The sequence below is a fragment of the Saimiri boliviensis genome, chromosome 11, assembly GCF_048565385.1.
Source record: "Saimiri boliviensis isolate mSaiBol1 chromosome 11, mSaiBol1.pri, whole genome shotgun sequence".
NCBI lineage: Eukaryota > Metazoa > Chordata > Mammalia > Primates > Cebidae > Saimiri > Saimiri boliviensis.
Genome location: NC_133459.1, coordinates 92,470,219 through 92,608,503, shown reverse-complemented (window position 1 = coordinate 92,608,503; position 138,285 = coordinate 92,470,219). Strand labels below are relative to the sequence as shown.

General features: G+C 45.1%; 1 protein-coding gene across 1 annotated transcript; it reads left to right on the top strand.

Moving 5' to 3' along the window:
• The first annotated feature begins 54,303 nt into the window (after positions 1-54,303).
• On the top strand, positions 54,304-119,824 carry LOC101042188 (NBPF family member NBPF4-like). The gene is made up of 24 exons (XM_074381553.1): positions 54,304-54,481; positions 55,894-55,996; positions 64,183-64,397; positions 65,421-65,493; positions 66,506-66,717; positions 73,315-73,321; positions 97,066-97,277; positions 98,689-98,791; positions 100,036-100,250; positions 101,282-101,354; positions 102,493-102,578; positions 103,576-103,666; positions 104,782-104,996; positions 105,998-106,088; positions 107,206-107,420; positions 108,442-108,514; positions 109,543-109,754; positions 110,954-111,005; positions 111,506-111,592; positions 111,697-111,869; positions 112,642-112,878; positions 114,864-115,064; positions 115,610-115,810; positions 119,055-119,824. The coding sequence occupies exons 1-24, from the start codon at positions 54,304-54,306 to the stop codon at positions 119,144-119,146; spliced, it is 3,417 nt and encodes a 1,138-aa protein (XP_074237654.1). The 3' UTR covers positions 119,147-119,824.
• Positions 119,825-138,285: the final 18,461 nt, after the last annotated feature.

The window sequence follows — 138,285 nt, the reverse complement described above, 5'->3', positions numbered from 1 at the left end:
TGGAGCACAACCGGCTACATGTGCGATGGCCATTTTGGTCATTCATAATCTTGCATTCCACCCTTTCAAATCACACAACGAAGCCACACCATGGGTCCCTGGGCAAGTAAAGGCAACAAGTGTGAACTTCTTCAAAATATACCTCCAATTCAGCTCAAAAAGTCGGTGTGTCCTATCTCACATGCCCAGATCGAACTGCCTCTTCTTTCTTTATCCTTCTCTCCTTTGACTCACATCCTTTCTTCCTTTATTCTTCCGTCTCTTTAACTTATTTCCTTCCCTCCATCTCCGTTTTAATCACTGTCCTTCTCATTCTTCTCATTGTCCCCAAGAAGTGGAGGCAAAAGAGGACAAGTTTGGGGACTTCAATGACATTAATCAACCAAAAAAGCAACAGTTTAAAAAAATCCACTCTCAGGGGCATCAGGGACAGAGTTGAACCGTCCTCGCTCTCAGGTTGCTGTGGGGTCAGAGTGTGGAGAGGGGAAGCTGTCTTCCTCTTCACCAGGGTGTGACAGCAATGATGACAGTCACACTCAACATCAAGATGACTTCTTTCCTACACAGGAAATTTATAGATAATTTATCAGTTGAAATTGATTACCACAAAGGATACAGTTTCAGTGTTCATCTTGACAGGAAAAGAGAAAAACACTCTGGCCCCAATGAACAGGTTTCCATCACCTTCAAAACCCCAAGGGACAGATGGTCAGCACGAGCATTAGGGTAAATTGACCCCGGGCAACGGAGTAAGGTGAAAAATGAAACAGCCATGCTTCCCCGGCCGCTGCACAAAATGCAAGAGCCAGCGTCTGTCCAGCTCTTGAAAGGCATATACACCATCCATATGTTAATGCCAAATAGTATGGGAGGGAAAGGAGGGTGGCGGAATCTGGGACAAGAGCCCTTCCTCCTTGTTTTCAGCCTAATAAAACCCCACACCTGTGAACCACAAGGGCAATTTTCACGGGGAAGGAAAGGGAAAGGACACATCTCCATCAGGCAGCGAGGAGTGATCGAAGAAAGAGACGTGGGAATTGGATAGCCAGCATTCGCAACTGAGCAAGCATAGAGGCCTCATCGTGTTGTCACTAACAAACGTGCCACCCCTTCTTACACTTGCAGGTGCCAGGCAGGCAGAGCTTCTGCCCCAAACCCCGCTGCATCTCACGCGATGCACCACACGGCGGCAGCAAAGCCCCAGAGAGAAGCACAAGGAAACCTGGCCCAGCCAGGGTGTTGGGGGTCCCTTTTCTCCACCTGGGTGGCTCTGTAAGGTACTTGGCAAAAGAATAAATGGAAGCACAACAAGGACTGAGCCTCCGGCATAAGGGCTAGGTGTATATGAGCACCAAGAACGGAGCTGAGCTGAAGTCACCGGGAAAAGCCACAAGAGCCCATGAGGCTTGAACGAGGCTTTAGATCCCTGGGTCCAGGGAGGGAGCACAGCCAAGGCAGTGATGTGGAGGAGGATGAGGGCTATAAGAAGCACCCCGCCTCGGGGCCGGGCGCGGTGGCTCAAGCCTGTAATCCCAGCACTTTGGGAGGCCGAGGCGGGTGGATCACGAGGTCAAGAGATCGAGACCATCCTGGTCAACATGGCGAAACCCCGTCTCTACTAAAAATACAAAAAATTAGCTGGGCATGGTGGCACGTGCCTGTAATCCCAGCTACTCAGGAGGCTGAGGCAGGAGAATTGCTTGAACCCAGGAGGCGGAGGTTGCGGTGAGCCGAGATTGTGCCATTGCACTCCAGCCTGGGTAACAAGAGCGAAACTCCGTCTCAAAAAAAAAAAAAAAGAAGAAGAAGCACCCCGCTGCGTGCTGGAGGAAGATGAGGGAGCTCAGGTGCCAGACTCAGCCACAGACCCGAGAGGCAGGCTCGAAGTTTCTGGGTAGGGTGTGGAGCCTGTAACAGTCGCTGAGGACCGTCAGCAAAGTGGTAGGAGGCCAATTCTTACGTGAAATCTTTGCTTTCTAAATGTTAATGACTAACTCTAAATTTAAAAAAGCAGCGTGAAGACCAGCTCCAGGAGGGATGCTTGGGCTGGTGTTCAAACTGGATGTGCAGTATTTTATATCTTGAGACGTGGTTGGTGAGATGTCAGCAGCAAATCTGTTCATTCCTGATCGTAAGTCCCAAATATACGTTATTATATCATAGTCTCAAATTTTCTGTGTTTTTACGCAGGTTATGATTTTTTTTTTAATAAATTAAATTTGGTGGGGGAAAATATGCAAACTAACAAAACACATTCACAGGCTGCCCCAGGCTTAAGGTCTCCGATTTTCCACGTTTGCTCCCATTCTAGTGGTCCAGTGGGGGAGATGAAATACGAGATATATTAGGTGCTGCGCACAGTAGGTGTGCAGAGTGCCGTGAGGAAAGTGCTTCCAGAGGATCCATTCCTATAGGGGATTCATGGGGTCCTTGCATTTGAGCTGGATATCAAAAGATGGGTAGGATTCCAACACGCAGGAATGCAAGTGAAAGTATTCTAGGCAGAGGCAATGCAGTCTGCAAAGAGCCAGGTGAGAAAAGGGTCAACAATGGGACCAGACCAGAGAACACTAGGCCAGGGGAGAGTGGGAAGATAGACCTGAAAAAATGATGAACACAGACCATGATAACCCACGGTCACTTCTGGAGGCATGCTGCCTGCTCCCTTCTTTGCCCTCAGAATACAAGTCTGTGGCCCCCTTAAAAACCACTTGACAATCAGTTACTTCACATATCAAATGCCTCGTCTTTTCTCAAAAATTGGACTCTAAGGGTAAAGAACGTCTCCTCTAGCAATGAATATTGATGGTGGTGCTAAAAGCTGGGACGTCATTCACTGTGCGATGGGAATTGTTCAGCTGTCCCTGGAAGATCACATTGGCTGTATTTTGTCGGTTGGACTGAAAGAGATGAGGAGGATACTTCGAGAATCTAGGTAAGAAATGAAGGCCTGATTTCTGTGTTGGTAACAAAATGGAATACAGGGGCAACTGAGGCAGGCCTGAGGCAGAGCGGCCGCTAGTTTAGACAGGACTGGGCGTGGGCACGGAACTCCCAGGCACCCACCGTCTCAAGCCAGAAACCCGACGGCAGCCCCACGCTCCGCCCACCTGTCATTCAGAGCCACCGACTTTACTCCAAACGCCTCTTGAACCTGTCCTCTTCCTCCCTGGTGACCTCATTCCTTCCTTCACCCGCCACAGGCCTCCCTGTCTCGGAGGGTCCCCATGAGCCTGTCCACAGCAGTGCCGCCAGAGTCGTCTCCCCAGACTCATCATGTCACTCCCATCCTTCAAACCAACCGCTGGGTGGAGCCCCAGGACTGGCAGGATGAGCCTGAGACCTTCGCAGAACCCACGGGGCCTCTGAAGCCCTGGGCCCTGCCTGGCTCTCCAGACCAATTCTCACCAATCCCTGCCCTGTTCCCAGGTGCTTCCACTCTGTGCCTCAACGACTTTCCAAAACTCAGGGCTTCTGCCTGCAGCGTGCTTTTACATCCCCCCAGGCTGGGGCACGGCATTCCTTCTGCTTAGAGGGTGCCCAGTTCCCCTGCCAGCAGCTCCTTCCCGGCTCCTTATTCACCATCCAAAGCCTCTCATTTTACAGCCTCCATGCCGTGTGCATATCAAGTTGCACTGCCATTAATATTTCATTTATATTTCCTGTTCCCCACCCCTACACTGCCACGTCCTGAGGAGGGTGGCTCACCATGTCATCTCTCTGTCCCCACTGCCTGATGCAAAATAGGCACATGGGCTGATGGAGGGAGGGAGGGAGGGATGGATGGATGGATGGGTGGATGGATGGAAGGATGGATGAATGGATGAAAGGATGGATGGGTGGATGGATGGATAGAGGAATGGAGGGATGGATGGTTGAATGGATGGATGGATGGAAAGATAGATGGATGGATAGATGGAAGGATGGATGGATGAATGGATGGCTGCATGGATGGATTGATGGATGGATGGATGGATGGGTGGGTGGATGGATGGAAGGATGGATGAATGGATGAAAGGATGGAGGGATGGATGGATGGATGGATGGATGGATGGAAAGATGGATGGATAGATGGAAGGATGAATGGATGGATGGATGGATGGAAGGATGGCTGGATGGATGGATGGATAAAACACAAGCAAACTGAACTGTTAGAATGGAGAGAGGAGGGGATGTCAAGTCAGGGAGCAGAATGTTTTGAATGACAAAGCAGGAAAGAGTTCACAGATGACTTTTCAAGCTGTGGATAAACCTGTAGAAGCTGCAATGATTATTATGAGAGCCGGGAAAAAGAGGAGCCACACAGGGGGTGAGGGACTGAGAATGAACTCATTTGTGTGATATGGAGAATGAATGTGGGAGTGAGAGACTATGAGCAGGGACAGGGAAATGCTGATGAAGGCGCAGACCCGGGTGCCACAGTTGTAAAGGGACTGGGAATTAGGTTCAAAACCTGTAATGGTCCAATACCCAAAGAATTTTTATACTGCAAAAGGAAGGAAAGAAAGAAAGAAAGAAAGAAGGAAGGAAGTAGAGAGAGAGAGAGAGAAAGAAAGAAAAATTGCTTTTAAAAACTGAATTCAAAAGAGAATTGAATTCACTCTTAGGTGACAGAGGTGAGGATACTCAACCTCTCTGGCTACCTGTGTTTCTTAAGACATCATGGGACTCTAGTGGAAATTTGGAGGGAATTCTTTTCCTTTATCATGGCGCAAGATCCCACCCAAGAGTAATGAGCAGGGAATGGAGTTGGTGATCTGAGGCATGAAAGAGGTTAATTATGAGGAAGTGGAGGGGGAAGGCTGGATGAACAAAATAAGTGGCTTGGTCAGTCTGTCCCCAAAGGCAGGGGGCCCTGGGGTCAGTTGCAGACTCCAAAACAGTCAGGAATCTGTTCCGGAAACCTGAAGCTCCCTACTGAATGTGTAATCTTTCCTCAAGAAATGGAAGAACCGGCTGGGCACGGTGGCTTTGCCTGTAATCCCAGCACTTTGGGAGGCTGAGGTGGATGGATCACAAAATCAGGAGTTCGAGACCAGCCTGGCCAAAGTGTCAAAACCCCGTCTCTACTAAAAATACAAAAGTTAGCTGGGCATGGTGGCGGGCACCTGTAATCCCAGCTACTCGGGAGACTGAGGCAGGAGAATTGCTTTAACCTGGGAGGGGGAGGTGGCAGTGAGCGGGGATCATGCCACTACACTCCAGCCGGGGCAACAGAGTGAGAGACTCTATCTCAAAAAAAAAAAAAGAGAAAAGAAAAAAAAAAAAAAGAATCAACCCTTCTTCCTAAACAGGTACTGGTGACAGAGGGGCGGGTGTGAGCTGGGCTGCAGGCCTATGGTCATCCGAAAATGAACCCTGGCCACTGAGGTAGGAATACCCCTCTCGTGAGCCCAGCCCTAACTCCCTTTCGCACCAGCTGGAGTCTGTCAAATCCCTGGCGTAGCTCTGAGCAGGGCAGCTGTGAGGGCACATGGCTGGCACAGTCACACAGGGCCTGTGCTTGGCTAAAGGGATGGCCATGGGGCCCCACATTTTATTTTGCCCTGATTCTATTCCTGTAAAATATGCAGCCAGTCCTGAAGATGAGAACTTCTTTCAGCAGCAGGCAAAACAACTATCACCTGATCAATCACGGGTACATGGAAAAGGCTCCCTGGCCCCGCCAGGGCAATGTCTCTGTGCAGTTCAGATTTCAGAGGTAAAGAAAGCTTCGTCAGGCATGTGGGGCAGGCTTCAGCCACACTGAACAGTGGCTGTGTCAGTCCATTGAATCTCAGGCTGTGAAGTCGTGTCTCTGGTTTCTACCAAATCTATTAACCTCAACCCAGAAAGTAGCAGAGCTACCTCAGCTGAAACCTTGAGATGACCCCCATTTCAGACATGTGCTCACACTGCACTTGACAAGAGACACATCTAGCCAGATCCTTTTTCAGCCCCTTGACGGAGTGAGCTAGCTTTTCCAAGGTCACACGTTGTCCCTTCTCTCACCCAGCAAAGCCAGTTAAAGTGGACATTGCCTGATTTGCAGCAGTGGTGGGGACTCTGACATAATTTCAGAGTCCTTGACAGAGAATCTGCTTAAGGCTGAGCCTTCGCTGAATGCACCATCTTGCCCTAACATAACATGTGAAGCCTTGACATGAAGACGTTCCCCCGTCCCCCTCCCACCCCCTGCAGTCTCTGGTGCCAATTCCGAAAGTCATACTTATAGTTGGCAAAATAATTCACCACAAGCAGGTTGGGCAGGCAGGGAACCAAATCCGCCTTCATCTTCACCCTTAAATGGTGCTGGACTGTGGAAGCATATCTACCTCTTATATCTGTCTCCCTGGCATTGAGTGCTGTGCCAGGCACATGCCCACTCAGCTGACAGGTGAACTTCTCAGGGGCTCTGCTCTTAATGAGATGCAGTCTTGGGTCCTAGGAAAGGTCAGCCATACACAGATGGTATCAGAACACCCAGGCAGAACCATTCCTTACTTCAGCCCTACTAAGTCCAGAAAAGAATCTCAGTGGCATGTCTTCCATGAATAAAAAGAATGCATGGCCAGGCACGGTGGCTCACACCTGGAATCCCAGCACTTTGGGAGGCCGAGGCGGGTGGATCACGAGGTCAAGAGATCAAGACCATCCTGGTCAACATGGTGAAACCCCATCTCTACTAAAAATACAAAAAATTAGCTGGGCATGGTGGTGCGTGCCTGTAATCCCAGCTACTCAGGAGGCTGAGGCAGGAGAATTGCCTGAACCCAGGAGGCGGAGGTTGCGGTGAGCCGAGATTGTGCCATTGCACTCCAGCCTGGGTAACAAGAGCGAAACTCCGTCTCAAAAAAAAAAAAAAAAAAGAATGCATGGAACTGCTTCCAATGAAGCCCCAGTCTCCAGGAACTGGAGTCTGTCAATACTTTTACTTAGGCTGAGCATCTTTCAAATATATGAGAAGGAAAGTCAGCTTGAACACTGCATGTACACTGATACCTTTTTCAACCTTCCCGAACACAGGGCAATGTGCTCTATGAAGCAACTTGCTGCCCACCTCATTGGCTTCCAAGGCTCACATTCCCAGCTGCTGGAATGAGGCAGGGCACCAATTGGATGCAGAGAGCGTTGTGAACAGTGTGGCCTGGATCCCATGGGAGCAGCTGGAAATCGAAACCCGTTGGAATGTGCTTTGGATTAGCAGAGATGTTCTTAAAACCACAGTCTGGCAGGGCACTCGTGGCCATGACAATGAGACAGAGGAGTGAACACTGGGCAATTCATGCTGGGGACCGGCCAGGGGTGCTCCTCCCCTTCCACCAGGGGCAGAGAGGATGGGAATTATGTGATTGCCCGGGGCAGCTGAGAAAACACGCGATGCCTGAGATTTGCTGTGGTAAGTGAGTTGAGTTGGGGGACTGTAGATCTGAGACAAGGGGAAGAAGGCGGCATGTGAGTGGTGAAGACGGTGAAGGCCCCCAGCAGCCTTCCACACCCATTCCACTGTTGTCTGACGGACAGCCAAGACAGGCACCTTTCCTGGCTCTTATTATATTGTGTTCACTGTTTGGAGCTGTTGTATGAGAGGAGGCCTGCCAGGAGCAGACAAAGCCTGTCGCACCTTGCACTGCCCTGTGCCTCCATAATTCTGGCAGAGGAAGGAATTTGAGCCTCCTATGTTATACTTACTATAATCCGCAAGAGGGAAAGGGGATCCCTAGTTAGCCCTACAGAATTCTCAACCTTGTTTGCCCATGAAAATCACCCAGGGAGTCTCTACAAAGTTACAAGTACTTAGGACTCACTTCAACTAATCGCTCTCTATGTTTAAAAAACAAGGCCGGGTGCGGTGGCTCAAGCCTGTAATCCCAGCACTTTGGGAGGCCGAGGCAGGTGGCTTACGAGGTCGAGAGATCGAGGCCATCCTGGTCAACATGGTGAAACCCTGTCTCTACTAAAAATACAAAAAATTAGCTGGGCATGGTGGCACGTGCCTGTAATCCCAGCTACTCAGGAGGCTGAGGCAGGAGAATTGCCTGAACCCAGGAGGCGGAGGTTGCGGTGAGCCGAGATCGCGCCATCGCACTCCAGCCTGGGTAACAAGAGCGAAACTCCGTCTCAAAAAAAAAAAAAAAAAAAAAAGACAAACAAACGAAACAGCTCTCCAAGGTTAAGAAAATCTGTAGCTTAAACTAATCAAACCTCAAGAGTTCCAAGGTGACCAGGTACAGTTTTTCTAATTGAAATGTGGGCAGAGGCCCAGTCGCGGCAATGTTAGAGAGAGCTGGGCATGGAGACACATGTCTATGATAGCAGCACTCTGGGAGACTGAGGTGGGAGGATCACTTGAGCCTGGAATTCTGAGACCACCCTGGGCTACATAGGGAGACCCCATCTCTACAGAATTAGAAATGGGTTAAAAGTCTAGCCAGGCATGGTGGCGCACACCTGTGGCCCCAGCCACACTTGGGACTGAGGTAGGAGAATCTCTTGGCCTGGAAAGTTGAGGATCGTGCCACTGCACATTAGTACTCTGGGTGACAGAGCAAGGCTTTGCCTCAAAAAAAAACAAAAAAACAAAAAAACAAAACAAAAAAGAAAGAAGGTTAGAGAAAAAAATGTACCTGTCTAAATGAATTGTGTCAGCACTGGCTTTTCCCGTGATCTCTCTTGCTGCTTGCCAAACTCTGTGGATCATGACACCCAACATCCTGTCTCCCATGTTGGTGTTTGTGTGCTGGTAAGGTGTGACCCCAGCACAGAGAGGCAGCGTGGCAGAGTGGCCAACAGCTGGGTCAGATGGACTTGAGTCTAGTTCCCGGCCCCATCACTTACCACTGTGTGACCTTGAACAACTCTCTTGGCCTCTCTGAAATGCCCACATCATAGAGTCACTGTGAGGGGATCCCTAATTAGCCAAAAATTTCTCTCCATTGCTCAAAAAACAGCCTCCACAAAACAGCCTGAGATGTTTTTAAAGTGGACTCAAATCCTACATCTCACCTATTTAAAACCTTTCTGTGGCTTCCCTCCATTTACCACACAGTCTGAACTGATCTCCAGCTGTCCCGGGCGCTCCATGATCTGCTCAGCTTTCTGTCATCGCTCCTTTTTCACTCACGATGTCTCAACCAGATTGGCCTCCCTTCTATTCCATAAACAAGCAAAACTTTCTCGCCTATGGATCTTCACCTTTATCATTCCTTTTACATAAAATGCTGTTCCTCACCTTCTCATGGTTGACTCTCTGTTGACGTGTAGATCTCAGCTGAAATGTCATAGCCCTGATGAGGTGAGATGTCCCTGACCCTCCTCCCTCGAATGCTCTCCACTTCACTCATCACATCACCCTGTTTCTCCCTTCCTGTTGCCATAACCTGCAACTAACTTATCAGTTGCCTATTTTATTGTTTATCTGTACTCGCATGGGATCCTTAGACAGTCTTGCTCCCTGCTACATTCCCAAAAGCCTAAAATCATGCCCAGTCTCATAGAGGGCATCATAAACATTTATTGAGTACATTAATCCAGGAAGGCAAAGCTGGATCAAGATACATTAGCACATCCGGAGAATTATAGCAGTCCAAGGGGGAAAGCAGTGAGTTAGGATGGAACCCGGAAGAACGGGTCACTACCCAAGTCTTCTATCTTCCTTAACTAGACACTTTCCTTCATGAACCCATCCCATAGTGCAGGTCCACTTTTGCCCAGATTAACCCACAGAGCCAAGGGCTGCATCAAAGGAACATTAGCATGGGAAGGTCTAAAGCAGACAGCAGTCCCACGGCCCTTGCCCTGGTAATAACTTTTAAGGCCTCTTTGCTTAACCCAAATAAATGTATAGGGTGTCCATCACTCACATATTTAGAAAGAGAAAATGAAGTGTGGTCAGATGACTCTGCTTGCAATTCAGAGCCCAGAATTTAAAAGAAGTGAACACCCAAACTTTCAAAACAGCAGTCCCTTAAAAAAATAGTTCATAAAATATGTGACTCAAAGCATTCCACTTGATTCTTCTCAGAACAAAAGATTTTAAAGGGACAGATCAGTAATGACTGAAACCGTCAGTGGATTACAATTTTTGTTACATCCTGTGTATCTCTAAGAAACAAGTGTGGAACTTTGAACTCTGGACAGAAAACCTATACCTATAAAATGTTTTGCAATGAAACTCATACTCTATCTTTTAAACAGCACAGCCCAGTCAAAGCAGATGAAAGGAAAATATAAAGCAGGTGTCGTTAGAATCGTTGGAAGAGTGGTGGATACTTTGGAGAATCATGGTCATTGAAAAGAAGTTCAGAAGTCTAAATTAGAGGCTATGGTTAATAGGTTAGTAAAAAGAGAAAGGAAATTGACCATACTCCCAGAGTTAGGCCTTAACTTTATATTCAGGTGTCAAATAGGCTGCTGCATTGGTGGGCTAATGATTTGAGGTCAAGGAGAGGTCTTCAGTCTGGCAGCCAGGATGGAGTGCTCATGCTGAAGGTTTAGGGAAATACTAAGAAAGCACATGTCTGGGACGACTATCTGGCTGACACAGAAGTCACAGTTGCGTTATGGGACAGGAGGCCTACATGACCTTGGGCCTTGAAGATGACCTTCAACACCCTGATTTGCATGGCAACATGTGACTTCATGATTTAGTCTGTTTGTGCTAGCGTAACAAAATATATCAGACTGGATAATTTATAAATAATAAAACTTATTTCTGATGTTCCGGAGGCTGGGAAGTTCATGATCAAGGTGTTGGTAGGTTCCACGTCTGGTGAGAACTCCGTGTCTCTTTCAAAGATGGCATCTTGTTGCCACATCCTCTGCAAAAGGTGGGCACTGTGTCCTCATGTGCAAAAGAATGAAAGGGGTCAGCTAGATTTCTCAAGCCATTTCATAAGGTCACTAATCCCATTCATGAGGGCCCTGTACTCATACGTTAATCACTTCCTAAAGGCCCCACCTCTAAACACTATCACTTTGGAAAGTAAGTTTCAATACGTGAATCTGAAGTGATACATTCAGACCACACAATTTCACGAGATTAAAAGAAAATATGAGACAAGAGTGATCTTCGTGTAGTCTAACTCACTCCCGCAAGGGACTTTGAGAATTTTTTTTATTTGGATTCACAGAGCCAAGGCCAGAAAGAACAGACCAAGAAAGAAAGAGGAGCAAAGAAGAGCCTACAATCTTTGTCATGACCTGCGATGTTGCAGAATTTTATGGCAAATTGTCTAATGTCTATTCTGTGCAATGCAATGACCTCCAAGAAAAGTAGCGGGATTTTCAGGTAAGACATTCAGGAACCATGGAAATAATATTGACGAGTCCAGTTCTTCCCCAGTAAATGAGAAATGAGATATCTTTATTTGTTCATATTGGATAGTTTCAGTAGATAGATGGAGGCTTTCTCAATAAAGTACTACAGAGGTAAACAAATGGCAGAGATTTAAGTCTAAGAAATCTTCTCTTACCCAGGGGTCTTCAAAAACATGGCCTCAGACAGTGGGCAGACTCATGAGAGAACTGTCCCACCAGCAACATCCCACAGCATATGACCAAACCTAGGCAGACTTTGCTCTCCTCTGACCTGTTCCTCAACCCTCATACCCCTGTCATCCATCAGGAATCAGCCTCATGGACAGTGGGACTTCATGGCCTTTCTAGAACTTTACTCTGAAATTTCCCTTCTAAATTGTAGAACTCTTTGTCAGATATCATCTTTCTTAGCCTCTTTCCATTCGTGTTAAGTTCATAACTGCGATCTCATAATTCTTCTCCTCATATCAGAAAAGGGTAAGAACATTTCAGTACTAAATTGTTGTTTGTGATTAAGTCAATAAATAAATAAATCCTTGAAGATAAGACTTTAAATCAGAGAAAACATAAGTACAATAATGTCCAGCTCTCCAAACACCCAAATAAAATCTTGTAAATTAATTTTTTTATGCTGGTTAGTGATTACATTGCAAAATTTCCCAAAGTGTCCTTAATTACAGGGACTTCAAAGCAAGCGTAGTGGCCTGCTTAAGGTCATTTCTTCAACCCTGAAATCATCAGTTGAGGACTTGTGGAAGTCATTACACATTGGTTCGGGGTAAGAGTGAAACAAATCACATGAGCATATGGTATTAAAGCAATGCAATATACAGACAATGACAGCTTACTTTACAAGGAAATGTAGTAGAAGCTATCTTTGAATACATCCACCTGCTGATAACTGTGCTCCTGGACACACATGTGTAATTTTTTAAGTTGCATCTGGGCTCAGAGTGTTCTATCCAAAATTTCAAAGGAAATTAGCAAGAATATTACCAAGGTAATTCTAAAAAATTGCTCTCCATTGCTCAGAAACATGGGAAAATGAATGCCCATGGTAAACTGAAGAGACGCATACAAAACCTCAAAATGAATCACTTAAATTATGAAAATTTCTTGCATTTGGAATCCAATCTGATAGAAAGACAGGTAAAAGACCTGAACGGACACCTGCCAAAGAAGATACATAGATTTATTTTTAAAAAGCATATGAAAAGATACTCAACATCATGTGTCATTAGAGAATTGCAAGCTAAAATGAAAATGAGATACCACTGCACACCCATTAGAATGGTGAAAATCTGCAACACCGATAACACCAAATGCTAGCAAGAATGTGGAGCATCAGGAATGCTCACCCTTTGCTGGTGGGGATGCAAAATGGTACAGACGATTTGTAAGACAGTTTGGCAGTTTCTTATAAAACTACATGTATTCTTAAAATGTTAATCAGCAATCATGCTCTATTGCATTTACACAAATAAATAGGAAACTTATGTTCACAGAAAAATCTATTTTTAGGTCAGATCTTTAGAGTAGTTTTATTTATGATTATCAAAACTTGAAGCAGCCAAATTGTCCTTCAGTAGTTCAATGGATGGTGGAATATTATTCAGTGCTTAAAAAATAAAAAGTAAGAGTTATCAAGCTGTGAAAAGACATGGAGGAAACATAAATGCATATTACTAAATGCAAGAAGCCAGAATTAACAGGCTACGTGTAGTGTGATTCCAACTATGTGACATTCTGGAAAAGGCAAAACTTTGGAGCCAATAAGAAGTCAATGGGGGGCCGGGCACAGTGGCTCACACTTGTAATCCCAGCACTTTGGGAGGCCAAGGCAGGTGGATCACGAGGTCAAGAGATCAAGACCATCCTGGTCAACATGGTGAAACCCCGTCTCTACTAAAAATACAAAAAATTAACTGGGCATGGTGGCATGTGCCTGTAATCCCAGCTACTCAGGAGGCTGAGGCAGGAGAATTGCCTGAACCCAGGAGGCGGAGGTTGCGGTGAGCCAAGATGGCTCCATTGCACTCCAGCCTGGGTAACAAGAGTGAAACTCCGTCTCAAAAAAGAAAGAAGAAGAAAAAGTAAAGTCAATGGCTGTTGGAGTCAGGGTGCAAAAGGGATGAGAAAGCAGAGCACAGAAGATTTTTAGGGCAGATGATACTAAAATGGTGGTTACATGTCAGTATACATTTGTCAAAACTCAGAGAATGTTCAAGACCAAGAGTGAACTGCGGACTTTGAGAGATAAAGATGCGTCAGTGCAGATCAATTGATTGGATAAGGTACCATTCTGGTGCAGGATGTTGACAGTCAGGGAGGCTGTGCATGTGTGGGGGCAGGAGTATATGAGAATTCTGTACTTTCCCTCAATTTTGTTGTGAAGCTAAAACTATTACAGAAAATAAAGTCTATTTTAAAAATTAAATGAGAAAATATATGTAAAGCACCTGATATCTAGTAGAGGGCTCAATTAATATATTAGAGCTCATATGTCGAGCTCTCTACCTGCAAGGGGATGTCCCATATGACCTCTTAGTCTGTTCTCAACTGATTATTCCTTAAAATAAATATCTGGAGTGGACTTGCTGGGTGAAAATGTGTGAACGTTTAAAATATTTTGTCAGATACTCACCAGATATTTGCGTGAACTTAGACTTCCACAGATAATAAGCCTGCTTCCTCACATCTTCATCAACATTTGGAAACTTCAGTGAATCTAATATTTGCGAAACCACTTGTAGTTTTCAATCTGAGTTAATGAAGGGTGAATGTTCTTTGTGATGCAAAAGAAATCTCCAAGAAAAGAAGGCAGCTTGTTGAAAGTATGACAGTCTACCATTTTTTCTTCTTTTTTTCTATCTTTCTTTCTTTCTTTTCTTTCTATTTTTTTTTTTTTTTTTTTTTTTTTGAGATGGGCAACCCTCTGTCACCCAGGCTGGAGTGCAGAGTGACACAATCTTGACTCGCCACACCCTCCATCTCCCAGGTTCTAGCAATTCTCCTGCCTCAGCCTCCCGAGTAGCTGGGATTACAGGCACGTGCCACCATGCCCAGCTGCCTAGCTTTTTTTTTTTTTTTTTTTTTTTTGTATTTTTAGTAGAGATAGGGTTTCACCATGTTGGCCAGGCTAATCTCCAGCTCCTGACCTCAGGTGATATACCTGCCATGGCCTCACAAAGTGCTAGTATTACAGGTGTTAGCCACTGTGCCTGGCCTTTTTTTTTCTCTCTCTCTCTCTCTCTCTCTCTCCTTAAACATTGGAGTTCCAGGAGCTCCAGGATTGGCACAGTGTTCTGATTTCATCTGGGGAAATGACTCAACTGGAGAAAGATCTACTTTCAAGCTCACTTACGTAGTCATTGGAAGATTCACTTCCTTGAAGGATATTGGACTAAGACCCTCCGTTCCCCTTTGTTGGCGGCTCTCATTCCTTGCTATATTGTCCTCTCCAGCATGGCAGCTTGCTTCATCCAAGCCAATGAGAAAGAGGAAGTGTGAAGCAGGCTGGAGGTCACAATCTTTTCTCACCTAATCATGGAAGCAATATTTCATCACTTTTGTCTTATTATACTGATTAAAAGCAAGTTACTAGATTCAGCCCACAACAAGGGAATGAATACCAAGAAGTAAAAATCACTGGAGTCACCTCAGAGACAGGCTATCATACCATCATTGTCAGCTTCTAGAACACCTGGTTAAATGGCATCTATGTCGCGCCATTGCACTCCAGCCTGGGTAACAAGAGCGAAACTCCGTCTCAAAAAAAAAAAAAAAATGGCATCTATGTGACCGTCTCAAAATAATTGACAAACAGAGAATTAAGCAGGAGATGAAAAAGAGATTTTGCTAAAGACGTCTCCTTCCTCATTCCAAAGGGTTTGCTGGGAAAGACAGCCAAGTTGAGCTCATAGAAACCAAAAGCTCTGCCCCCAGCTCTCCTGTATATTGGAGGGGGCGGTGCTCCCATTTTTCCTTACTTCTGAAAACTGGCTCTTCAAGTACCCTTCAAATATCTAGGAACCTACTCATATTCATGCTTTATATGGGAAGAAAATTGCTTCTACTTGGCAAACAGCTTTGCCCTTGGCAATGGTCCCAGCTTCTCATTAGCATGGGAAAATTTCCACTTTTTCATTTTTGTGGTCGCTGTTCTCTTCAATTTCTTTTTATGTTTTAGTTCATAAGCACTAAGTTTCAAGAGCACTAAGTTGTTCTAGAGTCCTTGATTGCTCACTCATCCTTCCATTCATTTATTCAATAAACATTTATTAAGTTTCTATTACGTGTCAGATATGCAAACTCTTATGGTGATAAAAAGACATATAAGACACAGACTATTTAGTCAAACACTCAAAAATGTTTGAACATATACTCTATACAAGGTGTTGAGGATTAATAAAGACAGCAGTCCAGTTTCTTTGTTTGTTTTGTTTTGTTTTGTTTTGTTTTGTTTTGTTTTGAGACAGAGTCGATCTGTCACCAGGTGCCAGGCTGGAGTGCAATGGCACAATCTCAGCTCACTGCAACCTCCACCTCCCAGGTTCAAGCAATTCTCCTGCCTCAGCTTCCCAAGTAGCTGGGACTACAGGTGCACGCCACCATGCCCAGCTAATTTTTGAATTTCTAGTAGAGACGGCGTTTCACCATATTGGCCAGGATAGTCTCAATCTCTTGACCTCGTGATTCACCCGCCTCGGCCTCCCAAAGTACTGGGATTACAGGCGTGAGTCACTGCTCCCGGCCAGCAGTCCAGTTTTAAGACTACACAACAAAAGCAAACTCTTGACCCCACCAACTGTCACACCTTTTTACTGAGATCTTCATGGTACAACTTCTTGAAAAGGTGTTTGTTAATAGTCACTCTCTTCACGTTTTTCTTCTATCCCTCAACACACAGATGAATTGTGTGTTGGACTTTTCAGTTGAACTTTCAACCCAACTATTCCTGAAACTTTCTCTTACCAAAGGACTTACAATGTTGCTGAAATCAATAAGCAATTATTTTCCTATGGCATTTGATGCATCCGCAACATCCAGCGTAGGGGACCACATACTTCTTGAAACACTTCCTTTGCTTGACTTTTACAAGCTCCTCCTCATTTTCCTCCTGCCTGCCACCAACTCCTACTCAGTATATTTAGCTGGTCCCTTCTCCTCTGTTCAACTTCCAAATGTTGATATATCTATTCCAGGATTCAATCTAGAAACATTCCCTTTTATCCATGAATATTCTTACCCTGGCTTATTTCATCTAGTCCTGTGCCTTTAAAAATTATTCTATGCTACTCATGTACACATTGACCTCTCTGGGACTATAGTGCAAGAAGTGTAATTATCTTAAAGTAACCCAGGAATTTAATAAGCTGGCCAAAAAGAGGGATTTCATTTTCCCAGCATGAGGGACTGTGCCTACTATAGCTCCCTGTACAATGAGTGGCTTTATTCCCTAAGAAAAGGGGAGCTATTTGCATGAGTCCCAAGGTCTCCAGGTGCTGGGCAGTTGATTTTCTCAGATAATCTTGTGTGCAGCTGGCACCTAAATCCAGACCGTTTCACACCAACAGCCTGTGTATTCTTCCATTGATAAAGCTGTGTCCTTGTGCTTACATAATAAAAAATTTTAATAAGGGAGACTTTCCTACACTGGAAACCAGAGTCCGATTGTGAGCCCAGCATTTCTGACCATTTATGGATTGGTATAAAATGGGAGGATAGAGAAATCATGCTGTCTATTCTTGTGCTTATCGGCAATGTTTGTGAGTTTTCCTAACACAGCATTTTTTTTTTTTTTTTTTTGGCTGAGCACAGACAGTGGACTCTATTGATGGTGCAGTACAAAGGTGAGGTTCCTTAGCCCCTCCCTCTTCAGGGTTCTGCATGGAAACTGTGAGGATAGGAGATTCTCAGTGTGGTGCGGAACTGAGTGGGACAGCAACCTGGCACCTGAGGGCCCCTCTTTTCCTCTCCTGCTCTCACTGGGGCTGGTGGTACAGATGTCTTACTCCTTTGAGGCCGTGTGGGCCATGAGGTTCACCAACCTGTTGCTGTAGCCAAATTCACTGTCATACCAGAAATTGAGATTGACGAAGTGGTCATTGAGGGCAATGCCAGTCCCAGGATCGAAGGTGGAAGAGTGGGTGTCAGTGGATAAGCTGGAGGAGACAGTCTGGTTCTCAGCGCAGCACAGGATGCCCATATGGGGACCCTCTGATGCCTGCTTCACCACCTTCTAGATGTTATCATGTTTGGCAGGTTTTCCCAGATGGCAGGTCAGGCCTGTGACCAACATGTTGGTGATGGGACGTGGAAGGCCATGTCATGCGTTTCTTGTTCAGCTCATGGATCTTCTTGCCTACAGCCTTGACACTGCCAGTACATGTAAGGATGATATTCCAGAGAGCCCTGCCGCCATCACGACAGTTTCACAGAGGTGCCGTTCACAGTCTTCCGGGTGCAGTGATAGTGATGACTGTGGTCATGAGTCCTTCCACTACACCAAAGTCGTCATGGATGATCCTGGCCAGAGGTACTACACAGTGGTGGTACAGGAGGCCCTGCGGATGTTCTTGAGGTGGTTTTCATACTTCTCATGGTTCACACCCATCACGAACATGTGGGTATCAGCAGAGGGGACAGAGATGATGACCCTTTTAGCTCCTCCCTGCAAGTGAGCCCCAGCCTTCTCCATGGTAGTGAAGACACTGGTGGATTCTATGATGTACTCAGTGCCAGAATGACCCCTATTTGATTCTGGTGGAATCTAGCTTTTGGAAGATGGTGGTGGCATTTCCATTGATGACAAGCTTCCCGTTCTCAGCCTTGATGGTGCTGTGGAATTGTCTGTGGATGGAATCATACTGGAACATGTAGAAGATGTAGTTGAGGTCAATAAAGGGTCATTGATGGTGTCAATATCCACTTTACCAGAGTTATAAATAGCCCTGGTGACCCGGCACCCAAAATGCATTGACTCAGGCCTTTATTTTTCCATGGTGTCTCAGGGATGCTGCTGCTGCTGCATGAGAAGGTGACACTGTCTGTTGAACAGGAGAAGCAGAAAGCTACAATATATTATTTAACCCATAATTATCATATTGAGAAATAATTCACATGCTCTGCTGCCAATAGGTTGTGACTCAGATGGGCATCATTTGACATGGGATGCTGATTTTCCCTGAGCATGTGGACAATTCAGTTGTCTCAGTATCACTTGTTTCAAAGGCTATGCTTTTCCCCATTGAATTTCCTGTTGTCAACATCAATTGGCCATATGAATTCAGGCCATTAACACAGACATAGGCAAAAATTCCCTCATAATAAATTATAGGCCTAAATTAAAAGGCTAAATTATACACCTCTTAAAAGAAAACCAGATTAACATATCCATGATCTTGAATTAGGCAAAACTCCAACTTTTTCTGCTTTAAAAAAAGAGTTGAAAAATGAGACATGATCAAGACAAAGACATCAATAACAAAATGAGAAAAAGATCAAATCATATATTTGATAAAGAACTTGTATCCACGATATAAAATATACTTATAACTAAACAATGAAAACATAAATAACTCAATTTTATAAATGGGCAAAATATTTGAATAAGCATTTCACCAAAAAGGTGTAAGAATGGCCAATAAAGCACATGGAAAGATGGTCAGCATCATCAGTCAGCAGGGAAACGCAAATCAAAACTACAGTGTGACACCACTTCTTCCCCACTAGAATGCTGTAATTAAAAAGTACAGTGACACCTGGAGGAAGTGAAAAAGCAGTGATGTGGAAAATTGAAATACTCACACATTGTTGATGGGACATGCAGCCATGTTGGAAACCAGTGTGGCATTTTCTCAAAACTTTGAAGATCCATTTACCACATGGCCCAGCACTTTCACTCCTAGCTAGCTACCTGAAAGAAAAGAAAAAAAAAAAAAAAAAAAAACAGAACCTATGTTCACACAACACATGAATGTGAATATTCATAGTAGCTTTATCCGTAATAGTCCATAAAGAGGAAACAAATCATATATCTATCAACAGATGAATTAACAAACAAATGGGAACTGTCGATACAATTTAACAGAATTTGACACCTAAAAGGAATAAAATATTGATCTGTGCTACAACATAGGGGAACCACAGAAGTATACTAAGCTAAGTGAAATAAGACAGATACAAAAGACCATGTATTGCATGATTCCAGGTATATGGTGTCCAGAAAAGGCAAATCTGTGGAGTCAGAAAGTGAGTTAAGGGTTGTCTTGAGTTGGGGAGTGGTAACAAAAGGTGGTGACTGATGAGCATGAGGGATTTCTTAAGAATGATAGAAATGTTGCAAAACAGGATCCTGACAATGGTTACGCATGTCTAAATTTTACTAAAAATAATTGACCTGTACCTTTAAAAAGGTGAATGTTATGATATGTCAATTATACAGCTGTTTATTTATTTGCAAACAGCTTTCGTCAGAGTTCACCAGTGTGAGCCCCATTGGTCTTGCCCTTTGTTTAATTTCTCACTTTCTTTATGGTTTGTATTTATTGCTTCCACTCAGATACTCCCAATCCTAGGAAACAAGCAACATGTTTTGAATAACACTTTGGTGATGGACAAACTCACAAGAAAAAATTTGAAACGTCATTAACTGAATGATGATGATGACCCAATGCATCAAAATGCTGGATACAGCTACCATGGTGCTTAGAGAGAACTTCACAACTTTAAATGCCTATAGTGGAAATGAGCAAAGGACTAAAGTCAATTATCTATGCTTTTATCATAAGAACTCCAAAAAAGAAGAGTAAAATAAACTCATGGTTAATAAATATAAGCCAAAAATAAAAATCATGAAAATCATGAAATAGAAAAATTAACAAACAGTAGAGACAATCCATGGTCTATTTTTCTGTATTCCATGAACAAAACTTCAGTGCAGAATGATTTTATATTTAAATATATATCCAGAACCACAGCAATCTTAGAAGAAAAAATTAGGAAAATATGGGAATAAAATAAGAATTCTGTGGGAATAAAAATCAGAAAGTAGTTGTCTACCAAGCGCATTTGGTACAGTGCAAGAAATCACCTAAGAAGTTCTTTTTAAGAAGAAAATGGCCAATTGTTTTGAGTGGTGCTTACATGGGCATACATAACTGTCAAGTTTCATTGAACTGAACACTTGATATCTGGGCAGTTTAATAAACATAAACTACATCTCGGTTTTTTTCTGAGTAAAGGAAAATGTCTTGGGGAGCTTATGATGGGTAAATTTGGGCAGTTCTAATGTATAGGCTTCAGAAGTGTTCACAGCATCTTCAGTTCAGGAATTTGCTGAGAACGGTTTTGCAGCCAAAAATATGGGACAAGGTCAAACATCTGTGATAAGAGTCATTGGGGCAAACAAGTACAAATCTTCACTCTTGTGGTACAGGCCAGATAATTAAGCAGTTATCACTAGATACCTTTCCTTCAGTGAGGTTCTTCATCTAGCAACCCAGAGCTCTCCAGGGGAAAATTCCAATTGAGGTTTTGAATAGACTGAGTGGGAAAGAAAGTCACCTCACATAAAACTAAGTGATATGAGCTGTCACCATTGCAAATCTCTAAACTTTGCAGGGCAACAGCCACATTTCAAAGGACACTCAGACAGGAAATAATGGGCTAATGTGATACCCTTCAAACATATTTATGGTACAAATGCCAGGTTCACATTGCACTTGGAGATTTCTTCCAGCCTAGTTTAAGCTCACGGATTGCAGATCCCAGACAGCTGGTATCAACTGACCAGTGTTATGTTAAGGCTAAACCTAAGATTCTAACACACTGCAGCCTTAGGATTGGACTTCCCTTCCTGTTCCTGGGAAGAATTAGGGACATAACCTAAAGGTCACTATTCTTTTGGGAGAAGGGATGCTGGAGGAGATGGGAGTAATGAGTAGGTGACAGGAGTTGAAAGTGATACGGGGCCAGCCAGAAGCCACGGAGCACAAATCTCCTGGGCTGCCTTAAGGGAGTAAGTGACCGGCACCCCAACCCTTCTGTTCAGCTTTTAACCATTTTAACTAATGGTTAGAGCTTTTTCACTTTCTTCCAGCTACTCTTGGCAGTGGTGGAAACATGGAATTTCTGCAAAAAATGGGGTGAAGGAAAATAAGGCATCTGTGTGAGTGAATAACCATTTGACCTCTGTTTTTAGTCCTCTCCTGGGTCACCCTAGAATCAGATTTGCTCCCCGGCATCTTCTGTTTCCTGGTAACTATTTCTGGCTACCTTGGATTGGCCATGACAGGCTGCAGCTGCCTTCTGATGGGAGCTGGAGGGTTTCTGGGTCAGAGGATCGTCTGCCTGTTGATGGAGGAGAAAGAGCTGAAGGAGATCAAGGCCTTGGACAAGGCCTTCGAACCAGGATTGAGGGAAGAAATTTCTAGTAAGTAAACTTGGGTCATGGATGTGTGACTCCATTTTAAACCCTGCATGGATGTAGGAAGATGGACCTTTTCTGGCAAGTTATGAAAAGTGGTAGCTAAATCTAAGCCAATTCCACATCCAACGTCAACAACAAAAAAAAAGACAATTAAATAGTATAAAATAGGATAGTGTGAAAGATACTGGATGGGGTGTCCAGAGACTGGGCTCTGGCCCTGCCCCAGAACTTGAGAGGCAGACACCTCCGCCTCCAGGTCCCTTTTCTTTTCTTCTAGAAAATCCCACCTCGGTTCTCTTTCTTGTCTGTAACTCTTATTTTCTGAAGCTTTTTGTCTTGGCAATTGCTTTGCGACATTCACGAAGGACATCATTTACTTGGAAACCTTACCAGTGGGTCCTGTTTCTCTAGACTGCCCCGAACTTTGTTTCATTTTGGAGCATCCTTGCCATCTTTAGCGGAGGCAAAATAAAAGGCAGTTCATGTAAAGATGAGTGTTTAAGCGTGTGTGTGTGTATATGTGCCTGTGTATGCGTGTCAGAGAGTGAGAAAGAGAGCGAAAATGAGGCGGAGAGAAAATCAGAGGGTGACAATGAGAAAGACAGGAATGAATGAGAAAGAGTGAGCGGGGGAGGAGAGAGAGAGCATCAGTGAGAGAGAGAGTGCCTGCACAAGTACACAGAGCAGAGACAGAGTAAGAGGCAGTTTGAGGCCAGGCATGCTTCATTTTGATTTCTCATATACAACTTTTTTTTCTTAACCACTTGTCTCGGTTGCTCCATGTCCCCAGGAAATTGCAGAATTTGTTGTAGTAACTCCTTGTGCAAATAACTCCGTGAGGAAGGTAGAAAAGGGGTGACATCCAAGTGGACAATGAACACATCAAGGTCCAGAAACAAAGTGACTTGCCAAGACCATCTGATTCACGTGTAGCAGAATTCAGACCAGAGCTTCATTCAGAGGCTTCATCACTTGGCCCTGGGGCTGATGTTTGGCAAAGTGGGTCTTCAGTTAATCCCTTTGCCTCACTGTATCCCAAATTCCCTTTCTTCCTCCCCATCCCAGGGGATTGGGGGGACTGTGTGTCTACATGTGGCCTCTGGCTTTGCAGGGCATCATATCCTGCCCACAGGGAAGTCCCCCCTTGACGCCACTCAGGGACCACACCCAGCACTCTCCTCATCTGTTTTTTTGTTTTGTTTTGTTTTGTTTTTGAGACGGAGTTTCACTCTTGTTACCCAGGCTGGAGAGCAATGGCATGATCTCCGCTCACCGCAACCTCTGCCTCCTTGGTTCAGGCAATTCTCCTGCCTCAGCCTCTGGAGTAGCTGTGATTACAGGCACGCGCCACCATGCCCAGCTAATGTTTTGTATTTTTAGTAGAGACAGGGTTTCACCATGTTGACCAGGATGGTCTCGATCTCTTGACCTCGTGATCCACCCACCTCGGCCTCCCAAAGTGCTGGGATTCCAGGCGTGAGCCACCGCGCCCGGCCCACTCTCCTCTTCTTTTGCTCTTCTCTGATTTCTGGTTTTCTCCATCCTCTGTTCTAGTAGTGTCTTTGATAAAGAAATATTAACACATGACCAATATTAAATGTTTGTAAGCCTTACGTCTCACCAATATTTGTACTGTAATACCTAATATAAAGAGAAAGCCATGCTCAGCCAAGAGGAACAAGTCTCTTATGGTGAAAATGCAAGAAGTATAATGGATGGGCAGGGGCTCATATAAAGATAAAAACAGAATCCTTTCAGTGTTCTTTTTGTGCCAGGCACTGTGCTACATGGTTTGCATGTGCTGATTCATTTGCTGTGCTTATAACACCCCTATAAGATTGTTAATATTATTATACCCCTTTTTTACAGACAAGGAGACAGGCACAGAGAGGTTTACTAACTTGTCCAATATCCCACAGTCAGAACATAGCAAAGCTGGATTTGAACCCATGCACTCTAGTGCAGCATCTGTGCTCTTAAGCAGTAGTTCATCTAGCCGCTTGAGGAAGGAGGGAACTATGGCTCCATCCACAAAACCCCTTTCCTTGTCCCTCTAGATCCCCACGAACTCACTGGGGAAGAGTGGTTTTCTCTCTGCTTTGGGCTTCTTCTGCTTTGACATGGCAATTCCTTTGAGCCAGTCTGTCTGAAGTCAGCAGCAAAGCAGAAGCAGAGGAAGGGAGCAGGAAGGACAGAGGGGGAAATACAACCAGAGAAAAATTCACTCTCAGGCTGTCACCACCTCCTCCCCAGCAGCCTCTTCCCTGCCTCCCCCACTGCAGTCCCTTCCTGGAGTCCCCTGACAATGGAAGGGGCTGGGAGTAGAGAAAACATGGCAGAGGCATCAGGAGAGCAAATGGTCCCCCCTGTACCCCAGGGAGGAATTTCTCCAGACTTCGATTTTTCACTCTGAGTTTTACTCTCACTGTTCTTCAGCCTTTGTTGCCAATTTCAGTTACACTGACTTATTCGTACTCTTTCTCTGAAAAGCTGATTCTAGACAGTGAGTCCTGCACCTAATGTACAGGCTTGGAGGTAGGGTGGGCAGGTTTGAGCCTTCACTAGGAACGTGACTTTAGATCTGTCCCTTAACCTCTCTGAGACTCAGTTTCCTCACCAATAATGTAGGACTCAGAACGCCTATTTCATGAGACAGTTGTATGAGGAAATACGCAAGCTGTGAGTGGTAGACAGAATATTAAGTACAAACAAGTGTAGAGTGTTTATCTGAGCTCCAGGGAGCACGGTGTTCATTTCATGGGCCAATTCCAGGTGATGACTTTACTGGCAGCATCACTACCTGTGTATCTTAGAGGAGTCTGAAGACATAAATGTTGTAACCACTGCCCCTGGCTGGATAGCTGGGATGTTAGTTCATTGGTGGCTAACTCATTTTCAGCATTGCTACCTGCTTTTGATAATATCTGATAAGAGTTTTTCCATGAAATTCATTATTGAAACTCATACGCAATTCTCTATTAATGGCTCCACTCTCCTCCCTGTTGCCCAAGCAGGAAACTCTAGGGGTGGTTTTAGCTTCTCCATTTCCTCTCAGCCCAGCCAGTAGGTACCAGCACCTTCAAGGTAAGGTCTGAAATTCAAACCTCGTGTATCTCTCTCCTCCTCTGCTTCCACTGCTGGACCCTGGTTCCAGTCCTCATCTAAACGTTGGCACTGACATTATAATTAATCTCTTGGTCACCTTGCTTTCTCATATCCCCTATAAAATCCCCAGTCCATTGTATATCCTCAAGGCACAGTTAACTTTCTACACTAAAATGCTGCTTCTGTTTTTCTTTTCCTTCCCTTCATTCCTTCCTTCCCTTCATTCCTTCCTTTCTCTCTCTTTCCTTCTCTTTCTTTCTTCCTTTCTATTTCTTTCTTTTTCTTTCTTTCTTTCCTCATTTTTCTTTACTTCCTTTCTTTCTTCCTTTCTTTCTCTTTCTTTCTTTCTGTCTTTCATTCTGTCTTTCTACAGGATTTTGCTGTGCTACCCAGGCTGGAGTCCAGAGGCATGGTCTCTGTTCACTGCTATCTCCACCTCCTGGGCTCCATCCATCCTCCTACCTCAGGCACCTTACTAGCTGTCACTATAGGCACACACCCCTATGTCTGGCTAATTTTTGTGTTTTTAGTAAAGATGGGGTTTCACCAGGTTGTCCAGGCTGGTCTCAACCTCCTGGATGCAAGATATCCACCCACCTCAGTCTCCCAAAGTGCTGGAATTACAGGGGTGAGCCAACATCTCCAGCCTGTTACTCTACTTATATCAAATATAAATAAGGGGCTTTCATTGACATGGTGCTGGATACCAAAAATCATGATCCCACATTATCTACAGAATTAAATTCAAACTTTTCCCTCCTATACCTAACTCTCCACAATCACCCGACCCTCCTTAAAAATTTTGCTGAGTCTCCCAGGAAATGCCTGTATTCCAGGCACACCTGACAGCTCATTGCTCAGATTACTTTTCTGAAATGAGATGTGGTAGAAACAGAAGTTTGCTCTTTCCCAATAAATTGCTACACATGCTGACTTCTGTGCCTTCGTTTACTTGTTCCTTCCGTGGAATGTACATCCTCCACTCCAACATTCTGACTCTAACCATCCTCGAACACCTATGTAACATCACCTTTACCAGAAAACTTCCCAGCCAGATCCAGAAATCCTTCCAATGACCTGACCTGTGTTCACACAGAGCTCCAGAACAAGACCAAGCTGACGATGCTACAAGGAGACATTCTGGATGAGCCACACCTGAAGAGAGCCTGCCGGGATGTCTTGGTCATCATCCACACTGCCTCTATCATTGGGTTGCTCCGCAGGGTACCTAGCAAAGGAATGAATTAGAACACAGGCAAATGCTCAGCCACAGGATTAAGGGCTGGGTGTATATGAGCACACAGAATGGAGCTGAGCTGAAATCACTGGGAAAAGCCGCAGGAGCCTGTGGGGCTTGAAGGGGGCCTTCGATTTCTGGTTCCAGGCAGGGAGCACAGCCTGGGCAGTGGTGAAGAGGAGGATGAGGGGCATCAGGATGCCCACCCACCCTCTGGAGAATGTGTACAGAGGGCAGATGAGGAGCTCAGGTGCCAGGCTCAGTCATGGACTTGACAGGCAGGCTTCCAGTCCCGGGGTGGGACAGAGAGCCCATGATGGCCTAGTGAGATCTTGCAGAAAAGTGGTCAAAGGCCAACTCTTATGTGAAACCTTTTCATTTCTAAATATTAGTAACTCACTCTAAATTTGAAAAAGCAGTGAGAAGACCAGCTCCAGGAAGGAGATACGTGGGCTGGTGTTCCCACTGTATGTGTAATATTTTGAATCTTAAGAAGTGGGTGGCGAGGTGTCTGTTCATTCTTGGTGATAAGTCCCAAACATGCATTATTCATATTCTCAGCATTTCTGTATGTTTAACACAGGTTATGATTTTTTTAAAAAAATAAATAAATTTTGTGGGGAAAAAATATGCAAACTAATGAAACAGATTCCCAGGCTGCCCCAGGCTTAAGGTCTCCGATTTTCCACATCTGCTCCCAGTTCAGTGGTCCAGTGGGGGAGATGAAGTATAAGATATGTTAGATGTTGCACACAGTAGGCGTGCAGAGTGCCATAAGAAAGGGTAGTGCTTCCCGAGGATCCATTCTCCTGGGGATTCATGGGTCCTTGTGTTTGGGCTGGATATCAAAAGATGGGTAAGATTTCAACAGACAGAAATGTGAGGGAAAGGGTTCCAGGCTGAGGCAAGGTGGTCTGCAAAGACCCAGGTTGAAAATGGCTCACATTTAGGCAACAGTGAGACCAGACCATAAAGCCAAGATCAGGGGAGAGGTGGAAGATGCACCTGAAAAAAAAATGACTGGCAAAGACTGTGATCATTCATGGTCACCCCTGGGGGCTCCCTGGCCCCTTCCTTCACTGTCCTCAGAGTACATGTCTGTGCCCCCTTAAAGATGACTTGATAATCAATTACTTCACACATGAAATGCTATCTGTCAAAAACTCAACTGTAAGAAACAGAATGTCTCCTCTAGTAATAAATATTGACAGTGGTGCTAAAAACTGGGACGTCATTCACTGTGCAATGGGAATTGTTCAGCTGTCCCTGGAAGTTGAGCAGTTTATAAGATGGACTGAGAGAGATGAGGAGGATACTTCGAGAATCTAGGTAAGAAATGAAGGCCTGATTTCTGTGTTGGTAACAAAATGGAATACAGGGGCAATTGAGGCAGGCCTGAGGCAGAGCGGCCGCTAGTTTAGACAGGACTGGGTGTGGGCACGGAACTCCCAGGCACCCACCGTCTCAAGCCAGAAACCCGACAGCAGCCCCATGCTCCTCCCACCTGTCATTCAGAGCTACCGACTTTACTCCAAACGCCTCTTGAACCTGTCCTCTTCCTCCCTGGTGACCTCATTCCTTCCTTCACCCGCCACAGGCCTCCCTGTCTTGGAGGGTCCCCATGAGGCCTATCCACAGCAGTGTCGCCAGAGTCGTCTCCCCAGACTCATCATGTCACTCCCATCCTTCAAACCAACCGCTGGGTGGAGCCCCAGGACTGGCAGGATGAGCCTGAGACCTTCGCAGAACACACGGGGCCTCTGAAGCCCTGGGCCCTGCCTGGCTCTCCAGACCAATTCTCACCAATCCCCGCCCTGTTCCCAGGTGCTTCCACTCTGTGCCTCAACGACTTTCCAAAATTCAGGGCTTCTGCCTGCAGCGTGCTTTTACATCCCCCCAGACTGGGGCACGGTGTTCCTTCTGCTTAGAGGGCGCCCAGTTCCCCTGCCAGCAGCTCCTTCCCAGCTCCTTATTCACCATCCGAAGCCTCTCATTTTACAGCGTCCGTGCCGTGTGCATATCAATGGCAGTTGCACTGCCATTAATATTTCATTTATATTTCCTGTTCCCCACCCCATACACTGCCACGTCCTGAGGACAGTAGCTCACCATGTCATCTCTCTGTCCCCAGTGACTGACACAAAATAGACACAAGGGCTGATGGAGGGATGGATGGATGGATGGATGGGTGGATGGAAGGATGGACGGAAGGAAGGATGGATGGATGGATGGATGGATGGATGGATGGATGGAAGGATGGATGGATGGATGGAAGGAAGGATGGATGGATGGCTGGATGGATGGATGGATGGATGGATGTGTGAATGAATGGATGGAAGGATGGATAGAAGGATGGATGGATGGATGGATGGAAGGAAGGATGGATGGATGGATGGATGGATGGATGGATGGAAGGAAGGAAGGATGGTTGGGTGGATGGATGGAAGGAAGGAAGGATGGATGGATGGGTGGATGGAAGGAAGGATGGATGAATGGGTGGGTGGATAAAATAGAAGCAAACTCAACTGCTGTGATGGAGAGAGGGGGAAATGGGGAATCAGGGAACAGAATGCTTTGAAGGACAAAGCAAGAAAGAATTAAAGGATGACTTTTCAAGGTGTCAATGAACCTGAAGAAGCTGTATTATGACGAAAACCAGGAAAAAGAGAAGCCACATGGTGAGTCTGGGGCTGAGAATGAACTGATTTGTGTGATATGGAGGGAGAATGTGACTGTGAGCAGCTATGAGCAGGGAAAGGGGAAGGCTGATGAAGGCGAAGCCCAGTGCCAAGGTTACAAAGGGACTGTGAATGAGATCCAAAACCTGAATCCTGCAATGCCCAGAGCATTTTCACACTGCAAAAAGAAAAGGAAAATCTGCTTTTGAACATTAAATTCAGAAGGGAGTCTCCCACTCTCAGGTGACTCAGGTGAAGGGCTCTCAACCTCTCTGGCTGCATGTGCCTCTTAAGACATCAGGCGGCTCTGGTGGAAACTTGGGAGGAGTTCTTTATGGCCCAAGATCCCACCCAAAAGTAATAAGCAGGGAATGGAGTTGGTGTTCTGAGGCATGAAAGAGGGTTGTGATGAGGAAGTGGAGGGAAAAGGCCGGACGAACAGAAGGAAGTGGCTTAGCCACTCTCTCCTCAAAGGCAGGGGGCACTGGGGTCATTTGCAGACTTCAAAAATGTCAGGAATCTGTACTGGAAACCTGAAGCTCCCTACTGAACGTGCAGTCTTTCCTCAAGAAATGAAAAAACTACAAAACCTAAAATGCAATAAAAAAGAAAGAAAGAAAGAAATGAAAGAACTAGCACTAGCGAAGTCAGCGCTTCTTCCTAAACAGGTACTGGTGACAGAGGGGTGGGCGTGATGTTGGCTGTGGGACTATCGTCATCCTAGTATGAATGCTGGCCACTGAGGCAGGAACATCCTGCTCGTGATCCTGGCCCTAACTGTTGCGCACCATGTGGAGTCTGTCAAGTCCCTGGGGTAGCTCTGAGCAGGGCAGCTCCATGGGCACGCGGCTGGTGCAGTCACACAGGGCCTGTGCTTGGCTTAAAGGGCTGCCACAGGACCCCATATTTCATTTGCCACTGATTCTATTTCTGTAAAATATATAGCCAGTCCTCATTATGAGAAATTCTCTCAGCAGCAGGCAAACAGCTATAGCCTGGGTTCAGTCGTGGGTAAATGAAAAAGGCTCCCTGGCTCCTCAAGGGCAGATCAATGGTTTTGTGGAATTTAGAATTTTGAGCTGTAAAAGGCTTCATTAGGCATGGTGGGGCATGCCTGTAGTCCCAGCTACTCAGGAGGCTGAGGTGGGAGGATCACTTGAGCCCAGGAGTTCAAGGCCAGCCAAGATCTCATCTTTAATTTTTCTGGGGGTTGAGGGGAGACAGAATCTCACTCTGTTGCCAAGCTGGAGTGTAGTGGTGCTATCTTGACTCACTGCAACCTCCACCTCCCAGGTTCAAGTGATTCTCCTGCCTCAGCCTCCCGAGTAGCTGGGATTACAGGCAAGTGCCACCACGCCCAGCTAATTTTTGCATTTTTTAGTAGCAACGGGGTTTCACTATGTTGATCAGGCTGGTCTCGATCTCCTGAGCTTACGTGATCCACCCACCTCGACCTCACAAAGTGCTGGGATTACAGGTGTGAGCCACCCTGCCTGGTCTAATTTTTGTTTGAAATTAAAACTTAAAGAAGGTGTTAGAGACATTTACTCCAGCTGTCAGCTGTGGACCTCTTTCCTTCTTCCATTTGCCAGTGAGAAAACTGAGGCCTGTGAAGTGAAGTGACTTTCCAGTACTCACTGAAACCATCAGTACCAGAGCTGAACTAGAACCCAGGTCTCTCCACTTTGCCACTTTAAAACAGGCTGGAATCCCTGTGGTAAAGAAAGGAGAAGAGTTTGTGGCAAGGGTCCTGGGTGCAGAAGACACACAGATTTCAGAGCAGAAACACAGCTCAGCCAGGGGAGGTATAGCTTCTCCACAGCTGCTACCACCACCTGCTCACAACCAGGCACACCGAGGCTCCACCATGACAGCTTCTGTCTGCAGCATGTCCCACCCCCTTGCCCGCTGACTTTTCCTCATGCTCAGGCTGCACCTTTCCTAGGAGGTCTCCAGCCTTCCTAGGATCGGTGAAGGGTCCGTCTACCAGACATCACTTCCAGTTCAGTGTGGGTGCCCATTAACTTGACGGGACGGAGGGAGGGAGGGAGGGAGGGAGGAAAGAAGAAAGAAAGGAAAGGAGGGAGGAAAAGAGGGAGGGATGGAGAAAAGGAGGGGGAAAGGGGGGAAGGAAGGGAGGGAGGGAGGGAGGGAAGGAGCAGAGGGAGGGAGGGAGGGAGGAAAGCAAAGAAGAAAGAAAGGGAAGGAGGGAGGGATAGAGAGGGATAGAGAAAGGGAGGGGGAAAGGGAGGAAGGAGGAAGGAAGGGAGGGAGGGAAGGAAGGGAGGGAGGGAGGAAAGGAAGGAAGGGAGGGAGGGAGGGAAGGAAGGAAGGGAGGGAGGGAGGGATAGAGAAAGGGAGGGGGAAAGGGGAGGAAGGAAGGGAGGGGGAAGTAAGGAAGGGAGGGAGGGAAGGAAGGAAAGGAGGGAGGGAAGGAAGAAAGGGAGGGAGGGAGGGAGGAAAGGAAAGAAGAAAGAAAGGGAAGGAGGGAGGGAAAGAGGGAGGGACAGAGGGAGGAAGGTGGGGAAGGAAGGGAGGGAGGAGAAGGAAGGAAGTTTCTCAAAAGAAAGAGACCCTAGACCAGAAAAAACGAGAACTTCTGGAGGCTGTTCAAGTATGAGTGTTTCCCAAGGATGATAAACTTAGGCTCTATACTCACCTGCAGTAGTGAGCTATTATTCGCTAACCCTAAGCTGAGAAGGCAGGTGAAGGCACAGAGCCAGGAGTTTGTCCTACCAACATACGTATTTAAAAAAATAAAAATAAAATAATAATTTAAAAAAAAACTAGAATGAAACATTTGAAAAGAGGCTAGAAGGCAGTTCTAACCCCCAGCCAGTTCTAAGCATCAGTCATCTGCCTGGCTGTAACAGCCCACCTCCCACCTCAGCATCAGCCTGTGGGATGAGAGTTCAGCATGAATGGAGACAGGCAGGTGCTTCATGGTATAGAAATCAAAGTAGCTGGGGTGAGAGGGACTAAGGAAACGGGGAGTGGAGGGCAAAAAGAAGCAAGTTTCTTTCATTTTAGAAGCAGAATATTTCTGCAAATGAGAGTGTAGGGTGCACATCCTGGGTTCTCATTTCAATTTTGCTGTCGAAGTTAAGCAAATCTCTTCACCTTCCTGGGTCTGTTTCCTTTCCTGAAAAATGAAGGTTCTGGTTCATTTCTGAGGTTTGTGGCCAGTGACATTGGGCTGTAAAAGTGATTTGCATTCTCTGGCACCTGCACACTTCTGCAGCTAAACTTCATGGTAACAGAAGCCTCCATGTGCTTATCTGTTTGCGTGAAGCCAAAGCTATCTGAGAAAGTCGTTTCCCAGCCCTTCCCTGGCCCTAGTGGCACCTGGCACCTCACTGGGAAAGAGGCATCGCACCTCTCAGAGGGTTGTGAAGGACGAGGCGTGGGGCCCAGTAGGAACCGATTCCCGCCTTCCTGATATCTGATAACCATGGAACTGCAGAACTTAGTGCTGACTTAAATATGGTCTCTTGTTCTTTCATTTAGCTACGGATGTTTCCCGAGTAGGTTTTAGAACTCTTAGACAATCACTAGACATTAAAATGGGCAGGGCTAATAGACACAGTGCCTACGGAAGAGGAAACAGAAACCCAGAAAAGTCAGTGCCTTGCTCAAGACCGCGGCCAGCTGATGCCAAAGCTCTGCCCTGCACACTCCCCACACAGCTCATCCTCAAAGAAACAGCGGAACGGGTTCCTTCTTTCTTCCTGTTCTGAGGAAAGGGAGACCATGCGCCCTCTCCCCCTCATCACCCTGCCCCAGGAGCGGGAAACCCCAGAGGACACAGTCCACATGCACAGCAACTGCCTCCCTCCTTCCAGGCTCCCGGGGACTATGACGCAGGACTCCAGGACGCCCTCAGCAGCCCCTTCTCTGCAGCACCGGGAACAACCATCCAGGAACCACCTTGCCTCCTGACATGCACACGAGCCCCTGAATCTTAAAAGAGCCTCCTGTTTGGCATTCTGTTTGATTTCCCACACCTCACACCTGCATCTTTCCCCTGCACAGATGAGGCCAAGATCAAGAACACGTACAGCGCTTGGTCTGGGCGGCAGCCACACTGAGCAGGGGCTATGTCAGTCCAGTGAATCGCAGGCTGTGAAGTCGTATCTGTGATTTCTACCCAAATCCATCAACTTCAACGCAGAGAGCAGCAGAACTACTTCAGCTGAAACCTTGAGATGATAGTCGCTTCAGACACTCGCTAACGCTACGCTTGGCAAGAGAACTGTCTAGCCAGATCGTTTTGCTGCATCTTGTCAAAGTGAATTAGCTTTTCCAAGGTCACACATTCTCTCTTCCTTTGCCCAACAAAGCCAGAGAAAGTAAACATTGCTTGATTTGCAGCAGTGGTGGGGACCCTGGCTTACAGTTGCAAAGCCCTTGGCAGAGAATCTGCTTAATGCTGAGCCTTTGCTGAATGCACCATCTTGCTGTAGCATAACATGTGAAGCCTTGACATGAAGTTCCACCTGTCTGCCTCTCATCCCCTGAAGCTTCTAGTGCCAATCCCCAAAGTCATTCCTAAAGTTAGGAAAATGATTCACGACAAGTATGTTGGGCAGGCAGGGAAACAAAATCAGCCTTCACTTCATTTTTGAAATGGTGCTGGAATGTGGAAGCGTCTCTCTTTCTCTCTCTCTCTCTCTCTCTCTCTCTCTCTCTCATATCTGTCTCCCTAGCACTGAGCGCTATGCCAGGCACATGCCCACTTAGCTGATGGGTGAACTTCTCAGAGACTCTGCTCTTAAGGAGACACAGCCTTGAGACCTGAAGTAGACCAGCCAAACACAGATGATGCCATAACACCCAGGCAGAACCACTCCCTACTTTAGTTATTGTAGGTCCAGAAAGGCATCTCAGCGGAGTGTCTTCAGTGAATAAAAAGACTTCATGGAACTGCTTCCAATAGAGCCCTGGTCTCCAGGAACTGGAGCCTCTCAATCTTTTTACTAAGGTCAAACCTCCTTCAAATATATGTGTGGGAATGCCAACTTGAACACGGCACGTACACTGACATCTCTTTCAATCTTCTTCAACACAGGGCAATATGGTATATGAGACACCTTTCTGTCCACCTCATTGGCTTCCAAAGCTGAGCATTCCCAACTGCTGGAATGAGGCAGGGCACTGGCTGGATGCAGAGAGCATTGAGAACAGTGGCCTGGATCTCACAGGAACCTCTGGAAATTGAAACCCATTGGAATGTGCTTTAGGTCAGCAGAGATGACCTTGACACCACAGTCTTGCAGCCGGAAACTGCAATCTGTAAAGCACTCGAGGTTGTGACAGAGAGACAGAGAGTATTTGGTGAGGTAGGGGCGAGACTGTGTAAGATGAGTAATTCTCCCTCGGTTACTAATTTTTTTATAATTTTTAGCTTAAGATTTCCTATTTCTTTATTTCCTCTTGTGAGGGTCGGGAGCTTAGAGGCAGCGCCTGTTGAAACATCTAGTTTTCAGTTTGTAGGACTTTAACAAAGTACCGCTTACTCTGGAAACTTGTAGTCAGAAAAATTAGAATTTAATTTAAACAGTAGAAAATAATAAGAACTGAAAAATGTTAGGCAACACTATAATTTAACAACAGGTGTACTATAGTTTTTGAAACATAATTTTCTCTCTTCAGTTTCTCATTTTTATTAAAAGACATATCACAGTAGGACTAGTTTGCTTGATTGCATTTCACTTAATTATTTGCATATAGTGCAGCAAGAATAATTATTTGTTACATATGCCTTTTAAATTGGCTTTGATGAAACTTTGTTCTGTAGAAGGAATCTTAGATAAAACCTTTTTAAAGCCAAGCCCAGCCATAGATCTGTAGCATCAAATATCTGTGAGTTGGTTGAATTCCTCTCCTCTTGAGTTTCCAGGATAACTCGGGGCTCCTGGCCTATCAGAAAGTGACATTCTTTACTTACCACAGGTCAAAAGTCCCAGGCAGGGACCATGTACACAAAATATGAGGCCAGTTTTCCAAAGGCTTTCTTGGCTCTGTAAGTCAAGTTTGATTCCTTAAAGGAAAGCACGCCATTCTAGTAAAATGGTGTAAAATAACTACTTTTTCTAATTGTGTCCCATTACAAAAGAAAATAGATACTTATTGTGCTTATGCAAATAGCTGTACTGCCATGGCTTAGGAATACTCACAGTTTCTAAATTCTGGAGAAAATCAGGTAGGGAGAAACAAGTATGCTCTAAATTTTGTTCATCGCAGTAAACTAAATTGTTAAAAGCTGTCAGTAGCCTAAAAGAAAAGTTTCTTTGACTTGAAAAGCCAAAGGATCCGCAATATTTTAAGCAAAATGCGGAAAGATCATTCCCATCTCCTATTAGTTCAGTTCACGCAGTTAACTCCTGTCCTACTTGATATTAATTCACATTTTAGCTCTTCAAGAGTTCTGAGCTATTTTCTTTTATTCTGATGTTACAAGCTCAAAGGTATCAGAAAGTTGCATTCAAGAGCACCTGTTAGAGGTTTAAAGCTGATTATGAAACCACCTTCTAAAGAGGACCTAAACAAGACAACATTGTTTATGGATGACAAACAGTTTTAGGGTAGCCATAGTTAAAGACACAATTGACAAAATTTGTAGCCCACATAATTTTAACATAACAATTACAGTTATTACTGATAATGTACACTAAAATATATTACAATTATAGGAGTTTTCCATAACTTTGGAACACATACCAATAATGTATTTATACTAATATAGCCCAAAGAAAGCCAAATGCCATTTTATATTGACAATGCTTCTTGTACGATTTTATAAAAAAAAAAAAAAAAAAAAAAAAAAAAACAAGCTAAATTTTCACCTTTATAACAGTGTGCTGTTAATGTTAAACTCAATTTTTAATAAAACCTTGTAGATGCATTTACCTAATTTTAATGTTTGACCAAGGGGTAAGATTTTTACAGACCCTTTTTAGCCCCTTATAATTTTTGTTAAAGTGCAGGTTAGTGCTTCAAGAGAAATCCATTGTGCTTTCATTTTAATGCTTAATTTACAGAAAAACTGGCTGATACCTCTTCAACTTTAGCCAATACATTTATACACAGAATTTTCTTTACAACTGACCTTCCAAAACTTGCTTAAACCTTCAAAACAGGGAGAGGATCCAAGATGGTCGACTAGGAACAGCTCAGGATTGCAGCTCCCAGTGAAAGCACAGAGGGTGAGTGGACGCCACATTTCCAGATGGATTTTTATTGTCCACAGTCCAGGAGATTCCCAGACGGAGGAACCCCATGGGTCACCAGTGTGGCTGTTTTGGCTGATGTAGCTCTTTTGGTTGGCTCAGCTGCTTTGCCAGCACCCCTGCAGGGTGGTTCTCTGTACAAAATACACTGGTCTGGGTGCCCTTCAGCTGGCGATTGGAGTCCTGGGAAGGCAGAGTTGCCCATTCATCTGATTAAAGAAGGGACTGAAACAGGGAGCCAGGCCAAGAGATTCCCGGGCAAAAAAAACACCACAAATCTCAGCACCACTGTTTGAGCCCATGCAGTGAGTTGCCACACAGGAAATCACACAGATCCCGGCACCTTTTCAACAGGCGACTGGAACACCTGGGAGAGAGTTGACCATTCAACCAAAAAAAAAAAAAAAAAAGGCTCTGAGGCAGGGAGCCAGGTGATCAGGCTCAGCTGGTCCCACCCCCACAAAAAAAAAAAAAACAGCAATTGGAAACACCCTGGGTTGAGAGTTTCACAGTAAACACAGCTGAACCTGGGATGGTCCAGCTCTGTGGGGGAGGGGTGTCCACCATTACCGAGGCACTCCACCACTATGGAGGTAGTCCACCATTGTTGAGGCAGCCTACCATTGGCAAGGCAACCTGCCATTACAGAGAGTCTGCCATTACAGAGGTGGGCCACCATTGTTGAGGCAGTTCTAACTACACCCATATAAACAGGACTACAGGGAAGCTCACACGGTAGCTGGGCTGAGCCCACAGCACCTCAGCAAAGCCTCTGCAGTCAGACCGTGACTAGGCTGCCTCCTTGCTGGGCAGGGAAGCCCTGAAAAAAAAAAGGCAGCAGCACAACAGAAACTCATAAAGTGCTAACTCCCTGCTACAGAGCACCTGTGAAAAAAGAAGACATTTATGAGTTCTGCTGCAGCAGACCTAAATGTACCTGCCCAGCAACTCTGACTGAACAACGAAGCTCACAGCTCAGCACTTGAGCTCCTATGAAGGACAGACTGTCTCCTCAAGCAGCTTCTTGACCCCCATATATCCAAAGAGTCACCTCATAAAGGAGAGGACAGACTGACATGTGGCGGGTATCCTTCTGGGACAAACATAGCAGAAGAAGAAACTGGTAGCAACCCTTACTGTTCTGCAGCTTCTGCAGGTGATCCCCAGGCATGCAGGGCCCAGAGAGGACCTCAGCAAGTCCTGCAGGAGTGGGGCCAGACTGTAAGAAGGAAAACTAAGAAAAAGAAATAACTTCATCATCCACAAACTGGAGGTTCACTCACAGACCCAATCTGAAAGTAAGCAACTACAAAGACAACAGGTGGATAAATCCACAAAGATGGGAAGAAACCAGCATGAAAAGGATGAAAACACCTGAAACCAGAACACCTCTGCTCCTACAAGGGATCACAACGCCTCACCAGCAAAGGGAATAAGGCTGGATGGAGAATGAGTATGATGAAATGACAAAATCAGACTTCAGAAGGTGGGTAATAAGAAACTTCTGTGACTTAAAAGAACATGTTTTAACCCAATGCAAAGAAACTAAGAACCTTGAAAAAATATTTGATGAAATGCTAACGAGAATGGACAACTTAGGAACATAAGTGAATTGATGGAGCTGAAAAACACGAGAACTTTGTGAAGCATGCACAAGTTTCAACAGCCCAATTCACCAAGCAGAAGAAAGAATATCAGAGGCTGAAGATTAACTCAATAAAATAAAATGAGAAGGCAAGATAAGAGAAAAAAAGGTAAAAAGGAATGAACAAAGTCTCCAAGAAATGTGGGACTATGTGAAAAGACCTAATCTACGTTTGATAGGTGTACCTGAATGTGACGAAGAGAATGAATCCAAGCTGGAAAATACTCTTCAGGATATTATCCAGGAAAACTTCCCCAACCTAGCAAGGCAGGCCAATATTCAAGTTCAGGAAATACAGAGAACACCACAAAGATATTCCTCAAGAAGAGCAACCCCAAGGCATATAATCATCAGATTCACCAGAGTTGAAATGAAGGAGAAAATGCTAAGGGCAGCCAGAGAGAAAGATCGGGTTACCCACAAAGGGAAGCCCATCAGACTCACAGCAGATCTCTCAGCAGAAACCCTACAAGCCAGAAGAGAGTGAGGGCCAATATCCTTAAAGAAAAGAACTTTCAACCCAGAATTTCATATTCAGCCAAACTAAGCTTCACAAGTGAAGGAAAAATAAAATCCTTTGTGAACAAGCAAGTACTCAGAGATTTCGTCACCACCAGGCCTGTTTTAAAAGAGCTGTTGAAAAAGGCTCTACACATAGAAAGGAACAACCAGTACCAGCCACTCCAAAAACAAACCAAATGGTAAACAGCATCAACACAATGAAGAAACTGCTTCAATTAACGTGAAAAACAGCCAGCTAGCATCAAAATGGCAGTGTCAAATTCACACAGAACAATATTAACCCTAAATGTAAATGGACTAAATGCCCCAATCAAAAGACAACTGGCAAATGGGATAAAAAGCCAAAACCCATCAGTGTGCTGTATCCAGGAAAACCATCTCCCATGCAAGCATACACAAAGGTTCAAAATAAAGAGATGGAGGAAGATTTACTGAGCACATGGAGAGCAAAAAAAAGCAGGAGTTGCAATTCTCATCTCTGATAAAATAGACTTTAAAGCAACAAAGATCAAAAGAGACAAAGAAGGACATTACATAATGGTAAAAGGATCACTGCAACAAGAAGAGCTAATGATCCTAAATTTATACGCACCCAATACAGGAGCACCCAGATACATAAGGCAAGTTCTTAATGACTTACAAAGAGACTTAGACTCCCACACAATAATAGTGGGAGACTTTAACACCTCATTGTCAATATTAGACAGATCAACCAGTCAGAAAATTAATAAGGATATCCAGGACTTGAACTCAGACCTGGAACAAGCAAACCTAATAGACATTTACAGAATTCTCTACCCAAATCCACAGAATATACATTCTTTTCAGCACCACATCACACCTACTCTAAAATTGACTACATAATTGGAAGTAAATCACTCCTCAGCAAATGCAAAAGAGTGGAAATCATAACAAACAGTCTCTCAGACCACAGTGCAATCGAGTTACAACTCAGAATTCAGAAACTAACTCAGAACTGCACAGCTTCATGGAAACTGAACAACTGGCTCTTGAATGGATAGACAATGAAATGAAGGCAGAAATAAAAATGTTCTTTGAAACCAATGAGAATTAAGACAAAACATGCCAGAATCTCTGGGACACATTTAAAGCAGTCTCTAGAGGAAAACATATAGCAATAAGTGCCCACATGAGAAGCAAGGAGAGTTCTAAAATTAACACCCTATTGTCAAAATTGAAAGAGCTAGAGGAGCAAGATCAAAAAACTCAAAACCTAGCAGAAGACAAGAAATAACTAAGATCAGAGCAGAACTGAAGGAGATAGAGACTCAAAAAATCCTTCAGGAAATCAATAAATCCAGGAGCTGGTTTTTTGAAAAGATCAAGAAAATAGACAGACCACTAGCCAGATTAATAAAAAATAAAAGAGAGAATAACCAAATAGATGCAATAAAAAAAGATAAAGGGGATATCACCAGAGATTCCACAGAAATCCAAACCATCATTAGAGATTATTACAAACAACTCTATGCACATAAACTAGTAAACCTGGAAGAAATGGATAAATTCCTGGACACTTGCCTCCTCCCAAACCTAAACCAGGAAGAAGTTGAAACCTTTAATAGACCAATAACAAGGTCTGAAGTTGAGGCAGCAATTAAGAGCCTACCACCCAAAAAAAGCCCAGGTCCAGATGGGTTCAAAGCCAAATTCTACCAGACATACAAAGAGGAGCTGTACCATTCCTTCTGAAAGTATTGCAAATAATCCAAAAAGAGGGAATTCTTTCCAAATCATTTTATGAGTCCAACATCATCCTGATACCAAAACCCGGCAGAGACTCAACAAGAAAAGAAGACTTCAGGCCAATATATATAATGAACATAGATGCAAAAATCTTCAATAAAATACTGGCAAGCCAATTGCAACAGCACATCAAAAAGGTTACCCACCATGATCAAGTAGGATTCATCCTGGGGATGCAAGGCTGGTTCAACATACGCAAGTCTATAAATATAGTTCACCACATAAACAGAACCAAAGACAAAAACCACATGATTATCTCAATTGATGCAGAGAAGGCTTTGACAAAATTCAACAGCCTTTATTCTAAAAACCCTCAATAAACTAGGTATTGATGGAACCCATCTCAAAATAATAAAAGCTATTTATGACAGACCAATAGCCAATATCATACTGAGTGGGCAAAAACTGGAAGCATTCCCTTTGAAATCTGGCACTAGACAAGGATGCCCTCTCTCACCACTCCTATTCAATATAGTACTGGAAGTTCTAGCCAGAGCAATCAGGCAAGAAAAAGAAATAAAGGGTATTCAAATAGGAAAGGAGGAAGTCAAATTGTCTCTATTTGCAGATGACATGATTGTATATCTAGGGTACCCCATTGTCTCAGCCCAAAATCTCCTGAAACTGATAAGCAAATTCAGCAAAGTCTCAGGATACAAAATCAATGTGCAGAAATCACAAGCATTCCTATACACCAATAACAGACTTAAAGAGAGCCAAATCAAGAGCGAACTGCCATTCACAATTGCTACAAAGAGAATAAAATACCTAGGAATACAACTAACAAGGAACGTAAATGACCTCTTCAAGGAGAACTACAAGCCACTTCTCAACAAAATAAGAGAGGACACAAACAGATGGAGAAACATTCCATTTTCATGGTTAGGAAGAAACAATATTGTGAAAATGGCCATAGTGACCAAAGTAATTTACAGATTCAATGCTATCCTCATCAAGCTACCAATGACCTTCTTCACAGAACTGGAGAAAAACACCTTAAACTTTATATGGAACCAAAAGAGACCCTGCATAACCACGTCAATTCTAAGCAAAAAGAACAAAGCAGGAGGCATCGCACATTGCACTACCAGACTTCAAACTATACTACAAGGCTACAGTAATCAAAACTGCATGGTACTGGTACCAAAACAGAGATATAGACCAATGGAACAGAACAGAGGCCTCAGAGACAACACATCTACAACCATCCGATCTTTGGCAAACCTCACAAAAACAAGCAATGGGGAAAGGATTCCCTGTTTAAGAAATGGTGTTGAGAAAACTGACTAGCCATGTGCAGAAAGCAGAAACTGGACCCCTTCCTGACACCTTACACTAAAATTAACTCCAGATAGATTAAAGACTTAAACATAAGACCTAAAACCATAAAAACCCTAGAAGAAAACCTAGGCAAAACCATTCAGGACATAGGCGTAGGCAAGGACTTCATGACCAAAACACCAAAAGCATTGGCAACAAAAACCAAAATAGACAAATGGGACCTAATGGAACTCCACAGCTTTTGCATGGCAAAAGAAACAGTCATTAGAGTGAATCAGTAACCAACAGAATGGGAAAAAAATTTTGCAGTCTACTTGTATGACAAAGGGCTGATAACCAGAATTTACAAAGAACTAAAACAGATTTACAAGAAATAAACAAACAAGCCCATTCAAAAGTGGGCGAAGGACATGAACAGACACTTTACAAAAGAAGACATACATGAGGCCAACAAATATATGAAAAAATGCTGATAATCACTGGTTATTAGAGAAATGCAAATCAAAACCATATTGAGATACCATCTCACGCCAGTTAGAATGGCAATCATTAAAAAATCTGGAGACAACAGATGCTGGAGAGGATGTGGAGAAATAGAAACACTTTTACACTGTTGGTGGGAGTCTAAATTAGTTCAATCATTGTGGAAGACAGTGTGGTGATTCCTCAAGGACCTAGAAATAGAAATCCATTTGACCCAGCAGTACTATTACTGGGTATATATCCAAGGGATTATAAATCGTTCTACTATAAGGACACATGCACATGAATGTTCATTGCAGCACAGTTTACAATAGCAAAGAACTGGAACCAACCCAAATGCTTATCGATCATAGAATGGACAGGGAAAATGTGGCACATACACACCATGCAATATCATGCAGCCATCAAAAACGATGAGTTCATGTCCTTTGTAGATACATGGATGAACCTGGAAATCATCATTCTCAGCAAACTGACACAAGAGCAGAAAATCAAACACCGCATGCTCTCACTCATAGGTGGGTGTTGAACAATTAGAACACATGGACACAGGGAGGGGAGCACTACACACTGGGGTCTGTTGGGGGGAAATAGGGGAGGGACAGCCGGGGGTGGGAAGTTGGGGAGAGATAGCATGGGGAGAAATGCCAGATATAGGTGATGGAGAGGAAGGCAGCAAATCACACTGCCACGTGTGTATCTATGCAACAATCTTGCATGTTTTTCACATATACCCCAAAACCTAAAATGCAATTTAAAAAAAGCATATTTGTATAATGTAATCCATAGATAAAGGAAAGAATTCAACTTGAAAGCATCTGGGCTTACATTTTGCTTAGTGTCAGATTTTTCAATTATAAATGCAATTTCTTTCATAGATGGAGGAATGTTCTTCTATTTCTTCTAGTCAGTTCTGGTGAATTTTACTTCTCAAAAGATTTGCCCATGTTTTTCTGAATTATTGCTTTTATGGACATAAAGTTGTTTATCATTATCTTTTATTATGCCTTTAATGTCTGTAGAATCTAATGGGTATCACCTTTTTAATTCCTGATAAAGATAATTTGCATTTTCTTTCCTTTTCCTTAGTTCATCTTTCTAGGTATTTATCAGTTTCATTAATATTTTAAAAACAGCTTTTGTCTTTAATTTTTAATTGCTTATCTGATATCTATTTAATTGATGTCTGCTTTTTATGATTACTTTTGTTCTACTTACTTTAGGTTTGATTTGCTTGCCTTTTTCTAGAATCTTGAGACAATAAATTTAGATCATTGATTTTAAATTTTTCTTCTTCTCTAGTGTAGACATATAAAATTATACATTTTTTCCTAAGTATCACTTTAGTGGCATCTCACAAATTTTAATATGTTTTGTTCTTATTCTCATTAAGTTTGAAGTATTTGCCAATTTTCTCTCCAGCAAGACTCCCTCTGGTCACAACACTGGTTCCTCCTGGACCAGCTTTGTCAGTTTCTCTTCAAAGTGATTACCAAGATGACTTTATTTTGGGCGTGAAGTTGGTATTCTAATGAACATGGTCATGATATAGTCGACAGATGAAGTGATGGCAATTTCACTTGTTGTGGGGTCTCCAAAGGCTTGAAGTATTTCATTATTCAAATTTTCAAATGTAAAACAAAGTCAAAAGACTTTTACAAAGGTGGGGTTCTCTTACCTATATACCTATACCCTAGATTCTCTCATTAACATTTACTGTCCTTGCTTTATCACATATCAATATATTACCCATCTCCAAATCCACCCCTTCATTAATCTTAGTTCTTTGATGCATTTCAAGGTAAACGGCAGACATCATTACATCTCCCACTGAATCCTTCAGTATTCACATTCTTTACTAAAGTTTCATGTTTATCTACAGACTTTTTCTTTTTGAGGTAAAATTTACATGTGATAAAAATGCTCAAATTATAAGTGAATATTAGATGAATTTTGACAAATGCATATGAAGATACGGAATATTCTCATCGCCCTAAAATTTCCTCATGCCCCTTCCTGATCAATTTTGACTTCATCCATAGGCAACTACTGATTTTTTTTTCCCACCAGAACATCTACCAATGGAATTAAAGAATGTGTACTCTTTTATGCATGGCTCCTATTGCACTCAAAAGTTTTTTGAGATTCATCTATGTTGTTTTGTGTGTCAATAGTTTGTTCCTTTAGCCATTCCATGGAATGAATGTCAGTTTATTGATCCATTCTTGTATTGACAGATACTTGAATATTTCCAGTTTTTGCTACTATGAATAAAACTGCTATAAACATTCTTGTGTAAATCATTTTGTGTACATATGTTTCAATTTCTCTTGGACAAATACTTAGGAATTACTAAGTCATAGAGTAGGTAGCTGTTCAGTTGTATAAGAATATGCCAGAATTTTTTTCCCACAGCTTTTATACCATTGCACATTGCAACCACCAATATATGAAAGGAGAGAAAGCTTTTGCTACTACAAAGAGGCCTCTCTATAGATATGTAATTTTTTTCTAGCTAGAGACGTGGCTGATGACTTCAGGGACATGAGCATGGGATGCAGGGACACCTGCCATCACCATCACCATGAAGGTGGGCTTCAGGAAGGAGACTGATCAGATAAGGAATTCTGTGACCAGCATGAGCTCCTCTGAGGCCACACAGGGTACTCAAGTGAACAGGGGATAGGAGGCTCTGGGGTCATGGTAAGAAAGTATCTCATTGATAAAATCACTTCCCATGGCGAAGCAAGTAAATTCTTTGTTCCTTCTTGGTTGTCCTTGAAGGTAAGGATGGTCAGACAAAATCGTAGTATATCAGCAGAAACTCAGATCCTGACAGGATTTACTAGTTGGAAATCCAGTGTTGATGGAGCTTTTTGAAAAATACTACCAATAGTTCTTCCAAGGCAGAGATGGGTCCTTAATTTTTCTTTTTAATCTAGCCCATATGCTTAGCTGAGAAGGTTTCTTCATATCACTTTAAATGATGATGTCCCTTATCATTTAAAGTAGCAATTTTTGAAACATTCCTTAGATAAGAATTTTATGGATATTCTTTATTGCATTAGGCTTAAAATTAATAAATCTTATGGTTTTGTTGCAAAGTCTTGCCTTGTTTTGTTTTGAAAATGATACAATTTACAGCATGCAAGTTCGCTGTCTGTCTCCTCCCTTTATGTACATATAAAATGAGCAAACGTGGCCATGATGCAGATGGTCATGGAATTGTTTCGGTGTTTGTGAGTTCAGCAAGCCTAGAGTGTCTCATCTGAAATACCACCAGGAATGCCTGGACGCAGTAGACAAAGTTGGTTGAGCTGGTCGCGTTGGGATACATGCATCCAGAAAGAAAGGAGTTGAAAAGAAACCAGAATGACAGAATATCAGAGCTAGAGGAAAATGTGGAGGTACTTCAGTACCTCTTCCTTTTCAACCCACAAGGGAGGTAGTGGAGCAGAAGCAGAGGCCGGCCTGCCTGCTGTGCCCACAGCTCACTGGAGATTGTTCCAGCGAAGAGATTCATTTATGACGAAGGAGAAATAAACTCCAGTTAGCTTAAATTCAGCAAGCTTATTGAAAAGGTGAAGAGGCATCTTGCAGAAGCAAAGCATGGCTGAGGCTTGTGGGCTCCGTCTGGGAAAATGAGCAGCCGACAGTGGCTGGTGCTGCCCCTGGCTCTGGGGCCGCATGGTCTGTTTCCCCACTGTGAGCACCTCTTCTATTCTCTTGTGTCTTCCCTCAGCCTGGCAGTCTCTGTGCATTCTTCAACACATACCTGAACATGGCTCTGCCAGCCTCAATGCTACCTGGCACTTTAGGTTAAATTAAAGAGCCATGAAATGAGCTGGCCCTTTAGAATTTAGCTGCTGGAATGACAGTTGAAAATACAGTGTCTTGACTCCTGGTTTAGTGCTTTATTGCTGACCTTTCTTTTCTCTGCATGAGCACAGACTTTGGGATATTAGTGTCACCTAGTGTTATCAACTAGTATTCTCCTTTTGTTTCCCATAGCATCCCCTGCACCTGCCCACAGGTCCACTGTCCACTCATCTCCATCCTGTCTCATGCCACTTGGGGCTTGTCACCTCTAGAACACAACCCTGGCTCCCCTGCATACACAATTCCAGTTACGGTAGTGATGGGGGACACCCGACGGAGCCTAAAAGCGAGAGGAAGGTGAGGTCAGTGTTCCTTCCCTCTCCCTCCCCGCTCTGGCACTGTGTATCTGGCAATAGCTGCATCTCTCTGTTTCTTCAATGGCCACTCTTCCACACCAATAATCAGTGGGTCCCATAGCATTATTTACCTTTGTTCTTTTGGCTTTCACCAAGGATGGTCCAGAGTCTTTCTCTTCACCAAGGCATTAAGAAATGCATGGGTGAGGGGAACAGCAGCATGCATATAAAGGTCCTATGGTGCCTGACTTCTGCAAGCTGGAGGTCATTGTGGGAGATGCTGCGATGCAATTGGCCTCCCTGCTGTCACTGAGAACAACAGGGTTCTGGAAGAGTAGAGGACAGGCAGGGCCATCTAGAGACAAGGCAGGAGGGATGTCCTTGAGAGGCAGGGAGATACAGTGGATACTAATCATCGTGGGGGGCTCTGGGAATGCAATGGATGGGAAGCCTACTAAGAAATTGACTTACATAATAATTAGAAAAGCTCTAGCTCTGAGGACAGAGACCTAATGAGGTCACCACAGTGGGAATTTATGACCTGGCATCCAGTTCAGACACCTGGAGCTTCTTGAATTAGGAGAGATTGGATCCCTAGAAGAAGAGTGAAGTCTTCAATGCAGCCACAAGTGTATTCTGTAAATCTTTCTCCAGGTTTTCCCCAGAAGGACCTGAAGCCATTTATGGAGTGACTGAAGAAAGGGCAATATTCAGGGATTCTGCAGCTTGTTGGATTCTGGCTCTGAAGAATGTTATCCTAAGGGGACCTGTGGTGGCCATGAAGACGCACCACTCACATCTCCAGCTGCAGGAAGCCTAATGAATCAACAGTCCCCAAATCTAGGACTGAAGGACATTTCCCCAGGATCTGTACTAGCCCATGAGGAAGAAAGCCTCATACCAAGTCCTCCCCACAGAGCACGCATCATGAGTCATGAGGATGCTGAAGCTATTTTCTTGTGTCAACTGTGACTTGTTTCCTTCAAAGTCTGTTTTGTTCCTGCACGTTAACTGATCTCTATAAAATAAGAGAGTTCATGCCTAGACTCCCGTGAGTCTTTTACCGATAAACTCTAGTTCTGGGGATAGAGGCCTGATGGAGAAACTATAGTGGGAATTTATAAACTGGCATCCAGTTCAGAACTGGAGCTTCTTGACTGAGGGGAGATCAGGTCCCTTTGGGAAAGAAAGAAGCCCCCAGTGTTGTCACAAGCGTATCCTGTAAATCTTCCTCAAGGCCTTCTCCAAAGGGACCTGATATATGACTTATGGTACAGTGACCCCAAATTCAGGGTGTTCTCATCTACTCTAAGGCATGCAATATCTTCTTCTTAGGGATTTGACCTAGTGCCACTATCTGTGTAGAGCTGTGCATCTTAATAGACTGCAGCTAAGTAGATGTGAACAGCATCCCCAGGTCAACCATACAGGCATCAACCATATCAACATACAGGCATCCCTCTCCCACCATTTCATTCTTGTCCCCACTCCAAACTCTTCTCCATTTTATTTGTGTTAGTTTCTGGTTGCTGCATACCAAACTACTACAAGCTTTACAGGCTTTAAATAGCAACCATTTATTTTCCTGGAGTTTCTGCAGATCAGAAGTTCAGGCGTGGATGAGTTGGATCGTTTTCTCAAGGCCTCACAGGCTGAAATGAGGCTGAATTTCTTTCTCGAGGTTCTGGGAAGAATTTCTTCCCAGGTTCTCTCAGGTTGCCAGCTGAATTCAGTTCCTTGTGACTGTAGGACTGAGATCTCTGCTTTCTTGCTGGCCGTCAGCCAGGGGCCTCACGTTGCTCCTAGAGGCCTCCCATGTTCCCACTGCATGCTTCCTCCATCCTGCAGAGGAGAGCCGCCCGGCATGGAAACTCTCCTGCACATCCCATCGCTCCAGGAAGACCTCAGTCCCTCCAAGAAGCTCATCTTCCTTAAGGTCAAGCTCATAAGAAATAATCTCTAAATCTGAATTTCTACTGATTTGGGATCTTGATTAGATCTGCTAACTTGTTATTGTCACAAATTCTAACACAATCACAGCAGTGATATCTTATCACTGGTTTTGCCTGCACTCAGGAAGAAGAGATTATATAAGAGCAAAGATCACTGGGGGTCATCTTAGGATTCTGTCTACCACAATATTATAAAGACACAGTAATTAAAAGACTTTAACAGACTTCTGCTTCTGTCTGCAAGAATAAATGACTTCAGACTAATCCTGCCTCCATAAACAAGCATAAAATTGCTTTCTGACAGTGGACAACTGGGAGCACAAGACTTTGATTTCTTGAGAAACAGGAAACTTAATGGGGAAGACCCATGATTTCCTAGTTCTTTGCTGGGGAGAGTTTCTAACCAGCTGCACAGCGGGCTAAAGTCCACTCAGAGCAGGGCAGCCCCACCGAGCTGAGAAGGCAGAGATCAGAGGTCAGGGCCACTGAAGCAACTGCAACCTGCAGGGTAGGGCATCAGTGAGGACAGGGCTGTGCAGAGGAGCAGCTCCCAAAGTCCACGTGGGGTTCCATGTGCATACTTATCAAGGACCGGACTCTACCTGCACAAGACAAAGACTAACAGATTTAACAGGGGAGTGGCTGCTATAAAATTGTTTGAACCAGAGGTACTTGAGGTAGAGGAGTGTTGGGGAATGGATGATGGAGTTCCTTCCATCCGGGGTGGGAAGACCTCATGCACACTTCATTAGCACCCAGGTATCCAACTGAGACACTAGAATGGCTGTGCTTTAGGAATAAGTGTCACACTTCACAATAAGACCTATTCTGCACCAGCCCTAGTAAAGCCTAAAACCAAACCCTGACAAACAAAGAAGCAGATTGGTGATTGAATCCTGCCAAATTAGAGGGTCTCAGGAAACACTGTGGGCTTTCCATGATCCATCATAATAAAGCACAAACCAAGTCCACACAAGTCTAAAGTGATCTGACAGTAATTTTACTGCCCAGAGAACAAAACCAATTTACATAATCAGTGACAGAGGTTAGCCAAGTTGGCATTTACACAAACTACATCTAAGAACAGTTAACAAATTACTCTTCTCAAACACGCATATAACCTTCACCAAAATAGACCACATAAGCAGAGCCATACTTAGTATCCTCTGTCTTTCCTGTTTGACACGTGTATGATGTTCTCAAACTCATAAAATTATATACTTTAATTACGTGCGGTTCTTTGTGTATATGCTATATTTCAATATATTTGTTAAACAATTTATAATTTTAAAAACTATCAGAGCTTGATTCACAATTTATAATTTTTAAAACTATCATAGTTTGATTCAAAAAATCTTTTTTATATTTAAAAAATCCAAAATAATTCTCTGTATTATCAGGGCAAAAGAGAAAAACCGTATGATTACCTTGACATACACAGTAAAAGCGTTTGGCAAAATTGAAAACTTTTTTCCTGATTAATTAAAAAACATAACCCACAGAAATCTCAGCATGATGAGAAGAGAAGGCAACAGTTTCAACCCCATTAAGGGCAGATTTTAAAAACCTGCAGGTAACATTATATTGAATGGCATAAGATTGAATACTTTTCTGTTAAATCAGAGAAAAAAGTAGAATAACTGTTTTTACTCTTTCAATTTAGCATTATACTGGAGATCTAAACCAATGCAATAAAGCAAGAAAAATAAATAAAAGCCTTGAAGAGATTCAAAAGAAAGAATTGAAGCTCTCTTTATTTGCAGATAATGACTGTGTATGTTAACAATCCTAGAAATCTACAAAAATCTACCAAAACTAATAAGTGAGTTTGGTAATGTTGCAGAATAGAAACTCAATATAAATAGTCTTTTGTATTTTTTGATATTAGCAATGAGCATTTGGGAAATGAAATAAAAATACAATGTCATTTAAAGTAATGTCTAAATACATGATGCGCTTAGAAATAAATTCAGCAAAACTTATGTAAGACCAGTACACCAAAAACTACAAAAAACTGCTTTGAGAAACTATAAAAGAACTAAATTAGTAGGTGAGATAATCCTTGTCATGGACCAGAACAGTTGTTATAGTTAAAAAGTCAGTTCTTCTCAAATTGGTGTCCAGATTCAATGAAATTCTAATAAAAATTCCAACTGGCATTTTGGTAGAAATTTACAAGCTGACTCTACCATTTATATTGACATATCAATGATCCGGAATAATAAAAGAGCAATATTATAAAAGAACAATGGTGAACAAATTAACTACATATTTCCAGAATTACTGTACAGCTATGAAAATCAGAATCATGAGTTTTTTTGAAAAAAATAAAAGAACATATAGCAGTGAAAGAGAAGACAGAATGCAAAAATAGATCCTCACATACATCTAATCAATAAGGAGATATATATATATATTTTTTTAACCTTTTGAAGGTTTGTATCATTATCTCCAATAGGGAATACAAAAAGAAGCCACAATATAGGAGATATTATACTTATTGCCAACAAAGAATTTTTTTAAGAGTATACATATAATGCACTGTGATATGACAAATAGCAAAATGAAACCATATCTCAAAAGACTTGAATATATATTTCAGAAAAGAAAATACATGAATGGTCAATTAGCACATAAAAAGATGCTCCACTAATCATCAGGGAGAGATCAATCAATACAACAATGAGATACCAGTACATACCCATGAGAATGGCTAAAATTTAAAACACCAAACATACCACAGGTTGGTAAGCGTATAAAGCACATGGACGTCTTGTACTTGTGGAATGAAAATCGGTATGAGTCTTTGAAAATCTAATAGTTTCTTAAAGGTTAAACAAATACAGATCAAATGGACAGCCATTCCATTTATAGGAATTTACACACTATGTCTACACAATGATCTGTATGTGTGTTTCTGGACCAAACTAAAGGGCAGGCCACTATTTCTTGTGGCCCAGTATTGAGATGCAGGTGAACTGGGAAGAAAGAGAGTTTTTATTTCTGCAGCTGGTTCCAGGGAGATGTCCTGGAAATTATGACCAGACCAACTCAAAATTACAAAGTGTTCTAGAGCTTATGTGCCTTCTAGACTGTATGTGTGTGTGTAAGTGTGCATTCATCTAGACGTATAAGTGACTAACTTCTTTTAATCTATAGCTAAAGTCTGAGTCCTGAAGCCCTTCCTCTAGAGTCTCAGTAAATTTACTTAATCTACTTGGGTCCAGGTGCTAGAGTGATCACCTTTATCTTGTCTCCTGCTAAATCAGGGAGGTCTGGGGAGTTCCTTCAGACCTCCAATAAACTTGTTAGTGGAGGCATGGGGAGTTTCTCCACATCCCCAATGTAATTTGTTTAATCCTAAATGACTCCTGGTAAGAATTCCTTTGCTATTTTGTCATAATTTAAGGTCGGAAGAGACTAGGAAAAACTTTTGGTGGGCATTTCTTACATTCCAGCCTTTGTATAAAGCCACTGTCTTTGTTTTTTCTTTTCTCTTTTAATATTTAGCTTAATCATTCAGTTGGTACTCAAACAGTTGTTATGAAAGCCTGCGTTAGTGAGACCTGGCCTGCCACGTGTGGTTGCTCATGATAGTTTCTTCATCATAGCCCAAACCGTAACAAGTGAATGTATGAACAAACATGGTATAGCCACACAAAGGAATACTACTCAGCAATTACAAGGCATTAACTGGTAAAGCAAACACTCATGTGGATGGATTTTTAAATTAAGTCGATGCATGAAAGAAGGCAGAAACAAAATAACATAGGTAGAATTTCATTTATAGAAAATGGTTACAAATACCTAAAATGACAGTGGCTCGCTGGGGCTGAGGGTTCAAAGACTGATGAACTGCAAAGGGGTACAAGAGACTTTGGGGCTTATGGAAATTCCTCTGTCTTGGTGGTGGCAGTAGTTCCGTCAGTGTATACATTCGGAAACCTGGCTTGAATTACGCATTTTAAAGTGGTGCAGTCTCTTGTACCTAAATCACACCTTTATAAAGCTGATTCGATCATCTTAATTTCTGCATACTAACAATTAGCAGCTTGAAAATGAAATTCAATAAAACATAAAAGAGATTAATACCCAGAATCACTACATGCTTCAGAATACATATAATGAAGCAGGTACAAGTCCCCTAAAAGCAATTGGTGAGAGAAATTCAAGAACACTAAATAGAGAAATAAATAGCATGTTCATTGACTGGAAGACTCAATTTGTTAAGCATATTACAGCAACACAATTCTGATTATTATTCCTAGTAGGAGATTTTAGAAAAATTTAATTGCCAATTTCAAAATGTATTTGAAATCAAAGAACCTAGAATAGGCCAGTTGGTCTTGAAGAAGCAGTAGGTCGGAGGACTTACTCTGCCAGGTTTCAAACCTGATTTTAAAGCTACAGTAATTTCAAAATGATAGGACTGGCGTGAGTATCCATAAATATATCAAGTCAAAGAATACAGATTCAAATGATATGCCCACATATGTACAGTTGAACTTTTTTTACTAGAATCTTTTTTACTAAGGAAAATATCCCAAATCTGCAAAACAAAAAAGTTTTCCAACCACACTCAGGAGGGGTATGGGTAGGGGTAGGTGTCTGTCCATCTAGCCCTGTCCCCCAGCCCATGTGGTTTTGGCAGTAACAAGGGGTGTGGGGTAACAGCCCTGAAATAAAAATGGTGTATGTGTGTATGGGAAGGAAAGGGGTGCAAAGCTGTGGGGAGCGGAGGAGGGAAGCGACAGAGGAGGTCACCACGGGGAACGCTGAAGGTGGGAGGCCATTTCATGATATTTCTCGTCGGTGAAATTGCCGAGGACACCTTCTTTGTCCATCAGCAGGCGTAGCGTCTTGGCAGTGCTGGCGACAGTGACATTGGAAGTGGAGGCTCCGCCGATGCCCTTGGTAAGAAGGTCCCGGGACAAGTCCTGCAGCAGTGAGTCCGGACCACAGAACATTTCTGCCCCCGCAGTATCCGCCCATTCACGAAAAACCTTGACCAGTCGGAGTCTTGCCCTGTCACCCAGGCTGGATTTCGGTGGCTCTGCGGTGTGGGTTGCTTTTGTATCTGGAATGTGTCTGACGTCCTGAGACCTGGACCCATTTCAGAGAGCTTTGAGAGGAGCCCAAATCACTGACAGAATTGGACAATGTGGGGAGATGCTTCAGCAGCACGAGGGAAAGTGGAGGAGCAAGACCAGGTCACAGTGAGAGACAATGAGCATCATCAACCACCCCGACTATGACCATGATCTTACCAGGTTCTGTTAGGGGAAGGCAACAACACATCAATGGTGTTACAGCAAACACGAGTGTGTATGCATGTGTGTGTGTGTTTGTGTGTGTATCTCCAACAATATTCCATAAGAACTGTTCATGGCCGTGTTCCTTTTCCTTTCAATACATGGAAAAACTAAATGAAAACAGCAAAATAACATCAGGTTTACCAGACTTCCCAAAATGTATGGTCACACACGTTTTCAGGGGATATACACAAATGATTTTGATCACTTGATACCTTGAAAAGAGCTCTTGTGAGACAGAATGATATTGATAAGTGACAAGTATGAAAAAAGTGTTCACTGACATCAAAGCAACAAATCAACCCAGAGAAAGAGGAAGAGCTTTGCACTTAGGCATGTGAACTGGTCATAAGTGTAATGAAAAGCCAGGATGCTGCCTCTGTGAGAGAAAAGAAATCAACATAATAACAGGATGCAGTGAAAAGAATACTGAGGCAGGGGAGAAAATATTTTTAAAAATAAATTATTCATTAACTTTTCAGTAGGTACAGAAGAGAAATGCAGAACCCAGAAGATGTCATGGCAGTCTAAAAGTTTGACATCTTTCATGTGTGGAAGAGCCTTAAGATCTGTTTTAACTTCAAGAAGTTGGGGTGACTTCCTGAAGACCACTAAGAAAATATAACCTTTTAGGAAATTGTCTCTATCTTGATGATTTTATACCCACAAGAGAAGGACAAAGAGGAATGTGCTTAGACGAATTAAGAAGTGAGTCTGCAGCACTGTCACAAGGCTGTGCGAATCCTGAGAGGGACTGCTGAGGAAATGGTCCCCATCAGGGACTCTCAGGTGAGACCAGGGGGCCTTGGGTTTCAGCACAGCCTGGGCAATTGGAATGCAGGGCTCCGGAGATTCCATGACACACCCACCTTCTAATTCTGTTATGGCAACTGCAGACGGTTACCTGGCACACAGGCTGCGACCTCCCTCACTCTTGTAGAGTCTGAGCTACAGGCAGTGCCTTTGGCTCTGAGCTCAGGCGTCCTACACGCTGTTTCTGCTGTTAAAGACTCTAAAGTGCTGTGGGGTGTTGATCAAGGTCTTCTTAACCGTAAGTCAACCATCCCAGCTGTTGTCCTCCCTCAGTGCTGATTATACCTATTCGGTTTCACTGGTTTTTGACCCATCTTGTGTTTGGGTTTCTTCTCCCTAGTCCCTGTTATTCATCTTCTGCCACCAACGTCAGCATGGTGGTATCTGCTGGACATTTATCCAGGGAGAGGGCAGAGATGAACATCCTAGAAATCAACCTGGAATTGCGCTCCCAGCTGGCAGAGAGTCAACGGCAGTTCCAAGACCTCAAAGAGAAATTTCTTGTAAGTCAAGCTACTGCCTACTCTCTGGCCAAGCAGCTCAAGAAATTCAGTAAGTTCTATCATCTCACTATCACCAAAGTGACGAATAAGCGCCTGCTTCTCTCTGAGATACTCAATGGTCCCTCATCTAAATTAATTTCATCCTTTCCTTAGTTCTAGGAAAATAGAAATGGGTATTTTAACTTCATGGTGTTAAGGATGGCAAAGGGAGGCACGATGCGTTTAGCAGCGTTTCCACGTTAGCGGTCCCGTGTGAGGTGGGACTAGAGTTACAATCCTGCTTACTGACTCTGACACAGGCACAGACGCACTTACTTTCCTCAGCAAGATGCTCAATCCTGTTTCCGAGAATCCTTTCTGTATCCTGTAAGATCCCGCAGACAGATAACTTGTAGTGTTTTGGTAAATGTCTAGGACCAAAGAACTACCGTTCAGTTTAAGCTTCTTTGAGGCCCAGTAGGCAAATCTCTGTTCTGGGGACCCCGGGGGAAACGTGGTGACAGTACAGAGTACCTGCTCCAAGGAGCTGAAGGAGGAGACTGCTCCTGATGGTAAGCGTGGCATCTGTACGTGAGGGCATCCAGAGCAGGAAGTGCCCTGGGGAGAGGGAAGTCCTGCCTCTTGGGGCAAAGGCTCTTATTCTAAAGAGGAAGACAGATGGCACATTAGACATTGTGGAGGTCACAGTGTGGCGTGTGGAGTAGGGAGCCTGGGCCCGACTCCTGGGCTCCATCCAAGCGGCCTAGCTTCTCTGTGTCTCAGTTTCCTCATCTATTCATGGGTATTATAATAATACCTACCTCCGTAAATTGCTGCAATAAATTACATGAGCTGTTTCTTCTAAATCTCCTAGAACAATGCTTGGCACAGAGTAAACACTATTAGTTCTTTATTCTACTATTTCTAACTTAATTCAAACCTTATTAGTATTTGGCCATATTTCTTTTATGATTTCAGGGTCTAATGCCTCATATCTTATGCCATTATATTCAGATCGGATTTTTCAAATCTTTGACAAATTTGTGCTTGAAATTCCCAGTCCCAGGTAATCCATGAGTCCCATAGCCCTAAGGGCATTTCCTACCGTCCAGAATATCAGTACTTCATGCCCCCATAGAGTGTTCGAGAGGAGACGCTGCAAGGCTCGGGAACATGGGCAAAACTAAGAGTCAGACCTTGGGGGCTGTGAATTCTGACTCTGTCTCATTCCAGGTGAATTATCTTGACAAGTCACTTGACTTGTGCCATTGAGTTTCTTTTTCCCCGTCTCTAAGTTGGAGAGAGAGTATCAGATGCCAGCAAGTTGGGAGGTTGATAATTAAAAACGAGGAAATCCCTTGCTGGAGCCTGATAGTGGGATGCTTTTGTCCTTGGGACACACACTGCCACCTGCCATGTAGGCAGTGACCACAGCAGCCTGTCCAGCCTTCCACTGAGGCAGGCGTGACTGTCTTTTCTCAGAGTGTGAAGAGTACAAAGACATCATAGACTCTGTGCTGAGGGATGAAATGCGGTTCATAGAGGAGAAGCTGGCAGAGAAGCTGAGGCAAGCTGAGGAGCTCAGGTGAGCAGACGCCGGGGGGACAGGCAGGTGCGCAGGGCTGTGTTCTCTGACGTGCAGCAGTTCAGCTGGCAGAAGCAGGAGCTAAGCTGGGCCTGGACCAGGACAGGCATTTCCATGGCAGGCACATTTCACACCAACACTCATGAAGCAGAACAGGAACCTTAGCGAGTTATGGGTTGCAGTTGTTCCCTGAGCTGTGTTTACTCTTTTGATAACAACTAATCTTGAGCCCAAATTTGCATATCCAAAATTAATTACAAGAAAGTGAACCACCCAGCAGCATTTAGTACAATCCATCCCATTTACGCTGAGAGTCACCTTCTGGCTGACTGCAGCAACTCATTCGGTCAGTCAATGCTGCCTTCTTGACCTGTCGTTCTTTTCCTCTTTCATCTTTACAATTCACCCCTTCTGCACCTGGCCACATTTCTGTGCATGGCTCTGTTTCCAGTCACTGCCCGATGCACTATGTGAATTTTCACGTAGAAATGTCCATGGCTAAAGTGAGGAGCTGAAAGGACATCCTTTTGAAACCGATTTGGGAAGACACTGACTTTTGTTTCCAGAAGAAAAAAATGAATGGAACATCACAGAGGGTCTCACAGGAGCTCCCTCTGATACAGAGGACGCCTCCAAGGTTCAAGCAATTCTCCTGTCTCGGCCTCCCGAGTAGCTGGGACTACAGGTGTGCACCACCATACCTGGCTCATTTTTGTATTTTTAGTAGAGACAGGGTTTCACCATGTGGGCCAGGCTGTGTTGGAACTCCTGATCTCGGGTTCTGCCCACCTCAGCATCTCAAAGTGCTCAGATCACAGGCATTGAGTCACCATGCCATGCTTTTAAAAATAAATAAAGATTTACTTATTATTATGTTATATATACATAATACAGCAGCCGTATTCTGTTGCAGAGAATGGAGGACTTTTTGTTCCCTCTTAAACGGAACCTCCCCTTTGCTTTCTGGGACCACTACCTTATGCCTCATGTCAAAACCATTTGGGAATTCCTGGGTTTCAATTCCTTGTGATTTAATCTTTGTCACCTCAAAATTTATAGATATAGATATGGTGTAGATATACACACACACACATATTTCTCTGGACCACACGCATTTCCCCAAACATGTGACCTTCTGCTGGGAGGGCTCCTTGAGGACATTCTCACATAAACCTCCATTGCAGTATCAGAACTGATCACTCATCACTTTCCGTTATTAAACCTTCTCTGCTATCTCACCGTAGGGAATATAAAGCCCTGGTTCACTATCAGGCAAAGGAGCTGACCCAGTTACGAGAGAAGTTACGGGAAGGGAGAGATGTGTCCCACTCACTGAATCAGCATTTTAAGGCCTTCCTCACTCCCGATGACCTTGACACGTCCCAGGGTCAGGACCTCCGAGTGCAGCCAGCTAAGGGGCGCAGGCTGGCAGATGGTGACATCAGCAGGCTCAGCCCAGGTAAGGTGGGCACAGGCCCTGATGACACACAGCCCCAGGCTTATGAAAGAACCCAGATAGTGACATCTAAATAATGACAATTTTATTTCTTTCCACTAAAAATTTGTAACCATGACATGACCAGGAATTCCTGGGCCAAAACTGAGATGGAAAACCCATGGAGTTCGAGGTCACAGTTTTGCAAATGTCTCCTCATTTCTTGCTGGAACGTGGTCTTTAGGGCCAGAGGTGGCATCCGTCCAGTTTTAAAGGACAAGAAGGAGACTGTGACAGGAGGCCGAGTGTTAGAGTAAAAAGCGCCCTGGACTTAGAATGAGGGTTCCAGGCTCTATCTTCAGCAGTGTCTTTAGCAATTGTGGGGAACCAATTAATTTATCCTTCCTGAGTTCTTGTCTCTACATCTGTAAAGGCAGACAAATTGTCTCTTGCATTCAAATGTGGGAACACTTACGACTATATATCATGATGAGATAAAGCCCCTTGCTGTGTGGTGTTAAAGAAGGCACTTGACGTGGTGGCATTTGGTGGTAGGAAGCCGTCTACTTGAAGCACTCCACGTGGAGCGTATATTCCTGGATAACACAGCAGAAGTCGCTTGGAGGGCCCACGAAGTCGCTTGGAGAGCCCACGAGTGGAGTACTGTGGGACAAGTTAGTTTGTCCTGTCATAAGAGAAAGATACTGGTTTTAAAGTAAGCTGTAACAAAACACAGAGCCTATGCCTGGGTATCAGAAGTGAGGCAGGATTGGGTACACAGCTGCTGAAGCTTAGAGAGAGGCTGGGCAAACCTCCAGTAACATGGGGAGCAAGATGTCTTTTCCCTATTTGGCCAATCTTGATGGTGACCCTCCAAATCAGAAACAGGTTGCCTCATGAATCAGGAAAACCTGTCTGATTAAAAATAAAATATGAGAGTTTTCAGTACAATGCAGACCCATAGATGCATGTTCATGTCTCAGTACACATAGGGCTGACTGTGATTCCAGTGGGTGAAGTGGGAAATATCTGAATAGATGCTTCTGTACTTCCAGAAAATGATGAAGAAGAGGATGAAGATGATGTAGATGAGGAGGTTGCTGAAGTACAGGAATCAGCTGCCCCTAGGTAACGCTGAATAATCAGGAGCGGGTACTGGGAGGTAAAATATGGAAAAGGTCTCAGAAAGAACACAAGGCAGGTGAGGGTAGTCACAGATTCCAGATGCAGGATACAGATAGCTGCAGAGTGCACTGATTTCACCCACTCACCAATGAGGAAATAGCCCCCTTAACAAGCTTGTCCATTGTCTTCATGGTACCTGTAAGCAAAACCCTTGATGACCTCACCAACCTTAGGAATTTCCTGCACACACAGGGCAGACCTGGCTTCAAATGTGGAAATTTTAAAAAATCTAGAAAGCACACCATCTCGGGGGTCTACCGTGGCTCAGACACCTGTATTTCCTTGCCCACAGTATGTTAAATACAACCCAGCTTAGACACACAGTGTAGCAGTTGTCTTTGGTTCTGTGTGTGTGCTGTGAAGACTGTACCATACAGAAGCAGCTGAGTCTCTGTCTTCCTCAGCTCCTGTCTGTCCAGTGCAATGAACACCAGCTGCTCTCTTCCTCTCTGGTTCCCATGGCAGCCATGCTGTGTTGCAGAGAGAGGAGGATTGTCTCTTCCCTCTTGAACTGAACCTGCCCTTTGCTTTCTGGGACCACTACCTTATGGCTCCTACCAAAATCAGCTGGGAACTACTAGGGTCCAATCCCTCATAGTTTAATCTTTGTCATCTCAAAATATATACATATAGATATACTATAAATATATACATATACACACACACACACAGACGCATACACACACGTGCACACACACATTTATATTCCTCTGGACCACAGGCATTTGCCAAAACATGTTGTGACCTTCTGATTAGAGGGCTCCTTGAGGACATTCTCACATAAACCTCCATTGAAGTATCAGAACTGATCACTCATCACTTTCCGTTATTAAACCTTCTCTGCTATCTCACCGTAGGCAATATAAAGCCCTGGTTCACTCTCAGGCACAGCTGGCTAAAGGATGCAGGCTGGCAGAGCGTTATATCAACAACCTCAGCCCAGGTAAGGTGGGAATAGGCCCTGATGACACACAGCCTCAGGCTTATGAAAGTCCCCAGACTGCCACACCTCCACAATGACAATTCTATTTCCTTCCACTAAAAATTTGTAACCATGACATTACCAGGACTTCCTGGGCAAAAACTGAGATGGAAAACCCATGGGGTTGGAGGTCACAGTATTGCAAATGTCTCCTCGTTTTTTGCTGGAACGTGGTCTTTGGGGCAAGAGGGAGCATCCGTCCAGTTGTAAAGGACAGGAAGAAGGCTGTGAAAGGAGGCAGCATGTTAGAGTAAAAAGAGCCCTGACTAAGGTTGAGTGTTCCAGGCTCTAACTTCAGCAGTGTCTTTAGCAATTGTGAGGAACTGATTAATTTATCCTTCCTGAGTTCCTTTGTCTACATCTGTAAAGGCAGACAAATTGTCTCTTGCACTCAAATGTGGGAACACTTATGACTATATTTCACGATGACATAAAGCCCCTTGCTGTGTGGTGTTGGAGAAGGCACTTGACGTGGGGGCATTTGGTGGCAGGAAGCCGTCTATTTGAAGCACTCCACGTGGAGCGTGTGTTCCTGGATAAAACAGCGGAAGCCTCTTGGAAGGCCCACGAAGTCCCCGATGTGTGGAGTACTGTGGGACAAGTTAGATTTTCCTGTCGATAAGAGAAAGATACAGGTTTTAATATAAGCTGTAACATGACACAAAGCAAGTGCCTGGGTATCAGAAGTGAGGCAGCATTGGGGAGACAGCTGCTGAAGCTTAGAGAGAGGCTGGACAAGCCTTTAATAATATGGGGAGTAAGATTTCTTTTCACTATTTGGCCACATCTTGATGGGACCCTCCAGATCAGAAACACGTTGTCTGATGGATTATGGAAACTTGTCAGGTTAAAGATAAAATATGGGAGTTTTCAGTACAATGCAGACCCATATATGCATGCTCATGTCTCAGTACATGAACAGTCAGTACATAGGGCTGACTGTGATTCCAGTGGGTGAAGTGGGAAATATTTCAATAGATGCTTCTGTAGTTCCAGAAAATTATGAAGAGGAAGATGAAGATGATACAGATGAGGAGGTCGATGAAGTACAAGAATCAGCTGCCCCCAGGTAACACTGAATAATCAGGAGGGGTAATGGGTGGTGAAATATGGAAAAGGTCTCAGAAAGAACACAAGGCAGGTGAGGGTAGTCACAGATTCCAGATGCAGGATACAGATAGCTGCAGAGTGCGCTGATTTCACCCACTCACCAACAAGGAAATAGCCCTGTTAACATCCTTGTCCATTGTCTTCATGGTACCTGTAAGCACGACCCTCGATGACCTCACTAGCCTTTGAGACTTCCTGCACACACAGAGGAGACTTGTCCTCCCCTGTAGTGAAGCCAGGACGAGATGCAAAGCCGCTTTCCACATGGTTGTATTTAGACTCCTGTTAGGGAAGGTAAACAGCAAAGAGGCAAGAAGCAGAGGAACTGGGAAGCATCTAGCACAGCTAAATGCCAAGAAGAGTACCTGGAAAAATTTACGTTTCATGTCACGATGTGAAAAATTTAAAAAGTCTAGGAGGTACACCATCTCAGGGATCTACCGTGGCTCAGACACCTGTATTTCCTTGCCCACAGTATGTTAAATACAACCCAGGTTAGACACACTGTGGCAGCTTTCTTTGGTTCTGTGTGTGGGCTGTGAAGACTGTACCATACAGAAGCAGCTGAGTCTCTGTCTTCCTCAGCTCCTGTCTGTCCAGTGCAATGAACACCAGCTGCTCTCTTCCTCTCTGGTTCCCATGGCAGTCATGCTCTGTTGAAGAGAGAGAAGGATTGCCTGTTGTCTCTTAAGCAGACCATCCCCTTTGCTTTCTGGGACCACTACCTTATGCGTCCTGTCAAAACCAGCTGGAAAATCCTGGGGTCCAATCCCTCCTTGTTTAATCTTTGTCATCCAAAAGCATATAGATATAGATATAGATATAGATATAGATATAGATACAGTTATAGATATAGATATAGATACGCTACAGATAAATACATACACACACACACACACACACACACACACACACACACACACACATTTCTCTGGACGAGAGGCACTTTCCCAAACATGTTGTGACCTTCTGTTTGGAGGGCTCCTTAAGGACATTCTCACATAAACCTCCATTGCCGTATCAGAACTGATCATTCATCACTTTCCGTTATTAAACCATCTCTGCTATCTCACCGTAGGCAATATAAAGCCCGGGTTCACTCTGAGGCAAAGGAGCTGACCCAGTTACGGGAGAAGTCACGGGAAGGGAGAGATGCGTCCCACTCACTGAATCAGCATTTCAAGTCCCTCCTCACTCCTGATGACCTTGACACGTCCCAGGGTCAGGACCTCCGAGTGCAGCTGCCTAAGGGGCGCAGGCTGGCAGATCGTTATGTGAGCAGGCTCAGCCCAGGTAAGGTGGGCACAGGCCCTGATGACACACAGCCCCAGGCTTATGATAGTCCCCAGATCGTGACAACTCCACAATGACAATTTTATGTCTTTCCACTAAAAATTCGTAACCATTACATGACCAGGACTTCCTGGGCAAAAACTGAGATGGAAAACCCATGGGGTTGGAGGTCACAGTATTGCAAATGTCTCCTCATTTCTTGCTGGAACGTGGGCTTCGGGGCAAGAGGTGGCATTTGACCAGTTTTAAAGGACAGGAAGGAGGCTGTGGCAGGAGGCAGGGTGTTAGAGTAAAAAGCGCCCTGGACTAAGAATGAGGGTTCCAGGCTCTATCTTCAGCAGTGTCGTTAGCAACTGTGAGGAACTGATTAATTTATCCTTCCTGAGTTCTTGTCTCTACATCTGTAAAGGCAGACAGATTGTCTCTTGCATTCAAATTTGGGAACACTTACGACTATATTTCACGATGAGATAAAGCCCCTTGCTGTGTGGTGTTGGAGAAGGCACTTGATGTGGGGGCATTTGGTGGCAAGAAGCCGTCTATTTGAAGCACTCCACGTGGAGCGTGTGTTCCTTGATAAGACAGCGGAAGCCTCTTGGAGGGCCCATGAAGTCTCCGATGTGTGGAGTACTGTGGGACAATTTAGTTTGTACTGTCGTTAAGAGACTGATACAGGGTTACTGTAAGCTGTAACAGGACACAGAGCCTGTGCCTGGGTATCAGAAGTGAGGCAGGATTGGGGAGACAGCTGCTGAAGCTTAGAAAGAGGCTGGGCAAGCCTCCAGTAATATGGGGAGCAAGATGTCTTTTCACTATTTGGCCACATCTTGATGGTGACCCTCCGGATCAGAAACACGTTGCCTCATGGATCACGAAAACCTGTCAGGATAAAGATAAAATATGAGAATTTTCAGTACAATGCAGACCCATATATGCATGTTCATGACTCAGTACACATAGGACTGACTGTGATTCCAGTGGGTGAAGCGGGAAATATCTGAATAGATGCTTCTGTAGTTCCAGAAAATGATGAAGAGGAGGATGAAGATGATACAGATGAGGAGGTCGATGAAGTACAGGAATCAGCTGCTTCCAGGTAACGCTGAATAATCAGAAGTGGGTAATGGGTGGTCAAATATGGAAACGGTCTCAGAAAGAACACAAGGCAGGTGAAGGTAGTCACAGATTCCAGATGCAGGATACAGATAGCTGCAGAGTGCGCTGATTTCACCCACTCACCAACAAGGAAATAGCCTCGTTAACATGCTTGTCCATTGTCTTCATGGTACCTGTAAGCACGACCGTTGATGACCTCACTAACCTTAGGGACTTTCTGCACACACAGAGGAGACCTGTCCTCCCCTGTAGCGAAGCCAGGACGAGATGCAAAGCCGCTTTCTACATGGTTGTCTTTAGACTCCTGTTAGGGAAGGTAAACAGCAAAGAGGCAAGAAGCAGAGGAATTGGGAAGCATCTAGCAAAGTTAAACACCAAGAAAAGTACATGGAAAAATGTACATTTCATATCACAATATCAAAATTTTAAAAATCTAGAAGGCAAACAATCTCAGGGATCTACCGTGGCTCAGACACCTGTGTTTTATTGACCACAGTATGTTAAATAAAACCCAGCTTAGACATACAGTGTGGCAGCTGTCTTTGGTTCTGTGTGTGTGCTGTGAAGACTGTACCATACAGAAGCAGCTGAGTCTGTGTCTTCCTCAGCTCCTGTCTGTCCAGTGCAATGAACACCAGCTGCTCTCTTCCTCTCTGGTTCCAATGCCAGCCATGCTGTGTTGCAGAGAGAGGAGGATTGTCTCTTCCCTCTTGAACTGAACCTCCTCTTTGCTTTCTGGGACCACTACCTTATGCATCCCAGCAAAACCAGCTGGAAACTCCTGGGGCTCAATCCCTCCTGGTTTAATCTTTGTCATCTCAAAGTATATAGATATAGATATAGATATAGATATAGATGTGCTATAAATATATACATATACACACACACACGCACACACACACACACATTTATATTCCTCTGGACCACAGGCATTTTCCCAAACATGTTGTGACCTTCTGTTTGGAGGGCTCCTTGAGGACATTCTCACATAAAACTCCGTTGCAGTATCCGAACTGATCACTCACCCCTTTCCGTTATTAACCCTTCTCTGCTATCTTACCGTAGGCAATATAAAGTCCTGGTTCACTCTGAGGCAAAGGAGCTGACCCAGTTACGGGAGAAGTTACAGGAAGGGCAAGATGTGTCCCACTCACTGAATCAGCATTTCAAGGCCCTCCTCACTCCTGATGACCTTGACACGTCCCAGGGTCAGGACCTCCAAGTGCAGCCAGCTGAGGGGCCCAGGCTGGCAGATCGTTATGTGAGCAGGCTCAGCCCAGGTAAGGTGGGCACAGGCCCTGATGACACAGAGCCCCAGGTTTATGAAAGTCCCCAGACAGCCACACCTCCACAATGACAATTCTATTTCCTTCCACTAAAAATTTGTAGCCATGACATGACCAGGACTTACTGGGCAAAAACTGAGATGGAAAACCCATGGGGTTGGAGGTCACAGTATTGCAAATGTCTCCTCATTTCTTGCTGGAACGTGGGCTTCGGGGCAAGAGGTGGCATTTGACCAGTTTTAAAGGACAGGAAGGAGGCTGTGGCAGGAGGCAGGGTGTTAGAGTAAAAAGCGCCCTGGACTAAGAATGAGGGTTCCAGGCTCTATCTTCAGCAGTGTCGTTAGAAACTGTGAGGAACTAATTAATTTATCCTTCCTGAGTTCTTGTCTCTACATCTGTAAAGGCAGACAGATTGTCTCTTGCATTCAAATTTGGGAACACTTACGACTATATTTCACGAAGAGATAAAGCCCCTTGCTGTGTGGTGTTGGAGAAGGCACTTGATGTGGGGGCATTTGGTGGCAGGAAGCCGTCTATTTGAAGCACTCAATGTGTAGAGTGTGTTCTTGGATAAAACAGTGGAAGCCTCTTGGAGGGAACACGAGGTCCCCGATGTGTGGAGTACTGTGAGACAAGTTAGTTTGTCCTGTCATAAGAGAAAGATACAGGTTTTAATATAAGCTGTAACAGGACACAGAGCCTGTGCCTGGGTATCAGAAGTGAGGCAGGATTGGGGAGACAGCTGCTGAAGCTTAGAAAGAGGCTGGGCAAGCCTCCAGTAATATGGGGAGCAAGATGTCTTTTCACTATTTGGCCACATCTTGATGGTGACCCTCCGGATCAGAAACACGTTGCCTCATGGATCACGAAAACCTGTCAGGATAAAGATAAAATATGAGAATTTTCAGTACAATGCAGACCCATATATGCATGTTCATGACTCAGTACACATAGGACTGACTGTGATTCCAGTGGGTGAAGTGGGAAATATCTGAATAGATGCTTCTGTAGTTCCAGAAAATGATGAAGAGGAGGATGAAGATGATACAGATGAGGAGGTCGATGAAGTACAGGAATCAGCTGCTTCCAGGTAACGCTGAATAATCAGAAGCGGGTAATGGGTGGTCAAATATGGAAACGGTCTCAGAAAGAACACAAGGCAGGTGAAGGTAGTCACAGATTCCAGATGCAGGATACAGATAGCTGCAGAGTGCGCTGATTTCACCCACTCACCAACAAGGAAATAGCCTCGTTAACATGCTTGTCCATTGTCTTCATGGTACCTGTAAGCACGACCGCTGATGACCTCACTAACCTTAGGGACTTTCTGCACACACAGAGGAGAACTGTCCTCCCCTGTAGCGAAGCCAGGATGAGATGCAAAGCCGCTTTCCACATGGTTGTCTTTAGACTCTTGTTAGGGAAGGTAAACAGCAAAGAGGCAAGAAGCAGAGGAATTGGGAAGCATCTAGCAAAGTTAAACACCAGGAAAAGTACCTGAAATAATGGACATTTCATGTCACACTGTGAATATTTTAAAAAATCTAGAATGCATACCAGCACCATCTCTGGGGTCTACCGTGGCTCAGACACCTGTGTTTCCTTGACTACAGTATGTTAAATACAACCCAGCTTAGACACACAGTGTGGCAGCTGTCTTTGGTTCTGTGTGTGTGCTGTGAAGACTGTACCATACAGAAGCAGCTGAGTCTCTGTCTTCCTCAGCTCCTGTCTGTCCAGTGCAATGAACACCAGCTGCTCTCTTCCTCTCTGGTTCCCATGGCAGCCATGCTCTGTGGCAGAGAGAGGAGGATTGTCTCTTCCCTCTTGAACTGAACCTCCCCTTTGCTTTCTGGGACCACTACCTTATGCATCCCAGCAAAACCAGCTGGAAACTCCTGGGGCTCCATCCCTCCTGGTTTAATCTGTGTCATATCAAAATATATAGATATAGATATAGATATAGATGTGCTATAAATATATACATACACACACACACATGCACACACATGCACACACACACGCACAAACACATAGCAAGTCCTGGGGTCCTATCCCTCATGATTTAATCCTTGTCATCTCTATCGTACCTGGTTCATCAGGGACTTTCAGAAAGCTGAGGAAAAGGAAGTCCCTCAGGACTCTCTGGAGGAATGCGCTGTCCTTTCTTCAAACAGCCACAAGCCTTCTGATTCCAGCCAGCCTCACAGGAGTGCCAAAGTCACATTTGAGGAAGACAAAGTCGACTCTGCTCTGATTTTAAACATTGAAAGCCCTCAGGATGAAGGGGAGGATGCTCTAAACATTCTCCCAGGTAGCCTCCATATTCTTTGTCCCTCGCCCCTCTGTCTAGGCTGAGGAAGGTCAATTCTGAGCACAGGCTGTATACATACACATTGGTTTGGATCAGAAAGCAGGATGGAGCTGGGGGCAGTGGCTCACACCTGTAATTTCCGCACTTTGGGAGGCCCAGGGTGGATCACGTGAGTTCGGGAGTTCAAGATCAGTTTGGAAATGTCAAATCCATCTTTACAAAGAATTCGAAAAATTACCCCGGCACAGTGATGCATACCTGTGGTCCCAACTACAGGAGGCTGAGGTCGGAGAATCATCTGAGCACAGGAAGTTGAGGCTGCAGTGAGTCAGGATTGCACCACTGCACTCCACCCTGCATAAAAGAGAGACTCTGTTTCAAAAAAATGAAGAAAGGAGAAAGGAAGGAAGGAGGGAAGGAATGGAGGGAGGAAGGGAGGGGAGACTAGGATGGCCTATTTAATACAGATGTCAGTCGGCCCGATGGCTTCCCACTTCTCCCTGGCCCCAGTATCAGGTTACTGGACCACAGGCAGGTGTGACAAATTCCTAGCCACCTTTGTACAGGAGGTGTACAGGAGGTATCTGTCAGCCTTCTGGCCCGGTTCCTATGCCCCTTGTCACCTGTAATGATGTCATCGTTTTTCTGTACACTGTCCATGGAGTTTCTATGCTTGTCCATGGCCACTGACAGCCTTGTCTATGTATGTGGAGATGACGTTTTCCTGGTTTCACTTTTCTCGGCCTCAGTCTTGGTCTCCTGTAAGTCAGCTTGTCTTAGCTATGCAGTCACCTTGACACCAGGACAAATAGAAATAGAAATTTCTCTAACAATTCATCGAGCAGGATATGTGATGAGGTAAATCGGTACTGCAGCAACACTTCTGGAGAGTAGTTAGGGCCAGTTTTGAAGATTATGGGGAAAACGTTTTCTTTAATTGTTTGCACTGACTTAGGTCAGAGTATGATATGTGATTATGATCTATCAGATGAAGGAGATTCTGTCCCATGGATCTGGAAAGCAGGCTGAGCTACTTCTGATGAGACTTGATCTAGAGAACATTAGATTCCGCCTGTCAGAATATCATTTTCATACACTGAGGATATTGATGTCCCTTGCTGTGACTGGACACTCATTTAGTCCTGTGTGAAGTGTGATTTGCTGACTGTGACCTGCTCTTTTGCATTTGTTTACAGGAAATCAAAGTGATCATGAGGAAGAGGAAGGGAAGGCGCCCGTGCCCCCCAGGTAACTGGACTTGTGGGGTGTTAGCTCAAAAGTGACACCTGGAGACCAGGGATCCGGGGAAAATAGGAAAAATGTGATCAATAGAACTGTCTTACACATTCATCCAACTGCACATGACCCCGTTAACAATGTTGTCTTCTTTATTGTGGTACTTGAATACGTTTCAATTTCTTAATCCTTTTCAAGCATCGGAACTGACAGTCACTTGAGCCAGGTGAACTGACCAAACTCAGGGATTTCCTGATGTCACCTGCTGTCTGCCTCTTTGGCATTTCCCTGTTTGCAAGTATTTGCTAGCAGGAAAGTGAATGAAAACAACTCATGTCGTGCTCACACTTTTGAGAACAAGTGGGGTTGAGGATACAGGAACTCTCTCTGTGAAGATTCAAGAACCTGTATTCATTTGGCCTCTGATGCTAATTTCAACAAAATGTGTGTAGAAGTGCCGAATGCACTGTGTCCTGGCAGTTTCCCACGGGGATCCCTCCATCACTTCCTCCCCAGCTCGTTGTCCGCCCGGTGCACTGAGCACCTGCCGCTCTGTCTCCTGCTCGGCACAGGGAAGGATGCTTGTGTCTCTCTGAGCGGACGGTATTGGCTTCCTCCGGTCTCTCCTGTGGTCCTCCCTCTAGAACCAGCTGGGTGCGGTGGTTTCGGTCCTGTCCGCTGTTTCTCTTCCGTCTTCTTCACCCCAGGCTGAGCCAGGAGCTACTAAAGTTGAAGGAGCAGGAAGCCCCAGAAGACTCCCTGGATGACATGTGCTTGACTCCTTCAGTTCACTGTGACCTGTCTGACTGCCACCAGCCTTATAGCGACACCTTGTCCTCATTGGAGGATCAGCTGGCATGCTCTGCTCTGGATGGAGCCTGTGAGTACTCCAGCCTGAAGGTCACAGAACTCCACGGTCCTCCCAGGCAGCCTCTGTATGTTTTGTTTCTGCAACTTGTGTCACGGAGTCAGACCATCCATGCAGGCAGGCGCTGTCAACTGAGCCTGTTTTGAATCTGACTCTTGGCTCCATTTTTAGTCACAGACATCCAGTGGGAGGAAATTCCTCTTTTCCTGTCCCAAGTGCCTCCTCGGTCACATGGCTTCTTCTCACAAGAACAGGCTGTGGACATGAAAACAGGAAAGAGGTCAGGACTTATAGCAAGGTTTTGGCCACAGTGGCCCATCCGGATATATTTGCATAACAAACCTTCTTCTGTAAGACAGGGCGTCTCTCTTTTCAGAAATTATGTTGCTAACTGCACACCTTGAACAGGGGCCTTATCTCTTCTCTGGCCATCCACACATCCAGGCAGTGGTGCACCATGATTTCAGAGGCCGTTTTATACTTCCTGTGTCTGATAAGGATTCTCTCTCCAGGGATCCCCAGCTCAGGGGCCTTGGACCGTTGCGGGTCCATGACCTGTTAGGAGCTGGGCCACACAGCAGGAGGTCAGCGATGGGAGAGCATGACCGCCTGAATTCTGCCTCCTTCCTGCCAGATCAGATCAGCAGTGGCATTTACATGATGTCTGTCTGTGTGGCCTGGGTGGCTTTACTGAGAGGCAGGGAGAGCAGGGATGGGTGTTCTGGGTGTGCTTAACAAAGGGAAAACTGAGATTGTTCCTACTGAAGCCCCTTCTCCATTCAGCTTCCACCCAGGCCGCCTGTCCCCAAGGGACTTGGGGTGGAGACTTGAGCCACCGCCTGTCAGAGGTGCAGATGTCACAGACACAGCCGGAGCCAAGCACCCTGGTGCTGAGCTGTCTGCGACTACAGCTGGATCAAGGGTCTGACTGTGGGAATGGCTTAGCCAGGCGGGGCCTTTCCATCACCACCTGCAGCTTCACAGTCAATGCTGACTCTCGGATCCAATGCTCCTTCCAAGGTAGGGAAGGAAAGGGGACAGGAAGGTCTAGTCCAGGTCTTGGTGGTCACGGTGCTGCGGGTGGAGCATTGAATGGGGCCTCTCCGTGCTCACTCGGGGTCAAGTTAAATCCATGAGACTCCAGCCCGGTGAGCTGAGCCAGAGCCTGGGGCTGAGGACAAAATCTGCTCTCAGGTCCTGGGTTTCCCTCCTCCTCGTTGTTCACTTTGGCCGAGGATTTTGTCTTTTTGGTATACGAATCTCTGTTTTCTTATCTGAGCTACCTACAAAATACTTTCTACCGGTACTCATTGCTGAGAATATTTATTATAATTTCCAAAGGGCCTGATTCAATAACAATTGCTCAATAGACCTATAAATACGTGTTATCTCATCTGTCTTTCTGCCAAGTTTACATTTAGAAAGTGACTTCACAGACTATGTCTTCTCTGAGGTCGAGCAGTTGTGACGCTCTCTGTTCTCTAGAGTCCCCTATTCCTTTCCTTTCTCACACACACTCCTCTGTCGGTTTTCTTCCTCTCCTTCCCCATCCCCCATGAAGCCAGTTCTCCACTCTCAGGCACTTTCAGTGACAACCTATGAGGCACATTCAGGACCAGGGTAAATCCTGGACCAACATGTCAGTCTCATGCCCCGTCCAGCTCCTCTTTCTCCTTTCTCTGCTCTTTTGAAAACAAAGGGCAATCTTCACATGGGAAGTGTTCACATCAGTCTCTTTATAAAAATGCATTTAGTTCATCATCTCCACTCATGTCCTCGATCATGTCCTCAGTTTCCTTCTCACAGGGGTCCACTTCTGCTCAGATTTCCTTAAAACCCTGGATCCTGTTCATTCTCACTCTTCGTCCTGGTCCATATCTCCTCCTGGAGCCCTCAGCTGAGGAATACGGGGACCCCCGTCCTCAGGAGGAGGGAGGGTCACGTGAAATAACGAGCACCATTTGGGTCCGTAGAGAGGACACTTGGAAGGCACTCAGCGGGTGTCGGGGGATGTGCAGTCCTTGACACGCGCCGTGTAACTTATTTAAACTGATTTCTTCCCACCAGATTCTCTGTTTCACTATGGATTCTTACACTCCCAGCCAAGACCCAACACACTGGCTCAAACGCACGTTGTCTTCCTCATGTTCCATGGAGTCCAGGGCCAGAGCCAGGCTCCCGGTAAGAGCACAGGGTGAATGCCTGTGTCTCACTCACAGCTTCCTTGGTCATTTCTCCCTGGTGTCTCACAGGTCATCTGTTTCTTTGCACACCTTTTCTTTCTCATTCTTCTCATATTTCTATTTTTTTTTCAATTTCAATGGAACAGAATATTGATTACACTGTTACATTAAATATCTCCCAAATCCCTATATATGAGTTTTTCATTAGATTAATATCTACAGATACATGCATTTACATCATTTGCCATGTATGTGATGTACATTTGGTGTGTATGCTACGTAGTGTGTATATATATATGCAGTAGATCATATAATTACGCAAGTTTTGTAAATTCTCCAGGTTCAGTCTTCCCCGGTTCTTTTCTCATCGGCTGCTGTCACCTCTGTCTGGTCTCACCTCTGTGCCCCATGGGCCGCCACCTGCCAGGCCCTTCCACCCCCACGTCCGTTTGGACGCAGCTCTGATTTAACTTTCACTTTTATGATCTCTTCCCTCCCCAAAGCACTGCCTACACACAGTGTGAGTCCCGTGCTTTTGCCTTATCTACCGGAAGATTTTGTGTTTCTTAATCTTTTGTTTCTTGAATATTTTTGTGAATCTGGAGTGCCTTGGCCTCCTGGCAAACTTGTCCTTGCTGAGTAATGTCAGAAAGATCAACAAAAACGAAAATATTAAATCGCTCTATTGGCTTCCCCTCACCGTTTAGACTTTCTTGTCCAAGGCCACATTCCTGATTTGACGTCCTTTGGGTGGAAGAGGAAGTCACGGTAAGATCATGGATGCCAGTGGGTGTCATTGGCTGTCGTTTTGTTTTCAGAGCTGGTTTTAGCCTCCTCTGTTGGGATGAAGAACCCTCCGCAGCTGGAAGATGATGCACTCGAAGGCTCAGCAGACAACACACAAGGGGATCGAGTCACTGACAACATTCACGCCTCCAGCGTTCTGAAACCAAAGATGATGAAAAGAAAACTCCCATTCAGCAAGTGGATCCCTTGGCCTTCATGCTTAGGGGGCAGAGGTAATCACATCTATGGCTCTTAGCCGCACTCACTTCTTATTTCTCCCTGTCTGTGGTGACAGCTCCTTCTCCCGCTGCTTTCTCTCTTCCAGCGGCTGCTGTCATCTCTGTCTGGTCTCACCTCTGTGTCCCATGGGCCGCCACCCTGCCAGGCCCTTGCACCCCCATGTCCGTTTGGACGCAGCTCTGATTTAACTTTCACTTTTATAATCTCTTCCCTCCCCAAAGAACAGCCTACGCACAGTGTGAGTCCCTTGCTTTTGCCTTATCTACCGGAAGCTATTTGTGTTTCTTAATCTTTTGTTTCTTGAATATTTTTGTGAATCGGGAGTGCCTTGGCCTCCTGGCAAACTTGTCCTTACTGAGTAATGTCAGAAAAATCAACAAAAAAGAAAATATTAAAGTCACTCTATTGGCTTCCCCTCACCGTTTGGACTTTCTTGTCCAAGGCCACATTCCTGATTTGACGTCCTTTGGGTGGAAGAGGAAGTCACGGTAAGATCATGGATGCCAGTGGGTGTCATTGGCTGTCGTTTTGTTTTCAGAGCTGGTTTTAGCCTCCTCTGTTGGGATGAAGAACCCTCCGCAGCTGGAAGATGATGCACTCGAAGGCTCAGCAGACAACACACAAGGGGATCACGTCACTGACAACATTCATGCCTCCAGTGTTCTGAAACCAAAGATGATGAAAAGAAAACTCCCATTCAGCAAGTGGATCCCTTGGCCTTCATGCTTAGGGGGCAGAGGTAATCACATCTACGGCTCTTAGCTGAACTCACTTCTTATTTCTCCCTGTCTGTGGTGACAGCTCCTTCTCCCGCCGCTCTCTCTCTCATTTGTTCTCTCCAGCGGCTGCTGTCACCTCTGTCTGGTCTTACCCCAGTGCCCCCTGACCTCCCACCCTGCCAGGCCCTTTCTGTTCCCATCTACTCATTGCTCTCTGAACTCTGCATTGTTCCTTCTTCTGTTGTCTTGAGGATCCCTCTCACGGCCACAGGAGAGCCAGGCCTCCTTTTGCTCCTCCACATGCACAGTTGAAGCTGCTGAACACAGAATTCTTTGCCTGGAATTGCACACTCTCTTGGAAAATTGTCCTTTCCTCCCTGTGTCCCCAGCTCCATTGCCTCTTTCTGCAGGGAGCATTGCTTTAATTTATCATTTACACGTAGGTTTTCCTCTTGAGTTGGCTTTGGAGGAACCCAGCTAAGTCAGCCCTTACTCGTCTCTTGTTCCTCTGAATGAGAAGTGTTAAAGCTGAGCACGGAGAGTCCCACTTAGAAAACTAAACTAGAACCTGGGTCATAGGTGAGAGTTCCCTCCCAGACTGGAGTCAGGTTTGTCTTCAGCCCCAGACATGCAGTCTTGTGACAGTGCAGATGGAATTGCCAGGGACTCAGTAGTCTCGCCTCATGGACTCATCTGTGCTGACATTAACTGGGTGACATTTATGACATTCAGAAGCACATGCAGAGGACAGGACTTCAAAACTGCATACATCACGAGATAGAGGAGTCTAACCTCTCTCCATTTTATTCTCATTTCCATTTCTACACATCCAGTTACGGGTCTAAAATGCGACTCAGACGAATCTTGAGGCCAGGGTATATGAGAGAGCATTTTCTGAATTAACTTTGAGAAAAGTGACTCCAGGACCTGCTTTATGCATACACAAGATGACAGACAAGCAGGTGTCTACAAGACAATCTTTGCTTTGGCCCAGCACAATTGATAAGAGAGAGATTTCACTGAAGTTGTCAGAGAGAAGACTAAAATCCATGGCACCGCAGGAAACAAAGCCAATCATGAGACAAATGGGGAAGGGAAGAAAGTGATGGGAAATTGGGTGGTTCCATTTGGTCTCTCTAAATCCCACTGCCATGGAATAAACACCTGGTGAGATTTCAGTTAAGATGCATGCCTTGAACCCGCACCTTGAGATTCTCACTTACATGTTCGGGGGTGTGGTTTGGGTGTCTGTAGTTTTAAAATGATCCCATGTGATTCTAACATGTGGCTGAAGATGAGGAAGACAACCGGTCTTCTACCACCTCAGGCTGCCAACATGGAAGTTTTCCATGTGTGGCTACTCCAGAGAAAGGCTGAGCATCCATCAGCATTTGATGGGATCCGTATTACCCTCTCAACAGGACAGTTCATACAGCATAGCAAAAAATCAGAAAGAAAACCAAGAAAATTAAGAGATTCGACCTTTAGCTTCTGCTTGAAATATACTTGCTCAATTTTGAATGCAAGACAAAGTGAGAAACAGTCATTACACTAACACCTAATGTATGGAAATAATATCTCCCGTATTACATAGAGTGGAATTTAGTGTTTTCTTTGGCAGTTTAAGGTAAATCTTGCAGTTGACGTTTAACCACACAGAATTTAAAGCCCACTAACTGGCTCAGCAGGGCAATGTGAACGTTTTACTTTTGGTCAATTATTGTTCTTCCTCAAAGCCCCCAAAGAGAACTTATTAGTCTTACTCTCCTCAAGAGAACAAATAACAAATCAAGACTGAAATTCTACAAGAGATTGCCTATGAATACTTCTTTATGCCACTCTTAAAGCTGACATTAAATACTAACAAGGAACCTTTCAGCCTGGTGTGGTGGCTCACGGCTGTAAACCCAGCACATTGGGAGGCCAAGGTGGGCGGATCACAAGGTCAAGAGATCGAGATCATCCTGACAAACATGGTGAAACCCCCTCTCTACTAAAACTACAAAAATGACCCGGGCCTGGTGGCACGCACCTCTGGTCCCAACTACTCACGAGGCTGAGGTGGAAGAATCGCTTGAGCCCAGGAGGCGGAGGTTGCAGTGAGCCAAGATTGCACCACGACACTCCAGCCTGCTGACAGAGCAAGACTCCTTCTCAAATAATAAAGAAAGAAATTTCTCCCAAAATGTACTTGGGGAAAAGAAAAAGTGGGAGGAGAGAATGTAGTAAAACAAAAACTATTCCTTTTCACCTTGTACTTCAGAGTTTTGTTGGTCTAGATAGCGAAAATATTCCTAGCAATGCCTTAACGTGTAACCAGGTATGCATTCAACTTCCGGGCATTAGGGAAAATAAGTAAGTCCATAGTTACACTCCCCACTCTCTGCTCATTTCATTTTGACTGTCTTTGTTTTTTTGTTTTGTTTTGTTTTGTTTTTAATTTTCTTTCTTTCCTGATCCCATTTGAAAGAATACTTATAATTATGTTTGGGTTTTTTTCTTTTTAAATTTTTTAACCAACCAAGTTAACACCACAGACGTCGTATTTCTTTACAGAACCTTAATCCTGTCCCAGCCAGGGTAACCCCACAGCCTCTCCTGACTGCCGAGACCTCCAGATTGGACCCTTCCCTCTGGCTTCCTCCAATCTCTATTGAAAGGGCCTCAGTGCCTGGTTCTAGCTCCGGGCTGTCAATAGCAAGTCATGTGGCCTTAGTTCAGTCTTACCCCTGTGGCGTCACTACTCCTGTGTTTAAAAAGGTGGAAGAGGACGTGGATGCTGTTTGAGGTTCTTGCTGCTTTTTCTATCCAGAGTGTTACCCATGGCCCTTTCGCTCCTCCCCAGAACACTGGGACATGGAGTTGTCACGGGGTGGGCTTCTCTGCAGAGGGTCCTCCTTCTGCAGTCCTCTGTGTCTGAGCATGCATGATTGATGCTGAGCACACCCTCACTGGGAGGAAAAGCCATCACTCTGCTCCAGACAGAGGGGATCAGGAGGAAAGGGGCTGATGTTCCCGGCTGCTGGTTGGGCATAGGTGGGGTCCCTATATCCTGCACCCCAGGCTGACAGGAAGTTCATGGAAATTCAGGGGTGTTTTTTTCTCACTTGTGAATGGTGCTTCCCCCTTCAGGCAGTCCAGTGCTCACCCTCAGCTCAAGCTCCCAGCAGGAGATCGGTTTGCCCCTGGGATATCATCACGCAGCCGTCCCTCCAGACTCAGCCTTCAGGAGCACCTGAAAAAAATGCTCATTGGATTATCTTTTCTCTCTCCCCTACAGGCACCAAATACCGCCAGAAGGAAGCAAAGAATGAAAGGATGTCAGGGAAAAAAGGGGGTCACAGCCTTTTCCGCTTGATGAAAAAACACTAAAATGGCAAAGCAAGTTCAAGTCCAAACACAAGTCACTGCAGGGATCCTTCACTGAGGATTGCATTTTAGACCACAGAATGCTCTTGATGATTTCAGCCCACTAGGCTCCTTTGATTCCTCCAATTGCGATCAGTACCAAGGGTGTCCAATTCCCAGACGGACAGACAGCATTGACAAGCCTCAGCACTGCTCCTGTCAATTTCTATCCTGTAGAGAACAGGAGTCCAGAGCTGCTGGCAGGGGACAGCATGTCACCCGGGACTCCGTCAGGGCAGAGTATCGACAATGTTATCTTCTTGCTGCAAATGCTTTGTTTGCAGAGGACAGGTCCGCTGTCTGGCTCAAAGGTCTACATTCTCAAGTCGCCTGAAAGGGTCCTTGTGATTAAATTCAGCTTAAACATCTTGCCAGGAGCACTGCAGAGTCGATGCTATGAGCTTCCTATTCAGTCCACCCGTGGGCAGAAAAGGCCCAGTGTGTCCATCCCCATCATCGTGATACTAGCTAGAATGGGCACTTGGTTAAGGAGGAGTCTAGGAGCTCTGTCCCTTGTAAAGACATCTTATATGCAATTAATTTGAAAAGTGGTTTCAAAAGTATAAACATCTGTATTCTAACCATCTTCCTCTTACCATTTTATCATCAATTAAACACCCTGCCTGTGTTAGTTATTATATTGATATTTGTACATGGGGAATATTCTCTCTCAAAATTTTACTATATACTTGTTTTTACCGGCATTCTTCACAACAAAGAATATTCCCTGCCCAAATTTTAACTTTCATCCAAAATGAATCTTAATTTGTTTTGCTGGCATTCTGTTGTGTAAAAGAATATTCTCTGCCCCAGTTTTAATTTTCACCCAAAATTAATTTTAGTCTATTAGTTATAATATTTAAGCTTTGTTTAATAAAGATTTTTTTGCCCGTGACTCTGGACTAGTGGATTTTTTACAAACAATGTTTTAAGTTTTTATTATTATGATTGGTTTGGCAGATAAACCTACAGATTAATAAAAAACATTCTTATTTTTCTGTTTATATTCTAAACTCTTCCATATTTTAGTCTATATTTACCATATGAGGTAGATGGTGTTTTCTGTATTTCTTTGTTGATGATACTTGTTTTGCGTGTGTGTGTGTTTGTGTGTGTACACGCGTGTGCTTTGTTATTTAAGAAGAGTTGTATAGCTCTTGATTAACATTGCACTAAGGTTTTGACATCACTAATCCCCTTTTAACTTGACACACTTCTGCTATTTGGTTTATACATTTTAATTTGTATCTTTCAACTTCAGATTTTTACCACTAACAATCAAAGCAATATTTTCCTCTTCTCTTTCCTCTTTACCTGCCATTTCTCATTTGTTATTTCAACCCAAACATAAAGTGACAGCCTATGTGTCCCACCTGTCCTCACCTTGGTTTTTGGTGTAGATGTACAATTAAATATGTTGACGCACATGAGCTATTCAAACGTGTGTCCTAGGTATCCCTTGTGGAGTGGAATTTATCCGTAGCAGAGTCCTCCTGAGGGAATCGGGTCTCGCTAACTATTGCATGCTTAGGGAACTTTTCCCAGTCTTCATACATGGGTCACATCACCGCATATACAGTACTTGCTAAAAAGGATTTTTTCTTATGATTTTAGGGCGTACTGTTTGGCGTTGGGAGACATCACATTTGCTGTCTCTGGGATTCTATTTTGTTCTACCAGGACCTTTAATTTCTGCCAGTTACCTCATTCATTCTCGTCACCACAAGTCTCCAGAGGATGCTTCCTTTGTCCAAGCCTCCCGGTCTCCCCGCAATGCTGCCCTTGGAAGATCGGTCCCTCTGGTCCTCTGCACCGTGAAGCCCCTGCCCATCATTCCCCAGTAGCAGGTTCTGATCCACCAGGTCTCAGGCGTGTTCTGTGCTTCTCCACACTGGCTGTCTGAGGTTGGTTGTTCTGGGTGTTCTGTCGCGAACAGGCCCTCCCTGCTGTGCTGGTTTCTGTTTGCATACTGTTTCCTGCTCCCTCTGCTGTTGTGTGGCTCCCAGGTCCAGCTAAATAAAATCACCTGAGGGCCACAGTGTTCCCCAGCCCTGGTTGGGGGCAGGACTATGGGTGGCATTTTTGACTCTGTGTTAATCCCTAGGGCTTTGAAGTGTATGTGGAGAAATTCAGCTATTATCTATCCTACTTCTTCAAATGCAGAACTTCAGTAGTTTAAAAAAGGAGAAATAATCATATACTAGAACATCTTCATATTCATTGGCCAGCTTCAGCAACAGTCACTGAATAGCCGAACTTTTAAAAATACAATCCTTCCGGCCGGGCACGGTGGCTCAAGCCTGTAATCCCAGCACTTTGGGAGGCCGAGGCGGGTGGATCAGGAGGTCGAGAGATCGAGACCATCCTGGTCAACATGGTGAAATCCCGTCTGTACTAAAAAAATACAAAAAATTAGCTGGGCATGGTGGCGCGTGCCTGTAATCCCAGCTACTCAGGAGGCTGAGGCAGGAGAATTGCCTGAACCCGGGAGGCGGAAGTTGCGGTGAGCCGAGATCGCGCCATTGCACTCCAGCCTGGGTAACAAGAGCGAAACTCCGTCTCAAAAAAAAAAAAAAAAAATACAATCCTTCCTACTTATTAAATGTTGTGTATGTGTACATGTACACAGCATGTGTGTGTGTGTGTGTATAAATATATATATATATATATTTGAACATATGATTATTGAGGCTGCAATCCCCGAGATGGAAAGCTAGATACTCAGGAAAGCATTTTCTTCTCATTAGACCTTGTCCTCCTCTGGCCTTTGGTTGATTGGATGACGCCCACCCACCATAGAGAGGGCAATCTGCTTCACTGAGTTTGTCTATTTTAGTGTCAATGTCATCCAGAAACACCCTCTAGCGCACACCCAGACAAATGCTGGAACAAATGTCCTGGCACACCGGGGCTCGGTAAAAGTTATACACACAATGACCCATTATACAGGTCCTTTGACCTATGTGGGGTTTTCATATTTTTCTCCCAATTTGTAGCTTTTTATGCTATTACCAGTGTCTTGTGCTGATCAAGAATTTTTAATTTGTATAAAGTTGAATTCATGAATCTTTTCTGTAGTACTTTGTGTTGATATGATAACGATGTATATTTTGTGTCTAACTCTACATCATGAATATTTCTCTTATGTTTGCTACTGTATGTTTTCTAGATTCGCAGTTTATGTTTAGTTCTATGATCGATTTTCAGTTACTTTTCGTGCAAGTATAGATGTTTAAGTGGATTTTTTTCTTTCTTTGTTATTGGTTTTTACTTCCACTTTTACTTCAAGTTCAGGAGCACATGTGCAGAACGTGCAGATTTGCTCCACAGGTGACCGTGTGCCATGGCGGTCTGCTGCACAGAGAATCCGGATCATCGCATTGCCTAGGTATTAATCCAGCATCCATTAGCGTCTCTTCCTGATGCTCTCCCTTCCTCAACCCCCCACCGTCCATGTGTTCTCACCATTCAGCTCCCGCTTCTAAGTGAGAAGATGCAGGGTTTTGTTTTCTGTTCCTGGGTTAGTTTGCTGAGGATAAAGGCTTTCGACTCCATCCGTGTCCCTGCAAATGACATGATCTCATTTCTTTATGCGGCTGCATAGTATTCCATGGTGTATATATGCCACATTTTCTTTATCTAGTCTATTACCATGTTTTTTGGTGTCTCCATCAAAGATCAATTGATCATAGACGAGTGGGTTTATTTCTCGGCTGGGTCGGCTTCCAAATACTTACTCATTTCCCCATATAGGTGTCTTTCCAGGCCTCAGAATCTCTGATGGTTTACCGAATGTTGTGTATGTTACCTTATTGAGTGCTGGATATTTCTGTGTGCCTATGTATTTTTAGCTTTCTTCAGGGATGCAGTTAAATCACTTGGAAACAGTCTAATCATTTTCCGTCTTGTTTTTATGATTTGTGAGGTGGTCCAGAGCAGGGCTCGTGGCCCGCTACTGAGCAAAAACCTTTTTGAAACTCCTATCCTTTGTCCTGTGGATTATGAGTTAATTTGAGTTTCAATGATCATTCAGGCACCACTCCCAGCCCTGTGTGTGAGCCAGGCACCAGACTCTCTAATCTTTTCAAATGATTTTCCCTTTGACTTGGGAATATTTTCATCAAATGTAGGCTCTGATCTGTACTTTCTTAATCAGCACTATGCTGACGCAGTAGGGATACCCTCTGTGAGTCACAGTAATTTACTTTCTGCAGCTCTCTCCTGGCTGGATCCTATTTATGGGTTTTATGCTACTTTGGGTCTATGCTACCCTGGACACTCTGCTCAGTGTCCTTAACTCAAAGGTGTCCACTGGGGTCCTTTTCACTTTCTCCTCCCTGTACTCAGCTTGGAAGCTCTCTCACGGCAGTCAGTGGAAGCAATTGAGGGGCTCGGCTGTCTGGTTCACATCTCTCAAGGGTGACTATCCTTTTCTGCTTAATGTTCAGTATCTTGAAACCCATCTTTTTGTGTATTTTACGTTCATAGAGAGTGTTCTCTCTCTCTGCAAGGAGTGAAAAACATACCTTTGTCTTTCATATACCATCTTTATTTCAGTCGCTTTTGGGAAACAAGTGGTTTTTGACTACATGAATGAATTGTATAGGGGTGAAGTCTGAGATTTTAGTGCTCCTGTCACCGAAGTAGTGTACAGTGTACCCTATATGCAGTAAAAAACCTGCTGTGAGTGTGAGGTGTGTTCCTCATGGATTGGGCCTACGGGCCATGACACCAGCTTCCCAGGAATCAGGAACAGTAAAACCCAACCTTGGGGAGAAAGGTTAATATTCTTCATGTGAGAACCAGGCTCTGGAGCTTCAGAACGTGTTTCATTCTTCAACAAAGGCATATATCAGATGTGATAAAATCCTGCTTGAACCCCAAACGTTCATGTTACTAAAAACATGAGTGTTTGGGGTTCACGCAGGATTTTACCACATCTGATTTAATGTAGAGGAATTGAGAATAAGGTTAGGAGAGAGGCTAACTAAGAGACAATGTATCATAAGCTTCTCTTAAATGAACTGAGATCATGTAAAACTCGGAGTGCCTAACTGGGCTTGAGCCACCAACCTTTTAGTTAGCAGATAGAAGAACTCAAGAACTCCAGATCATGCAGCAGAAACACAGGCACAGACCCTCTGCGCACACTCTCTCCAGCCTTCATGTTGCAGCACCCTGGGCTCCTCTGCCCAGGGCAATTGCAGCAGCTCCACAAACCATTCAGCCCATCTGCAGCTCCCATTAGGCGTCTGCAAAACATCAGAGAATCAATTAGCAGCAAAGTTGCAAGACTCTCCTTTGCCCAAAGGCAGAAGAAAAGACTCAAAATAAAAGTGACGCCTTTATTTCACCCAGCTGAAACTTTCTTTTTCTTTTATTTTTTCTTTTTTTTCCTGACGGAGTTTTGCTCTTGTTACCCAGGCTGTAGTGCAATGGCCCTATCTCGGCCCACCGCAACCTCCGCCTCCTGGGTTCAGGCAATTCTCCTGCCTCAGCCTCCCGAGTAGCTGGGACTACAGGCATGTGTCACCATGCCCATCTAATTTTTGGATTTTTAGAAGAGACGGGGTTTCACCATGTTGACCAGGATGGTCTCGATCTCTTGTCCTCGTGATCCACCCGCCTCGGCCTCCCAATGTGCTGGGATTATAGGCGTGAGGATACAAGTGATGTTTTACAACCCATTTGTCTAGATCTCGTAGCAAAGCCTGGTCTTCCCGGTGTTTGTGCCTTATCGCCAAAAGCCAAAATCATCAAGGACATGGCAGGCTCTGTCCTTCTCCCAGGGGGACACAGCCCTTCCCTCACATCCTCTTCCCACAAAACTGCGGGACACTGCTCCCAACCAACTCCTTCCTCCTGACAAGCTGGAACTCTGCAACTGTTCAAACAGCTTTTCATTTTTTTTTTTTTCCTGGAAATCCTGTCACTCCTATCTGGGTTTCCCACTCGTGCCCTTTTGGGTTGATCTTTCTTCTCTTTTATACTTTTGAAAGTTTCGTTTGATTTCTAAACTGTATCTTTAATATGTTCCTGCAAATCTCTCTCTCTCTTTTCTTATCCCTGATACTATGGTCTTCATTTTCATGAGGCATATTTTTAAGTTGATCTCTGGATTAAGGAAAATGAAGATGGGTCAGGCCACCAATTCCACACACTGCCTAGATAGGGAGGGAAGGGGATTTCACTTCCTCAGTCCACAGAGCGGCCGTCGGCCAGGTAGGTTCATCCGGATAAAGGAGGAAGATGCTTTGGTTGAATAAAGGAAACTGCCCATCACTCACGTGTGGTTCCCAGTATCCTATGTACTGGCAGGAAACTGTGTTTTCTTTAATTGTGTGAAACATTATGCATAATGGTACACAAAATAGAAATGTGCAGGCTAATGAATCGCTACAAATGAACATAGCCCCACCTAGATTAACACCCAGAACCGGGGTAGGTTCCAGAAGCTTTCCACCTGTCCCTTCCTGATCACAGCACCCTCCCTGCCCTCAGCAGTTACCACACACAACCGTGATGTTCCTTTTCTTGTTTGTATTAAAATTTCTGCTGATGGTGCACTCCTAACAGGCCTCAGTTTATCTGCAATCGTACCCTGTGTGTTCCCTCGTGCTTGGCTTTTTTCACTAACAAGGATGGATTTAATAATCATCAGTGATTCTCATCTAGAATGACCTGGGACAGCTGGATTCTGATTCGGCAGAGAGACTCCACCCCTCACAAGCAGCCTGGCCTGCACCTCCGTTTCATTTGAGAGATTCTTGTGCCTTAGACTCTGCAGAACCCCAGAAAAAGGGATTTGTAAATGAAGCCTGAGCGGGTGGGCAGTGGAGGGCCCGTTCTGCTCCTGAAGCAGAACTTGGGGAGATCCAGTAGAAAAGAAAGGAGTCCCCAGAATCAGAAAAGGGGAGGAGAGATGAGAGGATTTTTTTTCTAGAACAAGGTTGGGGGATGAGAGACCAGAATGAGGTGTGTGTGAGGAGCAGGGTCAGGGGATGTTCGCTGCAGGGAGAGGTAGCCACTCTGGGGCCAGGAAAGAGAACCAACTTGTTATTCAGCTCACTCTCCTCCTCCTCCTCCTCTCTTCTCCTGTCTCTCCTTTATCATGTCTACCAGTTCCAGTCTCTGCTATTCTGCATCTCATCAGGGAACACAGGGTGTGCTGTGGACTGAATGTTTGCGTCTCCCGCAGATTCTAATGTTGAAATCTTAACCCCCAAGGTGCTAGTATTAGGAGGTAGGACCTCTGGGGAGTTAACATGTCACAAGAACAAAGCCCTTGTAAATGGAATGAGTGCACTCATGAACAGGCCAGAGAGCTGCCTTGTCCTATAATGGGGGGATGCAGAGAGATGGACATCTGTGATTCTGGACAGGAACCCTCCCTGGACACCAAATCTGTGTGTGCCTGGATTGTGGACTTCCCAGCCTTTGTCTCTAGAACTGAGAACAAATGAATTTCTGTTGTTTATAAGCTACTCAGTTCATGGTAACTGAGTTGCATACAAAGTTGGCTTCCATAAGGCTACATGGTGGGAGGTTATATTCCACCCTAAAATGCTATTAGGAATGTGCACGCCGAGTTTAAATGTATAGATATGGTATTTGTGTCAGGTATCAAAGTTCTTGGCACAGCATGTGCTCTCAGAAGTTGTGTTCCTGGACTCTGTTAAATGTGACCATCCCCTCACCTGCACACTTGTCCATATCCTGTCCAAAGACCTCTCAGACATCTACGTGACTCCAGGAACCCTGCCTTTGAGGAGCTCCATCCTTTATAGGCCCCAAAATACATGAAGGTACCTGGGAAGTCCATTCTTCTCTGCCACTGTTAGGGATTCCTGCTAGACTTGGGCCTGGAACCCTGAGATCAGGCAAATTTTTTTAAATGTGAGGCAGAAAAGATATTTTATTATACTAAGCTATATAACTGTGTTCCTTCTTTACCGCTCATTCCACTTCACAAATCTAGAAGGCATTCCAGTGGGATCTGCACTTCATCCACCCTCATTCAAGCTGAGGACACAATAATTTAAAACCCCAGATTCAACCTTTCAACTTTTGTCCATCACGTGTTTTGACTTCCACGTGTTTCAGTTGAATATCAGGAGTTTCATTTTCAGAAAGGCACTGCAGTGAGATTGATAAGTCATGTGATGTGACTGTTTAACATTACATTCCCTGAACTGTCTCTTTACTCAGAATATCAAATTCCTTGTGTTATTGTTCCTCTGGCCACACATCAGAAACTCAACAAATCTTAGAAGTGTGGGGTCTGTGGGCTGGGAGAGGGCAGTATCAGCTAACCCTTAGGATTCTCTCAGAGCTCACTGGTTCTTAAATGGATGGGACCTTTGGTTGTCAAATTTCTCTCTCTTTCCTATAGGAGATTATAAGTCTAGATGCCTGCTCTATTCATGTTGACAAAGATGTTTACAAACTGGAAAGTGCCTTCTATCTGCTCCTGTGGGCAGCAATAGCCGCCATTTTGTGATCTGCTCAACCATGTTGTGGTTTGCGTAAGTTTCAGTTAATGTTTCCTGTTGACAAGTTTCAGTTTCTGTTCCCCCCCCACCGCTGATAAGTTTCAGTAATGTTTCAGTTTCTGTTTCCTGCTGATAAGTTTCAGTTTCCTGAAACTTGCGTAGGCCGGAATTTCCCAACTCGGAATTTCCCAACGGCAAGCTACTCTTGCCCCGCCTCTCTGCCTGCGCCTATTTAAGCTGTAAGCTTAGCAACAATAAACGAGACTTGATCAGACTCCTGTCTTGTCTCCATTCTTTGCGTCTCCTGCCCATCCATCCCCACTCCCTCCCTTCGAGCTCCTGTTGTTATCCTGCAGGTCGGGACAGTCTGGCGCCCAACTTGGGGCTCGAAGTAAGAGGACACCGTGAGGGACGTCGTCGAAGCCGGCCGGTTTGAAAGAAGAAATCCAGAGGAGGAGTCACCACGGGAACCTGCTGCGGCCTTGCCCTCTGGTGAGTGGACGACGATATTATGGGTCAGAAAATTAGTCAGCATGAGTTGTTTGTTGAAGGACTCAGCAAAGCATTAAAGGCGCGAGAAGTAAAGGTGAAAGTAAACTGGTTAAGCAAATATTTTGATTATATTAAGGATGTTTGCCCCTGGTTCCCTCAAGAAGGAACCATAGATCAAAGATGTTGGAAAAGTGTAGGGGATGCCCTAAAAGATTATTATGATGCTTTCAGGCCTCAAAAGGTCCCTGTAGCTGCTTTCTCATACTGGAATCTAATAAATGACATCATTGCCCAAAAACATGACGATCCAGTCATTGCTAATGTCATAACCCAAGGGGAAACTTGCCTGAGAGACTCATGTAAAAATTTGTCCAATAAAAGCCCCTCCTTAAAAGAAGATTCGTTAGTTTTGGAAAAATCAGAACCCAAAGAGGGCAAGGAGAAAAAGTCAGGGGAAGCTGACTTAACATCATTTGATAGCGACCCTGGTAAAGAGGAACAAAAACCCACAGAGAGCGGTGGGCCTGTGTGTTCCTTAGAGAAATTTGCTGAACGTGTAGCCACAGCCCTTAAACAAAAATTAGCTAACCCAAAATATCGAAAGAGGATTGTATGGCTAGCCAGTCGAGCCAATAATTCAGAGGACGAAGGCATTGATGAGGGTATTGATTGGGATGACCTTGAGGATGAAGCGGCTCGATACCAGAATTCTGATTGGCTGCCTGCCTCATTTCGGCCACCTCTGTATGTGCCTCAGCCTTCAGCTCCACCTATGGCTTTCCCTGCCATTGATTCTCAAAAAGAAATCCAATCTAAAATAGAATGTCTTAAAACTCAAATAAAGCTTGAAACTGAACATCAGGAACTTATTGAGCAATTAGAAAAAATCAAACTAGGAAAGGTAAAAGGGGATGCTTGCTTGCCCGTTACCCCTCCACCTTGTACCGGAGCCATACCTAGGCAGCGCCCTGTAACCATGGCGCCCTCCGGTACTGATCCTTTCATGTCCACTGCCTTTCCGGTCACTGAAACCATGAACCAACAAAATAACGCCTGGCAACATCATAATGCATTTGATTTTAAGGTCATAAAAGAGTTAAAAACAGCGGTGGCACAATATGGTGCAACTGCCCCCTATACTACTGCCATTATAGAGTCTGTGGCTGAAAATTGGCTGACCCCCAGGGACTGGCAGACGTTAGCGCGAGCCACACTCCCGGTGGGGATTATTTATTATGGAAGTCAGAATATCATGAGTGTTGCAAAGAGACTGCTCGCCGCAATGCCCAAGGTAATAATAATTGGACCTTTGATATGCTAGCCGGCGAAGGCAATTTTGCCTCCAGTGACATGCAAATGCAATATGATGCTGGCCTGTATGCCCAAATACAGGCCGCGGGTATGAAGGCTTGGCGAAAGCTCCCTACAAAAGGGGATGTCAGCTCTTCTCTAACTACCATAAAACAAGGCCCCGATGAACCTTTCTCTGAGTTCGTTCATCTCCTTCTTACGGCAGCGGGCAGAATTTTCGGCAGTGCTGAAACTGGAACTGACTTTGTTAAACAACTTGCATTTGAAAATGCTAATGCTGCTTGCCAAGCCGCCATACGTCCGTATAAAAAAAGGACAGATCTTTCTGGCTACATCCACCTTTGTTCTGATATAGGCGCCGCCTATCAGCAGGGCTTAGCAATGGCTGCCGCTTTACAAGGCTATACAGTCAAACAATTTTTAACTCATCAAACAAAAGGAAAATGTTTTCAGTGCGGAAATGTGGGACACTTTGCCAGGGATTGCGGGGCAGCAAGAAACCCTCCCCCTAAGGCTCCTGGCCTTTGCCCTCGATGTAAACGTGGCAATCACTGGGCAAACGAATACAAATCAAAAAGGGACACCCAGGGACAACCGCTTCTTCCATGGTCAGGAAACGGGCACAGGGGCCAGCTCCAGGCCCAGAACCAGAAACAAATTTTTGGGGCAGTCAGTTTTTTCCCACAGGGCCATCAAACTCCCAGCAACAATCCGTTTCTACCCTCTACAGAGCCACAAAAGGAAGCGCAGGACTGGACCTCTCTTCCTCCACCCACACAGTATTAACACCTGAAATGGGGGTCCAGGCCTTGCCTACTGGTATTTTTGGACCACTGCCAGATGGCACATTGGAATTGTTCTGGGACGTAGTAACCTAACCATGCAGGGCTTGCAGGTTCTTCCCGGATTAATAGATAGTGACTATTCTGGGGAAATTAAGGTTATGGTTACTTCTCCCAAGGTCATTAGTACCATTTCCCCTGGACAAAGGTTCGCTCAATTGTTATTGCTACCTATGGTAAAAACCAATAATCTTGCAAAAAAATGCCAGCGAGAGGATGCAGGCTTTGGCTCCTCAGATGTTTACTGGGCTCATTCTATATCTCATAATAAACCTATGATGACCTTGTGGCTAGATAAAAAACGATTTGAGGGACTTGTAGATACTGGAGCAGATGTTACCATTATATGCAAATCTCAGTGGCCTCCCAGTTGGCCCAGTACCCCCACACTTACCAGCCTTACTGGCATTGGACAGTCTAAAAATCCAGAGAAGAGCTCTAAATTATTAGTCTGGAGGGATGAGCAAGGCCACACAGGAAACATTCAGCCTTATATTCTGGGAGGCCTTCCCTTTAACCTCTGGGGCAGAGATCTTCTCACCCAGTTGGGGATTGTAATTGGTAGCCCTAATGACATTGTCACTGCTCAAATGCTTAACAAAGGGTATGTCCCAGGCACTGGACTTGGAAAAAATAACAATGGGCTCCTACAGCCTTTACAGCCTAGTGGAAAAACCGATCGTACTGGCCTAGGGTATTTTCCCTAGGGGCCTCGGTCTTTCCTGTAGCCCACGCTGAAAAAATCACGTGGCTGTCGGATCAGCCCGTGTGGGTTGACCAATGGCCCCTCTCAAAGGAAAAACTAGCCGCTGCACAGCAGTTGGTACAGGAGCAGCTGCTGGCTGGACATATTGAACCTAGTAATTCTCCCTGGAATACGCCAATTTTTGTTGTAAAAAAGAAGTCAGGAAAATGGTGGTTGCTACAAGATTTAAGGGAAGTAAATAAATCCATGGTCCTTATGGGAGCTTTACAACCTGGCCTCCCTTCCCCTGTAGCCATACCTCTGGGATTCTACAAAGGTATTGTAGACTTAAAAGACTGTTTCTTTACTATCCCTCTCCATCCAGAGGATTGTAAGCATTTCACTTTCAGCCTTCCCGCAATTAATTTAAAGAGCCTATGAAGAGATATCAATGGAAGGTTTTGCCTCAGGGCATGGCCAACAGTCCCACCTTATGTCAGTCATATGTGGCCATCGCCAATGCTGAAGTTAGAAAAGATTGGAAGGATGTGTACATAATCCATTATATGGATGATATACTTTTAGCAGCAACAAAAGAGGAGGTGGTCTTGTCTTGTTTCAAAAGTCTACAAACTGCCCTTACTGCTAGTGGATTAGTCATCGCCCCAGAGAAGGTGCAACTTACTGATCCCTACACCTACCTAGGATTTCAGTTAAGTGGAACTCGCCTATCGACTCAAAAGGTGCAACTCAGGCTAGACTGTTTAAAAACCCTCAATGATTTTCAAAAATTATTAGGAGACATAAACTGGCTGTTACCTTATTTAAAATTATGCAAAGCTGATCTCAAGCCCCTATACGATATATTGGTAGGGGATCCCAGTCCTACTTCCTTAAGACAACTCACCCCTGAAGCAAAGTCAGCTATCAACTTAGTTAACCAAGCTATCAATAACCAAACCATCACCTTTTTCGATATTGACAAACCACTCCAATTTATTATATGTCACACCTCATTATCTCCCACAGCTGTGTTCTGGCAAACTGCTCCACTTATGTGGATCCATCTTCCTAATATGCCCACTAAAGTCACTGAACCTTACTACCTTATGGTAGCCAGTCTAATTACCAAAGGAAGAACCCTAGGCAAGGAATATTTCGGACAGGAACCTAACAACATTGTCCAAACTTATACCAAACAGCAGATCCATTGGCTCATGCAGAATACTGAAGCATGGCCCATTGCACTTGCCTCATATACTGGCAACCTCGATAATCATTATCCTCCCAATAAGCTTCTAGATTTTGCCAAGAGACATGATTTCGTTTTTCCTAAAAATACCAGACTTCATCCCCTTCCAAATGGAATTACCATTTTCACTGACGGGTCATCCACAGGGCTTGCAGCCTTTGTTACCCCAAACCAAACTATCAGCTTTCAATCCCAATCTTCGTCTGCCCAATTAGCAGAGCTACATGCAGTTATAGCTGCATTTTCCATGTTTCCCAATGATCCTCTCAATGTTTATACAGACAGTGCATACATTGCTACCTCTGTCCCAAAGTTAGAAACAGCCCCATTCATAAAACACACCTCAACCACCGCAAAACTATTTTCTCAACTACAAAAGCTATTAATTTCCAGAACACAACCTTTTTACATTGGGCATTTACGTGCTCAATCAGGCTTACCCGGTCCATTAGCCTCTGGAAATGCCAAGGCAGACCTAGCCACCCGTGTTCTGTTAGTTCAACTCCCTAACACCCCTCTAGCTCAAGCACAACATTCACACAACTTGCATCATCTTAATGCTCAATCCTTAAGACTACTCCATCACATAACTAGAGAACAAGCCCAACAAATAGTAAAGTCCTGCACACAATGTGCCCCTCACTTACCGGTCCCACATCTTGGAGTTAACCCTTGAGGCCTCCTACCTAACGCTCTTTGGCAAATGGATGTCACCCACATCCCAGAATTTGGAAATCTTAAATATGTTCATGTCTGCATTGATACTTGTAGTGGATATATCTTTGCCACTTTGCAAACTGGAGAAGCCACAAAACATGTTATTGCTCATCTTTTAACTGCCTTTGCATCCCTGGGGTGTCCACGTAAAATCAAAACTGACAACGGGCCTGGTTATGTCAGTACAGCCTTCACTCAATTCTGTACTCACCTAAACATTCAACATGTTACAGGCATCCCGTACAACCCCCAGGGACAAGGCATAGTAGAAAGAGCCTATCTCACCATAAAACCAACTCTAAATAAAATAAAAAAGGGGGAATGGTACCCCCATAAGGGATCACCAAAAAACCTTTTATCACACTCCTTATTTATTTTAAATTTTTTAACACTGGATCAAGAAGGACATTCTGCTGCCGATCGACACTGGCATTTTAAATCCAAAAGCCATTATGCATCGGTAATGTGGAAAGATCCCATGATGGGCGCATGGCATGGCCCAGACCCGGTCCTGATTTGGGGTTGAGGATCAGGTGTGCATTTATGCCAAGGAAGCCGATTCAGCCAGGTGGCTTCCCGAGAGACTTGTAAAGCAAGTAGATACCAAAAAATCCGAAAAACCAACTCCACCCAGCAACGACACCGAGCTCTGAGGGTCTTCTATCTTTTTCCTTTTTAGGAGTCAACAATGTCTATCGGTCCTGTTATACTCAGCAAACTCATGAGCTTCTTAAGATCACAAATTGAGGCCATAAAGATGCAGCCCATTCAGGTCCATTACCATAGGCTGGAAATGGCAGACCTAGAGATGGAGCTTGATTCATAAAACACAAAGGTTATACCTCTCTTCTCAGGGCACCCGGCGAGCTGAACCAGATAGCCAATGACGGGCAACTGAGGAGCATGAGTAAGGACACTCCGCCTAAGATAGGGAGGAAAACGTTTTTCCCCTCTCCATGACGAATAAGGAGTCAATGTTCTCTCATGTGGGGTCCTCTGACCTAAGACAGGCACGGTTCCCGTGGGTATAACTACCCCTCAGCCTAATTTCTAAATAAAATTAAAAAGGGGGACCTGTGGGCAGCAATAGCCGCCATTTTGTGATCTGCTCAGCCATGTTGTGGTTTGCGTTTAATGTTTCCTGTTGACAAGTTTCAGTTTAATGTTTCCTGCCGATAAGTTTCAGTTTAATGCTTCCTGTTGACAAGTTTCAGTCTTTGTTTCCCAGCTGATAAGTTTCAGTAATGTTTCAGTTTCTCCCCTGATAAGTTTCAGCAATGTTTCAGTTTCTGTTTCCTGCTTGTAAGTTTCAGTTTTGAAACTTAGGAAGGCCGGAATTTCCCAACTGCAGGCTTCCTTTGCCCCGCCTCTCTGCCTGAGCCTATTTAAGCTGTGAGCTTAGCAACAATAAAGGATACTTGATCAGACTCCTGTCTTGTCTCCATTCTTCGCGTCTCCTGCCCATCCATCCCCACTCCCTCCCTTCGAGCTCCTGTTGTTGTCCTGCAGGTCGGGACAGATAATGGCCTCCAGCTTCATCCATGTTCCTGCAAAGGAAATGATCTCTGTTTTAAGAAAGGTCAGGGAATTGCATAAGAGAATATTCACCTGAAATGGAGACAACACAAAAGATCAGCTTGCAAATAAACCTTATGAGAATCATAAACTATACAATCAAATTTTATTAATTTATATTATTGTATTCAAGAATAAAATTAATTGTGTGGCACACATAAATCAACCATAAGTCTGAGACCACCACCATCACCAACATCAGTCCCCAAAGAGCCTTCCTTCCACATTAGGAAATGATCGAGCCCAGATGTAACCTACGAGCTCTGTAAGTGATGCGTGAAATTGTAACTTACATAAACATAGAGCCATTTTTGGTCATCTCCATTTGATAACACAGAGAGTTACATTACAGGTTCCCAGGAACAAGGGCATGTAAATGTACAGATTCTAGGTTTGACTACCACGATTACCTACCTAGATCAGACACACCTTCCTAAACTCATTCCACATGTAAGAAGAATTCCAAGAGTAAGGACCACTGGTGTATTTACTAGGCAGTCAGTCACTGTCTGTTTACAATGAAAATAGACGGGGCTACCTTTTTTCCTTGTCCAGGCTATCCATCAGTAAAGGGAGATCATAGCAACTGAAAGAAACAGTGCTTTGTGTCTATAAATAACTCTGTATTTTATAAAAGTTTTATAAAACTTTTAATAATAAAGTTTTATACAAAGTTATTTATACTGCCTCTATTTATCCTATTGAGAAATTAGTTCATATTGTACCGGTAACTCAAAGATAATTCATCACTCTAAAATTAACTAAAAGAACTAAATTAGTAGCAGAGATAAACCTTGTCATGGATCAGAAGACTTGTTATAGTTAAAAAGTCAGTTCGTCCCAAATTGGTGTCCAGATTCAATGCAATTCTAATAAAAATTCTAACTGGGCCGGGCGCGGTGGCTCAAGCCTGTAATCCCAGCACTTTCGGAGGCTGAGGCGGGTGGATCACGAGGTCAAGAGATCGTGACCATCCTGGTCAACACAGTGAAACCCCGTCTCTACTAAAAATACAAAACATTAGCTGGGCATGGTGGTGCATGCCTGTAGTCCCAGCTACTCAGGAGGCTGTGGCAGGAGAATCGCCTGAACCCAGGAGGTGGAGGTTGCGGTGAGCCAAGATTGGGCCATTGCACTCCAGCCTGGGTAACAAGAGTGAAACTCTGCCTCAAAAAAAAAAAAAAAAAAAAAAAAAAAAAAAAAAAAAATTCTAAGTGGCATTTTGGTAGTAATTTACAAGCTGACTCTACCATTTATATGGAAATGTCAATGATCAGGAACAATAAAAGAGCAATATTATAAAAGAACAATGGTGAACGAATTCACTACCTATTTCCAGAATTACTATACAGCTATGAAAATCAGGATCATGTGTTTTGTTGAAGAAAATAAAAGAACATATAATCAGTGAAACAGAAGACAGAATCCAAAAATAGATCCTCACATATATGTTGCATTAATTAGGAGATATATATATATATATATATATATATATTTAACTTTTTGAAGGTTTGTATCATTATCTCCAACAGGGAACACAAAAAGAAGCCACAATATAGGAGATATTATACTTATTGCCAACAAAGGATTTTTTTAAGAGTATACATATAATGCAGTCTGATACAATAAACAGCACAAAGAAATCATTTCTCAAAAGACTTGAATAGATATTTCAGAAAAGAAAATACATGAATGGTCAATTAGCACATAAAAAGATGCTCCACTAATCATCAGGGAGAAATCAATCAATACAACAATGAGATACCAGAACATCCCCTTTGAGAATGGCTAAAATTTCAAAGGCCAAAAATACCACAGGTTCGTGAGCATATAAAGCACATGGACGTCTTGTACTTGTGGAATGAAAACTTGTATGACTCTTTGAAAATCTAATAGTTTCTTAAAGGTTAAACAAATACAGATCAGATGGACAGCCATTCCATTTATAGGAATTTACACACTATGTCTACACAATGATCTGTATGTGTGTTTCTGGACCAAACTAAAGGGCAGGCCACTATTTCTTGTGGCCCAGTATTGAGATGCAGGTGAACTGGGAAGAAAGAGAGTTTTTATTTCTGCAGCTGGTTCCAGGGAGATGTCCTGGAAATTATGACCAGACCAACTCAAAATTACAAAGTGTTCTAGAGCTTATGTGCCTTCTAGGCTATATGTGTATGTGTACGTGTGCATTCATCTAGACATATAAGTGTCTAACTTCTTTTAATCTACAGCTAAAGTCTGAGTCCTGAAGCCCTTCCTCTGGAGTCTCAGTAAATTTACTTAATCTACATGGGTCCAGGTGCTAGAGTGATCACCCTTATCTTGTCTTCTGCTAAATCAGGGAGGTTTGGGGAGTTCCTTCAGACCTCCAAGAAACTTATTAGTGGAGGCCTGGGGAGTTTCTCCAGACCCCCAATGTAATTTGTTTAATCCTAAATGACTCCTGGTAAGAATTGCTTTGTTATTTTGTCATGCTTGAAGGCCAGGAAAACCTAGGAAAAACTTTTGGTGGGCATTTCTTACATTCCAGCCTTTGTATAATGGCACTGTCTTTTTTCTTTTTTATAGGTATTTAGCTTACTCACTCAGTTGGTACTCAAACAGTTGTTATGAAAGCCTGCGTTAGTGAGACCTGGCCTGCCACGTGTGGTTGCTCATGATAGTTTCTTCATCATAGCCCAAACCGTAACAAGTGAATGTATGAACAAACATGGTATAGCCACACAAAGGAATACTACTCAGCAATTACAAGGCATTAACTGGTAAAGCAAACACTCATGTGGATGGATTTTTAAATTAAGTTGATGCATGAAAGAAGGCAGAAACAAAATAACATAGGTAGAATTTCATTTATAGAAAAGGGTTACAAATACCTAAAATGACAGTGGCTCACTGGGGCTGAGGGTTGAAAGACTGATGAACTGCAAAGGGGTACAAGAGACTTTGGGGCTTATGGAAATTCCTCTGTCTTGATGGTGGCAGTAGTTCCGTCAGTGTATACATTCGGAAACCTGGCTTGAATTACGCATTTTAAAGTGGTGCAGTCTCTTGTGCCTAAATCACACCTTTATAAAGCTGATTCGATCATCTTAATTTCTGAATACTAACAATTAGCAGCCTGAAAATGGAATTCAATAAAACATAAAAGAGATTAATACCCAGAATCACTACAGGCTTCAGAATACATATAATGAAGCAGGTACAAGTCCCGTAAAAGCAATTGGAGAGAGAAATTCAAGAAGACTAAATAGAGAAATACATAGCATGTTCATTGACTCGATTTGGTGAGCAGATTACAGCAACACAATTCAGATTAATATTCCTAGTAGGATATTTTAGAAAAATTTAGTCGCCAATTTCAGAATGTATTTGAAACTCAAAGAACCTAGAATAGGCCAGTTGGTCTTGAAGAAGCAGTAGGTCGGAGGACTTACTCTGCCAGGTTTCAAACCTGATTTTAAAGCTACAGTAATATCAAAACGATAGGACTGGCGTGAGTATCCATAAATATATCAAGTCAAAGAATACAGATTCAAATGATATGCCCACATATGTACAGTTGAACTTTTTTTACTGGAATCTTTTTTACGAAAAAAAAAAAAAAAAAAAAAAAAAAAACCAAATCTGCAAAACAAAAAAGTTTTCCAACCACACTCAGGAGGGGTATGGGTAGGGGGAGGTGTCTGTCCATCTAGCCCTGTCCCCCAGCCCATGTGGTTTTGGCAGTAACAAGGGGTGTGGGGTAACAGCCCTGAAATAAAAATGGTGTATGTGTGTATGGGAAGGAAAGGGGTGCAAAGCTGTGGGGAGCAGAGGAGGGAAGAGACAGAGGAGGTCACCAGGGGTAACGCTGAAGGTGGGAGGCCATTTCATGATATTTCTGGTCGGTGAAATTGCCGAGGACACCTTCTTTGTCCATCAGCAGGCGTAGCGTCTTGGCAGTGCTGGCGACAGTGACATTGGAAGTGGAGGCTCCATCGATGCTCTTGGTACGAAGGTCCCGGGACAAGTCCTGCAGCAGTGAGTCCGGACCACAGAACATTTCTGCCCCCGCAGTATCGGCCCATTCACGAAAAATCTTGACCAGTCGGAATCTTGCCCTGTCACCCAGGCTGGAGTTCGTTTGCTCTGCGGTGTGGGTTGCTTTTGTATCTGGAATGTGTCTGACGTCCTGAGACCTGGACCCATTTCAGGGAGCTTTGAGAGGAGCCCAAATCACTGACGGAATTGGACGGTGTGGGGAGATGCTTCAGCAGCACGAGGGAAAGTGGAGGAGCAAGACCAGGTCACAGTGAGACACAATGAGCATCATCAACCACCCCGACCATGACCATGATCCTACCAGGTTCTGTTAGGGGAAGGCAACAACACATCAATAGTGTTACAGCAAACACGAGTGTGTGTGCATGTGTGTGTGTTTGTGTGTGTATCACCAACAATATTCCATAAGAACTGTTCATGGCCCTGTTCCTTCTCCTTTCAATACATGGAAAAACTAAATGAAAACGGCAAAATAACATCAGGTTTACCAGACTTCCCAAAATGTATGGTCACACACGTTTTCAGGGGATATACACAAATGATTTTCATCACTTCATACCTTGAAAAGAGCTCTCGTGAGACAGAATGATATTGGAAAGTGACAAGCATGAAAAAAGTGTTCACTGACATCAAAGCAACAAATCAACCCACAGATAGAAGAAGAGCTTCGCACTTAGGGATGTGAACTGCTCGTAAGTGTAATGAAAAGCCAGGATGCTGTCTCTGTGAGAAAAAAGAAATCAACATAATAATGGGAGGCAGTCAGGAGAATACTGAGCCAGGGGAGAAAATATTTTTAAAAATAAATTATTCATTAACTTTTCAGTAGGTACAGAAGAGAAATGCAGAACCCAGAAGATGTCATGGCAGTCTAAAAGTTTGACATCTTTCATGTGTGGAAGAGCCTTAAGATCTGTTTTAACTTAGAGAAGTTGGGGGTGACTACCTGAAGACCACTAAGAAAATACAACCTTTTGGGAAATTGTCTCTATCTTGATGATTTTATACCCACAAGAGAAGGACAAAGAGGAATGTGCTTAGACGAATTAAGAGGTGAGTCTGCAGCACTGTCACAAGGCTGTGCGAATCCTGAGAGGGACAGCTGAGGAAATGGTCCCCATCAGGGACTCTCAGGTGAGACCAGGGGGCCTTGGGTTTCAGCACAGCCTGGGCAATTGGAATGCAGGGCTCCGGAGATTCCATGACACACCCACCTTCTAATTCTGTTATGGCAACTGCAGACGGTTACCTGGCACACCGGCTGCGACCTCCCTCACTCTTGTAGAGTCTGAGCTACAGGCAGTGCCTTCGGCTCTGAGCTCAGGCGTCCTACACGCTGTTTCTGCTGTTAAAGACTCTAAAGTGCTGTGGGGTGTTGATCAAGGTCTTCTTAACCGTAAGTCAACCATCCCAGCTGTTGTCCTCCCTCAGTGCTGACTACACCTATTCGGTTTCACTGGTTTTTGACCCATCTTGTGTTTGGGTTTCTTCTCCCTAGTCCCTGTTATTCATCTTCTGCCACCAACGTCAGCATGCTGGTATCTGCTGGACATTTATCCAGGGAGAGGGCAGAGATGAACATCCTAGAAATCAACCTGGAATTGCGCTCCCAGCTGGCAGAGAGTCAACGGCAGTTCCAAGACCTCAAAGAGAAATTTCTTGTAAGTCAAGCTACTGCCTACTCTCTGGCCAAGCAGCTCAAGAAATTCAGTAAGTTCTATCAATTCGCTATCACCAAAGTGACGAATAAGCGCCTGCTTCTCTCTGAGATACTCAATGGTCCCTTCATCTAAATTAATTTCATCCTTTCCTTAGTTCTAGGAAAATAGAAATGGGTATTTTAACTTCATGGTGTTAAGGATGGCAAAGGGAGGCACGATGCGTTTAGCAACGTTTCCACGTTAGCGGTCCCATGTGAGGTGGGACTAGAGTTACAATCCTGCTTACTGACTCTGACACAGGCACAGACGCACTTACTTTCCTCAGCAAGATGCTCAATCCTGTTTCCGAGAATCCTTTCTGTATCCTGTAAGATCCCGCAGACAGATAACTTGTAGTGTATTGGTAAATGTCTAGGACCAAAGAACTACCGTTCAGTTTAAGCTTCTTTGAGGCCCAGTAGGCAAATCTCTGTTCTGGGGACCCCGGGGGAAACGTGGTGACAGTACAGAGTACCTGCTCCAAGGAGCTGAAGGAGGAGACTGCTCCTGATGGTAAGCGTGGCATCTGTACGTGAGGGCATCCAGAGCAGGAAGTGCCCTGGGGAGAGGGAAGTCCTGCCTCTTGGGGCAAAGGCTCTTATTCTAAAGAGGAAGACAGATGGCACATTAGACATTGTGGAGGTCACAGTGTGGCGTGTGGAGTAGGGAGCCTGGGCCCGACTCCTGGGCTCCATCCAAGTGGCCTAGCTTGTCTCTGCCTCAGTTTCCTCATCTGTTCGTGGGTATTATAATAATACCTACCTCTGTAAATTGCTGCAATAAATTACATGAGCTGTTTCTTCTAAATCTCCTAGAACAATGCTTGGCACAGAGTAAACACTATTAGTTCTTTATTCTACTATTTCTAACAATTCAAACTTTATTAGTATTTGGCCATATTTCTTTTATGATTTCAGGGTCTAATGCCTCATATCTTATGCCATTATATTCAGATTGGATTTTTCAAATCTTTGACAAATTTGTGCTTGAAATTCCCAGTCCCAGGGAATCCATGAGTCCCATAGCCCTAAGGGCATTTCCTACCGTCCAGAATATCAGTACTTCATGCCCCCATAGAGTGTTCGAGAGGAGACGCTGCAAGGCTCGGGAACATGGGCAAAACTAAGAGTCAGACCTTGGGGGCTGTGAATTCTGACTCTGTCTCATTCCAGGTGAATTATCTTGACAAGTCACTTGATTTGTGCCATTGAGTTTCTTTTTCCCCATCTCTAAGTTGGAGAGAGAGTATCAGATGCCAGCAAGTTGGGAGGTTGATAATTTAAAATGAGGAAATGCCTTGCTGGAGCCTGATAGTGGGATGCTTTTGTCCTTGGGACGGACACTGCCACCTGCCATGTAGGCAGTGACCACAGCAGCCTGTCCAGCCTTCCACTGAGGCAGGCGTGACTGTCTTTTCTCAGAGTGTGAAGAGTACAAAGACATCATAGACTCTGTGCTGAGGGATGAAATGCGGTTCATAGAGGAGAAGCTGGCAGAGAAGCTGAGGCAAGCTGAGGAGCTCAGGTGAGCAGACGCCGGGGGGACAGGCAGGTGGGCAGGGCTGTGATCTCTGACGTGCAGCAGTTCAGCTGGGAGAAGCAGGAGCTAAGCTGGGCCTGGACCAGGACAGGCATTTCCATGGCAGACACATTTCACACCAACACTCATGAAGCAGAAGAGGAACCTTAGCGAGTTACGGGTTGCAGTTGTTCCCTGAGCTGTGTTTACTCTTTTGATAACAACTAATCTTGAGCCCAAATTTGCATATCCAAAATTAATTACAAGAAAGTGAACCACCCAGCAGCATTTAGTACAATCCATCCCATTTACGCTGAGAGTCACCTTCTGGCTGACTGCAGCAACTCATTCGGTCAGTCAATGCTGCCTTCTTGACCTGTCGTTCTTTTCCTCTTTCATCTTTACAATTCACCCCTTCTGCACCTGGCCACATTTCTGTGCATGGCTCTGTTTCCAGTCACTGCCCGATGCACTATGTGAATTTTCACGTAGAAATGTCCATGGCTAAAGTGAGGAGGTGAAAGGACATCCTCTTGAAACCGATTTGGGAAGACACTGACTTTTGTTTCCAGAAGCAAAAAATGAATGGAATTTCACAGAGGGTCTCACAGGAGCTCCCTCTGATACAGAGGACGCCTCCAAGGTTCAAGCAATTCTCCTGTCTCGGCCTCCCGAGTAGCTGGGACTACAGGTGTGCACCACCATACCTGGCTCATTTTTGTATTTTTAGTAGAGACAGAGTTTCACCATGTGAGCCAGGCTGTGTTGGAACTCCTGATCTCGGGTTCTGCCCACCTCAGCATCTCAAAGTGCTCAGATCACAGGCATTGAGTCACCATGCCATGCTTTTAAAAATAAATAAAGATTTACTTATTATTATGTTATATATACATAATACAGCAGCCGTATTCTGTTGCAGAGAATGGAGGACTTTTTGTTCCCTCTTAAACGGAACCTCCCCTTTGCTTTCTGGGACCACTACCTTATGCCTCATGTCAAAACCATTTGGGAATTCTTGGATTTCAATTCCTTGTGATTTAATCTTTGTCACCTCAAAATATATAGATATAGATATGGTGTAGATATAAACACACACACATATTTCTCTGGACCACAGGCATTACCCCAAACATGTGACCTTCTGCTTGGAGGGCTCCTTGAGGACATTCTCACATAAACCTCCATTGCAGTATCAGAACTGATCACTCATCACTTTCCGTTATTAAACCTTCTCTGCTATCTCACCGTAGGGAATATAAAGCCCTGGTTCACTATCAGGCAAAGGAGCTGACCCAGTTACGAGAGAAGTTACGGGAAGGGAGAGATGCGTCCCACTCACTGAATCAGCATTTTAAGGCCTTCCTCACTCCCGATGACCTTGACACGTCCCAGGGTCAGGACCTCCGAGTGCAGCCAGCTAAGGGGCGCAGGCTGGCAGATTGTTATGTGAGCAGGCTCAGCCCAGGTAAGGTGGGCACAGGCCCTGATGACACACAGCCCCAGGCTTATGAAAGTCCCCAGATAGTGACACATAAATAATGACAATTTTATTTCGTTTCACTAAAAATTCGTAACCATGACATGACCAGGAATTCCTGGGCCAAAACTGAGATGGAAAACCCATGGAGTTCGAGGTCACAGTTTTGCAAATGTCTCCTCATTTCTTGCTGGAACGTGGTCTTTAGGGCCAGAGGTGGCATCCGTCCAGTTTTAAAGGACAAGAAGGAGACTGTGACAGGAGGCCGAGTGTTAGAGTAAAAAGCGCCCTGGACTAAGAATGAGGGTTCCAGGCTCTATCTTCAGCAGTGTCTTTAGCAACTGTGGGGAACCAATTAATTTATCCTTCCTGAGTTCCTGTCTCTAAATTTGTAAACGCAGACTAATTGTCTCTTGCATTCAAATGTGGGAACACTTACGACTATATTTCACGATGAGATAAAGCCCCTTGCTGTGTGGTGTTAAAGAAGGCACTTGACGTGGTGGCATTTGGTGGTAGGAAGCCGTCTACTTGAAGCACTCCACGTGGAGCGTGTATTCCTGGATAAGACAGCAGAAGTCGCTTGGAGGGCCCACGAAGTCGCTTGGAGAGCCCACGAGTGGAGTACTGTGGGACAAGTTAGTTTGTCCTGTCATAAGAAAAAGATACTGGTTTTAAAGCAAGCTGTAACAAAACACAGAGCCTATGCCTGGGTATCAGAAGTGAGGCAGGGCTGGGGAGACAGCTGCTGAAGCTTAGAGAGAGGCTGGGCAAACCTCCAGTAACATGGGGAGCAAGATGTCTTTTCACTATTTGGCCAATCTTGATGATGACCCTCCAAATCAGAAACAGGTTGCCTCATGAATCAGGAAAACCTGTCTGATTAAAAATAAAATATGAGAGTTTTCAGTACAATGCAGACCTATAGATGCATGTTCATGTCTCAGTACACATAGGGCTGACTGTGATTCCAGTGGGTGAAGTGGGAAATATCTGAATAGATGCTTCTGTAGTTCCAGAAAATGATGAAGAGGAGGATGAAGATGATACAGATGAGGAGGTCGATGAAGTACAGGAATCAGCTGCCCCCAGGTAACACTGAATAATCGGGAGGGGTAATTGGTGGTGAAATATGGAAAAGGTCTCAGAAAGAACACAAGGCAGGTGAGGGTAGTCACAGATTCCAGATGCAGGATACAGATAGCTGCAGAGTGCGCTGATTTCACCCACTCACCAACAAGAAAATAGCCCTGTTAACATCCTTGTCCATTGTCTTCATGGTACCTGTAAGCACAACCCTCGATGAACTCACTAGCCTTCGGGACTTCCTGCACACACAGAGGAGACCTGTCTTCCCCTGTAGTGAAACCAGGACGAGATGCAAAGACGCTTTCCACATGGTTGTCTTTAGACTCCTGTTACGGATGGTAAATAGCAAAGAGGCAAGAAGCAGAGGAACTGGGAAGCATCTAGCACAGCTAAATGCCGAGAAGAGTACCTGGAAAAATCTACATTTCATGTCACAATGTGAAAATTTTAAAAAGTCCAGGAAGCACACCATCTCAGGGATCTACCGTGGCTCAGTCACCTGTATTTCCTTGCCCACAGTATGTTAAATACAACCCAGGTTAGACACACTGTGGCAGCTGTCTTTGGTTCTGTGTGTGTGCTGTGAAGACTGTACCATACAGAAGCAGCTGAGTCTCTGTCTTCCTCAGCTCCTGTCTGTCCAGTGCAATGAACACCAGCTGCTCTCTTCCTCTCTGGTTCCCATGGCAGCCATGCTCTGTTGCAGAGAGAGAAGGATTGCCTGTTGTCTCTTAAACAGACCATCCCCTTTGCTTTCTGGGACCACTACCTTATGTGTCCTGTCAAAACCAGCTGGAAAATCCTGGGGTCCAATCCCTCCTCATTTAATCTTTGTCATCCAAAAGCATATAGATATAGATATAGATATAGATACAGATACAGATATAGATATAGATATAGATATAGATATAGATATAGATACGCTACAGATACATACATACATACATACACACACACACACACACACACACACACACACACACACACAATTTCTCTGGATGAGAGGCACTTTCCCAAACATGTTGTGACCTTCTGCTTGGAGGGCTCCTTAAGGACATTCTCACATAAACCTCCATTGCCATATCAGAACTGATCACTCATCCCTTTCCGTTATTAAACCTTCTCTGCTATCTCACCGTAGGCAATATAAAGCCCTGGTTCACTCTCAGGCACAGCTGGCTAAAGGACGCAGGCTGGCAGAGCGTTATATCAACAACCTCAGCCCAGGTAAGGTGGGAACAGGCCCTGATGACACACAGCCTCAGGCTTATGAAATTCCCCAGACCACCGCACCTCCACAATGACAATTCTATTTCCTTCCACTAAAAATTTGTAACCATGACATTACCAGGACTTCCTGGGCAAAAACAGATGGAAAACCCATGGGGTTGGAGGTCACAGTATTGCAAATGTCTCCTCATTTTTTGCTGGAACGTGGTCTTTGGGGCAAGAGGGAGCATCCGTCCAGTTGTAAAGGACAGGAAGGAGGCTGTGAAAGGAGGCAGCATGTTAGAGTAAAAAGAGCCCTGACTAAGGCTGAGGGTTCCAGGCTCTATCTTCAGCAGTGTCTTTAGCAACTGTGAGGAACTGATTAATTTATCCTTCCTGAGTTCCTGTGTCTACGTCTGTAAAGGCAGACAAATTGTCTCTTGCATTCAAATGTGGGAACACTTACGACTATATTTCACAATGAGACAAAGCCCCTTGTGTGTAGTGTTGGAGAAGGCAGTTGACGTGTGGGCATTTGGTGGCAGGAAGCCGTCTAATTGAAGCACTCCACGTGGAGCGTGTGTTCCTGGATAAAACAGCGGAAGCCTCTTGGAAGGCCCACAAAGTCCCCCATGTGTGGAGTACTGTGGGACAAGTTAGATTTCCCTGTCGTTAAGAGAAAGATACAGGTTTTAATATAAGCTGTAACACAACACAGAGCAAGTGCCTGGGTATCAGAAGTGAGGCAGGATTGGGGAGACAGCTGCTGAAGCTTAGAGAGAGGCTGGGCAAGCCTCTAATAATATGGGGAGTAAGATTTCTTTTCACTATTCGGCCACATCTTGATGGGACCCTCCAGATCAGAAACACGTTGTCTGATGGATTATAGAAACCTGTCAGGTTAAAGATAAAATATGGGAGTTTTCAGTACAATGCAGACCCATATATGCATGTTCATCAGTACACATAGGGCTGACTGTGATTCCAGTGGGTGAAGTGGGAAATATCTGAATAGATGCTTCTGTAGTTCCAGAAAATGATGAAGAGGAGGATGAAGATGATACAGATGAGGAGGTCGACGAAGTACAGGAATCAGCTGCCCCCAGGTAACACTGAATAATCAGGAGGGGTAATGGGTGGTGAAATATGGAAAAGGTCTCAGAAAAAACACAAGGCAGGTGAGGGTAGTCACAGACTCCAGATGCAGGATACAGATAGCTGCAGAGTGCGCTGATTTCACCCACTCACCAACAAGGAAATAGCCCTGTTAACATCCTTGTCCATTGTCTTCCTGGTACCTGTAAGCACGACCCTCGATGACCTCACTAGCCTTCTGGACTTCCTGCACACACAGAGGAGACCTGTCCTCCCCTGTAACGAAGCCAGGACGAGATGCAAAGCCGCTTTCCACATGATTGTCTTTAGACTCCTGTTAGGGATGGTAAACAGCAAAGAGGCAAGAAGCAGAGGAACTGGGAAGCATCTAGCACAGCTAAATGCCAAGAAGAGTACCTGGAAAAATCTACATTTCATGTCACAATGTGAAAATTTTAAAAAGTCCAGGAGGCACACCATCTCATGGATCTACCGTGGCTCAGACACCTGTATTTCCTTGCCCACAGTATGTTAAATACAACCCAGGTTAGACACACAGTGTGGCAGCTGTCTTTGGTTCTGTGTGTGTGCTGTGAAGACTGTACCATACAGAAGCAGCTGAGTCTCTGTCTTCCTCAGCTCCTGTCTGTCCAGTGCAATGAACACCAGCTGCTCTCTTCCTCTCTGGTTCCCATGGCAGCCATGCTCTTTTGCAGAGAGAGAAGGATTGCCTGTTGTCTCTTAAACAGACCATCCCCTTTGCTTTCTGGGACCACTACCTTATGCGTCCTGTCAAAACCGGCTGGAAAATCCTGGGGTCCAATCCCTCCTTGTTTAATCTTTGTCATCCAAAAGCATATAGATATAGATATAGATATAGATATAGATATAGATATAGATATGCTACAGATACATACATACATACACACACACACACACACACACACACACACACACACACACACACACACACATTTCTCTGGACGAGAGGCACTTTCCCAAACATGTTGTGACCTTCTGTTTGGAGGGCTCCTTGAGGACATTCTCACATAAACCTCCATTGCCGTATCAGAACTGATCACTCATCACTTTCCGTTATTAAACCTTCTCTGCTATCTCACCGTAGGCAATATAAAGCCCTGGTTCACTCTGAGGCAAATGAGCTGACCCAGTTACGGGAGAAGTCACGGGAAGGGAGAGATGCGTCCCACTCACTGAATCAGCATTTCAAGGCCTTCCTCACTCCTGATGACCTTGACACGTCCCAGGGTCAGGACCTCCGAGTACAGCTGCCTAAGGGGCGCAGGCTGGCAGATCGTTATGTGAGCAGGCTCAGCCCAGGTAAGGTGGGCACAGGCCCTGATGACACACAGCCCCAGGCTTATGAAAGTCCCCAGATCGCGACAACTCCACAATGACAATTTTACGTCTTTCCACTAAAAATTCGTAACCATGACATGACCAGGACTTCCTGGGCAAAAACTGAGATGGAAAACCCATGGGGTTGGAGGTCACAGTGTTGCAAATACTCATTTCTTGCTGGAACATGGGCTTCAGGGCAAGAGGTGGCATTTGACTAGTTTTAAAGGACAGGAAGGAGGCTGTGGCAGGAGGCAGGGTGTTAGAGTAAAAAGAGCCCTGGACTAAGAATGAGGGTTCCAGGCTCTATCTTCAGCAGTGTCGTTAGTAACTGTGAGGAACTGATTAATTTATCCTTTGTGAGTTCCTGTCTCTACATCTGTAAAGGCAGACAAATTGTCTCTTGCATTCAAATGGGGGAACACTTATGACTATATTTCACGATGAGATAAAGCCCCTTGCTGTGTGGTGTTGGAGAAGGCACGTGATGTGGGGGCATTTGGTGGCAGGAAGCCGTTTATTTGAAGCACTCCACGTGGAGCGTGTGTTCCTGGATAAGACAGCGGAAGCCTCTTGGAGGGCCCATGAAGTCTCCGATGTGTGGAGTACTGTGGGACAAGTTAGTTTGTCCTGTCGTTAAGAGACTGATACAGGTTTAATGTAAGCTGTAACAGGACACAGAGCCTGTGCCTGGGTATCAGAAGTGAGGCAGGATTCGGGAGACAGCTGCTGAAGCTTAGATGGAGGCTGGGCAAGCCTCCAGTAATATGGGGAGCAAGATGTCTTTTCACTATTTGGCCACATCTTGATGGTGACCCTCTGAATCAGAAACATGTTGCTTCATGGATCACGAAAACCTGTCAGGATAAACACAAAACATGACAGTTTTCATTGCAATGCAGACCCATATATGCATGTTCATGTCTCAGTACACATAGGGCTGACTGTGATTCCAGTGGGTGAAGTGGGAAATATCTGAATAGATGCTTCTGTAGTTCCAGAAAATGATGAAGAGGAGGATGAAGATGATGCAGATGAGGAGGTCAATGAAGTACAGGAATCAGCTGCCCCCAGGTAACCCTGAATAATCAGGAGCGGGTAATGGGTGGTGAAATACGAAAAAGGTCTCAGAAAGAACACAAGGTAGGTGAGGGTAGTCACAGATTCCAGATGCAGGGTACAGATAGCTGCAGAGTGCACTGATTTAACCCACTCACCAACAAGGAAATAGCCCTGTTAACATCCTTGTCCATTGTCTTCATGGTACCTGTAAGCACGACCCTCGATGACCTCACTAGCCTTCGGGACTTCCTGCACACACAGAGGAGACCTATCCTCCCCTGTAGCGAAGCAAGGATGAGATGCAAAGCCGCTTTCCACATGGTTGTCTTTAGACTCCTATTAGGGAAGGTAAACAGCAAAGAGGCAAGAAGCAGAGAAATGGGGAAGCATCTAGCACAGCTAAACACCAAGAAAAGTACATGGAAAAATGTACATTTCATATCACAATATGAAAATTTTAAAAATCTAGAAGGCAAGCAATCTCAGGGATCTACAGTGTCTCAGACACCTGTGTTTCATTGACCACAGTATGTTAAATACAACCCAGCTTAGACACACAGTGTGGCAGCTGTCTTTGGTTCTGTGTGTGTGCTGTGAAGACTGTACCATACAGAAGCAGCTGAGTCTGTGTCTTCCTCAGCTCCTGTCTGTCCAGTGCAATGAACACCAGCTGCTCTCTTCCTCTCTGGTTCCCATGGCAGCCATGCTCTGTTGCAGAGAGAGAAGGATTACCTATTGTCTCTTAAACGGAACCTCCCCTTTGCTTTCTGGGACCACTACCTTATGCGTCCCAGCAAAACCAGCTGGAAACTCCTGGGGCTCAATCCCTCCTCGTTTAATCTTTGTCATCTCAAAGGATATAGATATAGATATAGATATAGATATAGATATAGATATAGATATAGATGTGCTATAAATATATACATATACACACACATGCACACACACACACACATGCCCACACATGCACATTTATATTCCTCTGGACCACAGGCATTTTCCCAAACATGTTGTGACCTTCTGCTTGGAGGGCTCCTTGAGGACATTCTCACACAAAACTCCATTGTCGTATCAGAACTGATCACTCATCACTTTCCGTTATTAACCCTTCTCTGCTATCTCACCGTAGGCAATATAAAGCCCGGGTTCACTCTGAGGCAAAGGAGCTGACCCAGTTACGGGAGAAGTTACAGGAAGGGCAAGATGTGTCCTACTCACTGAATCAGCATTTCAAGGCCCTCCTCACTCCTGATGACCTTGACACGTCCCAGGGTCAGGACCTCCGAGTACAGCCAGCTGAGGGGCCCAGGCTGGCAGATCGTTATGTGAGCAGTCTCAGCCCAGGTAAGGTGGTCACAGACCCTGATGACACAGCTCCAGGCTTATGAAAGTCCCCAGACAGCCACACCTCCACAATGACAATTCTATTTCCTTCCACTAAAAATTTGTAGCCATGACATGACCAGGACTTCCTGGGCAAAAACTGAGATGGAAAACCCATGGGGTTGGAGGTCACAGTATTGCAAATGGCTCCTCATTTCTTGCTGGAACATGGGCTTCGGGGCAAGAGGCGGCATCCATCCAGTTTTAACGGACAGGAAGGAGGCTGTGGCAGGAGGCAGCATGTTAGAGTAAAAAGCGCCCTGGACTAAGAATGAGGGTTCCAGGCTCTATCTTCAGCAGTGTCGTTAGTAACTGTGGGGAACTGATTAATTTATCATTCGTGAGTTCCTGTCTCTACATCTGTAAAGGCAGACAAATTGTCTCTTGCATTCAAATGGGGGAACACTTACGACTATACTTCACGATGAGATAAAGCCCCTTGCTGTGTGGTGTTGGAGAAGGCACGTGATGTGGGGGCACTTGGTGGCAGGAAGCCGTCTATTTGAAGCACTCAATGTGTAGAGTGTGTTCTTGGATAAAACAGTGGAAGCCTCTTGGAGGGAACACGAGGTCCCCGATGTGTGGAGTACTGTGAGACAAGTTAGTTTGTCCTGTCATAAGAGAAAGATACAGGTTTTAATATAAGCTGTAACAGGACACAGAGCCTGTGCCTGGGTATCAGAAGTGAGGCAGGATTGGGGAGACAGCTGCTGAAGCTTAGAAAGAGGCTGGGCAAGCCTCCAGTAATATGGGGAGCAAGATGTCTTTTCACTATTTGGCCACATCTTGATGGTGACCCTCTGGATCAGAAACACGTTGCCTCATGGATCACGACAACCTGTCAGGATAAAGATAAAATATGAGAGTTTTCAGTACAATGCAGACCCATATATGCATGTTCATGACTCAGTACACATAGGACTGACTGTGATTCCAGTGGGTGAAGTGGGAAATATCTGAATAGATGCTTCTGTAGTTCCAGAAAATGATGAAGAGGAGGATGAAGATGATACAGATGAGGAGGTCGATGAAGTACAGGAATCAGCTGCTTCCAGGTAACACAGAATAATCAGAAGCGGGTAATGGGTGGTCAAATATGGAAACGGTCTCAGAAAGAACACAAGGCAGGTGAGGGTAGTCACAGATTCCAGATGCAGGATACAGATAGCTGCAGAGTGCGCTGATTTCACGCACTCACCAACAAGGAAATAGCCCCGTTAACATGCCTGTCCATTGTCTTCATGGTACCTGTAAGCACGACCCTCGATGACCTCACTAGCCTTCGGGACTTCCTGCACACACAGAGGAGACCTGTCCTCCCCTGTAGGGAAGCCAGGACGAGATGCAAAGCCGCTTTCCACATGGTTGTCTTTAGACTCTTGTTAGGGAAGATAAACAGCAAAGAGGCAAGAAGCAGAGGAATTGGGAAGCATCTAGCAAAGTTAAACACCAGGAAAAGTACCTGAAATAATGGACATTTCATGTCACACTGTGAATATTTTAAAAAATCTAGAATGCATACCAGCACCATCTCTGGGGTCTACCGTGGCTCAGACACCTGTGTTTCCTTGACTACAGTATGTTAAATACAACCCAGCTTAGACACACAGTGTGGCAGCTGTCTTTGGTTCTGTGTGTGTGCTGTGAAGACTGTACCATACAGAAGCAGCTGAGTCTCTGTCTTCCTCAGCTCCTGTCTGTCCAGTGCAATGAACACCAGCTGCTCTCTTCCTCTCTGGTTCCCATGGCAGCCATGCTCTGTGGCAGAGAGAGGAGGATTGTCTCTTCCCTCTTGAACTGAACCTCCCCTTTGCTTTCTGGGACCACTACCTTATGCATCCCAGCAAAACCAGCTGGAAACTCCTGGGGCTCCATCCCTCCTGGTTTAATCTGTGTCATCTCAAAATATATAGATATAGATATAGATGTGCTATAAATATATACATACACACACACGCACACACGCACACACACACACATGCACACACATGCACACACACACACGCACAAACACATAGCAAGTCCTGGGGTCCTATCCCTCATGATTTAATCCTTGTCATCTCTGTCGTACCTGGTTCATCAGGGACGTTCAGAAGGCTGAGGAAAAGGAAGTCCCTCAGGACTCTCTGGAGGAATGCGCTGTCCTTTCTTCAAACAGCGACAAGCCTTCCGACTCCAGCCAGCCTCACAGGAGCGCCAAAGTCACATTTGAGGAAGACAAAGTCGACTCTGCTCTGATTTTAGACATTGAAAGCCCTCAGGATGAAGGGGAGGATGCTCTAAACATTCTCCCAGGTAGCCTCCATATTCTTTGTCCCTCGCCCCTCTGTCTAGGCTGAGGAAGGTCAATTCTGAGCACAGGCTGTATACATACACATTGGTTTGGATCAGAAAGTAGGATGCAGCTGGGGGCAGTGGCTCACACCTGTAATTTCCGCACTTTGGGAGGCCCAGGGTGGATCACATGAGTTTGGGAGTTCAAGATCAGTTTGGGAAATGTGGTCAAATCCATCTTTACAAAGAATTCGAAAAATTACCCCGGCACAGTGATGCATACCTGTGGTCCCAACTACAGGAGGCTGAGGTCGGAGAATCATCTGAGCACAGGAAGTTGAGGCTGCGGTGAGTCAGGATTGCACCCCTGCACTCCACCCTGCGTAAAAGAGAGACTCTGTTTCAAAAAAAAAGATGAAAGGAGAAAAGAAGGAAGGAGGGAAGGAATGGAGGGAGGAAGGGAGGGGAGACTAGGATGGCCTATTTAATACAGATGTCAGTCGGCCCGATGGCTTCCCACTTCTCCCTGGCCCCAGTATCAGGTTACTGGACCACAGGCAGGTGTGACAAATTCCTAGCCACCTTTGTACAGGAGGTGTACAGGAGGTATCTGTCAGCCTTCTGGCCCGGTTCCTATGCCCCTTGTCACCTGTAATGATGTCATCGTTTCCCTGTTCACTGTCCATGGAGTTTCTATGCTTGTCCACGGCCACTGACAGCCTTGTCTATGTATGTGGAGATGACGTTTTCCTGGTTTCACTCTTCTCGGCCTCAGTCTTGGTCTCCTGTAAGTCAGCTTGTCTTAGCTATGCAGTCACCTTGACACCAGGACAAATAGAAATAGAAATTTCTCTAACAATTCATCGAGCAGGATATATGATGAGGTAAATCAGTATTGCAGCAACACTTCTGGAGAGTAGTTAGGGCCAGTTTTGAAGATTATGGGGAAAATGTTTTCTTTAATTGTTTGCACTGACTTAGGTCAGAGGATATGTGATTATGATCTATCAGATGAAGGAGATTCTGTCCCATGGATCTGGAAAGCAGGCTGAGCTACTTCTGATGAGACTTGATCTAGAGAACATTAGATTCCGCCTGTCAGAATATCATTTTCATACACTGAGGATATTGATGTCCCTGTGCTGTGACTGGACACTCATTTAGTCCTGTGTGAAGTGTGATTTGCTGACTGTAACCTGCTCTTCCGCATTTGTTTACAGGAAATCAAAGTGATCATGAGGAAGAGGAAGGGAAGGCGCCCGTGCCCCCCAGGTAACTGGACTTGTGGGGTGTTAGCTCAAAAGTGACACCTGGAGACCAGAGATCCCGGGAAAATAGGAAAAAAGTGATGAATAGAACTGTTCTACCCATTCAGCCAACTGCACAGGACTCTTTAACAATATCTTCTTTATTGTGGTACTTGAATACGTTTCAATTTCTTAATCCTTTTCAAGCATCGGAACTGACAGTCACTTGAGCCAGGTGAACTGACCAAACTCAGGGATTTCCTGATGTCACCCGCTGTCTGCCTCTTTGGCATTTCCCTGTTTGCAAGTATTTGCTAGCAGGAAAGTGAATGAAAACAACTCATGTCGTGCTCACGCTTTTGAGAACAAGTGAGGTTGAGGATACAGGAACTCTCTCTGTGAAGATTCAAGAACCTGTATTCATTTGGCCTCTGATGCTAATTTCAACAAAATGTGTGTAGAAGTGCCGAATGCACTGTGTCCTGGCAGTTTCCCACGGGGATCCCTCCATCTCTTCCTCCCCAGCTCGTTGTCCGCCCGGTGCACTGAGCACCTGCCGCTCTGTCTCCTGCTCGGCACAGGGAAGGATGCTTGTGTCTCTCTGAGCGGACGGTATTGGCTTCCTCCGGTCTCTCCCGTGGTCCTCCCTCTAGAACCAGCTGGGTGCGGTGGTTTCGGTCCTGTCCGCTGTTTCTCTTCCGTCTTCTTCACCCCAGGCTGAGCCAGGAGCTACTAAAGTTGAAGGAGCAGGAAGCCCCAGAAGACTCCCTGGATGACATGTACTTGACTCCTTCAGTTCAGTGTGACCTGTCTGACTGCCACCAGCCTTATAGTGACACCTTGTCCTCATTGGAGGATCAGCTGGCATGCTCTGCTCTGGATGGAGCCTGTGAGTACTCCAGCCTGAAGGTCACAGAACTCCACGGTCCTCCCAGGCAGCCTCTGTATGTTTTGTTTCTGCAACTTGTGTCACAGAGACAGACCATCCATGCAGGCAGGCGCTGTCAACTGAGCCTGTTTTGAATCTGACTCTTGGCTCCATTTTTAGTCACAGATATCCAGTGGGAGGAACTTCCTCTTTTCCTGTCCCAAGTGCTTCCTCGGTCACATGGCTTCTTCTCACAAGAACAGGCTGTGGACATGAAAACAGGAAAGAGGTCAGGACTTATAGCAAGGTTTTGGCCACAGTGGCCCATCCGGATATATTTGCATAACAAACCTTCTTCCGTAAGATAGGGAGTCTCTATTTTCAGAAATTATGTTGCTAACTGCACACCTTGAACAGGGGCCTTATCTCTTCTCTGGCCATCCACACATCCAGGCAGTGGTGCACCATGATTTCAGAGGCCGTTTTATACTTCCTGTGTCCGATACAGATTCTCTACTCCAGGGATCCCCAGCTCAGGGGCCTTGGACCGTTGTGGGTCCATGACCTGTTAGGAGCTGGGCCACACAGCAGGAGGTCAGCGATGGGAGAGCATGACCGCCTGAATTCTGCCTCCTTCCTGCCAGATCAGATCAGCAGTGGCATTTACATGATGTCTGTCTGTGTGGCCTGGGTGGCTTTACTGAGAGGCAGGGAGAGCAGGGATGGGTGTTCTGGGTGTGCTTAACAAAGGGAAAACTGAGATTGTTCCTACTGAAGCCCCTTCTCCTTTCAGCTTCCACCCAGGCCGCCTGTCCCCAAGGGACTTGGGGTGGAGACTTGAGCCACCGCCTGTCAGAGGTGCAGGTGTCACAGACACAGCCGGAGCCAAGCACCCTGGTGCTGAGCTGTCTGCGACTACAGCTGGATCAAGGGTCTGACTGTGGGAATGGCTTAGCCAGGCGGGGCCTTTCCATCACCACCTGCAGCTTCACAGTCAATGCTGATTCTGGGATCCAATGCTCCTTCCAAGGTAGGGAAGGAAAGGGGACAGGAAGGTCTAGTCCAGGTCTTGGTGGTCACGGTGCTGCGGGTGGAGCAGAGAATGGGGCCTCTCCGTGCTCACTCGGGGTCAAGTTAAATCCATGATACTCCAGCCCAGTGAGCTGAGCCAGAGCCTGGGGCTGAGGACAAAATCTGCTCTCAGGTCCTGGGTTTGCCTCCTCCTCGTTGTTCACTTTGGCCGAGGATTTTGTCTTTTTGGTATACGAATCTCTGTTTTCTCATCTGAGCTACCTACAAAATACTGTCTACCGGTAATCATTGCTGAGAATATTTATTATAATTTCCAAAGGGCCTGATTCAATAGCAATTGCTCAATAGACCTATAAATACGTGTTATCTCATCTGTCTTTCTGCCAAGTTTACATTTAGAAAGTGACTTCACAGACTATGTCTTCTCTGAGGTCGAGCAGTTGTGACGCTCTCTGTTCTCTAGGGTCCCCTATTCCTTTCCTTTCTCACACACACTCCTCTGTCAGTTTTCTTCCTCTCCTTCCCCATCCCCCATGAAGCCAGTTCTCCACTCTCAGGCACTTTCAGTGACAACCTATGAGGCACATTCAGGACCAGGGTAAATCCTGGACCAACATGTCAGTCTCATGCCCCGTCCAGCTCCTCTTTCTCTTTTCTCTGCTCTTTTGAAAACAAAGGGCAATCTTCACATGGGAAGTGTTCACATCAGTCTCTTTATAAAAATGCATTTAGTTCATCATCTCCACTCATGTCCTCGATCATGTCCTCAGTTTCCTTCTCACAGGGGTCCACTTCTGCTCAGATTTCCTTAAAACCCTGGATCCTGTTCATTCTCACTCTTCGTCCTGGTCCATATCTCCTCCTGGAGCCCTCAGCTGAGGAATACGGGGACCCCCGTCCTCAGGAGGAGGGAGGGTCACGTGAAATAACGAGCACCATTTGGGTCCGTAGAGAGGACACTTGGAAGGCACTCAGCGGGTGTCGGGGGATGTGCAGTCCTTGACACGCGCCGTGTAACTTATTTAAACTGATTTCTTCCCACCAGATTCTCTGTTTCACTATGGATTCTTACACTCCCAGCCAAGACCCAACACACTGGCTCAAACGCACGTTGTCTTCCTCATGTTCCATGGAGTCCAGGGCCAGAGCCAGGCTCCCGGTAAGAGCACAGGGTGAATGCCTGTGTCTCACTCACAGCTTCCTTGGTCATTTCTCCCTGGTGTCTCACAGGTCATCTGTTTCTTTGCACACCTTTTCTTTCTCATTCTTCTCATATTTCTATTTTTTTTTCAATTTCAATGGAACAGAATATTGATTACACTGTTACATTAAATATCTCCCAAATCCCTATATATGAGTTTTTCATTAGATTAATATCTACAGATACATGCATTTACATCATTTGCCATGTATGTGATGTACATTTGGTGTGTATGCTACGTAGTGTGTATATATATATATGCAGTAGATCATATAATTACGCAAGTTTTGTAAATTGTCCAGGTTCAGTCTTCCCCGGTTCTTTTCTCATCGGCTGCTGTCACCTCTGTCTGGTCTCACCTCTGTGCCCCATGGGCCGCCACCCTGCCCGGCCCTTCCACTCCCACGTCCGTTTGGACGCAGCTCTGATTTAACTTTCACTTTTATGATCTCTTCCCTCCCCAAAGCACTGCCTACACACAGTGTGAGTCCTTTGCTTTTGCCTTATCTACCGGAAGATTATGTGTTTCTTAATCTTTTGTTTCTTGAATATTTTTGTGAATCTGGAGTGCCTTGGCCTCCTGGCAAACTTGTCCTTGCTGAGTAATGTCAGAAAGATCAACAAAAACGAAAATATTAAAGTCACTCTATTGGCTTCCCCTCACCATTTAGACTTTCTTGTCCAAGGCCACATTCCTGACTTGACGTCCTTTGGGTGGAAGAGGAAGTCACGGTAAGATCATGGATGCCAGTGGGTGTCATTGGCTGTCGTTTTGTTTTCAGAGCTGGTTTTAGCCTCCTCTGTTGGGATGAAGAACCCTCCGCAGCTGGAAGATGATGCACTCGAAGGCTCAGCAGACAACACACAAGGGGATCGAGTCACTGACAACATTCACGCCTCCAGCGTTCTGAAACCAAAGATGATGAAAAGAAAACTCCCATTCAGCAAGTGGATCCCTTGGCCTTCATGCTTAGGGGGCAGAGGTAATCACATCTATGGCTCTTAGCCGCACTCACTTCTTATTTCTCCCTGTCTGTGGTGACAGCTCCTTCTCCCGCTGCTTTCTCTCTTCCAGCGGCTGCTGTCATCTCTGTCTGGTCTCACCTCTGTGTCCCATGGGCCGCCACCCTGCCAGGCCCTTGCACCCCCATGTCCGTTTGGACGCAGCTCTGATTTAACTTTCACTTTTATAATCTCTTCCCTCCCCAAAGAACAGCCTACGCACAGTGTGAGTCCCTTGCTTTTGCCTTATCTACCGGAAGCTATTTGTGTTTCTTAATCTTTTGTTTCTTGAATATTTTTGTGAATCGGGAGTGCCTTGGCCTCCTGGCAAACTTGTCCTTACTGAGTAATGTCAGAAAAATCAACAAAAAAGAAAATATTAAAGTCACTCTATTGGCTTCCCCTCACCGTTTGGACTTTCTTGTCCAAGGCCACATTCCTGATTTGACGTCCTTTGGGTGGAAGAGGAAGTCACGGTAAGATCATGGATGCCAGTGGGTGTCATTGGCTGTCGTTTTGTTTTCAGAGCTGGTTTTAGCCTCCTCTGTTGGGATGAAGAACCCTCCGCAGCTGGAAGATGATGCACTCGAAGGCTCAGCAGACAACACACAAGGGGATCACGTCACTGACAACGTTCACGCCTCCAGCGTTCTGAAACCAAAGATGATGAAAAGAAAACTCCCATTCAGCAAGTGGATCCCTTGGCCTTCATGCTTAGGGGGCAGAGGTAATCACATCTACGGCTCTTAGCTGAACTCACTTCTTATTTCTCCCTGTCTGTGGTGACAGCTCCTTCTCCCGCCGCTCTCTCTCTCATTTGTTCTCTCCAGCGGCTGCTGTCACCTCTGTCTGGTCTTACCCCAGTGCCCCCTGACCTCCCACCCTGCCAGGCCCTTTCTGTTCCCATCTACTCATTGCTCTCTGAACTCTGCATTGTTCCTTCTTCTGTTGTCTTGAGGATCCCTCTCACGGCCACAGGAGAGCCAGGCCTCCTTTTGCTCCTCTACATGCACAGTTGAAGCTGCTGAACACAGAATTCTTTGCCTGGAATTGCACACTCTCTTGGAAAATTGTCCTTTCCTCCCTGTGTCCCCAGCTCCATTGCCTCTTTCTGCAGGGAGCATTGCTTTAATTTATCATTTACACGTAGGTTTTCCTCTTGAGTTGGCTTTGGAGGAACCCAGCTAAGTCAGCCCTTACTCGTCTCTTGTTCCTCTGAATGAGAAGTGTTAAAGCTGAGCACGGAGAGTCCCACTTAGAAAACTAAACTAGAACCTGGGTCATAGGTGAGAGTTCCCTCCCAGACTGGAGTCAGGTTTGTCTTCAGCCCCAGACATGCAGTCTTGTGACAGTGCAGATGGAATTGCCAGGGACTCAGTAGTCTCGCCTCATGGACTCATCTGTGCTGACATTAACTGGGTGACATTTATGACATTCAGAAGCACATGCAGAGGACAGGACTTCAAAACTGCATACATCACGAGATAGAGGAGTCTAACCTCTCTCCATTTTATTCTCATTTCCATTTCTACACATCCAGTTACGGGTCTAAAATGCGACTCAGACGAATCTTGAGGCCAGGGTATATGAGAGAGCATTTTCTGAATTAACTTTGAGAAAAGTGACTCCAGGACCTGCTTTATGCATACACAAGATGACAGACAAGCAGGTGTCTACAAGACAATCTTTGCTTTGGCCCAGCACAATTGATAAGAGAGAGATTTCACTGAAGTTGTCAGAGAGAAGACTAAAATCCATGGCACCGCAGGAAACAAAGCCAATCATGAGACAAATGGGGAAGGGAAGAAAGTGATGGGAAATTGGGTGGTTCCATTTGGTCTCTCTAAATCCCGCTGCCATGGAATAAACACCTGGTGAGATTTCAGTTAAGATGCATGCCTTGAACCCTCACCTTGAGGTTCTCACTTACATGTTCGGGGGTGCGGTTTAGGTGTCTGTAGTTTTAAAATGATCCCATGTGATTCTAACATGTGGCTGAAGATGAGGAAGACAACCGGTCTTCTACCACCTCAGGCTGCCAACATGGAAGTTTTCCATGTGTGGCTACTCCAGAGAAAGGCTGAGCATCCATCAGCATTTGATGGGATCCGTATTACCCTCTCAACAGGACAGTTCATACAGCATAGCAAAAAATCAGAAAGAAAACCAAGAAAATTAAGAGATTCGACCTTTAGCTTCTGCTTGAAATATACTTGCTCAATTTTGAATGCAAGACAAAGTGAGAAACAGTCATTACACTAACGCCTAATGTATGGAAATAATACCTCCCGTATTACATAGAGTGGAATTTAGTGTTTTCTTTGGCAGTTTAAGGTAAATCTTGCAGTTGACGTTTAACCACACAGATTTTATAGCCCACTAACTGGCTCAGCACGGCAATGTGAACGTTTTACTTTTGGTCAATTATTGTTCTTCCTCAAAGCCCCCAAAGAGAACTTATTAGTCTCACTCTCCTCAAGAGAACAAATAACAAATCAAGACTGAAATTCTACAAGAGATTGCCTATGAATACTTCTTTATGCCACTCTTAAAGCTGACATTAAATACTAACAAGGAACCTTTCAGCCTGGTGTGGTGGCTCACGGCTGTAAACCCAGCACACTGGGAGGCCAAGGTGGGCGGATCACAAGGTCAAGAGATCGAGATCATCCTGACAAACATGGTGAAACCCCCTCTCTACTAAAACTACGAAAATGACCCGGGCCTGGTGGCACGCACCTCTGGTCCCAACTACTCGCGAGGCTGAGGTGGAAGAATCGCTTGAGCCCAGGAGGCGGAGGTTGCAGTGAGCCAAGATTGCACCACGACAGTCCAGCCCGCTGACAGAGCAAGACTCCTTCTCAAATAATAAAGAAAGAAATTTCTCCCAAAATGTACTTGGGGAAAAGAAAAAGTGGGAGGAGAGAATGTAGTAAAACAAAAACTATTCCTTTTCACCTTGTACTTCAAAGTTTTGTTGGTCTAGATAGTGAAAATATTCCTAGCAATGCCTTAACGTGTAACCAGGTATGCATTCAACTTCCGGGCATTAGGGAAAATAAGTAAGTCCATAGTTACACTCCCCACTCTCTGCTCATTTCATTTTGACTGTTTTGTTGTTTTTTTTTTTTTAATTTTCTTTCTTTCCTGATCCCATTTGAAAGAATACTTATAATGATGTTTGGGTTTTTTTCTTTTTAAATTTTTTAACCAACCAAGTTAACACCACAGACGTCGTATTTCTTTACAGAACCTTAATCCTGTCCCAGCCAGGGTAACCCCACAGCCTCTCCTGACTGCTGAGACCTCCAGATTGGACCCTTCCCTCTGGCTTCCTCCAATCTCTATTGAAAGGGCCTCGGTGCCTGCTTCTAGCTCCGGCCTGTCAATAGCAAGTCATGTGGCCTTAGTTCAGTCTTACCCCTGTGGCGTCACTACTCCTGTGTTTAAAAAGGTGGAAGAGGACATGGATGTTGTCTGAGATTCTTGCTGCTTTTTCTATCCAGAGTGTTACCCATGGCCCTTTCGCTCCTCCCCAGAACACTGGGACATGGAGTTGTCACGGGGTGGGCTTCTCTGCAGAGGGTCCTCCTTCTGCAGTCCTCTGTGTCTGAGCATGCATGATTGATGCTGAGCACATCCTCACTGGGAGGAAAAGCCATCACTCTGCTCCAGACAGAGGGGATCAGGAGGAAAGGGGCTGATGTTCCCGGCTGCTGGTTGGGCATAGGTGGGGTCCCTATATCCTGCACCCCAGGCTGACAGGAAGTTCATAGAAATTCAGGGGTGTTTTCTCACTTGTGGATGGTGCTTCCCCCTTCAGGCAGTCCAGTGCTCACCCTCAGCTCAAGCTCCCAGCAGGAGATCGGTTTGCCCCTGGGATATCATCACGCAGCCGTCCCTCCAGACTCAGCCTTCAGGAGGACCTGACAAAAATTCTCATTGGATTATTTTTTCTCTCTCCCCTACAGGCACCAAATACTGCCAGAAGGATGCAAAGAATGAAAGGATGTCAGGAAAAAAAGGGGGTCACAGCCTTTTCCGCTTGATGAAAAAACACTAAAATGGCAAAGCAAGTTCAAGTCCAAACACAAGTCACTGCAGGGATCCTTCACTGAGGATTGCATTTTAGACCACAGAATGCTCTTGATGATTTCAGCCCACTAGGCTCCTTTAATTCCTCCTCCTCCAATTGTGATCAGTACCAAGGGTGTCCAATTCTTAGATGGACAAACAGCATTGACAAGCCTCAGCCCTGCTCCTGTCAATTTCTATCCTGCAGAGAGCAGGAGTCCAGAGCTGCTGGCAGGGGACAGCGTGTCACCCGGGACTCCGTCGGGGCAGAGTATTGACAATGTTATCTTCTTGCTGCAAATGCTTTGTTTGCAGAGGACAGGTCCGCTATCTGGCTCAAAGGTCTACATTCTCAAGTCGCCTGAAAGGGTCCTCGTGATTAAATTCAGCTTAAACATCTTGCCAGGAGCACTGCAGAGTCGATGCTATGAGCTTCCTATTCAGTCCACCCGAAGGCAGAAAAGGCCCAGTGTGTCCATCCCCATTATCGTGATACTAGCTAGAATGGGCACTTGGTTAAGGAGGAGTCTGGGAGCCCTGTCCCTAGTAAAGACACCTTATTTGCAATTAATTTGAAAACTGGTTTTAAAAGTATAAACATCTGTATTCTAACCATCTTCCTCTTACCATTTTATCATCAATTAATCACCCTGCCTGTGTTAGTTATTATATTGATATATGTACATGGGGAATATTCTCTCTCAACATTTTACTATATACTTGTTTTTACTGGCATTCTTCACAACAAAGAATATTCCCTGCCCAAATTTTAACTTTCATCCAAAATGAATCTTAATTTGTTTTGCTGGCATTCTGTTGTGTAAAAGAATATTCTCTGCCCCAGTTTTAATTTTCACCCAAAATTAATTTTAGTCTATTAGTTATAATATTTAAGCTTTGTTTAATAAAGATTTTTTTGCCCGTGACTCTGGACTAGTGGATTTTTTACAAACAATGTTTTAAGTTTTTATTATTATGATTGGTTTGGCAGATAAACCTACAGATTAATAAAAAACATTCTTATTTTTCTGTTTATATTCTAAACTCTTCCATATTTTAGTCTATATTTACCATATGAGGTAGATGGTGTTTTCTGTATTTCTTTGTTGATGATACTTGTTTTGCGTGTGTGTGTGTTTGTGTGTGTACACGCGTGTGCTTTGTTATTTAAGAAGAGTTGTATAGCTCTTGATTAACATTGCACTAAGGTTTTGACATCACTAATCCCCTTTTAACTTGACACACTTCTGCTATTTGGTTTATACATTTTAATTTGTATCTTTCAACTTCAGATTTTTACCACTAACAATCAAAGCAATATTTTCCTCTTCTCTTTCCTCTTTACCTGCCATTTCTCATTTGTTATTTCAACCCAAACATAAAGTGACAGCCTATGTGTCCCACCTGTCCTCACCTTGGTTTTTGGTGTAGATGTACAATTAAATATGTTGACGCACATGAGCTATTCAAACGTGTGTCCTAGGTATCCCTTGTGGAGTGGAATTTATCCGTAGCAGAGTCCTCCTGAGGGAATCGGGTCTCGCTAACTATTGCATGCTTAGGGAACTTTTCCCAGTCTTCATACATGGGTCACATCACCGCATATACAGTACTTGCTAAAAAGGATTTTTTCTTATGATTTTAGGGCGTACTGTTTGGCGTTGGGAGACATCACATTTGCTGTCTCTGGGATTCTATTTTGTTCTACCAGGACCTTTAATTTCTGCCAGTTACCTCATTCATTCTCGTCACCACAAGTCTCCAGAGGATGCTTCCTTTGTCCAAGCCTCCCGGTCTCCCAGCAATGCTGCCCTTGGAAGATCGGTCCCTCTGGTCCTCTGCACCGTGAAGCCCCTGCCCATCATTCCCCAGTGGCAGGTTCTGATCCACCAAGTCTCAGGCGTGTTCTGTGCTTCTCCACACTGGCTGTCTGAGGATGGTTGTTCTGGGTGTTCTGTCGTGAACAGGCCCTCCCTGCTGTGCTGGTTTCTGTTTGCATACTGTTTCCTGCTCCCTCTGCTGTGGTGTGGCTCCCAGGTCCAGCTAAATAAAATCACCTGAGGGCCACAGTGTTCCCCAGCCCTGGTTGGGGGCAGGACTATGGGTGGCATTTTTGACTCTGTGTTAATCCCTAGGGCTTTGAAGTGTATGTGGAGAAATTCAGCTATTATCTATCCTACTTCTTCAAATGCAGAACTTCAGTAGTTAAAAAAAGGAGAAATAATCATATACTAGAACATCTTCATATTCATTGGCCAGCTTCAGCAACAGTCACTGAATAGCCGAACTTTTAAAAATACAATCCTTCCGGCCGGGCACGGTGGCTCAAGCCTGTAATCCCAGCACTTTGGGAGGCCGAGGCGGGTGGATCAGGAGGTCGAGAGATCGAGACCATCCTGGTCAACATGGTGAAATCCCGTCTCTACTAAAAAAAATACAAAAAATTAGCTGGACATGGTGGTGCGTGCCTGTAGTCCCAGCTACTCAGGAGGCTGAGGCAGGAGAATTGCCTGAACCCGGGAGGCAGAAGTTGCGATGAGCTGAGATCACACCATTGCATTCCAGCCTGGGTAACAAGAACGAAACTCCATCTCAAAAAAAAAAAAAAAAAAAAAAAAAATACAATCCTTCCTACTTATGAAACGTTGTGTATGTGTATATGTACACAGCATGTGTGTGTGTGTATATAAATATTTGGACATATGATTATGGAGGCTGCAATCCCCAAGATGGAAAGCTGGTTACTCAGGAAAGCATTTTCTTCTCATTAGACCTTGTCCTCCTCTGGCTTTTGGTTGATTTGATGACGCCCACCCACCATAGAGAGGGCAATCTGCTTCACTTAGTTTGTCTATTTTAGTGTCAATGTCATCCAGAAACACCCTCTAGCGCACACCCAGACAAATGCTGGAACAAATGTCCTGGCACACCGGGGCTCGGTAAAAGTTATACACACAATGACCCATTATACAGGTCCTTTGACCTATGTGGGGTTTTCATATTTTTCTCCCAATTTGTAGCTTTTTATGCTATTACCAGTGTCTTGTGCTGATCAAGAATTTTTAATTTGTATAAAGTTGAATTCATGAATCTTTTCTGTAGTACTTTGTGTTGATATGATAACGATGTATATTTTGTGTCTAACTCTACATCATGAATATTTCTCTTATGTTTGCTACTGTATGTTTTCTAGATTCGCAGTTTATGTTTAGTTCTATGATCGATTTTCAGTTACTTTTCGTGCAAGTATAGATGTTTAAGTGGATTTTTTTCTTTCGTTGTTATTGGTTTTTACTTCCACTTTTACTTTAAGTTCAGGAGCGCATGTGCAGGAAGTGCAGATTTGCTCCACAGGTGACCGTGTGCCGTGGCGGTCTGCTGCACAGAGAATCCGGATCATCGCATTGCCTAGGTATTAATCCAGCATCCATTAGCTTCTCTTCCTGATGCTCTCCCTTCCCCAACCCATCAGTCCATGTGTTCTCACCCTTCAGCTCCCGCTTCTAAGTGAGAAGATGCAGGGTTTTGTTTTCTGTTCCTGGGTTAGTTTGCTGAGGATAAAGGCTTTTGACTCCATCCGTGTCCCTGCAAATGACATGATCTCATTTATTTATGTGGCTGCATAGTATTCCATGGTATATATATGCCACATTTTCTTTATCTAGTCTATTACCATGTTTTTTTGGTGTCTCCATCAAAGATCAATTGATCATAGACGGGTGGGTTTATTTCTCGGCTGGGTCAGCTTGCAAAGACTCACTCATTTCCCCATATGGGTGTCTTTCCAGGCCTCAGAATCTCTGATGGTTTACCAGATGTTGTGTGTGTTACCTTATTGAATGCTGGATATTTCTGTGTGCCTATGTATTTTTAGCTTTCTTCAGGGATGCAGTTAAATCACTTGGAAACAGTCTAATCATTTTCCGTCTTGTTTTTATGATTTGTGAGGTGGTCCAGAGCAGGGCTCGTGGCCTGCTACTGAGCAAAAACCTTTTTGAAACTCCTATCCTTTGTCCTGTGGATTATGAGTTAGTTTGAGTTTCAATGATCATTCAGGCACCATTCCCAGCCTTATGTGTGAGCCAGGCACCAGACTCTCTAATCTTTTCAAATGATTTTCCCTTTGACTTTGGAATATTTTCATCAAATGTAGGCTCTGATCTGTACTTTCTTAATCAGCACTGTGCTGACACAGTAGGGACAACCTCTGCGACTCACAGTAATTTACTTTCTGCAGCTCTCTCCTGGCTGGATCCTATTTATAGGTTTTATGCTACTTTCGGTCTACGCTACCCTGGACACTCTGCTCAGTGTCCTTAACTCGAAGGTGTCCACTGGGGTCCTTTTCACTTTCTCCTCCCTGTACTCAGCTTGGAAACTCTCTCACGGCAGTCAGTGGAAGCAACTGAGGGGCTCGGCTGTCTGGTTCACATCTCTCAAGGGTGACTATCCTTTTCTGCTTAATGTTCAGTATCTTGAAACCCATCTTTTTGTGCATTTTATGTTCATGGAGAGTGTTCTCCCTCTCTGCAAGGAGTGAAAAACATATCTTTGTCTTTCATATACCATCTTTATTTCAATAGCTTTTGGGAAAAGAGTGGTTTTTGATTACATGAATGAATTGAATAGGGGTGAAGTCTGAGATTATAGTGCTCCTGTCACCGGAGTAGTGTACAATGTACCCTATATGCAGTAAAAACCCTGCTTTGAGTGTGAGGTGTGTTCCTCATGGATTGGGCCTACGGGCCATGACACCAGCTTCCCAGGAATCAGGAACAGTGAAACCCAACCTTGGGAAGAAAGGTTAATATTCTTCATGTGAAAACCAGGCTCTGGAGCTTCAGAACGTGTTTCATTCTTCAACAAAGGTATATATTCGATGTGATAAAATGCTGCTTGAACCCCAAACGTTCATATTACTAAAAACATGAGTGTTTGGGGTTCAAGCAGGATTTTACCACATCTGATTTAATGTAGCGTGTTGAGAATAAGGTTAGGAGAGAGGTTAGCTAAGAGACAATGTATCATAAGCTTCTCTTAAATGAACTGAGATCATGTAAAACTCAGAGTGCCTAACTGAGCTTGAGCCACCAACCTTTTAGTTAGCAGATAGAAGAACTCAAGAACTCAAGATCGTGTGGCAGAAACACAGGCACAGACCCACTGCGCACACTCTCTCCAGCCTTCATGTTGCACCACCCTGGGCTCCTCTGCCCAGGGCAATTGCAGCAGCTCCACAAACCATTCAGCCCATCTGCAGCTCCCATTAGGCGTCTGCAAAACATCAGAGAATCAATTAGCAGCAAAGTTGCAAGACTCTCCTTTGCCCAAAGGCAGAAGAAAAGACTCAAAATAAAAGTGACGCCTTTATTTCATCCAGCTGAAACGAGATTTTTTTTTTCTTTTTTTCTTTTTTCTTTTTTTTCTGACGGAGTTTCGCTCGTTACCCAGGCTGTAGTGCAATGGCGCAATCTCAGCCCACCGCAACCTCTGCCTCCTGGGTTCAAGCAACTATCCTGCCTCAGCCTCCCGAGTAGCTGGGACTACAGGCATGTGCCACCATGCCCAGCTAATTTTTGTATTTTTTTTTCTTTTTTCTTTTCTTTCTTTTTTTTTTTTTTTTTTTTTTTTTTTGAGACAGAGTTTCGCTCTTGTTACCCAGGCTGGAGTGCAATGGCGCGATCTCGGCTCACCGCAACCTCCGCCTCCTGGGTTCAAGCAATTCTCTTGCCTCAGCCTCCTGAGTAGCTGGGATTACAGGCACGCGCCACCATGCCCAGCTAATTTTGTGTGTGTGTGTGTGTGTGTGTGTGTGTGTGTGTGTGTGTTTTTAGTAGAGACAGGGTTTCACCATGTTGACCAGGATGGTCTTGATCTGTTGACCTCGTGATCCACCCGCCTCGGCCTCCCAAAGTGCTGCCATTACAGGCTTGAGCCACCGCGCCCAGCCTAATTTTTGTATTTTTAGAAGAGATGGAGTTTCACCATGTTGACCAGGATGGTCTTGATCTCTTGTCCTCGTGATCCACCCACCTCGGCTTCCCAAAGTGCTGGGATTATAGGCGTGAGGATACAAGTGAAGTTTTACAACCCATTTGTCTAGATCTCGTAGCAAAGCCTGGTCTTCCCGGTGTTTGTGCCTTATCGCCAAAAGCCAAAATCATCAAGGACATGGCAGGCTCTGTCCTTCCCCCAGGGGACACAGCCCTTCCCTCACATCCTCTTCCCACAAAACTGCGGGACACTGCTCCCAACCAACTCCTTCCTCCTGACAAGCTGGAACTCTACAACTGTTCAAACAGCTTTTCATTTTTTTTTTCCCTGGAAATTCTGTTACTCCTATCTGGGTTTCCCACTCGTGCCCTTTTGAGTTGATCTTTCTTCTCCTTTATACTTTTGAAAGTTTCATTTGATTTCTAAACTATATCCTTAATATGTTCCTGCAAATCTCTCTCTCTCTTTTCTTATCCCTGATACTATGGTCTTCATTTTCATAAGGCATATTTTTAAATTGATCTCTGGATTAAGGAAAATGAAGATGGGTCAGGCCACCAATTCCACACACTGCCTAGATAGGGAGGGAAGGGGATTTCACTTCCTCAGTCCACAGAGCGGCCGTCGGCCAGGTAGGTTCATCCGGATAAAGGAGGAAGATGCTTTGGGTTGAAGAAAGGAAACTGCCCATCACTCACGTGTGGTTCCCAGTATCCTATGTACTGGCAGGAAACTGTGTTTTCTTTAATTGTGTGAAACATTATGCATAATGGTACACAAAATAGAAATGTGCAGGCTAATGAATCGCTACAAATGAACATAGCCCCACCTAGATTAACACCCAGAACCGGGGTAGGTTCCAGAAGCTTTCCACCTGTCCCTTCCTGATCACAGCACCCTCCCTGCCCTCAGCAGTTACCACACACAACCGTGATGTTCCTTTTCTTGTTTGTATTAAAATTTCTGCTGATGGTGCACTCCTAACAGGCCTCAGTTTATCTGCAATCGTACGCTGTGTGTTCCCTCGTGCTTGGCTTTTTTCACTAACAAGGATGGATTTAATAATCGTCACTGATTCTCATCTAGAATGACCTGGGACAGCTGGATTCTGATTCCGCAGAGAGACTCCACCCCTCCACAAGCAGGCCTGGCCTGTACCTCCATTTCATTTGAAAGATTCTTGTGCCTTAGACTGTGCAGAACCCCAGAAAAAGGGATTTGTAAATGAGGCCTGAGCGGGTGGGCAGTGGAGGGCCCGTTCTGCTCCTGAAGCAGAACTTGGGGAGACCCAGTACAAAAGAAGGGAGTCCCCAGAATCAGAAAAGAGGAGGAGAGATGAGAGGATTTTTTTTTTCTAGAACAAGGTTGGGGGATGAGAGACCAGAATGAGGTGTGTGTGAGGAGCAGGGTCAGGGGATGTTCACTGCAGGGAGAGGTAGCCACTCTGGGGCCAGGAAAGAGAACCAACTTGTTATTCAGCTCACTCTCCTCCTCCTCCTCCTCTCTTCTCCTGTCTCTCCTTTATCATGTCTACCAGTTCCAGTCTCTGCTATTCTGCCTCTCATCAGGGAACACAGGGTGTGCTGTGAACTGAATACGTCTCCCTCAAATTCTTATGCTGAAATCTTAACCCCCAAGGTGCTAGTATTAGGAGGTGGGACCTTTTGGGAGTTAACAGATCACAAGAACAGAGCCCTTATAAATGGAATGAGTGCCCTCATGAACAGGAGCTGCCTTGTCCTTCTATAACGGCGGGATGCAGAGAGATGAACATCTGTGATTCTGGACAGGAACCCTCCCTGGACACCAAATCTGTGTGTGCCTGGATTGTGGACTTCCCCGCCTTTGTCTCTAGAACTCAAAAAATGAATTTCTCTTGTTTATAACCAACTGAGTTCATGGTGCTTGGCTATATCAGCCTGAATCAGGTAAGACCAGGGGCTGCACAGTAGGTGAGTACCAATGGACCACATCAAAACATTTTCATTTATTCTAAAATCAGAAGAAAAACAATTTTTTTTAGGTCAAAGAAAATGTTTCACCATATAATAATAATACATTACCTTTATATCAACACAGTAGTAAACGTATCTTAATATTTGATAGAGGCATTGGTCATTAGAGAAATGCAAATCAAAACCACATTGAGATACCATCTCACACCAGTTAGACTGGCCATGATTAAAAAATCAGGAGACAACAGATGCTGGAGAGATGTGGAAAATTAAGAACACTTTTACACTGTTGGTGGGAGTGTAAATTAGTTCAACCATTGTGGAAGACAGTGTGATGATTCCTCAAGGACCTAGAAATAGAAATTCCATTTGACCCAGCTATCCCATTACGTTGGATATATCCCATTATATATCCAAAGGATTATAAGTCATTCTATTATAAAGACACATGCACATGTATGTTTATTGCATGTGCATAAAGAGCACTATTTACAAGAGCAAAGACTTGGAACCAACTCAAATGCCCATCAAATACAGACTAGATAAATTATGGCATATATACATCATGAAATACTATACAGCCATAAAAAACAATGCATTCATGTCCTTTGCAGGTACATGGATGAATCTGGAAATATCATTCTCAGCAAACTGACACATGAACAGATACATAAACACTGCATGTTCTCACACATAAGTGGGTGTCGAACAATATGAACACATGGGCACACGGAGGGCAACATCACACACTGGGGTCTGTTTTGGGGTGGGGGGTATGGGAAGGATAGCAGGGGCTGGGGAGACTGGGGAGGGATAACAGTAGAAGAAATGTCTAATGTAGGTGAAGTGGGGGATGGAGGCAGCACACCACCATGGCAAAGGTACCAAGGATTTGGGAAAGGCATATTGTGAACTGGGTACTTTAGATGTCTCATTTGTGAATTTTACCTGCAAGCCAAGGTCGGAACAGCAACCCAAACACAAGAGAATGGGTCAGCCTTCATGTGAGTCCTCTGCTCTTGGTGGCCCTGGCAGGAAGCTTCCGTCCTCGGGGGAAGAGGTCCGACCTGGAGGGCCCAGAGTAGAGTTTCTTGAGCTATTGGAGTTCAGCCTGTTTCCCTCTTCCTTTTTTTTTTTTTTTTTTTTTTTGAGACGGAGTTTTGCTCTTGTTACCCAGGCTGGAGTGCAATGGCACGATCTCGGCTCACCGCAACCTCCGCCTCCTGGGCTCAGGCAATTCTCCTGCCTAAGCCTCCTAAGTAGCTGGGATTACAGGCACACACCACCATACCCAGCTAGTTTTTTGTATTTTTAGTAGAGACGGGGTTTCACCATGTTGACCAGGATGGTCTCGATCTCTCGACCTCGTGATCCACCCGCCTCGGCCTCCCAAAGTGCTGGGATTACAGGCGTGAGCCACCGCACCCGGCTGTTTCCCTCTTCTAATTGTCATGCTGGAGGATCCCAGGCTCAGGGGAAGGGTGTTTTCCTGAAGACCAAAGTTACTGCCTTTTGTGTTAGGAGAAATGAGGAATAATTGCATTACACATCTTATCAAAACCCAGTTTTCTTCCAGTCCACATGGATGAGCTGAATCGTTTAACGAGGTCAGCTCACCAAAGAGGTCTCAGTGAGACATGGCAGTACTAGGACAGCTTCTAAGTGAAAAGACTCAGCCCTAAGCCAGACAAGTACTTCCTGAGTCCCATGGGCCCTGGAGACTGTCATGAGTTGAGAAGAAGGAGAGATACAGCCATGAGGGGGAGGTGCAGGATCCCAGGAGTGGGTGAGGAGAAAAAGAAACAAACAATGAATCAATGTCTTGAGACACAAGGTGTTTTAAGCTATGCCATGAATGAGGAAGCTGTGATGACCTCCCTGTTGAAACAGAGTCCCTTCAGATGTCTCTCACCTGTCAGGAAGCCTCACCAGACCCCACATCACCATGGAGCTGTTGACCACGAACACAAGGTGCAGCAGGCCAGAGCTCCAAGCCACGTGGCTTCCCCCTGAAAATCACATTGTGATGATGTATGAGGAGTGCTAATGAAATGAAACTTATCACATACCTTATATTGAGCAATTATGCACCAAGCTTATTAAAATTCATCACAGTCCTAGCCTGTAATTGCTCAGGGGGTAAAAGTGAATTTTCAGAGTGATGAATTATTTTTGAGTTACTGGGTAACACAGAAATGAGATACTGAATTCATTTCTCAATGAGATAAATAGAGGCAGTATAAGTAACTCTGTATAAAACTTTTAATAACAAGTATAAAAATCACTCACCTTCCAGAAAAATATCCAAGGTAATTCATTAAACATAAAGAGGGCTGCTCAACTCCATTGGTCTGCAGAGAAACAAGAGTCTCTTTATGCACTTCCGTAAGCTGTAGTCATCTTGGCCTCTAAACCCATGTAATCAAACAGAGACCTTCAATTTATGACTTATACTGGAGGTCCAGACAAAGACCACAGGACAGCAGTGAAAACTGGTGCTGTGCTTCCGTAGTTGCCAATGGGCACGTGCGAAAGCATGTATGGTTTGGGAAGGTGCTTCAGCAACATGCTGAGTTTAATCGGGACCTGCAGGCCACTGAGTATTTAACCCATAAGCCAACCATGACCCTATACACTGATCATTCTGGTTTGACTTTGGCCAACACTCATCATTTTTTAAAATTTTATTTTATATTCAGGAATATGTGTAGAGGTGTGCTATATAAACTCAAGTTGTATGGATTATTTCATCATGCAGGTACTACACCTAGTATCCAATAGGTATTTTTTCTGCTCCTCTCCCTCCTCCCACCCTCCACCCGCAGGTAAGCCCCAGTGTCTGTTGTTCCCCACTTTGTGTCACTGAGTTTTCATTATTTAGCTGCCACTTGTAAGTGAGAACCAGCAGTATTTGGTTTTCTGTTCCTGAGCTGGTTTGGTAAGGATAATGGCCTCCAGCTCCATCTATGTTCCTGCAAAGGACATGATCTCTATTTTAAGACAGGTCAGGGAATGGCATAAGAGAATATTCACCTGAAATGGAGACGACACAAAAGATCAGGCTGCAAATAAACCTTATGAGAATCATAAATCACACCGAGTATCAAGTTTTATTAATTCATATTATTGTATTCCAGAATAAAATTAATTGTGAGGCACACATCAAGCAACAACAAGGCTCAGACCACCACATCACCACCATCAATCCCCAGAGAGCCTTCTTTCCATACCAGGAAATGATCTGGCCCAGATGTGACGTACGAGCTCTGTAAGTGACGTGTGAGATTGTAACTTACATAATGTGGAGTCAGTTTTGGTCATCTCCATTTGATAACCCTGACAGTAGCATAGATTATGTGAGGGTTTCCTAGGAACAAGGACATGTAAATGTACACATTCCAGGTTAGACCATCATGAAGAGTCCTACAAAGATCAGACACATCTTAGTAAAAGCATTCCACATGTAAGACCGTTTTCCATAGTAAAAACTATTGATGTATTTACCAGGCAGTCTGTCACTCTCTGTTTACAATGAAAATTGACGGGGCTACCTTGTTTCCTTGTCCACGCTATCCATCAGTAAAGGGAGATCACAGCAACTGAAAGAAACAGTGCTTTGTGTCTTTTCTCAAAATCATTTTCTGGAGATTTTAGTCAAATCAGGAGGAGTTCAATTTTCCTTGTGTAAGAAAAGGAACAATGATTCCTTCCAGAATTGGCCATTAGTCAGTGCCAGAGCTTAGAGAGCTAGTTCAGAGTACTATTCTTAGAAATAGCATAACAGCAATCCCATCTGGAAGCGTTCCACACTTAAGAACACCCCTACAGTGTGCTGTCAGCTCTCTCTAACGCTTTTCATTATCTCCTGGACACACATCATTTTCCCAGTATGGGGCCAAGAAGAAGCCTATTCAAGCCCATAACTGAGTTGAATACAAAGTTGGCTTCTATAAGGCTACATGGTGTGAGGTTATATTCCACCCTAAAATACTATTAGGAATGTGCACGCCAAATTTAAATGTATAGATATTGTATTTTGTAACAGGTATCAAAGTTATTGGTACAGCACGTGCTCTCAGAAGTTGTGTTCCTGGACTCTGTTAAATGTGACCATCCCCTCACCTGCACACTTGCCCATATTCTGTCCAAAGGCCTCTCAGACATCTAGGAGACTCCAGGAACCCTGCCTTTGAGGAGCTCCATCCTTTATAGGCCCCAAAATACGTGAAGGTACCTGGGAAGTCCATTCTTCTCTGCCACTGTTAGGGATTCCTACTAGACTTGGGCCTGGAACCCTGAGATCAGGCAAATTTTTTAAAAATGTGAGGCGGGAAAGATATTTTGTTATACTAAGCTATATAACTGCGTTCTTTCTTTACCGCTCATTCCACTTCACAAATCTAGAAGGCATTCCAGTGGGATCTGCACTTCATCCACCCTCATTCAAGCTGAGGACACAATAATTTAAAACCCCAGATTCAACCTTTCAACTTTTGTCCATCACATGTTTTGACTTCCACGTGTTTCAGTTGAATATCAGGAGTTTCATTTTCAGAAAGGCACTGCAGTGAGAGTGATAAGTAATGTGATGTGACTATGTAACATTACATTCCCTGAACTGTCTCTTTACTCGGAATATCAAATTCCTTGTGTTTGGTAGAAAAACCCACAGTCCTCCATTTTGTCCCTCACTTCCTGGAGTCCGCCTGCAGACCCTATTCTGCCTGGTAGCGCAGGGCGGCCAATCACTGCTCAGCCTTAACCCGCCAAACCTAAAGCCAACCCCCATCCCCCACCCCTTGGCAGTTGCAGTAGTCTGCCTAGAAACAAGACAGCCAATAAAATTCAAACCTAAGCCCGCCAAGAGGTGACCAATCCCCTTCTGGCACGCAGAAAACCCTCCTCTGCTCTCCCTTCCACCAACCAGCAGCTAACACTTCTGCCTAAACTCCGTCACCTTCCCGATATAAACCTATGTCTTCAGCCATTCGGTGCAGCTCTTCCCTCTCCCGCTCGAGTTGCCCGCAAACCCCAATAAACCTGGACTCGGCTTAACAACTCCTCGCTCTCATTTGCTTTGGGAAGGGTCTCTGCGGGTCGCACATTTGGTGCCGAAACCCGGGAGGTGTGGGCGGCTGGTCCACCAGTGGCCCCCTCCGTCCGGCAACCCCCCTTCCTCTGAATTGGCCTCCACACTCCGGATAAGGTAAGTCCATTTGCTTGCCTATCTTCCCCGCGGTGCGTGTGGTGGTCCCCTTTTCCTTTTGCGTCTCCCACTCCACAGATCCCTCGCCAAGCGCCAGCCGGCCCGAGAGTCAGATCCTCCAACCAGGCTCCAGGAGCCTTGGAAGTGATCAGACGAAGGACGCCTCCTCTGGTCCTTCCCTCACTTCCACTTCCACTATAGGAACGGTCAGAAGGGGGGACGCCTTCTCTGACTCTTCCTATCACCCTCTAGAGGGGCTGTGGGACAGACGGGACGCCTCTTCCCACACCACTCTAGCCCAATTCCGCTAAAGGGAAAGTCCCGCCACACGCGCCATGGGGAACACAGAGTCCCAAATTCCTAACAAAACCCGACTGGTACTTTCAATTCTAACATCCTACAAGACCTAAACAATTTTGTCGCTGTTTTGGCAAGGATCGTGAGGTGCCGTACGTCCAGGCTTTTTGGGATTTGCGTTCCCACCCCGACCTCTGTTCCTCCTGTTCCACTCACCAAGTTCTCTTAGCTCGCACCCCTCCCAAGGTCAGCTCTCCCCCTCCTTATGAACCGTAGGAGGAGCTGCCTGACCACCTATCCCATCCCCCTCCTACTCACCCCAACCCCCTTCCTCTGCCGGTTGCAGACCCTGCCCCCACTCCCACAGCTCCTCCTCCTCCTCCTTCCTCGTCCCCCTCCCCTCCGACCGTTGCAGCGCCGCCCCCTTTAAGTTCTCCAGTTGCGGCCCATACTCGTTCCCACCCACGAACTGTCCTGGCGCCACTTCGTGAGGTGGCCAGGGCAGAAGGTCTCGTCAGAGTTCATGTTCCCTTCTCCCTCCAAGACCTGGCTCAAATTGAACACTGGCTTGGATCTTTCTTGGCCGATCCCTCCACCTATATTAAGGAATTTCAGTACCTCACTCAGGCTTATAGTCTTACCTGGCATGATATCCGTGTCATCTGAACCTCCACTCTTTCCGCCGAAGAGCATGAGCGCATCCTAGCGGCGGCTAGACATATAGCTGACAGAGACCATGCTATAAACCCCAACCAGGTCCCAGTTGGCACTGAAGTTCTCCCTAGCACAGACCCCTAGTGGACTTATCAGGAAGGGCCGGGGTCTAACATCCCTGCCCGTGACCGGATGCTCCAATATCTTCTGCGGGGCATGGATACTGTCTCCAATAAGGTGGTTAACTATGATAAACTTAGAGAAATCACTCAAAAGCCAGACGAAAACCCTGCCCTTTTCCTCGGCCGTTTACAGGAAGCCCTTGTCCACTATACTCGGCTTGACCCTACTTCCCAAATTGGGGCTGCTGTCTTAGCCTCCCACTTCATCTCACAATCCACTCCTAATATCCGGAAAAACTAAAAAAGGTGGAGGATGGTCCAGAAACCCCTATACAGGACCTGGTGAAAATGGCCTTTAAAGTATTTAACGCAAGGGAAGACGCAGCCGAGGCTGCCCGCCAAGCCCGAATGAAACAGAAGGTCACTTTACAAACCCAGGCTCTAGTAGCGACCCTGCGGCCGGCAGGAAACCGGGGCCCACAAAATACCGCTCGCACCCCTCCAGGTGCTTGTTTTAAATGTGGAAACGAAGGACACTGGTCCAAGGCCTGTCCCCAACCTCGTCCACCCACCAAGCCCTGCCCCATCTGTCAGCTTATGGGACACTGGAAGTCTGACTGCCCCAGTTTGCCCAGGGTCCCGGTCTCTCCGGACCGACATCCTGGACAGCAAGGGGCTGTCACTGGAGGCCTGGAACCTGGTCATGCCGCCCAGGAACCAGGCGCCCAGAACTCTCCGTTCCCGGAACTTCTAGGGCTGTTAGACGACTAGAGGAGCCCTGGCTCCCCAACCCCGGTTACCCTTGCCGAGCCCAGGGTTGTGTTCAAGGTAGCAGGTAAAAGTGTCTCCTTCTTAGTCGACAAGGGGGCTACCTACTCTGTGCTTCCCTCCTACTCAGGACAAACTCTTCCTTCCCAGGTCTCTGTTGTGGGAATTGACGGGTCTCCATCCACACCGCGCAGAACCCCTCCACTCACATGTTCTTTTAACTCCTCCATTTTCACCCACTCCTTCCTAGTCATCCCCTCATGCCCCGTGCCCCTTTTAGGACGGGACATTCTAACCAAACTGCAGGCAACTATCGTCTTCCCACATACTAATGCCAGTATCTTCCTTCTTTCTCTGGTTACCAATCCGCCAGCCCCCCACCAGGCCGTCCAACTCCTTCCTAGCGTTTGCCCACAGGTATGGGATACCAGTACTCCCTCCGTGGCCTCCCATCATCAGCCTGTTCGCATTCGCTTAAAGGACCCCGGAAAGCTGCCTATGCCATTGTTACAGACACTGACGTCATTGAAGCTCAGCCTCTGCCCCCGGAAACTACCTCTCAACAAGCTGAGCTAATTGCCCTTACTCGGGCATTAATCTGGGCAACCAGAAAAGTAGTCAACATTTACACAGACTCCAAATATGCCTTCCTAATCGCTCACTCCCACTGCATGATATGGAAAGAACGGGGCTTCCTTACCACTAAAGGCACCCCCGTTCTCAATGGAAAACTCATCTCTCAGCTTATTCAGGCAATCCAGCTCCCCAGTAAGGTAGCTATCATCCATTGCAGGGGACACCAATCCTCACGTACTCCTGTAGCTAAGGGAAATGCCTTTGCTGACTCAGTTGCAAAAACAACAGCCAAAGAAAAAGCGCCCCCCCCACTGCTCTCTATTTCCTTTCCAAAACATACGACCCCCAATACTCTCCCACGGAGTTAGCCAACCTTCAATCTTTACCCAATGTTCAATTCAGGGACAGCTGGGTTTTTAAGCACAATCTCCTTATACTCCCTGAAAAACAAAGATACCAAATAATTCAAGACATTCACAAATCACTCCACATTGGACCCAAAGCCTTGTACCACTTCCTCAGTCCACTTTTTCACCCCCACAACCTCCTCAACACCATACAGAAGGTCCAGTCCTCCTGTACTATCTGTGCAAAAGCCAACCCCCAAGTTTCCTGTCATCCTCGGCGTCAACTTCATCAACTACTTGGGTTTCTGCCTGGCCAAGATTGGCAGATTGACTTTACCCACATGCCAAAACACAAACAATACCGCTATCTACTAACCATTGTCGACACTTTTTCAGGCCGGATTAAAGCTTATCCCACAGCCTCCGAGTCGGCAGGAACAGTAGCCACTCATCTTATCCAAGACATCATTCCCCGGTTTGGACTCCCAGCCACCGTACAGTCAGATAACGGCCCAGCCTTCATCTCTAAAATTACTAACGCTGTCTCCACTTCCTTAGGAATCCAGTGGAAATTACACGCTGCCTATCATCCCCAGTCTTCTGGTAAGGTAGAACAGGCCAATGGCCTCATCAAGGAGCATTTAACCAAACTTATGCTCAAACTCCGCCAGTCCTGGGTTACACTACTCCCCATCGCCCTTGCCAGGTTAAGAGTGAGTCCTCGAGGCCCAGCACAGCTTAGCCCGTTTGAGCTACTATATGGTCGCCCTTTCTTACTTTCAACTCCTCCATCCCCCGAAGCCACTCCTTTAAGTAATTACCTCCCCTACTTCACTCTCCTTCAAAATCTTCTTAGGGAACATGCCAACGCTTCTCTTCCACAGCCCACTCAACCATCCAAAACCACCCAAAGGGTATCTCCGGGTGACTCAGTCCTTATTAAATCCCTCTCCCCAAAGCCTCTCGCCCCCAAGTGGGAAGGGCCCTTACACGGTCATCCTCGCCACCCCTTCAGCCATTAAGGTCGCACAAATCCCGTCGTGGGTCCACTTGTCCCGAGTAAAAAGGTGCCCTGATGGCCCCCCTTCTCCCCGCTGGGAGTGTACTCCTACTGGCCCTCTATCTCTCAAACTTACCAAAACTTAACTCCTCAGTATGTCTAGAGATTCTTCCTTACTGAAAACTATACCAAAACACATCATATCTGTGACTCCTCCCCTTACTCTCACAATCATCTCCTAGCCACCCCGGACTGTCCCGCTGTGGGGTGCTCACACCCCATTCAGGTCAACTTTTCCTCCTTTTTAACTCCAAGGTCCCCCGCCCTGTACTCTGCTTCCACTACAAACAGCCTGATGGCTGTCAGGCCTCTTCCTGGCATTCTTGTCTGGGCTGTGTCTGGTCAACCTGTGCCCTGTAGAAAACTCCACAAATGGGTTTAAACCGCCCCTCACTTTTAACCATAACTCCATCACTCAACCCCCAGGGCGTCCCTACGGGAAAAAGCCAATTCACTCTAACCATTTCCAACCCTTGGAACCCAAGATGGACCAGTCCCCAAAAGGCAGCACTCTATGACTTCCCAGGGCAACCGTACCCCTCCTCACACCTTTACATATGGCGCGCTTATGTGCTCACCTCCATAAGTGCCTCTATACGGAAGCAGGAACAGGTCCTAACCACTCAGCTCCATTTCCACAACGTTCCCTTCTCATGGATCGCCCGCCTTAGAGAGGGGTTAGCACTTGCTAACCAGTCCGGACTTACTAATTTAACCTCCTACCTTCTGTGTGCCACTCTTGGGCAGACTCCTCTCGTTGCGGTACCAGTTCCCTTCCCGCGTAATACCCCGGAATCATCTAACCCCTTTGCTCCCATTCCTAACGTACAACTCTATGCCTTACCTGAGTCTCAGCTCCCGGCCTGCTACTCCCTAGGCCACAGTTATTCCTATTGTAACCACACCAGGTGGGTTTCAACCAGCCTAACCGCTCCAAGGGGCATCTTCTTCTGGTGTAATGGCACCCTAACAAAAACCCTGTCTTCCAGCCAGCCTCCAACCCTCTTATGCCTTCCAGTCACCCTAGTACCTCGACTCACTGTCTACTCCCCAGCTGAGTTCCTCTTATTACAGGTCCCGCAGGCTCCATCTCATCGCACCTGAAGGGCAGGATTCCTCCCAGTGGCTGTGGGCCTGTCCCTTGCAGGCTCTGCGTTGGCCACTGGATTGGGAGGAGGAGCATTGCTCCATTCTCACCAAGCTCTGACCCGCCTTTCCTCACAACTCCAAGCAGCCATTGAAGACTCAGCAGCGTCTCTTGCGTCTCTCCAACGACAGATCACCTCGGTCGCCCAAGTAGCCCTACCAAATCGGAGGGCACTGGATCTTCTTACAGCGGAGCGGGGAGGAACCTGCATCTTCCTACAAGAAGAATGCTGCTACTATGTCAACGAGTCCGGATTGGTAGAAACGCAAATTGAAAACCTCCAAAAAATCAAGACCAGCCTCCAAAATTACAAGTTTTCAACAGAAGCCTCCGCATGTTCCTCCAACGTCGGTTTCAAGAACTAACCCGAGTTACCATCAACCAAATGATGCTGCAGCCGGTATCCAGCCACCCAACACCAAACTACACCTACACCCCTCTGCCAATCTCCCAGACTCCTTAAGATGGCCCCTCTTTGCCCAAGTCCAGCAGGAAGTAGCCAGAACGACTTCGTCGCCCTTTTTCCTTTTTAAGGAGTCGGGAATGTTTGGTAGAAAAACCCACAGTCCTCCATTTTGTCCCTCACTTCCTGGAGTCCGCCTGCAGACCCTATTCTGCCTGGTAGCGCAGGGCGGCCAATCACTGCTCAGCCTTAACCCGCCAAACCTAAAGCCAACCCCCATCCCCCACCCCTTGGCAGTTGCAGTAGTCTGCCTAGAAACAAGACAGCCAATAAAATTCAAACCTAAGCCCGCCAAGAGGTGACCAATCCCCTTCTGGCACGCAGAAAACCCTCCTCTGCTCTCCCTTCCACCAACCAGCAGCTAACACTTCTGCCTAAACTCCGTCACCTTCCCGATATAAACCTATGTCTTCAGCCATTCGGTGCAGCTCTTCCCTCTCCCGCTCGAGTTGCCCGCAAACCCCAATAAACCTGGACTCGGCTTAACAACTCCTCACTCTCATTTGCTTTGGGAAGGGTCTCTGAGGGTCGCACACCTT

What these genes read in the sequence shown, in the direction of transcription:
- LOC101042188 (XM_074381553.1), top strand. Translation starts at nt 54,304, where the DNA reads ATGGTGGTATCTGCTGGACATTTATCCAGGGAGAGGGCAGAGATGAAC. An exon ending in CAAGCAGCTCAAGAAATTCA is followed by an intron (nt 54,482 to 55,893) that starts GTAAGTTCTATC and finishes GTCTTTTCTCAG; the next exon opens with AGTGTGAAGAGTACAAAGAC. An exon ending in TGCTCTAAACATTCTCCCAG is followed by an intron (nt 109,755 to 110,953) that starts GTAGCCTCCATA and finishes ATTTGTTTACAG; the next exon opens with GAAATCAAAGTGATCATGAG.